This window comes from Ochotona curzoniae, unplaced genomic scaffold (assembly GCF_017591425.1).
Source record: "Ochotona curzoniae isolate NIBS_2020 unplaced genomic scaffold, NIBS_Ocur_1.0 contig_3643, whole genome shotgun sequence".
NCBI classification, from domain to species: Eukaryota; Metazoa; Chordata; class Mammalia; order Lagomorpha; family Ochotonidae; genus Ochotona; species Ochotona curzoniae.
Window position 1 is genome coordinate 15,538 of NW_024465933.1, and position 144,179 is coordinate 159,716.

General features: G+C 43.5%; 2 protein-coding genes and 1 pseudogene across 5 annotated transcripts; 1 reads left to right on the top strand and 2 right to left on the bottom strand.

The window, feature by feature from the left end:
- Positions 1-8,719: 8,719 nt before the first annotated feature.
- On the bottom strand, positions 8,720-100,394 carry PAX3 (paired box 3). 4 transcript variants are annotated; one of them, XM_040982779.1, is made up of 10 exons: positions 99,913-100,128; positions 98,560-98,795; positions 97,214-97,343; positions 95,969-96,103; positions 37,621-37,826; positions 27,023-27,188; positions 25,967-26,181; positions 9,483-9,729; positions 8,962-8,992; positions 8,720-8,786 (listed from the first exon to the last, which is right to left on the bottom strand). In XM_040982779.1, exons 1-10 carry the CDS (start codon positions 99,995-99,997, stop codon positions 8,720-8,722), a joined length of 1,518 nt encoding a protein of 505 aa, XP_040838713.1. In that variant the 5' UTR covers positions 99,998-100,128. The 4 variants fall into 4 exon arrangements, with proteins under 4 accessions (XP_040838713.1, XP_040838714.1, XP_040838715.1 ...); XM_040982780.1 differs by lacking the exon at positions 8,720-8,786 and having other exon boundaries at positions 8,861-8,992; positions 99,913-100,394; XM_040982781.1 differs by lacking the exon at positions 8,720-8,786 and having other exon boundaries at positions 8,861-8,992; positions 97,214-97,340; positions 99,913-100,282.
- Positions 100,395-119,803: 19,409 nt separating this feature from the next.
- On the bottom strand, positions 119,804-120,793 carry LOC121158176 (RING finger protein 225-like). Its single transcript, XM_040982800.1, has one exon. The coding sequence runs from the start codon at positions 120,791-120,793 to the stop codon at positions 119,804-119,806; it is 990 nt and encodes a 329-aa protein (XP_040838734.1).
- A 3,129-nt stretch (positions 120,794-123,922) lies between these two features.
- Positions 123,923-124,004, top strand: LOC121158206 (annotated as a pseudogene).
- The last annotated feature ends 20,175 nt before the right edge of the window (positions 124,005-144,179 follow it).

The window sequence follows — 144,179 nt, forward strand, 5'->3', positions numbered from 1 at the left end:
ATTGATTTTTTCAAAGATTTATTAATTTTTATTTGAATGGTAGAGTTACAAAGAGAAATACAAAAAGAGATTTTTTCCACTCCCCAAATGACTGCAACATCCAGAGTTTAGCCAACCTGAAGCCAGGAGCCAGGAGCTTCCTCAGAGTCTTCCACGTAGGTTCATGGGAAGGACTTGACCCATCCTCTGCTGCTTTCCCAGGCATAAGCAAGGAGCTGTATCAGAAGTAGAACATCTGTGATTTAAACTGGCACCCACACAGGATACTGCCACCTCAGATGGAGGCTTATCCCACTATACCATGGGCACCAACCCCATTGCAGACATTTCTTCTGAGAGAATCTGAGAGGCCCAGGTCTGTCTGATCTCCTTGACTGCTGTCTGGCAACACAGCAGCTGAAATTACAGAAAAGTGGATCTGGCATTCCCTTTGCCACTTTCTGTTCATCAGAGTTCCATCTCTAGGACCACTTCCTCTGCAAAGTGTTCCAGGGATCATGGAGTTATATCCCGCCACATGAGTTTCCACACTGAATTCTGGTCCATATCACTTCGGGTTCTGACACTTCACTACTCCTGTTTCTCTGCCCTGGACAAGACTGTTTTCACAGCAGGATCATAGTCTTATTCACCCTTGTAGTCTCTAAACAATTTCTAAATCAGTCACTTGAAAATAAAATCCTTGCCTGTCTCCATTACATGACAAGTAGTGACAACAGCCAGCATATGTGTGGATTGCCTCTGAGTCCCAGAAACTTTCTGAATGCCCAGATTCACCAAGTGGGAAAAGCCAGAAAAAGAAGCTGTGAAAGCAGTTATAGGAATAAATATGGCAAAATAGGGTATGAGCACATTTAGACAGACAAATATTAGCCAGTGTGAAGCAGAGAGGGCACATTCCAGCAAATAGAAGAGGACAGAAAAACAGCAGAAGAGGACCTGGAAACTGACAGACACAGAGACACAGGAAAGCAGTAGACACAACAGTGTAGTGTTGCAGTGCCTGACACCCCAGTGGCATTCAGCCAGTGGCAATCTGACCTCCACCAGCAGCCAGAACTCTACCAGCAACAAGATGAGAAGGGACATTCACTGGGAACTGTAAGGTGAACCCAAAGAATTGCCCGCCCTGCTGGTCTGTTTGATTTGACCAGGAGCAGAGACAGAGTGGCAGCTCTCAAACAGACAGTGAGGGAACAGGGTGGATTTCACAACCGACTCTAGCTCCTAGAGCCATATCGGGCACCATCTTCTTTAAGGAGGCAAGGGCTATGGAACAGGAATGCTCATGCACAGAGTTGGGAATGAACTCATATCTGACTCAGTGAACTGCAACAACGCGGCATCCTACGTGTTCCTCCCAAGACGGGTCTGGGTTGCCCTCGGACCTGATGACCAGCAGATCAAGAACTCTAGTAGTGGTATATCAGGTGCCATTTTTTACAGTGTGGCAAAAACTTTAAGACTGCAGGAACAGCAGTGAGCTATGCAAGTGCTGAGCTCAGCAAGAACTCACCAAGATCAGTGGACTGCACTGGTCCCACAGGAAAATAATACCGGCTATGGCATCGTATGGACCAAAATAGGTCAGTGCAGCCCTCAGACCTAATGGCCAATAGGTTCTAGAAAGATCAGGACCACCAAATACCTAGCTATATAGGATACCTGGTGTCTCCCTAATCCTGCAACCTGCTCCAACTGGAAGTAGAGGAAAGGTTGTACAAACAATGGTGCAGCCTTCGCACAGTTTCACAGGAGGTAGAGACTGGTGAGCCAGGAGCTGGGGTTACAGAGACCATGGTAGAAATTTAACATAAGAACCCAGACCTGTAACTCACTGGAGGGAGTGGCACAAGTGACTGCAAACAAAGAACTGGGTACAAACTGCAATAAATAAAATCAAACTGTAGACCTGTGGGTGACACAGCTTAGAAACCTGCCCCAAGGAGAAGACTGCGATAATCAGAAGCACAATGACCAAGAGCAAAAAAAGAGACAGAGGCACAGTGAATATTACCGAAATGAACAAACCCTTTGCCAACCTCAGAGTTCATAGGGGATACAAAATTCAAAACACTTGTTATAAAGCTTATCAATGAGAAGCATAGAAAGCAGGCGTTAAAGGCATTTAAGGAATATGTCACATAGGAAATGAATCAAATGAAAGCTGATATATCAGAAATGAAAAATACAACAGAGCAAATGAAAAGTATTGTGGAGAGTCTCCAAAATAGAATGAAGGAGGAAGAAGAAAGAATCTCAAAATTAGAAGATAGTTCCTATCTCCAGGGGGAAACAAACAAAAAGCTACAAGCAGAGCTGAATTAGGCCAAAAAAAAGTATTCAAGGATTGAAAGACACATAACATACCCAGTAAAACTTAACTTTGTCTTTGAAAATGAAATAAGGTTCTTCCGTAGTAAAGGAAAGTTTGAAGGATATGCCTCAGGCCCAGTGCAATAGCCTAGTGGTTAAAGTCCTCGCCTTGCACATGCTAGGATCCCATATGGGCGCCAGTTCTAATCCAGGTGGCCCTACTTCCCATTCAGCTCCCTGTTTGTGGCCTGGGAAAGCAGTTGAGAATGGCCCAAAGCCTTGGGACCCTGCACCCGTGTGGGAGACTCAGAAGAGCTCCTGGCTCCTGGCTTCGGATTGGCTCAGCCCCCGCTGTTGCGGTCATTTGGGGAGTGAATCATTGGACGGAAGATCTTCCTCTTTGTCTCTCCTCCTCTCTGTATATCCACCTTTCCAATAAAAATGAATAAATCTTAAAAAGAAAAGAATATGTTCTTCCAAACCTGCCCTACAAATGGTACTTCAAGCATTCTCTTGACAGAGAAAAGGATTAGCACCCACCAAAACCAAAAGCAAATGTGAAGAACATCCCAGTAAAATAACAACAGAAGACTAAATCAATCAACAATCCATTGCTAATATGACAGGACCAAATTACAACCTATTCATATTAACCCTGAATGTAAATGGTTTAAACTCATTAATCAGACATCATAGATTACTAAACTGGATTAAACTACAAAACTCATCTATTTGTTGCCTATGGGAGACCCATTTTACCAACAAAGATCAGTGGAAACTGTATCTCATTGATTTTGATTTTTTTTTTTGTTAGTTTCTTCTCTTGAAAACACTTTCTTCTGATTAAATTCTTCAGTGACTCATAAATCACACACTAGCATCATTTTCTTCAAGAAGGTTCTTGAATTTCTTTTTTATTTCTTCAGTGACACGTTAGTCATTCAGTAGCGTGTTATTTAACTTCATGGTGCTGTTAATTTCCCTTTTTTTTCCTCCTGTTGTTGATTATGTTTTGTGGTTTTTAATTTAAGGGGATGTATAGTAACTGTATAATAGAGACTATCATATATAGTAGCATGTTATTTAACTTCATGGCATTATAAATTTCTGTTTTTCTTCCTGTTGTTCATTTTGTATTGTGGCTTGTCATTTAAGGGGATACATAGTAACTTGTAGTGGAGACTATCATATCCAGATGTGAGGATACAATGCAGTATGCATCTCTACTTCCAGACAAAGATGGATTTCCAATGAAACTGTTTACTATATCTTGACAATAGGATGCTGGACTCTCTGCTATTGTACTGTGTATGAAGGACTATACTATAGTAATGATATAGGGGAACTCGGTGAGGGTGAAGGGAGCTTGGGAGGGGATAAGAGAAATCCCAGGGCCTATGTATCTGTATCATAAAATGATAATAATTTAAAAAGAAGTAAAATTTTTAAAAAGAAAGCAGTTATATGTTTAGGCCCATGCTAGAAACTCCACCAGATGCCACCGCATCGCAAGAGTAGGAGGAATGGGTTGTCACCATGTCGTTTGAGGAATAGCCTGAGCAGTCTCACTTCTGCTTCACGGAGCTTCGAAGGCCTCCATATGGGCTCATACACGACAGCAATCAGACTGACACATCCTCCGAACTCTGCCACCCATGATCATGCACCATTGCTAGAGCTTTTGCCCTCTGACTGAGGAAGGGAAGGTGGGGATTGGAGGAAGACAAGATTAAAGAGCCTGCACATGACAAAATTCCTTCTCATTCTCATGTATGTTGAGCTGAATAATCCTAACCACTTCCTCTAGTCTCAGAAAACTTACCTGGGTGGTATGGACATGACTTCCATGCAGCCAAATGGCCTGAGCTCTTATTTTGTCCATCCTGACCGCATCTACCTCTGTAGACCGAGTTCAGTGCTCTGGATGGTGCCAGATACTGGTTTCTTAAAAGAAAAAATACTGCACATCCTCTATATCTGGCTTGAGAGCAACTTTTCTGGACAATCCAGATGCCTTCTGTTCTCTTTTCTGTTGTGATCTTCTACTTAGTTTACCCATTAAATCACCACCTTGTTCCCTCTGCATCATCTGGAAATACCAGGAATTCTCTCCAGTGGTTTGTGTGGTTTTCTATACCCCTTTCATTCCATAAGGCCTTATATTGATGCAATTTTGAGAGAATCTGTGTGCTTTGGTCTTGACTGAGCCAAAAGTCTCCTTGTTCTAAAGATCATGTGGGAACAGCATTTAAGAGTCACTCTGGAACTGGTGTTGTGGTACGGTGCATAAAGTTGCTGACTGAGACACCAGCATCCTAGCACCAGTCATATCTCAGCTGTTCCTCTTTTGATCCAGCTTCCTACCAACATACCTGGGCAAGCAGAAGATGTCCCATGCCCTTGTGGCCCTGGCTGCACATAGGAGACCTGGAAGAATCTCCTGGCTTCAGTCTCGCCCAGCCCTAGCCCTTATGGCCATCTGGGGAGTGAACCAGCCAACGCAACATCTGTCTCCCCCTCTCCCTCTGTGACTCTGACATTTAAATGAATCAAAAGAGTCACTCATGATTTATTTATTTATTCATTGATCCAACTGAGTCATTATGAGTCAGATATGGTGCTAGGCATTTGGGATACAAAGGAGTGTTCATGAAAGTTAGCACTAGCTTGTGCCACTGGCATTTGGTGAGATGCCCTGTCCCACTCTGTGTCCTTGTTTACATGTCAGCTTAGCATGGGCTTCCAGATCCACAAGTTCTGGGCCACGGCTGAGCCTGGCCATGTGGCTCTTTTCCTATAAACGCTGTCCCTTGCCACAGCTCTCTTTACCCATGAATGATTCAACACTAAAAATCACATCTTTATCCAAATAACTCGATTCTGATTCCAAGTGCTTAAATTAGTTATTGATTATGTAATTTGGCAATAGATTCTTCCATGTCATGATGACCCAATGAGCAATAATCAATCTATCCTCTTCCCAAGACTAAACTCACCAGGTAGTCACCAGCACTCCTATTTTCAGAGTCAGCACTAGAAACCATTCCTTCCAACCAAGGATGTTCCATAAATATGCAAGTGTATGAAAGTAGGCATACATTTCCAGATTGGACAAATTACAGGCAAAGTGTTTGTTTTCATCACAGATGCAAACTGTGATACCTATTCCTAGGAAATTTGTTGCCAAGGAATGGCTCAGCAACTATTCATAGTACATTCACAACTTCATGGTTGTGAGTTCTGTTTCCTATTTTTTACTTGCAGTTTTTCAGATGAAATAGAATAACTGTATGGGCAAGGAGGAACCCTTCACATATAATCAGGTTCCAACTTGGTTGAATGTTGAGAGTTTAGTGTTCTGGTACCTGCATGTCCTAGGGAAGTAAAGACTCGATGGGCCATGTCAGCTTCCTGTTTCCACAGGGGAGGGAGGGGGGCAGGCAAAGGAAGGATCTGTATAGACTTCTTTCAACAAAAGAAATATAAACAAAGCAAATGATTTCAGTGACATGCAGAAATAAGAGAAAGGGATAAAGCAATATATCAAAAAAGGGTCTGAGACCAGGAGACAAAAAAGAGAATGACAACCTAAGATCAGCGTCTCTTGTAAATCAAACGTTTAGAGTATATCTCTCATCTCTTGGGAGTAAATAATTGCTTCAACATCAGTTTCAACTTGATTTGAGCAAGATGCTGGTTGGCACAGTGAAGTGGGTCTTGCGAGCAGCATCTGAAGAAGTAATAAACTCAGTAACTCTAAGCTGAGTGAGCCAATCCCGTTCCCCGCCCCTGGCTATGTCTGACAATGGCTGGTGGTCACGCAGCTTAACACCGTTGAACCTCAGCTTACTCATCTGTAAATGGGAGCAAATAATGCCTTTTTCAGAGAGTTATGTCAGGTTTTAAACCAGATAACACAGTAGGTCTTCAGTACTGATCATTTTCCCTTCCTCTCCGTGTACTATTGTCGCAATAGATGATTGTCAGAGAAAGAGTAACAGACTACATCAGAAGGAATGCGAGCTAAAAAGAGTAAAGACATTTTAATAAATCAAGTCCTTGGGATTTTGAAAAGATGAACTCACATGCTGTAGGTCCGCTGACCAACAACAGAATGTTCAGCAATAACACTGAGATATGTTTACGGCAACACGGCTGCAGATACCAGCTTTGGCCCCAGGTGGCTACGGCACATTTGATATGTGGCTGGTGAAACCCCAACTTTTGAATTTTATTTGCTTTTAATTACTTTAAATAGTAAATAGTCACACATGGGTAGCTTCTGAATTGGATAAGGTCCCTTCAGATGTTCATGATCGGAAGGCTTCCCTCACCAGTTTGCACATAAGAACCTGAGTTTAAGCACCAAGGCTCTGAAATCAGACTGCCTGGGTTCAAATCCCGAATGTGCTCTAGACTGATCTCATGTAAGCTGCTTGGGCCTCAGTTTCCTCATCTGCCAAGGAGGAATGCCTAAGACACCATCAGCTTCAGAAAAGATGTTAGGGGGAATGCAAAGCTCCAGAAAAAAAGCTTCAAGGGCATCAGGGTGGATTCTCCTACGACAGCAACGCTCACACTTGTTGATACTATGCATTCACGCCTCTGCTTTACTCACATAGGCTGTGTGCACTAGAATAACACCAATGTGAAGCACCGTGCCTGGCACATTTGTGCAGGAAAAAGAGAGGAAGGGAGATGGAAAGAGGGGAAGAACGAAGAATCAATGCAGCAGGCAGTAAGATTTTTCCTGAAGAGTGAAATTGTTGAAATAAATAGGAATGCCTTCATCAAAAACTTCAATGGAGATGGACTCTTGAAGATGACTATGGAACATGTTACTCAGGAAAACACACTTCCCAGTGAGACTTAACAACTCTCGGGGGAGGGACAAGGAGAGAGGCAGGGTGGTCGACGTGCAGGCTTCTACTGGCTTCCACACTTGAAAAAGTACAAACTGCAATTAAACCTTTCAAGAGAAAAACAATTGTGGCTTATATAACTATATTAGTTCATGTAATATTCCCATCCAAAAATTACTACAAGAAATATAATCTTGTTTCACCAGGATTTCCATATCCGAGTTTTTATATATTACATTCACCAGTCCCTTCTCCCCCCCCTCAAAAAGCAGTGTTAAACAAGTTTTCATAACTCTTTATTCATTATAAATAGTAAATATTTACTGCACTTTTTACATGAAAGACATTTTTTACAACACATTGTTGTTGGTTGAGGCTGCAACACAGATAGTATTTCTTCTGGTCCATCATCCTCTAAAACCAATGCATGAACTAAACTCGCTACTATGTCTAGTCTCACTAACTCACTACGTCATAGTTCTTAACGCTAAAAGGAATGTATTTGTGCCTACCTCACTCATGGTTCCAAGAAAGAAATAAATAACACTGCCTTCCACCTTCTCGTTCAGCTTAATATTTCAAAGCATGAATTTATTGACATTCTAAAATGTCACCACACAAATGTATGTAAACCTCAGCTCCTATAATCTTTCAGTATTGGATATCATTGTATAATTTAAAAGCACATGAGAGCCACATGGAAATTTCTGTTTGTGCCCTGCCTTTTGTAGGAAAGAGAAGAATGTAAACGTCATCATTTAAAAACTATTATTCTCTGACAGTCTCTAACCAAAAGGAGCATGCCAAGTGTTGGTTGTCCAGCAAATGGCAAACATCACTGCATTCCACCATCATGAGTTACAGGCTATGAAAACAAAAGCACCTGCAAAAATATACTTCTGGATTAGTTTATATCACCTTGGCCATGCCAAAGCATCTGTGAGGTACACAGTATTGCACACTGATAAGCGGATGTGTGACTGTATGTCACTTCTTCTCACCATGCCCTCACCACCACTCAGATTGACTTCCAAATGAACACGGTTGAGAAAAATGCAACACACCTCTCCCCACACCAGAAAAGAAGAGCCACTTTCCTCCCTAGGATCCCATATCCTGCCTGGGCTGCATACTGACAACTAGATTACAAATGAGCATATAATAACAAATAATTTACTTTGGAGGTCCTTTATATCAAGCTTCCTAAAACGGTGGCATTTATTTTTATATCAATTTCCAGTGTGTACAAGTTAAGGAGTCCTCCATTCTTGCTTCATGAAGGAGCAGTTTTGAAGTTGTAGAAGCTTCTGACTTGGACATCAAATATGTGAGAGGGTGTTCTCCTTCTGTAGCTTAGAAGTCCTGGTAAATCTCAGATACACACACACACACACACACACACACAAGCTCACACACACACACACACACACACACACGCACACATATGGAATGTTTAGGTCCTCGATCATCAGCACTAAAGAGCTGGGATATTTTGAAATATAGCCATGCTAATCATTGCGTTAAAATGCTGCATTTGTCTTTTATTGCTCCACCTCATCCTCTTCTCCATCGCTTCTGTCCAATGTGTTGGAGAGAATCTGAAACCAACTACTGGAGAAAGAAAATCAGTCACTCTTTGTCTCCTGTTGGCACTGCCCTTCCCCAAAGGGCTGCTGTTTTGTTTTGCTTTGTTGTTTTGTTTTTTCTGAGAAGATTCTTCATGTCTAAGCTGTAGAGACCAGAAACAGGGCCGGTTTTCACTCCAAGTGGACAGTTCACTTATGCAATATCTGGCTTGAGATAATGAAAGGCACCTGTAAGAAAGCACATGCAGCTTTTTAGGTCACGCCGGGACAATTCACAGTAAGGGGCAATATCAGCTACAGGCTGACAATGTCATATTTAATACCATAGTATCAAAGGATCGAGACTAATATTTTTATTCCTGAGACAAGTTTGACACAAGTCTGTGTCCCTGGGATTACACTCCATATGATCCTTGAGCTGACCTCATTAAAAACATGTGTTTCCAATGCCAGGGGTTATTGCATTTGGGCCAGCTCTTGTGTTTTACCTCGTGGCAATCAGCTTTCACGTCTCAGCAATTAATAACTGCAAGATGTTGTTGACATCAGCTAAGAAAATAATTATACAAGGAGGCCTTGCTGGAGCATTTGGCTGGCTTTGCAACGGGAACAATCCTAGGAGGTAAGGCTTAAGTCTGCCTCTGGTGCCCCCTCTGAAGCAAGAGTTGAATGTATTTCCTCTCCAGGAGAAGTCACCCCCTAGAAGTTCAAGGCTTACTTTGTCCATACTGCCCATATTGGTAGCCTGTGACAGGGTCCATGCTGTAGCCTGTGGTGCTATAGGTGGGTGGACAATAGGACTGAGATGTTGGCAGACTGTCCAAGCTCTTCATGTGGTCTAGCCTCTGACTGCAGCTGGCTGACACGGCGGTGGTTGGTTCCAGGCCCCCGGTGAGAGGAGAGAGCGCATAATCTGTTTGAGGCTGATGAGGTACCCCACCATGGTTGGTCAGAAGTCCCATTACCTGAAACACACAGGCGGTGGAAAAGAAGTTAAAGCTCAGGGTGAAACAGAGTAGCCTGTAGCTACAGTAACAATTGAACATTCCAATTCCCTTTTCTTTGGAAATCTGTTTAACTGTTGTCTGAAAAACTGGTCCTTCAATGCGAAGCGACAGAGCTATTATACCATTCCCAGTGATTAACATCTGACTGCAGTTTCAGTAAAAGAAATGGGGGGCAGGGAGGGGAAAGGGAAAGAAAGGAAAGGAAGAAAGGAGAAGGAAAGAGTGGGAGAGAGATTACAATCATCATGTCTCCAGTAACAAAATCAGGCTGGAATTTCAGAGAAAGAAGCGATAAGAGAGAAACTCGTAAAGAAAATATATGTATGTACGCAGACCTAATCCATCACACCTCCCATCTGCTAGTTTTACACGTGACTTTAAACAGGGCAATTTTTTAAAAAGTTAGTTAAATTCTAAATCAAACTCTTTTTCCATAGGTTTTTAAGACCCCCGTGTCTTTTTTTCATGGTCCCCTTATCCCGGCAATTCTTCAGTAGTTATAACCAGTTCCTCCATTCCTGTGGTCCCTATGGTTTTCTTTGCCCTCTCATGGTGAAATCTCTATTTCTGCCTCCTATTTTAATTTGCATGAGTTTTGGGAGAAGTAATCCACTCATTTTCAGATCCTAGCATCTAACACAGTGGTTGGTACAGACTGGGTGTCAAATGAGTAAATCTAAACAATCTCCAAGTGACAGCCGTCATTATTTATCCTTTCATTTCTTCTCTGAAACAACAGTTGTGATAAAGACATGTTAAAAGGAAGGACAAGCCTGAATACAAACATGTTCTCCAAAGTTCAGTTTTATAAATAACCCTGGAGGGTAAGACAACTTTAGAAAAACAACATGGTAACAGAACAACTTTCTGATCAGCGCAGGGAATGTTTTGCAAACTCAAGCTCCCTGGCCTGACTGATTTTGCAGCTGGAAAACTGCCACACAAGAGAGAAAGTGATTTTTCTTTCTTTTGTGCAACTCCATTGCAGGAAAAACCTGTTGCTGTGTGAAGAGAAACACAGAACACACCTCCTTAAAATGCAGGGCCCCTAACTGCCCAATGTTTCCAGAATAATTCTAAATAATAGTTTATTTGAGGAAGCTTAAAGTCAATGAAGCAGGTAGAAAGGACAAAAAGAAAATAGCCCTGACTGTAGGTGCTGGTACTAATGGCAGAGTATCTCTTGCTCAAAGGTAAATTCAGACCTGGATGTAAGAATTCCAGCAAATGGGAGCATTGGGGATAAGGATGAGGGACTGATCTGACAAGCCAGAAACTCTCCTAATTCCCTAATTCAGATTTTAGAACCAAGGAATCTGAAACTGAAGTCTTTTTAAAAAGTTACCTAAACCCTCTATTAAGCTCTTTTTCATATACTTACATATGTATATATATAAAGCAAAACAAATATATATGGCAGAATTAGAGAGGGGTGGGGAGAGAAGCAGAGAGATCTTCCCTGTACTGGTTCACTTCCCAAATGACTGCACAACACAGAACTAGTCTGGTCCGAGGCCTAGAGCCAGCAGCTCCTGCTGGGCTTGCTGCATAGGTACAGGTGCCCAAGTACCTGGACAGTCTTTCAATGCTTTCTCAGGCCATTGGCAAGGAGCCAGGTTGGAAGTGGGGCAGCCAAGTCTCATAGCAGTGATTCTAGGGGTTTCTAGCAATACAGGTGCTAGCCTGCCTGCTATAGCACAACATCAGCCCCAAGCTAAAGCTGAGCTGCAGTGAGCTGAAAGAGAAAAGCAAAATACTGCTTCCTATTTCTTTCTCAGTGTTCTTCCCCAGGGACTTTCCTTTAAGTGTGTGTGTGCATGTGTGTGTGTGTGTGTGTGTGTGTGTGTGTGTGTGTGTGTGTGTCCGTGCGCCTGGAAACGTGGACCAGGGTAGGTAAAGTGACAGATGTGACACAGTGATGCCAAGATTTTGACAGGCCCAGGAGATCTAAATTTTCTTGAGATGAGTAGTGAAATATCATTGTTAACTCCGTTAAGTTAGTTGAGTTCTAAAATAATCATCATTTGCCACCGAACACAGTTTTGTTTTGTTGGGGATTTGGAGAAAGTGAACGTCACAAAATAAAGAATCAATAAATAGGACTGCCAACTCCATGAAGATACAAATTTGCTAGAATAGAGGTTCTCCATGGGCTGTAGACTATTGACACTGAGACAATTTCTTCTCTCCCTCAGTTTAAATCCTGGAAAGCAGCTAAGAGTACAGTGACTATTCCCTAGATATTCTGCATTGGACTGTTTTCCTTCTTCAATTTTCTTCGAGCATATGCAGATGATTTTGGAATGTAAACTTGGAAAATTCATAGATTTCAATTGATATACTTATTTACACATTATTTCATTTCACCCCAAATTAATGATATGTATTAGAAAGTCTTTAAGCGGGAGGCTGTTCCATGCCAAGCACACGCCTTTTTAATCAGGAATACATTTTTGTGTGCCAGGCAAGAATGAAAAGGAAAAATAAATGAAAAATGTGACTTTTTCATGAAAGGGGACAGTAACACGAGGAAAGCCTCCTACTGGAAATCTACCACATTTACTGAAAAATAAGTTTTTGGAAAAAGCAACTGTAACTGCAGAAGCTCGGAGTAGAAAGGTAGCAAAGAGTGGATTAAAAAGGAAATATATTTTAAATTATTGATGTCCTTCATTAAGACACTTATTTCAAACTCAGTTAACAGCAAGTCATTTGGGGGCAAAACTGATATTCTATGCGCAACTAGGAATTGAAATTTTAGAATAAAATGTTATTCAAAATATGTACATTATTTGTGAATTATAAGTATATTTTTAAATTATTTTTTAAAAATCCCTGGTCATATATTTCTTGTATACATAATTTTGAAGGCAGCAATAACTTGTCTGTGAGAGGGTAGGATGGGAGACAAGGCAACATGAAGATCTTATAGGAGAAGAAATAAGTTCTTGCTGTGAACAAATGTTAGCTTACAATGACCAGATAAACTGTCTCAGTTGCCGAGTCAGAAAGCTATCAGGAGAGGATTTAACTTCACAACTTTAAAATAGTTCAATAGATAATGGAAAAAGATACAGTCATCTCAGCAGGATCATATTCTAAGGCAAGAGAAAGAATTCCTCAAAGATTCCACGGCGGAATGCCTTTCAGACATCCCCGCAGGTGACCCAAATCACAAGTGTACCTTAGCAGCGGCTCAGCACCCAACATTTTGAGTGTTGAAGGATAATGTGAGGGAACCAAGAGAACCAGGGTGGTGGTTTACTTTCCCTGAAAAATCCTGGGACGTGGACTTTTCTTCCACATGATCATGTTCCCACTGCTGTAAACATTTATTAGAATCACGCTTTCAAGAATTGTATAGGGAAAGGGACAATGAGGCACTAACGTTTTCCTACATTTGGTGTTAAATTGGGATGAGTAAATATGACGTCACTTGTGGCAATATTGCACACTGAGAAAACTTCAGAAATATAGACTTCTTTAAAAATTTGTCTTTTAAAACATTTTTTTAAAGTGTGTTTGATGGAAAAGTGAATTTATCAATAGAAAAGGCATTACTTTTCACTGGCATAATTTAAAACCTCAAATCTCTGTGGAAGGGTCCCATTACACTTTCATGTATGTTTCTTTAAGAGCTATTTTGTGTTTCATGTGGTTCAATGGAAGCCGTGGAAATTTCTTTTGGTGCACAAAGAAATTGGTAAACAAACTTCTTAGTATTCCCTCGGTACAGCTACGGAATGTCTTCCAGTCATACTATCTTTTCAAAAATATGTCAGGATTCCTTCTCTTCATGTTTTTCCTACATCAATTTATTGTTTAAAGTCTAACCTAAAATCTTAATTTGTTGTAAGATGGATTTTTCCCCTTCTTAAACCATGAGAAAGCTATTTCTACTACCAGGATGTATTTTGTACCCCATGCCTGGTTAATTGGGAAAAGCAGGAAGTACAATTGACTGGTTTTTCCCCATTTCCAAGGGGGAAAAAATAAATTCAAGACCACCTGAATACTGACTGCATTCTCACTAGGTTCAGGAGACGCAAGGACAAGAATTTTCCTCGGGGAAAAAAAAAACCCTCTGTTCTGTCCCATTGCTAAAGAAAATGAAATGTGCATTTTCTTTTGAGTTTTGTACAATTTTTGGGTGATACATATGAAAAATTATTTTTGTGAATAGATTTTAAATTTGCATTTCCAAAATGTTTCCCACACGCCATTTTTAAACTGTTTTATGAACAAACTTTAAAAACACATCCAGAGTCTTAGAACGCTGTGGTCGCACTTTTTTGGCGTTTTTAGGAACATTTTCAGAAGGTCTCTGTAAATTCATTCTCAAGTTTCAAACTTCCCAACAGATTGTTTGCATCTTGATTGAAGATTACATGGTTCAGGAAAACTAACTTTACAATTGTTTCATGCCATGTTTCTCTTGAATTAATTTTTCTATTCTAAGATTAAATATAAAAGAGAAAAACCATGGACAAAATTCAGATTTACATTTGAAACAATGTCTGGAAAAATATTTGTCTTGGCACATGCATTATGGTTTGGTGGTCAGTTGAAAGTCCTCAGAGTTTATAAGAAACCTAAAATGATTTACAAATTATTTTGTACATCTAGAAGCTTCCTTTTTCCTTAGATGGAATTCTGGTTCCTTTCTTTTCTTCCTTGTTCTTAAGTAAGTTCTTCTGATTTAACATTTAATAACATACACTTTGCTGGTATTTAAAAATGTTTTTAATTATAGGACTTTGTTTTAAGCTTTGCAACCGTTCCTCCAAAAGTTGACTAAGTCAACTTTTTTTTTTATTTGAATAGACTTTATTTTCAGAACCAAACAAAAAATTAAAATGTTTATTAAATGTCTTTTGTCAATTCCAGTGTTACGAGTTAACGAATGGTTAAATTTCAGAGACTGCCTTTTTGAGGCTGAAAAAGCCTGGATTTAAACAGCAAGACTTGCCTGAAAATGTCTTCGGATTCAAATGCCTTAGGAATTATCCTGCAGTTGATTAACATCTAAATAATTAGATTTTTGGTCCTGTCTGTTTGAAAGCTGCAAGGGGGAAGTTGCCTGAAGGCAGAAGTTTCTCTTAAGGTCTGTATGGTGACCTTCTCACCCAAGCTGAGAGTTATGGAAAGGGCACAGCTGACCCTTACCTAAACAGAGAGAAAACCAGTGGATGTAAAACGTCCCACCGACTATGTCATGTGTTGTAGCTTAATCCTTAGCTCATATTCTGCAAGGAGCTATGTTTAATGCATGATGAAGGAGCAAGCATTCCCTGCGTATGAGTAACCACAGTACGTACTATCTCCCGTTAAATGCAAAGAACGACCTATGCTTTCATCCACCGTCCTGTGGCCAACTGCAGAAGTCACAACTTCAGATTGTTTCACTTTTATAGAATGTTTAGTATTTCTCAGTAGAACTAAGCTGTTAAATCAATAATGATCTTGTCTAGGGATTGATGTCAAAAACATAAATCCAGGAAAAGAATTAGCATAGAAATGGTTTGTAAGAGGTCTATGTAGAGGTAATTTACTGATAGCCAATCATGAACAATATTGTTCCACATCCACTTATTACTAATAAAATAAGTACATTAAGAAAAATTTTTAAAAAGGATGCCAGTTAAAATAATTGGTATTTGACTGTGTTAGACCCATTATGGGCAAAATAAAATTCTCATATGTTTTAATTCCTATACGCATGCCTGCATTTAATATGCTTTGTGACCACGTCTATAATTAATCTGATTTATGAAAGAAGAACATGTGCAGTATGGGGGGTACGGCATACATGGATCTTTCTTCTGTGAATGAAAAATATAATAAAATGGTTCAAGGAATATTGCTGGCTGTTAACATATTAAGATGGACTGACAGAGCCTTGAGTAAACTTGGGGGAGTTAATGATATCCTCTTATCTGACCCTGACACATTTGCAGCATGTAATTTACAGAAGCTCTGTCCAGGGAATCTTGACAAATGCTCCTAACGATGTCAGGGCAATGTTCCATTCTAATGAAAAACAGATGCAGGTCAGATACCCTCATTCATCACATAACACAGAGACTCTCAAACTCTTGGAGGGAGGAATGACATTACCTGCTATTAACTCTTCTTGTTTCAGGAAATTTCTCACAACCACAGTAGTCGTCTAAACAGTGTACACTTAAGCCTATCACACCTTCAGAAATCTGTCTTAGAACATGACTGTGAAAAATCAGACATATATCTTGGTTTCATTTCACAACTGCTTCAGGATGCATTCACTAAATATTAATGGATCTTTGGGACTTAGAATTCTAGACATTGGGGCGAGGGGGGGCGGAATCCAAGTTGAGTACTCTACATATCTTCAATTAGAGGGAATTTTGAATGATCTTCAGGAAATTCAAGACAAGTATACCCTAATAACCATTAATAGAAGCAACCCTTGCTGAGTCCTGGGCGTCCACACTGTCTTTTAATAAAAAGACCTTCAACTCTGCCCCTGCCAAGTAGAGGGATACTAGGATTCCTTTACAATTTTCTACTCCACTCTACACTAACAACATAGAATGTAGCCATTGAGAGGGCTGAAAAAGGAGGGAAATCATTGTCTGATTCAGCAAGGGAGATTCTTTTTTCTTCCAGATCATGTGATGAAAGCAAATATTTCTGTGGGTATCCAAAAGCCAATGGCATAAGACCCCTTCTCAAATTTTTGAAGACTTTGGAATAACAGTGTTCCTACTCTGTGCAAAGAAAGATGTGTCCTTGAGATAAACACCAATTGGAAAGATGCAAGGATCCTGAGCTCAGTGTAACACTGGTGAGCAAAGATCAGAAGAATATGTTTTAAGCATAGAAAGGTGCAGGACATTCTTGCAAAAGTCTAAGGCTGAATCCACTCTTTAGGAAATTCTTCGTGGTTTATTTCACAAGCTTTGGAGCAAAGTAGAATGAACGTTCCAAGTAGCAACATGAACAGCTAAGGCACAGAACCCAGCTTGTGAACAGTCTCCTGGGAACCAGACCCTGCAGCACCATGGAACTAGATCCCAATCTACTTTATTCCTCCCCGCTACCCTTCTCCAGGCACAGTGAATCCATAATGATGCTGTGTTCACTTCTCCACCAGAAGACTTACTGGTGCTTTGATCAACTGTGCAGTAGCTATAACTTGATAAGGCCCTTCTTTTTCCTTGGAAGTCTGAGAAGCTGAAACAGACGTGTCAACAAGTGATGTGACAATGCACCGCTAGCAGGGACTGAAGTCTCATCTAGACCTACTATTGTTGAGCTTGGGCTCTGGATCAGTGCCTTACACAGACAACCTACTAAGAAGGAATTTTCTTTCTTTACTTACTCCTTATCTGCCCTATCTAGCCACAATTAAGAGTTTATAAACTCTTCTTTAAAATTAGTCCCCCAATCCACATACACTGAGTTTTTACATAGAGGACTGGCAAGACATTGAGGTGGGAGACAACATCAGACCTTAACTAGAAAGAAGCACCACCTGGGAGGAGCCAGGGGTTTGAGGTAACCATGGCAGAAGTGGATGGCTAACAACTTAGATCTCCTGCTGTGGTTTCTGTCATCTAGCATTTCCTAGGAAATGCTCCTCAAAATCTGATAGCTAGGTATTTAACAAAAGGGCTCCATGGTCAAATTGGCGACTACTGAGTTAAATAGTTAGGTATGTTTCCACACAGCAAAACTTGTCAGAGCCTTTGGCAGGACACGGTGCAATGAGGCAAGAGAGACATCTATATCTATATTTATTATCTTTCACCAAATCATAGAGATATTTTCCCTTAGTTTCTGTGCTAACAAGCTTATTTGGGGGGAAAATGTTTCTATCATGAGGCTCAACTTCACCTACTTTCTGGATCTTCAAAGATGATTAAAGCAATAGTACCATTACTCCAGAAGCTGGTAATCAGAGGGGACATAAATGGACAGACACATTGTAATACAATTAGTATAGCTTGTGTCTTAGCCAGGTATAAATAGAGTATTGTGGCATCTCCAGGGGTAAAAAGCAGACATTCTACCTGGAAGAGTCATGCAAACATTACCATTGAACTGGCGTTTTTCTCAGAGAGTCAGAGAATCCATTCTACAAGATGTATTTGTAAATCTCAGAACAGATTCCACTGGCTAGCTAGATTGTTGCTGCCCCACATGAGGCACCAATATTTTATGATGGTGAGTAAGGATAGCTATTTCTCCAACGTCTGCCTCCTTTGTGAGATTTGTGCTGCGGACTGGCTGTGCAGTCATGTTACAACTAAGAAATACTAGTCACTGCTCTGTTGTGCAAAGTTTACTGTCTTGGACTCAATGTGCCGTATTTTCCACTGATCAGCAGAGACAATGCAATCACTAATCTCAGAAACTCTAGTTTACTGACCTCGAGCTAAATGTCAGGGATAATTTTAAAATATTATACTATACATGGAAAAATATACACCTCTGATGAAACCCAGACCTTTTCGCAGAGATAGATTCTTTAAGGAAAAAAAAACAAAAAAACAAACAAAAAAAGTACACAACTAATAACTGAATCCAGTTCTGTGCTTGCAGTACAAAGCACACATTCAGCCCTTAATTGAATAAATATGCAAGTATTCAGATTTCGGTAGATATTGCCATTTTTGCAAATGCAGTAATAAATTAAAAGCTTTACATTGCATTCCAGCCACATATAAAGGCTTGATTCAGACCATTGACCTTATACCAGAATCTAGCACGATTTTCCTGTGTATTGCTGACTACAAAGGAAAACATTTTATTCTAAAGTTTACTCTAAGATGAAGCAAGCAATCACACTCAATTTTTCTCCCCCTCAATTGCTACAGAAATTCAAATGGGCCTAAAAACCTAGAGGTTGTTGCATTTGATTTGCCCAACATTCTACAGAATACAGCGGACAGTTTCTATGTAAATCAATTCAGCAATCACAAAAAATTTAATTCAGCAGCAAAGGTTTTCTTGTGGCTTATTTCAGTGACACACAAAATTCAGGCAAAAGCTGCCTCTCCCTCTCTTTCTTTCTAAAGCAGATTTTTGGCCAACTAGTCATTTCTCCCACAATTGTCCAAATTTAACTAATTCACAGACGTTGGCTAGAGTTGACATAAGCCAGGGCTCTCCTCATTTTCTTCAAGGGTAGCAACCACAGCCTCGAGGAAGAAACCAAAGGCACCAGGTCAATCAGAGCCCTCACTAATTCAACAAATGAATTCACATGAAAAATTTCACCACAAAGCAGAGCATCTCAAAAACCTAGTATGGCAGAACACAAACTCACAAATGCCCACGGTTCTTCCTGTGCAGCTGAAACTGGCTCATTCATGAGCCTTTGTAAACATGTGAAACTTCCACAACCCTGCTAATGAGCTCATGAACTGCTTCAGAAAAGAAGCAGAGAGATGTCCGAGCTCCTGGGAGGCTGTTACTTGCATACGGAATGTCTCTCCATCCCAGCTTTGTTTGACACCCAACAAATCATTTTAATCAAAATCACTCCTTTCTCTTCCCCAGATGAATTTCTGGAAAGTGTAAAGCAGAGGAATCACAGGCTGTGTGGATGGGTTGGTGGCCGGCCACCTGCTGGCCTTGTTCTTCACAGTGCTGAACGTGGACTAAGGACACAGATTTGCAACCTAAGTACAAAATGGAAAAAAGGAAATGGCTTATCTGCAAGATGCTAGAACCAAACAGATTCTTGATACGTGCCTGACCATGTCTTGGAAACTGATACTCTTACAAGAGCTGCCTGTACCATCAGAATAAACACTGTGGATATTAACGGTCCAAGAAAAGGGCAAGGAATTATCATGCTATGATGGAAAAGGTTTTTATTGTAATAGGTAAAATAGAAAAGTAGCCATCTCAACCAGTTTTTTTTAAACCACCACACATCTGCCCCTCCCTCCACACACACCAATCTGATATTTAAAGTCAGTCCTTACACCTTGGATGGACAGACAGCTCTCATTTTGCCTGGCAGCTAGAGAATTTGAGATCAATGTTAACAATGTGGTCCCAAAAATGACAAGCAAAATCAAAAGCAGCCCTGAATTTTGTGTACACATATTAACACATAAATGGTTTTCCCTAATAAGTTTCAGGATTAACAAATGTTTGTCAAAAGGAACTGTACTGAGCAATTGAAATCTAATTTGAAAAGGAACCACGATAGTCTAATACATATATGCATGAAATGGAGAGGCTGCTTAATAACCGTAGCTGACACCAAATATGCAATTTACATACATTACACACTAATAATCTCAATTTTAATATTATTCTTTAAGAGCAACTGGATGGATGGTTGAATTAAAGGTCTTCTTTTGTAAGATGTGAATAAGAACAAAAGTTGATCCCGGAATCTGATGCTATTAATCAAAATCTTGTCATGTAAGAGATCTGCCTGCTCTGTCCAGATCTGTTTCGGAGACGGTAAACCTCATCAGCACAAGGCTGCGAGGATCCAGCCAGACTTCACAGACCAGCGGCCCATCAGCTTGATGAGCTCTGCAGACCAACTCTTTGTTCCTGAAGTGCTGAATGGTGAGCAAACATTCAAGCCTTTCCAAGCCTGGTACACACATCTTTATGAGAGTGTTTTCCTTCCTCAGTAGATTATCCATGAAATAGGACAGGTGTACAGGTTATTCAATTACCTTACCCAAGACTGGACAAGATTTGGAAGCTTTTACCATGGGATTTATTAATAACAGTTAGACATTCTCTAAAACAAATCTTTTCGGTAATTTAAGCCTATTTTCTTATTTTGTCATTGGTTTCACTCATAAACTAGAAACTAAAATCTGCCCATTTGCTCTTAACATAAAATGTGTTCATAATAATCCAGATTTATACCAAATGTATTTTTAAGTATTGTTGAATGGAGAGGTGCTCAAAAGTTAGGGCCTCTGAGGTTAAAAACAGGACTTCCTCTTTTTAAGAAGGAAAAGGTTTAAAATGAATGTAGAAAGGGCTCAGAAAGCTTCTTGGATATCAAATGGCTCTGCAGGAAAAAAATGTCAATGATATAAGAGTAAATGAATCAGGAAAAAAAAGTAAATGAATCAAAACCATATGGATCAAATTTTCCCTAAAATACACAGTTTGAAAAATTAAGGAGGCCAAGTGCTTGGCAAAAATGTGTTTTAGGTTTTACCAAACCCAAAACATTTGAAGAATCACTTGCAATGCTTGATGAATCCTATATGCAGCCAAGTTGGCCCATTTTTGTACACTGTGGAACAACAAAACATCTCCCAGGAAACCCTGTTGCCCACTGATACTGAATTTGACTGAAGAAATCATTAGGAGTTGTCACCAAAGAACTGTGGAGTTTGTAGAAGTAGGGTCAGGGTGGGGCATGCAGTGATAAAAGTGCCCTAATTTAATTGGTCTTGTTTGGGAGGGGGTTGGCTATGTATGTTTTGGGGGTTGGGGAGCAGGAAGGGTAGTGTTTCTTGCAAAGGGGGGGTTAATTAGAAGAACATGGGCCGAGTTTTAATTATCTCACGTCTTGAGCACATGGTAGTGTTTCCTTGGAGTTCTACATTCCAGTTCAGCATCCTCTTCCCTCGTGCACACGCAGGAAGGCGATAGGAACACAATATCTGGGAGGGAGGGTAAGGCAATACACATTCCGTATCTTCCCTTGTTTGACGTTGTTCTCCACACAAAGAAAACACAAGTTTTCAGGAAGAACTGCAAGCTGCTCCAAGGGAAAATCCTCACCCGAGTGAGCAGAATGGCTTTCATGTCAACGTACAGACCCTATCACCTAGCAGGGGTTTTCAGGTTGGCAGCTACTCAAAAGATAGAAATGCCAAAGTTATCAGTCTACCGCCTTCTTACTCATCATCAAGACTCTTGCCTCAAGTTCACTGACAGAACCGGCCTCCAGTGGGCTGGAAAGCCACACGTTTGTGAAGTCATTCAAACACGCCTGCAGGAAAATCAGGCCTAATATTCAGTTAGAGCCCAGCGAAAATTTGCTAGCACATTATAATTCTTGCTCTGGCTGACACCAGCCACTGAACTGTGTAACTTGGGTTCCTAAGAGAACTAGCAACAACTCAAGAGTTAGAGGGAGAGATCTGGCTCTTCTGTCTGAGAGACTCACTCTGTCATTTAGAAGTTGTTGCTACCTTGGCCTCAGTTTTTCCACAAGAAAAACCGGAGAGTAACCCAATTTAGCATTCATCCTCTTACAACAAGGAAAACTACATAGATTCCTTCAGCAGTTTAAGGAAGGATATGCGCAAAGTTGTTAAAGGCCTTTTGTAAGTATCTTGAGATGAAGAGTCACAAGGACACCTGAATCTACTGCTGGCTATCTGCTCTGCCAGATGGGTGTGCTCTCTCATAGTCGCTGCTTCACACTCAGCCATGCGCTGGGAATCCTCCAAGCCCACCTCTCTCTAACTCAGATTCAAATGAAGCAACAGGGAGCAGTGATTCTGCCCATGCTAAGGCTTGCCTATAAATTCCTTTCCTTGAGCAAAATCCAGCAAGCCCATTCTACAGTGTTTCACACACATTCCAGCATGTGATTTTCAGGTCTGGGTGGGAAACAGCACATTCATTTCAAGGACACAGGGAGAAAAAATCAAATGAAATGCACAAATATAATTAGCATGTCAAATGGCCTCCACTGAAGAAATGTATAAGACGCTAATTATAAAGACTCAGTTTTTGCAACCCAGCCTAAGTTCTTTAGTGGGAAAAAGCTGGGGATGCTAAATATAGAGAAAAATCCAAAAGCAAAGAGATATGCACCACTATGTCAGTTAGATTGTTCAAAAAGCCATGACACAAAGAGTTGGAAGATGATGTACAACAATATTAATAGTGCTGACGGGACTTTTTTCTCCCTTAAACATATTTCTTAAAGGTAACTTTTTCTACAATCTACATGCGGTGCTATGATTATTAGAAATGAAAAGAATGTCAGTTAACTTGACTCCCAAAGTTTAGAAAACTAGTCTCCACTAAGTCATTTGAAAATATGACTAAATCCTCCTAACCCTCCTATTCTCTCTTCACACAGCTACAGCGGTCAAGATCCTTCCTAGGTCAAGAGTCAAGCATTCCAGATGCTGGTCTCGATTCCCTCCCACTAGTCACAAGGTCTGCAGCAAATCTCATCTCTGGGCCTCACCTGGCTGGTCTGCATATTAGATCACTACGCAGAGGCGGAGGAAGGAAGGGGGAAAGTGGTAACCACTATAGTGGCTCCACTGCTAGTATCATAGGACCCAATATATTAATAAGCACTTCCGCAGAAAAAGCAGTGATTAAAAGCAATGATGAGGAGCCGGCACCATGGCTCAACAGGCTAATCCTCCACTTTGTGGTACCAGCATCCCTTATGAGTGCCGATTCTGGTCTCAGCTGCTCCATTTCCAATTCGCTTCTCTATGTATGACCTGGGAAAGGAGGTCGAGGATGGCCCAAGTCCTTGGGCTCCTGCACACACATGGGAAACTCAGAAGAAACTCCTGGCTCCAGGCTTCAGACCTGCTCAGCTCCAGCCACAGTGGAGCTTTCTCTCTCCTCTCTCTCCTTCTCTCTGTAAATCTGCATTTCAAATGAAAGAAAGAAAGAAAGAAAGAAAGAAAGAAAGAAAGAAAGAAAGAAAGAAAGAAAGAAAGAAAGAAAGAAAGAAAGAAAGAAAGAAAGAAAGAAAGAAAGAAAGAAATTAGCCAGGAGATCAAAGAGTCTCTTCTGTAGTTACTGGTAAATTGGGTAGTTAGCCATTAGCCCTTTACCTTAATGATTTTCTTTACAGTATTTTTAATAATTCTAGATAATCAAAGCTAGTGTTGGCACCTACTACCTAAACAGAGGCAGTCAGGAGAAGTGATCAATTTCGAAGGCTACAGGAATGACTCTAACCTTATCTCTTCCACTGCTTGAGCAGTATGTTCAGCAAACACTGATATTCTCCTTCTTTGCCTCGAAAGTAGGGGAGGGACTTCCGGGTGTCTGTCACTTTCCTAACCCACTGGGGAGACTAGGAGAACTAGCACAGCATGGTTTCCAAGTGGAGGTTTGAGATGGAAATGCGTGACAGTGATGCAAAGGATTCTGGATCTTCATAGTGTTCTAAGTAAGGAATTAGCATAATATGTAAAATAGAATTGAGAAAAACAGGGGGAATTGTCTGTGGAATTTTCCATTGCTTAATGTTGGAACGATTCCCCGCTTCCACCAACTCTGGAACTATAGCCAGGCTTCTTGAAGTCAAGGATTAACAGTTTAAAGATCAAGTTCCTGCAGTTCCACTTATGTAATACTTATGTAATACACTTATACAAGATAATACACTTAGTGCATTCAACTTCTACTGGGAGTACTTTCATTGTTTTCATGTTGTCATTTTTCAGTTGAGCTTTAAAAGCATCTGAAAATATGAGAAACCAGCAGTTTCACTTACAGAACCTGGGTTCATGTTGTTATTTTTATAATGATGGAATAAAATGGGTACTAAGAAACGCTGATGGAATCCTGGCTCTTCCCTGACAGAATTGGCTAGGGTTGAAGTTTACTGTTATTGAAACTTGTGACTAATCATGTTCATAAGAAGCTTTTTCCTTTGGCCCCAAAAAGCTAATGTTAAAAATCTCAACAATTACTTCTGATATTATTTCTAGACTGCGGAATAAGTTCACAGGCTATGAGCTTGGGTATTTTTGAAAATGACTCTATTGATATAAGTCCGTCATTTTCATGCAGATCACACCCACAAATGCCAGTACTTGGAAACTTAGTGCATTCAACTCCTACTGGGAGTACTTTCATTGTTTTCATGTTGTCATTTTTCAGTTGAGCTTTAAAAGCATCTCTCTCTCTCCCTTTTTTTTTCCAACTCCCAGGATGTCCTATAGGAATCTGAAACTTAATTACATTTACTGTTATAAAAAAAAGGATTTATGAACTTTTGCCTTTAGGCAGAAATGTTTATTTCATTGCCTTTGCCGTCCATTCTTTTCAACTCCAGCGGCTTTGAACTCCTCAGCTGCTCGGAGTTATCACCATTGCGCAGAGCCCAGGAGCTCCACGCCCTAAACACTCACCGCAAGTTGAAGAAAACCAAGAAGGCAAAGATAGAGGAGTCGTTATTTTGGCCACCCTTTGTGCCATTAAAATCTCATTTTCTGCCTATTAGGATGCCCTCTTGGTGCTTAGGCAGCAGTGATAGTCAGTGATTAGTGTGTAATTGACTATAATTGTCTTTTCACTTTTCATTTGTGTCATTCTGAGCTTCACTCTGTTTTCCTAACCACCGAGAGGAGAAAGGAGGTAGAGAAAAGATAAAGCTGTTAAAACTCTCACTCTTAGCCCTGAAGAGATTCCTGATTGCAATTATAGATTGCAACCCCTTTGTGACATTTCTCCAAATTTAGTGGGCAGCTCTCCTCACCACCTGGGCCAAGTGCTCCCTAATAAAATCAAGCAATCTGTATTTAACCAACTGCTAATAATGTCAACCTGAGACAGATGCCTCGTGTAGGAAAGTTAACCACCCCTCTGACATGCAATTGTCAAGGCCATTTATTAATATGATCTCCCAAGAAAAACTCGTAGCGCAATGCAAATTATAAAAACAATCACAACATTCAGATTTTTATATATTCCCAAAGAGCAGTCACTTTTCTAATCTGTGCTGTTAGAATCCATTGATTCCAGAGTTCTGTGGTCATCAGCTGCATCTCTCCACACAACTTGTTTGCTTCTTCTCCAACCCTCTTGTCAAACCTTTACTGTTTTGGTGCAAGGTGGCTTTTCTTATCATTCTACCAGCTGACCAACCATCATTTGAAGCAAAAACCACACACACACACACAATCCATCAGTGTTGGTGAGCTTCTTAACCAACGCCCAGACCCGAGATGGAGAAGACAACATGTGACAACGCCTAGACAGCCAGGACTAAACACGAAGTCTGTGATTATGTTAGAAATCACTTGGATGTTAAATCTAAGCCACAACATTGGATGCAGCCAGTAGGAAGTTTGGAGAGAAAGGAAGCAAGAAAACTGAAATCATGTGGCTTGTATAAAGGATATATTATGGTCTAAATTTGGCAATTCATTATACTACTGCCGCAGAGAATTCAGATCTGGTATACAGCAGGTTGTCTGTCTAAAACCATGTGACTGACCTGAGGTGAAAGACCATTGCCAATGGTGGGATTCATGGGGTTGGAAGGCCCTGATGGAGGCACAAAGCTGTCTGTATAACTGGAAAATCCATGCCTGGTGCTGGGGAGGCAGTAGGCAGAGCTGCTGTCCGGGTTCGAAGGAATAGTGCCTTGGTGTACAGTGCTAGGAGGAAGCGGCTGAGGTCTATGAACGGTGCTGCTGGGATCCGACACAGCTGAAATGAAAAACGTCGTCAGCCAATCAGGATTCTGCACAGGGATGCAAAGACGGTTCACTGACAAGTCACTGAGCCATCAGTGCCGTACAGTCATCAAACCAAATGTTCATTGCAAACTTATCTTTTAATACACAGGTACAGAATCGTTCATAGCAGACATGGTCACAGATTCTCTCTGTGTCTATTTCCAAGTACACAATTGGCGTGTATACTCTCATGGTACCCTGAGTGCAGGTGTAGAAATCACAAGAACAACACTAACACGCCTGTTTGGACAGTGAACGTGATGAGGCAATACACCAATTAGTAAAAGAACCCCAAGTCGCAAATTTCTTAGCAAACACACTTTTAAAGCACCTACTTTGTTGTCTCTCATGATCTAAAATAATTGAGTCTTAGCATCTAGTTCATGTGCTACTAACAAACAGTGACTTTCCCGAAGGTTTTCTTTCCTCTGTTCCTACTACAGTTAGTAGCCACCGTAGAACTTCAGTTAGTTAGCAACTGGAGTAGAAATGTGGTAAAAGTTTTCCAAAAGAAAAGCAAATCCTAGGTTTATTTAGAAAGGCTGTTTTGTCTTAAAATACTGCAGTAGTATTATGTTACCATACAGTTTATCTAGAGAGATTCAGCTTTGTCATACAGCAAGCCGTGTTTCTAAAATATGACAGGTATATTCAGGGCACCCTGAAAAAACTGATATGCAAGCAAGCATCAGTGTCGACATTACAAAGGAATCTTGCCTTTATGAAATATCCACCAGAGAAAGCAAGTAAAAGTTACATTTGAATTCCTTGACATATTTTTTTAAGTTACATTTTGATTTCTTCTTCTGTACCTTGTGGAATCGATGTGGGCTGGTAAGAGGTCTCCGACAGCTGGTATGTTGGCAGAGTCGGCATGGCAGTGGGAGGGAATCCCCCCGGAATGAGATGGTTGAAAGCCATCAGTTGATTGGCCCCAGCTTGCTTCCTCCATCTTGCACGGCGGTTGCTAAACCAGACCTATGGAATCAATTTAAAATGTCAAGATTTCACTGATGAACTAATAGCACATTCTCAAGTCCCTTTACTAACGTGGCAAATACACGTAAGCGTCCTCTACCTTCTGTGTTAATACTGTCGAGGGTGAAAGAGGAGTTAAGTGTCAGGAGTCAGGACAGGCACTTCAAGAATTGTCTAGGGTCTTGCAATAGGCCCCATAAACCGTGTAATGATCATACACAGGGGCCGCCAAGCAGAAATGGAACAACAGGAACTTTCCAACACTGTTGAAGATGCTCCCCCCACCTTCCTGTGGTGGAGCCTTTAGGGAGAATTCGAGAGCATCTTTGATCCTTGCATGTCTTAAATTTGGCCTTGCCCTCTGCACAAAGTCCAGTGCTTTGTATTCTGATCAGTCTGTCTCTGAATTTCTAGGGTATTTATGGGCATTGCACCTGGGCAATCTTGCAAATTGAACAGAATATTTGTGACACTGAACTGATTGCAATGAAAATAAGTGCCAAAGATGTGTTTCAGAAAAATGAAAGCATTTTTAATCTAAAACAGTTAGTTCAGTGTTTTCAACAGCACCTTTAGCATCTACAATACTCTGTCAGAAATTACGCCAAGCAGCTATGTGAAGAAAACCCGATGCAATTTAGTAAAATGCCTTGAAGAAATTCAAAGCTCAGATATCTGTTAGAGTCAACAGAGAAAAGGAAGGAAATAGCAGTAAGAAACTGAGCATCTAAAATAATGAGAAATAGTGATTTAAAGTTTTTAGAGGTCCCATTATTTTTCCCTTACATCTTATGTCTGTAGAATTTAAATGTAGAATATGGAGTGATTTTGTTTCAAGGTGCACATATTGTATTTCCTCAAAAATCAAAGATTTCAACCAATGAAAGGTACTCTAATTCCTAAATTCCTACATTAAAAGTTCTCTGAAACTTAATATGGAGAATGCACTGTGCTTGGAGATGGAGAGAAAAGAGAAGAACAAGGCAGTGTCCCCATATGCATATAGCTTACAACAGACGAGGAGATCCAAACAATTGGACACCAGACATACAGGCTCCATGTTCTAATGCGTATGGAATCAGAAAAACTCTAGAGTGGAGTCCAAGTTTTAGCTCATTTTAAGTTTTGATGTGGTTTTAAAGGGGAGAGGTCACTCAAGATGGAGGTGATAGAACAGAGTGAAAGGACTTGTCTTGTGCAAGAACACCAGCCTAAGAAAATATGAGACTTGATTTCCTTATGGAATAAGATTAACAATCATACAATATTCTAATTTTTAATATCATACAATTTTTAAATTGCGTATTAAAAATATCACCATTTAGCAAATATTTTGCTATGACATCTCTTCAAACTTTTATAAACTCATCCAAGCACTGGAAAATAAATTTGTCTTGCAAGATACTAGTGTGAAAAATGTTTGAACGTCCTCAAAATATTAACATACAATATTCCTTTTGTATCCAACTGGGAAAGAAGGTAAGTGAGTATTTTCCACACATTTTCCAAAAGCTGATTTTTCTTTCCTAGCTATTGTTGCAAGATACTTGTTAAAAAAAAAAAACACCATTTGAACTTCCTCAACATATTAACTTTTAGTACTCCTTCAGTTAAGGTAAGTCAATATTTTCTCATGTTGACACATAATTGAATTAGAGTTTTACTTAACCTAATAAGTTGCCACCTGGGATAACAGAACCATGAACAGCATTAAGTCCAGGCTGCACCAACTGTGTCTTCTCAGTGCTGCTCTGAGTCTTTTGCTGTAACATCCAGGGTCATCAGCATAAGACAACCCATGGAGGCTGTGCGTTGGAAAGTCAGGTGATATTCACTCCTGTGTATACCGTACGATACCATACACCATAATCAGACTTTCTATTACAAAACCTCAAGGTTAAAGAGGCAGTCCTGACAGGGGTGAGGTGGTCTTCCACATGTGTCTAGACCAACCACGTACAGCGCGTCTTCAGCAAATTGTGTACTAGGCAGGGGAGAAAGGGGCTGCCAGATGTCCTGAAGTGACTTCACTCATGCAGACTTGCTGTCCTCAGGAACTCAGACGCTGCACTTGGGTTATTCTCAGAGCTTGTTGCCAGTCTCTGTGCCAACTTCCTTCTGTAACCTTTAGATAAGCAAACCAAGTTTGACTTGCCCAGGAAGCAGCTACGTACACGTCATCTCTATATTCCTGACCTACAGTTGATTCTAGGTTCACACTAATTCCACCATGACTTAATTATTAAGTTAAAAAAAATATGTGTTTGCCAAATAACAAAGAGGAAACACCATTACTTCCTATAAATACCTTTGAAAGATAGAATCCCTACAGACTAGAGGTGTAAGGATTTTTTAGTTTTGTTTTCATTCCTTCCAAATTGATACAATAAGAATGGGAGAGATTGAAGAAACCCACTAGAAGGTGAATTTTAAAAGCTTCATATTTCTAATATACTATAGATTGCTGCAACAAAAGATAAAGAAAAATAGTGGGAAGCAAATCTTGATTGAAAAAACAAACTCTCAGCAGAGTTTCCCAAAAAAAGGAATTTACATGTTTAAACTTAGGCTAAATAAATCCAGAAAGAACCAACATTTCTGAGGAGTGCTCTGTATTAGTCCACTCAGACAGACTTTTTCAAAAACATCTTACCATTGTAAGCCTTTCACACTTCCTAGAAACAGCTAAATCTGCCAAAAAGAAGATTAAGACTAAAGTTGCAAATTGAGATGTGGTCCTTACCCTTGCTGATTGGAAATTCAGAAAAGACATATCTAAATTCAAGATGCCCTTGAAAGAACCTTCATTCTTAATACCCAGACTAAGCCCAAAGACCTTGGAATATTGTTATCCTATATTTAACTGAAAGAAATTTTAATACTCACAATCTCAGATAACTCTTTTAACACTGAACCACTACCTCCTAGCAGTCAGTGAATTTTCTACTAACTGATTTATGTGAGTGCATACAGCTAAGTTCATCTAAAATGGAGCACTTTCATGACTCAATGGCTAAAATTACCAGAAGTTTCTCCTTGTTTTGACATGAGAATAACAACAACAGACAACCTTGCCTTTGATTGATGATCCATAAGATGTTACAATTTTTTTTTTAATTTTTTTGCTCTTATTGGAAAGGCAAATCTACAGAAAGAAGAGGCAAAGAGAAAGGTCTTCAGTCGTCTGGTTCACTCCCACAAATGGTCCCAATGGTAAGAGTTGAGCTGACTTGAAACCAGAAGCTTCTTTCGGGTCTCTCACACTGGTGCAGGGTTCTAAGGTTTTGAGCTATTGCCTACTGCCTTTCGAGGTTGCAAGCAGGCAGCTGGATGGGAAGTGGAGCATGAACTGGGCCCATATGGGATCTAGTGCTTGGGAAGTGTTTGCAAGTGAGGATTTAACCACTGAGTCATTGTTCAGGATCCCAAAGAATATGAATTTCTAACTAATGACTCTTTGGGTAGGGCAAAAAGAACAAGTTTTACAAAGTCGGCTACATCCCTGGTGTGTAACGCTTTTCATTAATTCAATGTGATTTCACTGTCTACACACGTTACCTGACTTCCCACATCACTCTCAACATGTTAGGAAGTGAGGACAAGAGAAACACATTAGTTATTGGTCTGGTGTTAGGGACACTAACTAGTGTCAGTTGCCTGTAATTGCATGTAAGACATCATAATGTCAAAACTTCTGAGTAACTTATTTCATTTGATGATCTGCTGCCTTGTTGATTTCATCTGACTCTTTAACTTCTTCTTGTAGATCTCTCTACTGACCTCTTTCATAGAAGTATATTCATACTTTTTGTAATAAATATCTCATGCTCCTGGAGTAATATGATGTCTGGTGATTTTTTTTTTTTGAAACAAGTTCTTTTTAAATTTCTTTAATTTTATTTAATTGGAAAAAGAAACGAGGGGGAGTGAGAGTATAAACGCATAAGAGAGAATCTTTCATCTGCTGGTTCACTTCCCAAAAGTTTATAACGGCAAGGGCTTGCCCAGGCCAAAGCCAGGAGTCTGGATTCAATCAGACTCTTCCTCCATGTGGGTGGCAGGTGTCCAACCACTTGAACCATCACCTGCTGCCTCCCAGTTCTGGACTTGGAAAGCCAGCTGCAATTCAAACCCAGGTTCTGTGATTCAAAATACAGGCATGCCAAGCAGCAGCCAAACCAGTGGAGGAAGCACTCCCCAAAGCTAACTGCATTGTAAAATATGGAAAACTTGTTTACTTTATATAAATAAAATAAGTTATTTTAAAAAAGAAGCAACACATGCACAAGAATAAGATTCTCACCAGTTTTTAAGTAACCAAGTTGTTCTGATTCTCAGCAATATAAATTGAGAAAAACAATACTTTCTACAAAAAGAAGGTCAATTTTTAATTCATGTAGTTGCGTGCAGACTAACCCAAATTGAGCCTCAGCTTCCTGCCTACTAAGTGTGTGAGTTTGGGTAATTACTTTAATATCTGTGGGTATCTGTTTTCTCATCTGCTAAATGGAAGATTTTTTTAATATTTATTTTGTTTTTATTGTAAAGTGCGATATACAGAGAGGAGAGACAGAAAGATCTTCCATCGGATGATTCACTACCCAGGTGAACACAATGGATGGGAGTGGAGCCAATCCAAAGCCAAGAGCCAGGAACTTCTTCCTGGTCTCCCACATGGGTGCAGGATCCCAAGGCTTTGGGCCGTCCTCTACTGCTTTCCCATGCCACAAGCATGGATGGGAAGTGGGACTACAGGGGATGAGAACTGGCACTCGTGTGGGATCCTGGCGCGTTGAAGGCAAGGACTTCAGCCGCAAGGCCACCACACCAGGCCCAATCAAAGTACTTTTTAAAGGAATACCTAGGAGATATTAAAGATCAAACAAATGTTAGGTATTACCTAAAGTCTCACACTGGCACTTCTGTCTCAGAGAACCAAAAATTAAAGCCTTCCTTTGTTTCCATCTCTGTTTGGTCTTCTCACGCCAATGACTAAAAGGGAAGTACCCAAGGAACACCTCAAGAACTGAAAGTCAGTCCGATTTGAATGGAGGCGTAGATCAAATTCGCATCCAGGTTTCATGAATCACTACTAATTGTTCCATGGTGGTAATCCTAATTTTGTCATCAATAATTACTGGCTCAGGGCAGGCATTTGATGTAGAGATTAGCTCACCAATTGGGACACCTACGTTCCATCCTGGAGTGCTTGGTTGAGTCCAGATCCTGACTTTGACCTGGGCACACCCTGGGATCCTGCAGGTGATCACTCAATTACTTGGGTCCCTGCCACCATGTGAAAGACTTGGCCTGAGTTCCCAGCCAGTTCCTATCTTCAACCTGGCCTAACAGTGACTATTGCAGGTGTTTGAAGCATGAACCAGTAAATGGAAAATCTCTCTCTCTGTCTGTCTCTGTACTCTATAGCTCTACCTCTCCCAAATAAAAGGAAAAGGAATAAATTTAAAATTTGCAAAATTATTGGCTCACATATTACTACTATCCTCAAAAGTAACCTAACCTATGTTGTGCCAGATGGGTTCTTTCAAATAACACAATTTAATAATGAGGAGAGAGTGTACCACTGAATCTTTATAGAGAAAACTCGCAAGATTATAAGATGCTTGATTAAACATTTGACTGTAGTAATACCATGCCACAGACCCAGAGTGGTAGCCTAACAGCTTAAGTCCTTGCCTTACACACACCAGGATCTCACATGGGTGCCAGTTCTAATCCTGGTGGCCCTGCTTCCCATCCAGCACCCTGTTTGCGACCTGGGAAAGCAGTCAAGGATGGCCCAGAGCCTTAGCACCCTACACCCACGTAAGAGTCCTGGAAGAAGCTCCTGACTCCTGGCTTCAGATCAGCTCAGCTCTAGCCATTGCAACCATGTGAGGAGAAAATCAACACAAGGAAGATCTTCCTCTCTGTCTCTCCTCTCTGTATATGACACTTTACAATAAAAAAACAAAATAAATCTAAAAGAAAAAAAAATACCATGCCACATACAGTCTTTTCCAGATAGGCATATGTAGGACAGGCTGCTTATTCCTTGGACATTCTCTCATTTATCCCAGTGTCTTTTCCCTTTCCGTGTCATGGTTTCCACAGCCCTCCTACCATTGTTGCTATCCAGTTTTGGCCACTGTATGAAGAGCAGGTGGAAGCGGAGATAAACAAAGTGGACGAGAAGATCTGCTGTTTTCTCATGCATGTCAACCGGCTTGCAGATGATCAAAGGACCGCTGATACACTAAATCGAACTCAACCGCCTTTTGAGACATCCAAAGAGTAACCTTTGTAGAGAGCTAAAGGTTGGCCACATTGCGTTCTACTGATGAGTACATAACTATTTTTACTTCTGAACTACACAAATCCGTCAGGTTGCTTGATGTCACCATTGGGCTTTTCTGAATATCTCCCATTACTGATAATATAAAGATTGTGAGAAAACATGTATCGAGTAGATTTCCACGGGGTTGTGAGGAAAACATGGTGTTTGAGAACTTGAAGCAAAACAAATGGTCCTTCCCTAGTTAATACTGTGTACACAGAGAGAGAGAGGGGAATAAAGCATTGTGGACAAATATTGGGCCTCCTGGACCCCCAAATTATCCTGAATATATGTGGACCCAGACGGAGGTAATCCGATCTAACCTATCCCATACTGTAACGTAACTTTTTTTTAAGGCCAGAGGTAAGCCTGTGGTATGGTGGGTAAAGTTTTCATTTGGAATGCCAGCATCCCATATGCATGTCAGTTTCAGTCCCAGCTGCTCTATTTCATACCAGTTCCCTGCCTGAAAAAGTGGTGAAAAAATGGCTCAATCATCTGAGCACCTAACCCAAGTGAGAGATCTGGAAAAAGTTACTAGCTACTGATCTCGGACCAGCTCAGCTCTGCCATTGCTTTCATTTGGGGAATGAAACAGCAGGTGGGAGATCTCTGTTTCTCTCTATATATTTCTCTGTAACCCAGCCTTTCAAATAAATGAATTTTAAAACAATGCCCAACAGGCTTAAGGGCACACTACACATCATTTGACTCCCAGTTAAATGTTATTTCCACAAGTAGTTTCCATGATCTTGGTGGTAAACTAGAATGATACCTGCCTACTTAGCAGAATTCTTAAGTGGAATATTTACAAAAATGTTTGTGCACTGCATTTGCAATAATTCTTTCACCCAAAACTTAAATTGTGGGACTAGCACCCTGGTGTATCAGGCTAACCTTCTGCCTGCAGCATGAGCATCCCGTGTGGGTACTGATTAGAGTCCCCTGTGGCTTCTTTTCTGATCCAGCTTCCTGCTCACACCTGGGAAGGTAGCAGGGGATGCCTCAAGACCTTGGGCACCTACAAGTATGTGGGAGACCCAGAAGAAGCTCCAGGTTCCTGGCTTCCAACTGGCTCAGCTCCTGCCTATGTGGTCATTTGGGGAATGGACGAAAGAGTTCTCTGTCTCTCCTTCTCTCTCTGTAACTGACTTTCAAACAAAAACAAATACAACTTTTAAAAATAACAATAAAAAAACACAAATATTTACCATTGTATAGCTATCCCAATGAATTCAGAAAGAGGTCTTTTCTTTTTTAAACTTGTACTGTTATTATCAGGTACATAATATTTAGTGTACAACAGTTGTTAGTGTACTGAGATTTGGCCATGATAAACACAATATCACCACTGCCCAAATGAATTTTTGGAAATGCTAACAAACACCTGAGTTATAGCTTTAGTCCAATCTCTATCCAGAAAAGCCTAGAAATATTTTTTTCCTTGGGAAACAAGGGAACATAAACATGGGATTTGGGGGAGTTCAGTGTTTGGCTTTCCCAGGTGCCCCGAAGTAAGCTAGCTCACACTTTCTCACTGTCAACTCAAACTAGGTTAACTCTGTTACTGCTTTCCCAGATCCTCCTAAAACTAAGTATTTTCTTCTGGCATTTTAATCGGTGATTAACTACTCCCTTTTTTTCCCTGCTGGGTTAACTAAAGATCCATATGCTGGGTGTTCTAGAGAATTTGTTAGGCTGTAGATCATAGCTGTGGAGCAAGACATAATGTGTCTCAAGGGAACTAAGGAAGCCATGAGGAATGTAAAGAGTCACCGGGTTAAAGCCACATTAAGACAGCTGTTACGTTAATGAGGGTCCTGTTTGGGAGAGGAGGTCACTGCATAGAAAAATATGAACCACTCTTTATTGGTTTGATCCCATGTCCTCTGAAAGTTAATGGACCATTATTATTATCTTTGAATGCTGGGCATGCTACTTGAGTTAAGAACTTACTCTGCCCTTGTCCTTTTTTGACAGAGCAGAAACAAGAGAGAGAGAACAGACCAGAAATCTCTGATCAGTGTTTTCATCCCCCCCACTTTTGTCTGATCTCTTTAAACAAATGTTTAATTTTTTTTATTCATATTGAGTTCAGGGTTGATATTTGATCTGTCTTAAGAACAATGCCAATATGGGGACCTGGCCAACCACACACTGTGGGGACCAATCCAAGAGTATGCTAAGCACTCAACAAAGGAATGATTTGGGCTTTGATCCACATTTAAACCAATTAATCACAGATCTGTAATGAAAACAAAGTAAGTTTGACAGACAAATTTGATAAAATTCTCAGTAATGTTGAATTTTACTAGCTGTTCATTGGGTACAGGGTGTACTCCACCTTACACAACACAGAAATGACTTCCACCTATGTGACAAATGAGATCGTCTCTGTACTGTGCAGTGGGGCGGATACGCTCCATCTCAATGAAATGAGTTAAACCACCAATCCTAAGACTATTGGTGCACCTAACAGTCTTCTCTCAGCCTTCCACCCACCTCCAACTTGCTCAGTTAATTGTCTTTATTCTACCTTGGAGTACTTTTCACCACTATCTGTTTTTAGGCATTTCCACTGCCACTACCTATCCCATGCCATAGCCTCCATTTCCTGACATACCAAGTCTGATTTCTTGAGCCTGAATGCAATATTTCCACAGGATGTCCTCATTCTAGCTACCAAATCCCATTCCTTCCACCACCTTACCACTTCTAGGATCCTAATCAAACTGGACAAATTATTGTTCTATTTACCTGAATAGAGTAAAAATAAAAGGAAACCCATGCACTTCCAAATCTGTACCTTACTCCAAAATAATTCTCTATTACTAATCTATGATCCCCCATCTGCCAGTCCAATGGATGTCCACTGAGCCAAGAAAGCCGGTCGCAGATCTGTCCCACCTCATGAACATCAAATCTTCTCCAGTAGCTCATCCTGTCTTCTATTCAACTCAAATTGCCCTTTTTCTCTCAACATGTAACACATCTGCTCTGTTTTAAAGTTATATGTATTTTACTTTATTAACCCTATTTGAATTTTTTTCGAAAATTTTCTTAATTCATCTTAGTTTGTCCCCACTTTTCTAGCACTGTCATGCTTATATGGAAAGTTGACTTAACAAACCCTCTGACGAGGCTTTGCAGCCTGAAAGAGGCTGCTTCTGTAAATTTCCTTAATAGGACAGTTAATGCTCCATGTATGTGAAAACATTGGTTGGTGTAGGGACCATATCAACTGTTCCCTGTTGCACCCTTAGCCTGATTTTTACTATAAAAGTCAAGGATCCAGGAATAACACACAACTTTTCCAGATAAAGTCACTTAACTTTTGGGGCAGTAAGAAGTTCCAAGATACACTAAGACATTTGTACTCTTTCTAACACTGCTTTACTAACTTAAGGAGAAAGTAATAATTCATGATGAAAGCATTATTACACATTCAACAGGAACCTGTTCCATTTAAGCAGCCTTTTCCAAATGGTCCAGAACACTTCTCAGAGCTTAAAGGATGGTTAAAGGAAGCCATCTCTCCAAAAGTGTAAGAACTAAAACTACTTCAATAATTTAAATCCTTGAAACAAGAAACTTCATATTATGTATCTGTGTACATTTACCTAAAGGGAACATCGTGGGGACGAAGTATATGGGACCTGTGCAATAACTTTACAGCCTTATGACCTTGGGAAGTTACCATGTGTTTGTCTACAGATTATGATTGGTAATAAATCCAACCTAAGGTTTTAATCATGATTAAATGGATTCATTCATGTAGCATACTTAGAATGTCTTACACAAAGTAACTACTCAAACTGTGATAGCTATTATCTGAAGGTCCATGCATGTAGTACCTATTGCACAATAAGCATTCTAACATGATGAGTAACACAAAATATCATATTTCTGAGAGTCTTAAGGTGATACAACCACATTCTCTTATTAATAGTTACTGAACTCTAAAGATATGCACCCGCATGCAGTGTCATTCTTCATGCATTGGTTTCCTTGGCTTCAAGTATATTTTAGATGAAAAAACATATTTTTGCTTCTTATCTGAATTTAAACCGGATGTGTGTGTCTGGATAGCAGTACCTGCACTCGGGCCTCAGTAAGCTTTGCCCTTTGAGCCAACTCCTCCCTGGTATAGATATCGGGGTAGTGCGTTCTCTCGAAAGCTCGCTCCAGTTCTTCGAGCTGTTCTGCGGTGAAGGTGGTTCGGCTCCTGCGCTGTTTCCTCTTGAGCGGTAGATCTGGTTCTGAGTCAATGTCAGAGCCTTCATCCGACTGGGGTGCTGAGGCTAAAAGCAGAGAAAAGGGGGGAAAATGTGTGTCAACCAACAATGCTGACCAAGCCATCATGGTTCCAATTCCAGGCTAACGTGTATTTCCAGTGTCTTCCTGGGAACCCCAAACCCCTCCATGCAGCACTTCACAATCAAATGAGCTTTAATCTCTTCCCCTATCCTATATTCCTCCCCACTCCTCAGGAGGAATTAATCAATCCAGGAATCTGTCATTCTAGATCAATTATGAAACCTTGGAAAATCAGGACAGGATTTATTCCATTTTTATGGTCCTATACTAAGCTCTTAAATGGGTTCTCCACTCATTTCTAATGAATGAATCACATCTAACTTGGTTCCTGATAGATTTTCCTCAGCCTTAACACTGGGAAATCTGTCAACATATTAAAATATTTTTATATATATTTCAAAACTGAATTCAAATTTTAAGAGCCAATTAGCAGTAACCTATTGCAGGGTTCCTATATATGTGTAGAGTCTAATCCTCCTAATAGAATATTCATTTTTAGATTTAAGCTTATTTACCAGATATTGGGAGATGCTTTAAGGAATACATGTGTTACTAGTATACTTCTCAAGAACCAAGACAACAATAAATAGGCAGAGTCGATCTCTAAACTCAACCACAAATTCAGGATTTACAATAAGTGGATGGACCGCAGTTTAGAACAGCCTACTTGTTTGTGGAAACAAGTGCAAAGAAAAGAGGGGCGGGTTGGAAGGAGGGGAAGCATTTTGGCACAGCAAGTAAAGCTACCACCTGCAGTGTCAGCATCTCCTATGGGCACCTGTTCTCCTATGGGCACCAGTTCTGCTTTACTTTTGATCCAACTCCTGGCTAAAGTGGCTAGGAAAGCAGTGGAAGATAAACCACGTGCTTAAATTCCTGTTCCCATACGGGATATCCAGAAGCTCCTAGCTTCTAGATTCAGATCACCTTAGCTCCAAGTATTGCAGCAGAGTGAACAAGCAAATGGAAGAGCTCTGTCTGTCTCTCCCTCTCTCTAATTCTGCCTTTCAAATAAAGAAATAAATAAATATTTGTATGGGCCTTAGGAATTTCAAGACAACAGCAACAGAACACTGATTCAGGCCTGACCTCTTTCCAACATGGAGCCTTGGTGGGCAGCAGGAAACAAATGCCCCTGAAGCTGGCCCTGCTGTGCCCCTCGCCCCCAGCAAAACCTCCATTTACACAATGTCACATGAGGCCTAGGTCATCAAAGTGCAATATGAAGGAGACCTAGAAAACAGAAGGGTGAGCTGGGGAATGAGACCAAAATTGCTAATGATGCAACACTGTGCTGCAGTAAGATCTCTGAGTCCTTACAGGGAAAAACATGCTTGCAAAGCCTAGGCCTCAGGTAGTAACACTTCCAGAACAGAATGCGAGGGAAAAGGGAATGCAGCAGGCCTTCCCATTGTTGCCACCAGGAACCCATTGGAGTCTGCACAGCCAAGGGAGTTGGGCCAGTAATAGAGTACTTGTTGGTCTAAGGAGGGTGCAGTGACATGAGGATGCTACATACAAGGGCTCCAGGACAGAGGGACAGAGTACTAGCACTAACAGTGGAGGAATATCCACACAGGCTGCTAAAACTCCCCCAGATCCCTGGGGAATCCTCTGGAGAAGTGAATGAGATCGGCTATCAACAACAGGGAAGGAGAGCTGGAAATCTTACACGATTAATGTCAATGACAGGGTAATTCATGTGCACCTTATGGTTGGATAGGACCTGGGGAGAAATGTAGGTGGTACTAGAAGCAATGCAGTAGGTACTGTGCTTCTAATTTTATTTCATCTTAAGTTCAGACTTAACTCTGATCTATAGATATCTAAAATTCTATTCTACCTCAATTAAATCATAAACTAACAAAACAGTACATATAAAAACCACCCTATAAAAATTACTTGGTTTTCCTGTATTTAATACCTTTATATTTATTTCCATTAAATCTAAAACAGATACAATAGAGTATACTGGTAATATAAATAATAAAGAAAATATGAATCTGTTCAATCTTTCGCATTAATGAAGAAAATATTTGGTTAGTGCAATGGGTTAAGCCGCCTCAGCTGATGGCAGATTGTTATATGAGCATCAGTTTGAATCCTGACTATTTCATTTCCAACCCAGCTTCCTGTCAGTATACCTAGGAAAGCAGTAGACAATGGCCCACTTGCTTAGCCCCTGAACTGGAGAAGTACAAACTCGTGGCTTCAGCCTAGCTCAGCTCTGGCCATGGTGACCTTTGAAGAATGGATCAGTGAACAGAACATGTCTCTCTTTCTGCATCCCTCACTCACCCACTCATTCCTCTCTCTGTAACTCTGCCTTTCTAAATAAACAAATAAACAAATATAAAATATACCTGACAATAAACGTGTGCATAAGAATAAAATAAATCCATAATAATATATAATGAATGCACCTACTGTGTGTTCAGTGTTGTGCTTAGCTTTTCAAATGTCATTTAATCTAATATAAATAGGCTCACTTCATGGAAATTTTACTTTGGGATATTTTAGCATTAAAGAAAGTAAAATAGACTTCCTTTCACTAGGAGAATTTAATTATTTTTTTTAATTTGAAAAGCAGGGGGAAAGAGCAAGAGAGACAAAGAGGGTCCAGTCCCCAAATGTCCACAAACGCCAGGATGGGGCCAGATGGAAGCCAGAAGCTGGAAACTCTGTTCACATTTTCCATGTGAATGGCAGGGACTCAATCACCAGAACCATCACCTGCACTGTTCCAGAGTCTGCATTACCAGGAAGCTGGGACCTGGAGACAGAGCTAGGAAAGAAACCCAGAGGCTCGCTCGTGGAGTAACAAGTGTCTTACCCATTGTGCCAAATGCCCACCCTTATCTGCGACATTATTTTGAAGAACTGTTAACGTGTGGTAAAATATTACACACCTAAGACAACTTGTTAAGACAACCGTGCGTGTGTGTGCGTGTGTGTGTGAAGTGAACAAAATGAGCAATCCTTTGTGCACAGTTGCAGAGTAGTGCTTACACTTCCAAAGTAGCAGACTCGTCCACAGCACTTGGTAAAGCATCAATTGCTGCCCCTTCGTGGTTTGATTCAGTAGTCCTGGGGCTTAGCTGAAGAAACTGCACTGATTTGTATTTCTAACACGTGTGCTGATTCTACTGCCCCTGGACACTACTTTGAGCGCACACCTACGGAACTTGTTACGTGAGCACTTCTGCTTCTCAAAATCCTCTCCCACATCGAACACTCCCTGACATACTTACAAAAAAGAGTCAGTCTCACATACGTATTTCTGAATTATAAGCAATATTCTTCCAAGGAAACGAACTACTTATTGCTCTATGAATGAAACAGTTCCACAAAAGGTTTTCCTTTCAAGCTTCCGGTTTCTGTTGCCCTGATCTCTCAGGTGAAAAGCCAGAGTTTAGAGTGAACGTTGACTTGCTCTGCCTGAGAAAGCCCTAAAAATTTTGCTTGCACATTCTCTGACTGTGATCCCATTAGAATAATAGTACGTGGAAATTTTCATGTTTCCTTTGGGAGTCTCTAGGGTTATTCAATTCTCCCAAGTAAATATGATGTGCCATGCACTGTCAGGTCAATTAATCAAAATCTTCTCTGGTTTCTGAAGAAAATGACCAGTTAGATTTACAAGCACCAGAGAGAATTAATCCAGAAGGTCACGACCATGGTGTTTCACCTTAACCATCATCTCCCAGTGCCTAGGCTCTGCTCTGCCTTGTTGTCTAGAACCCATGAAACATGGTAGGCACACAGGAAGTACATGTTGAATGAAGGCAAGTACAAAAGTTCAGTTTTGCCCACATACTAATGCGTCTGCCATGCTTTTACATCACCAAAATGGAAACTGTGCTCTTAGGAAATTCCAACCTTCATTTCAATGTGTTTTATAAATCTTCAACACTTATGTGAAGACTTTTTAACTTACTTCAACATTTGCATTTTTCTGGCGAAAAATGATCTTTTTTTCCAAAGAGATTGCATTTTTGTTAAGTTAAAGATCTACCAAGAGCCAGTGAGTAAAAAAAAAAAAAGAAAAAGACATAATTTTTGAGGTCAATAGGATAGCCTTTACCATCAAAACTAAATTTCCTTTTAACAAACTAACAAATCACTGTTTTTATTTCCACAGTGTTTATTCAGAAGCAATGGGAAGGCTCCACTGAACCAGGAATGCCTCGTTATAACATCATTTCAAAAGATACTGAGGAAATGATTTGCCTTACTTTTCTACTGGAAGATTATTTGAACCAACCTTTCATTTTGGCAATATGAAACCACAATCTTACAAGTTAATTCTAGCTCTTCCTCATCTGTAAACCCCCAAAAGGATGTGGGCTTTAAAATATGTAAAGTCAGCAACCCACAATTAACCTACCAGCTAGGAAAAATCAGCTATTTCTAAAGATGGAAAGGCTGCTGTTCATATAATCATGAAAGAGAAATAAAATTCATTATTTTCACAAAAACTGGTTCATAAGAGTCACCTGCATTTGAATTGCTAGGTTTTTACCAAGAACAAATCTAAAACTTAAATCCCGTTTTAACAACACAAAGATCACGTTGTTGGAGTTGTTCTATTTCAGATGCCCAGCTATCCTCAAACACCAGGGTAACTTAAATGGTACATGTCAAGTATGTGATCTTAAATGTTCCAAAAAATTAAGAAGTTGTATTTTATGCATCCTAACAAGGAAATTGTGAATCATTTTCTTCAGGTGCCCCCAATTTGAAATTTCAGATTAGCTCTAATAAGAAAATGCAAGTTAATAATATATAATACACATTATTCCAATGAAAGTTGTAATTTTATCCCAACTGATACTATCATGAGATTTTGAAAGTTCGACTCCGTTGTCACAATCCCTTCACAATCCAATCTCTGATTTGCACCTTAGTTTAACTAAATGTCACCAGTGATCAGCAAGCAAACCTTTTCAGGGAGGTAAGGGTTGGTCTCCCTTTTCCATGTAACTACTCAACCCACTTCTCAGAGAAAGAACCCAAGATTGTAAAAGGTTATGCAGGAAGCACAGCTTGGAGTATTCAGAGTTGACTCAGGTCTACAGGAGTTGGAAGGATGTGCTTCCATCCTCTCTTCCAGCATAAAGTATCTTTAAAGATGTATTGATTTCATACAAGAAAAAGGAATACCAGAAAGGAATCAAACTAGAGATCCAGAAGTCGGTCATTTTGCTACCATTTGTCCCAAATTTTCAAAAAACTCCCTAGAGGACCTGGTGCAATGGCATGATTGGCTAATCCTTCTGCTTCGAGCACTGGGATCCCATACGGACACCGGTTCATGTCCTGGCTACTCCACTTCCCATTCATCTTCCTGCTTGTGGCCTGGGAAAGCACTAGAAGATGGCCCAAAGCCTTGGGACCTGCACCCATGTGGGAGATCTGGACGAAGCTCCTGGCTCCTGGCTTCATATCATCTCAGCTCTGACCGCTGTGGCCACTTGGGAAGTAAGTCAACAGACCGAAGAACTTTCTTTCTTTCTCCCTCTCTGTAAATCTGCCTTTCCAAGCATAATAATTAAATCTTTTTTAAAATTAAAATTTAAGACTACCAAGAATCAAATGAAATTTACAAAATTACTCAGTTGGATCAATATTTACCCAAATTAAATATTTCCCAAATCAAACATTTTCCAAAAGAATGCAATTCAAGGAATGCTTATTGACTCCCATATAGCTTCCCATACAGTTTATAAGCAACAAAGCTCTAATAAATTTATTTTCCCAAGATATCGAATGAATTAAAGAAATCAAAATAACCTATCCAGTAAGAAGTATGAGAAGTCATTGGTTTTAAGACACAGGATCAGGGCCCGGCACAATAGCATAGTGGCTAAAGTCCTTGCCTTGCACTCTCAGGATCCCATATGGTCACCAGTTCTAGTCCCAGCAGCCCTGCTTCCCATCCAGCTCCCTGCCTGTGGCCCAGGAAAGCAGTCGAGGACAGCCCAAAGCCTTGGGACTCTGTACCCACATGGGAGACCTGGTAGAGCTCCTGGTTCCTGGGTTCGGATCGGCGCAGCACCAACTGTTGCGGTCACTTGGGGAGTGAATCTCACCTCCTCTCTGTACATCTGCCTTTCCAATCAAAATAAATAAATCTTTAAAAAAAAAGATACAGGATCAGTCTGGATTCTGGAACCACAAATGGAATGGACCTAAATTACTCATTTTACATACCTATTATATTTTTCTTTTTTGTAACTTTCTATTGAAATAAACTTTTCAAAAGGAACATTCCGTGATATCCACAGGCATCAGGAGAGATCATGCCCTTACAGGGGCTGTGATTTCCAGGAAAGTTTATCTTTTACTGTCTACAGCTATTTTAGAATATAGGAGACACATTTCTGGTTATTTCAAAAATTTCATATTAACTGCCAAGATGAAATTGGGGGAAATGGATGTTGTTGTTGTTACAAAAGGAAGAAGAAGAGGAAGCAGGGCAGCTGCCACACCCACAGGATTAAAACTCTTCCTTGGGAAACAAATCAAACTGCAGGGCGCAGGCAGACGTCTTCCCATCAGTAGAACAACCATGAAGCTTAATTAAAGACGGAATTACAGAATTAGAGAGAACGTCTTTGTCCGTGAGTCTCTTGCGACCTGCTCTGTAGCCCTGGGAAATATTTCCTCCTCGTTAACAGTATTATACACGAAATCTTGCCTCAATTTTCTAGGGATTTAGTCACGTGGAATTCTGTAATTATTGGTTTCCAGACAAATATAATTCAGAAGTAGGAGACAGGCCAAAAATGGAGAAACAAAATAATTCACAAGCGTGAATCTGACACATTGTCTTTCCTCTCAGCAAGACCTTTCATTTGAATAATTAAAGAATCAAAACATGACAACCATTTAAACTCTGTGTTTACCCCAGCTATAACACGGTGCGACTTAGGGACACCGGGAAGTGGGGCATGGCTGGGGCACGGAGGTAGAACTCCGAGAGTCATCCTTCATTTACTGGAGGATGGCCCCAGACAGAATCCCCAGCGTCTCTTTTGTTGTTAGCATCTTTTTTGAGCTGGACCTGTCAGCACTTTCACTCATGGCTGTGTTTTGCTGGTTGCAGGACACGATTAAAAAAAATAAGAAGAACTCCTCCTGGTAACTACATGAAGTCATTCCACACCACAAAGGATCATGAGGAATATTTTAGGCGTGTATCCCACCAGGTCTTTGCCGGGGCCACTCAAAGTCTGCCGCGCCCCTACGTGGCTAATGGCAGCACGTTGCCCAGTGCCTGTGAGTTTGGCCATGCCACAGGACGGGGAACACGGGATCTAAAGCAGCCCTTTTAACTGAGAGAGGTGTTTCCTCGGGTGGAAGTCAGGAGGAGAGAAGCAAGGCCCAGAGTAAATGACAAATGACATCTTCCCTTTGTGATCGTCAGGATTTTTGTTGACTTATTCGGAGGCTTTTGTTGGATCCCGAGAAATGGCCTGTGGCTGAGGCCTATTCTCTCAATTTCCACGCTCCATCTGTGGAATCCATCAAGGGGGCATTTACCCTCATTCAAGGCTCTGACACCTGCCTGGCAGGGCGCAGGCGACACAAAGGCAGCCAGAGTGGATGAGAAAGAGGAGGTTGGGTTTTTTTGTTGGTTTTTTTTTTTTTCTCCTTGAGAGAGGGAGGAGGGGGAAGCTTGAAATGGATGCACAGTAGGGGTTCATCCAAGGCACCTGGAAGCTTCTCTTCCACATTAGAAGTAACACACACCGGTATTTTTCAAGGAGTTTTAAAATACGCATTTACACACTATGTGTACATACAGACCTTGAACAAATAATATAACAGATTCCTAAAAGGCAGCTACAGAGAAATCCTGTGTCACCTAAGAAAACTCTCGAATAAAAAACTAAAGTTTTCAAATGTTAATTCAGAGTTTGGATTTGGATGATTGCTGTTTTGCTGCAGGCGGCACAGCTCAAGAACCTCATCAATGGACTCTGGGGAACCTTTGTTTTATTCTTCTATGATTTCTCCCCATACAAAAAAAAAAAAAAAAGCCAAGCAATTTGTACCTTCTCCTGCTCCGACCCAGCAGCCCCCGATCTTTTTTGGCTGAGGAAATGGAACGCTGCTCCCCTCCCCTCTGACCCGAGCCCTTCCTTCGGAAACGGCCGTCTCACAGCACGAGGTCATTAGAAGGAAAATAAGCTCATGCCAGGTTGGGGCTAATCAAAATAGCACAAATAAAGCCTGACACTCAACAACTCCCCGAGTGCCGAGTGCCGGCTGCCCTGGGAGGAGAGTACAGATTGCTTATGAATACGGCGGGCGGGGGCGGGGGTGCAGCCCAGGAGCTCTCTGGCGTCCAGGAGTCATTTCATGCACCCCGCGCGCGGTTGGGTGTTTGTTTAAGATGAGTGCTGACATCAGAGGCCAGCAGAGGGGCCTGGCTGCTGCAAGGTGCTGAGCCGCGCACACCCCAAGACCCTGATTCCGGCCTTCTGCCATCGTGAGTCGGGGGGTTCTAGGCACTCACCTTGAGAGACGTTCCTTTCCCTTCTAGCGGCCCCCACCTGACCTGAGTCACTTAAAAGGCCGCAGGTAGGAAAGAAAGGCTTGTTTCTCGTTCATTCACGTATGCAGCCCTGCGAGGGATTTTTGTTAGTAGCTGTATTCACCGGTGTACTTAAGTGAAAACAGGCATGTGCCCTTTCTCTCTCAAACCCTGATAGAAGTAACATTTTGCTCCCGGGAGCCGCAAAGGCCGGCCCAGGCAACCAAGCGTACCTGTTTAACCCCCTTCTTTCAAAGGCTTCAAGTGGAGGACGGATCTGTTCCTGGTTTAGGAATGCTGACACGGACTCAAGTTCACCCAGTGGCTTCTTAAACCCTTAGTTTGTGTGGGTCCATTCGAAATCTCTCTTCTGGCAAGCATAGGAAACATCACCCTTCTCAGATGTATCCTGGCAAAGAACTTTAAAAGTGTTTGTAATTTCTTCTTCTTCTTGGAAAAATTAAAAGGCTTTTTAAACTCCATGGTAACCATCACCAGAGAAGTTCAAAGAGAAAAAAAAAAAAAAGGCCCTAAAATTTCAAGAAAATGTGTTGCTATTCAATTAGTAAAACTGATTAGTTAACTAATTAATCAGCTAATGGCCATCTAAGAATAGACAGCACGGTAAGAGCTTTCCCTCTCAAGAGCTTAAAAGTCAGTCATCATTAAAGTGAAGAGCCAGGATTTCTATCACATTAAGGTCCCATCTCAAAGTGTGAAGCTGAGGTGCAGTCAGGCAGCGTCTCATTGCATGGAAAGAGAAAGGTAATTTGCACTCTGAAGGGGAACAGGAAAACAGTAGTTCTTGTGAAAGGAAAAGGGCCAAGTGAGTTTTATTTACAATTGCCAAGAGAGAGGCCATTACTGACCATATGTGCCACAATTGCCCTCTTATCACGGGCTGGCCATCATGTCCTATGGGAGCTGTTAATGAACTGGGTAATTGAGCCGCTGACATGTGTTACCAAAACAAAACAATAGGAAGAAGAGACAAATGACCATTTTATTTGCCAATCAGAGTAGGTTCGGCCTTTCACGGAGCTGCAGCTAAGTAACTGACTGAATACATAAAACAGTGCATTGAAAGCAAGCAGATGCAGACACAATAATAGTGAACTGACAGCTTAGGGCCCATCTGCGCGGAACATTTTGTTAAAGAAATTACTTGACTTGCTTAAAGAGACAAATCATACAGCTGCCTCGAGTCCTGCATTAGAAAAGATAAATCATTAGCTAAACTGTTTCATGCTTAAAATGACAATGCTTATTAACAGTTATGTTGGGACATTTTGTCAGCACAGCTTGACACAGTTACTACTTACCAAAAAATGTGGCAATTCATAGATATTCAATGGAATTGAGTTACAGAGAAAAAAAAAAACACAGAAGATTGCAGACAATGGGAAAGAATGGATGTGATTTGAGGTTATGAATGAAAAAAGTTAACCATGAGCTAAAATCATGTTCTAAGGAGCGATCATCTTTCTTCCATTTACTTCTTGTTTGGTTAAAACAAGACGAGGATATCAGAAATGCTTCACATTGATCCCAAGCTAAATCTCATTCATTTCATCAATGATCAAATGAAAAATGAGTTGGTGAAAATAATTGTAGATACATCATTTGTCCAAATATTTCTTTGAAATAAAAACATCTAATAGAAACAGAAAAAGCTTTGTTGCAAAAAAAATAGTCTTATGGGATTTAACCTCCATTTTTGTAACTGAAAATGAATTGAAACCACACGCTTTGGTCCAACATGGTTCATCCCTTGCCATGTTGAAAAAAAATGGGTGGAAATTGACTATCCAGAGGCAGAATATAAATCTCTTAAAACCCTTTTGGTCTCGTCAGCATTGTGGGCAAAGATAGCAATAACAATAACAGTAATAATACTGTTGCTGCCCTCTGAAAATCTGTTAACTACACCCAATCCTTGGTCCCTACTAGGGCCCTGGCATTCACTTTGTTTCTTCTTTACCAAAATGCCTTTTAGAAAAGTATGGTCATCCCATCTTGCAAATGAGAAAAAATGAGATCTCAACAGTTATAACCTACCTGATTAATGACAACTTGGAGAGGCTACCAAATATAAGTTCTCATTAACATTGTCAGTTCGTGTATAAGATTCATGTGTCTTGGCAGACAAACCATGTCACTATCTTTGCTTTTCTTCTTCTGGGTCTGCAGAGCCAACCCTCAAATATCATAGTCTGTCATGCAAATTAGTTGTAAAAATATGAGCATAATAAAGAAGTCATATTTTCATTGATGATTGGTGCATATGAAAGTTATGTTTTGTATAGTTACTAAGAAAGGAATCTGATGATGAAACCTAAGCCTTAATTTTATTTGCAGAGTTTTAAATAAAACACAATGTGTTCAATAGGGTTAGTGACATAACTGACAAAGAAGTGCCTTGCCTTGACCTTTACTTTCCACTATGGAATAATTTTTGCTATTGTGTGCACGAGTTGTTTCAAAGTCAACAAATAAGCCAGGACTTAATCTAGAAAGAGGTAACAAGTTACACAGAGAGCCTTTCAGGGGATAAAAATGAAAGAACTTTTTTCCATCCTCTTTAAAACATGAGTACCCAAAGACACAAAAACCTAAGCAGCTTTATACACAACTAAAGTTTGCTAGGATTAGCATGACACAAGATGTTTTGAAATTAAAAGAGGCAGACTTAAGAAGAAAGACAAACATCATATTTGATATCCGTAAACCTACGGACAGAGATAAGAAAATAAACGACCATGAACTGAAATGCCAAGGCAAAGCAGTTACAAAATTGCAGAATCATTGGAAGAAACTATAGACCAAGCCCTTCATTTTATAGATGGAGTCCAAAGGTAGCAAGTAGGATCACCCTAAATTACACAAACTTCACTAAAAGCTTTATTAAGTACCTAAGAAGTGGCTGCTGCTGTCTTTGTCACCAGAGATGCAAATATGAACCATGCATATAGCCCAAATTCAAAAACTAAAATTCTCACTCCAGTGCGCTTTCCAGCAAAGTAAAGTGTCAGTTTATAAAAGAGACAATCCAGCTATGCCCTGTGGCTAGAGAAAGATTAAATAGCCTCTGAAAGCTGAAAAACCTAGATACAGTATTAACGGAATAACAGAACCATAGAGTCTGTGAACCTATGATCTTTCATGAAGAGATCACAAAACTACATAAGTGCTTTAACACTTCCCATATGGTATTTCAAGATTGTTTCTGTGCTTTCTTTTTTCTCTAGTACTCTAGAAGGAAGAAAAGGGAAAGCAAGGGAAACTTGTTTTGAAAATCCAAATCTTATCTGGGTCAATTATTGCTTGTTGGAAGATAGGGGGGGAAGGTAATAACGGAACATAAATGAAAGGGGAAACTCTATTCCTGGAGGCAACAGAGGCAGCTCAGCTTAATCCTCCCTGGCAAACAAATTAGTGGCAACATCAAGGTCAACATCAGAAATCGGGCAAGGGACACCTAGGGTGCAAGAAGCACCTCCCTAGAGGCTTGAAGGAAAAGGGATAACAAGAAAGAAGAGACTGATTCCACACCCTCAGTCCCGCAAAAATGTGAGGCTCCGTCTAGAAGGTAGTGTCATACCATAGGACACCAGGAGGAACCAGTAAACCAGACAAAATGATTAAATCGATGGTGTGACTGCTTCATCACTAGCCTTAAGAAAGGAACAGCTGCCTTTGGAAAGAATGTATTTTTTGTTTAAAGCACCAGCTGCTAAGGTTTGTCTTAAGGCACAAATATCAGTTTGTAAAACACAGCACAGTCTCTGATACAAGGCACATCTTTAACAAATGCAATCTCTGTTTCCCAGACAAAATGGAGCAGTACGGGGGAAATATGCTCTGCAGTCTATTACCTGGAGAGAAAAAAAGACCAAACTTAGAAGATATTTGTAGAATTTCTTAGTTTTGAGAAATGAGAACCAATTATCCAATCTCACATCTGCTGCTTCTTCTAATGATCCTGCTTAAGATCAGCCACTATCGCACTCACTCTGCTGATTTCTTCGTATATACCTGTACATGCAAGGGAATTACAAACACAAACATTTGTATAACTCTCTATGTGAGGTCCAAGGTAAATACACATGTAATCCCAGTGCCTTCATGCCATGCACTTGAACACTTGAACACACATTGATTCTGGTCTCATAGATCTTTCTTCCTACTCTCATGGTAAGTAATCTTTCTGCTCTTCTCAGAATTACAGAGAACAAGGGAAAGACAGACAGATTTCCCATCTACTGGTTCTCTCCCCAGATGGCCACAATGGTCAGTGCTGTGCCAGGCTGAAGCCAGGAGTCAGGAACTTTGTTCAGGTCTTCCATGTAGAATCAGAGGCCCAAACACTTGGGCCATCCTCTGCTGCTTTCCCAGGTACATTATCAGGAAGCTGGATTGGAAGGAGAGCAGCCAAGACATGGACTGGTACTCAAAGGAATGTCAACATCACTTCTGCCAGATTTACCTAGTACCCACCACAATGGCAGCCCATACTCCATAGTTTTAAGAAACTTTAACAAAGGCCTAGGTTATCACAAGTTGCCCTTACTTTGTGTCCTTGTTGATTGCCCTTCCATTTACAGTTAACCATAACACCATGCTGTTTCTAATTTTGGGTGCCCTAACCCTTATATCTTTATAACAACTTTGTGAGTTAGATAGTCTTTGCTTTTAAAATGAAATTGATCTTGATGTGTTTAAAAGAATTTTCCCAAAATCTCAGGTAATTCAGATGTCATCATCAGGAAACAGTCACCAGCCTTCCCTGTAACTGGGTATAGAAACGATGTCTGGACCACCTGTCAGTGTCACCCACAAATTCTTTCATGCACATAATATATATGTATATAAATGTTGATCACTAGCCACCAATTTTATAAGACATTGTGATTACTATATTCCTGCTTGAAATAGCATTAAAATATAGAAAAGCAATCATCGATACATGAAATTGAACATGTACGATAAGATCCCATACAACTGACTTGGTAGAATCTAAACTTTCCAATGGACTAAAATGAACCTACTTCTCAGAACTGCAGGTACTTGCCAGAACAGTGCACAGGTCGGTGAGAACTTGGCTTTCCACTCTTACTGACTACCCAGAATGCCTTTCTGCGCATCTTCTCCCAGGATCACACGGAGGTTCCAAAACCCAATTCCACAAACCCTCTCCTGAACCTCCCAGGAATGGATGCCTCTGCCAGGTGAAGCATTTTGTACTTTGCATACGACCAGCACCTTTCCTTCAAGGCTCAACTAAATTTGGATTTCCAAACTTAAAGAAACGTCTTTGGAATCTGTAGCTGGGGACAACTCCCAGGAGCCTAGTTCTTCCAAATGTAGATTACTTCTACTTAAGAGGCCTCCCAAAAGAAATACACCCAAAATAATCTGGAAATCCCATTTTAAATATCTTTTTCTGTAATGAACACATGTTATTTTGTAATAATGAAAGTAATTCCATTGTTGAGAAGAAATTCAGCCATGGGACTTGAGCATTTTTATGAAAATGCACGACCAATCTTGAGTCAATTTAACGCTGTAACCATAACAAGCATGTGTAATTTTCTGTACCTAAACCATCATTCTGCTAGCATCCTCCTACACCTGAGAAAACAATCAGAATGATAATAATGAATACCACTAAAAGTCCATGTATGTTGGTTGACTTCATAGCATCTTACACGTGATACGCTTGTAACAAAGAGACTTTGAAAAAATTAGCATAAAAAGAGGAACATTATCAGACTCAGGCCAGATATAAAATCCAAGAAATTTAAGTGGAGGAAATGTGACAATCAGAAACATATTTTTAAAAGCTTATATAAAAAAATGTTTTTGATTAAATCGGTTGGCTATTTCAGGCTTTAGAATTTCACTTACCTAAGTATTACCTTGTATTTCTTTTTATATCAAAAAAATGTGACTTTATCCTCATCTGTGAATTCTTAAATTCTGAATATGATACAGGACCTCACACAGTTTTGCCCCCAGATGACTCATTAGGAGTTAAATCTCTCTATATTGCTTCACACTTTCAAATAAGCTAAACACTAATATTCACTTATCTCAGCAGTTCTAACACTTAACCAGTTGGGGAAGATTTATTAAACACGGACATTCTAGCTGACTGCCAAGAGCCCTGTATTGAAAATAAAATTGAAACTGCACATTCGCATTTAAGGGACCACCTGCCCCAAGACTCCCCTTATCCTCTTGAAATGTAATATTTGTGGTATAACTGACCTCAGGTGAAGAAGGAAGACTGTCAACACCCTATCACAATTTCACAGTGGCTTTTTAAGAGACTGTTTGGCTGTAGAACCAAAGGTTACCAAAAGAGCTTTAATAAGAATCATCATGAACACAAATGTGAGGTTAGCAAGGAAAATAATATCTCCAAATTGAAGACAAGTAGGTCTACATCTAGGTCAGCTAAATTTAGCCATTCACCTCCCTCTTTTCGCATGTCCTGCAAGATCACAATGGTATTGACATTTTTTAATGGTTAGACAAAGAACAGTACTGATAACAAAAGTTATATAAAATCTTAGTGTCTTCAAGTAAAGTTTACTGGAACATAGCTTTTCTGATTCACTTGTGTATTGTGGTAACACAGCAGAGCTGAGTACTTGTGATGGAAAATATCAGGCTCCGAAGCCAAAAGCACTTGCTCTATGGGTTTTCACAGAAGAGATCTGCCTGGTGCATATCAAAGTCAATATTTCTCTAAGATTTTATTTTATTTATTTGAAAAGCAGAGTGATACAGGGAAAGAAAATGATATTCCACTGGATCGCTTCTAAAATGACTATGACATTGGGACTGTACTAGGCCAATAGAACTTTATCAAGATTTCCCACTTGGACACCACAGGCTCCAATACTTGGGCCGTCTTACACTGACTTCCCAGGCACATTAACATGAATTGAGTTAGAAGTGGAGCACCTGAGACTCAAACCAGTGCAGAAGCCTAACGCGCTATGCCACAATGCCGGCGCTGGGGGTCAGCATTCTGTAGGTACTTATTATAAACTAGGTAACCAGATAATACTTCTTTATTAGCTTTCCTCATCTAATGTTCAGATCAATATTGCTATTCGCTGTTTTAGTAATGGAATGAAAAATGAGGCTCAAGAGGTTTTGGTTTTGTTTTTGGTTTTTTTTGTTTTGTTTTTTTGTTTTTTGTTTTTTATAATGTGATGGGGTTACAATTGACATTCAAGCTCCCTTTTGTACATCTATGCTTTCACAACTTCTGTGACAAACTTCTTCCACAAGGTCCATGTCACCTTCAAAGCCCATCACCACTACAACCACCTAAAAATCAGGCAAAAAACACAAATCAGAACTTCCATTGTCTCAAGCACAACACACTTTCTGATCACTCTGCAATGAGAGTGAAGGTAAGTTCTGTCTCACCTTCTGTTGTGGTTCTCCAAAGTGCAGGCATGAAGGCATCTAGAGTCAGGTGAAAATTTTTCCTCAAAAAAATTCAGGTCCTTGTGGGCCCGGCACGGTGGCGCAAGTGGTTAAGGTCCTCGCCTTGCACGCCAGGGATCCCATATGGATGCCGGTTCTATCCCAGCAGCCCCACTTCCCTTCCAGCTCCCTGCCTGTGGCCAGGGAAGGCAGTTGAGGACAGCCCAAAGCTTTGGGAACCTGCACCCGTGTGGGAGACCCGGAAGAAGCTCCTGGCTTTGGATCAGCATAGCATCAGCCGTTGCGCTCACTTGGGGAATGAATCATCGGATGGAAGATCTTCCTCTCTGTCTCTCCTCTCTGTATATCTGCCTTTCCAATAAAACATAATAAAAATAAATCTTTAAAAAAATTCAGGTCCTTGTGAAGTCACACAATGTTACAGACCAAATGCCAAGCCAAATTTATGAATTAATGCTATACTAGAATCATACTATAGATCTATTCACAAAGGGTAAAAAGAAACAGGAAACAGGAAATTTTTTCACTGAAAAATGGTTTGATCGGTTTAATATGGACTACTTCCCATGCAGCTCCCTTCTGGTGGCCTAGAAAAGCAACAAAGGGTAACGCAACTTCTTGGGCCTCTGCACCATGAGGGACACCTAGAAGAAGCTCTGGCCATGTGGAGAGTAAACCAGAGGATAGAAGATTGTGTGTCTCACCTTTTCCCCATAAACCTGCCTTTCCAATGAAACCTTTTAGACAGACGGAAGGAAGGAAGGAAGGAAGGAAGGAAGGAAGGAAGGAAGGAAGGAAGGAAGGAAGGAAGGAAGGAAGGAAGGAAGGAAGGAAGGAATACTAGTAGCAGCAGAAAGGGAAGAACTGCTCTTCTGCCAGTATTCTATTCTGAAGTATGACCATCAATTGAGAAAGTTGCTCCAAAGGTCATTGAAAGGAGAAAAAACTTAGAAAGGTATGATCGGACTTAAGAAAATATAGAGTATCAAGTAAAAGTAAATACAATGTTCAAGTACAAATATATAATATATGTGATTAGACATCAACAAGTCAGCTTTGACAAATCCTAAAGACGTTTGAGGATGCTATTTGGGATCTCATACTCCAAGATTCAGTCTGTACGAATAAGCCCAAATAATGAACTACAAGAAATGGCAATAAAACAGGTTGTCAAACACATAAGCAGAGTCCAGATAATAGGAGACAGCAATCTGTTTCAGACATAAAGTTCAGACATAGGCTTTCCTTCGCGTGGGGGAAAAGGAGGGATAAAAAATGTAATAACCTCATCACATTCACATGTTAATCAAATGCTTACTCAATGCTTACTTCACGCCCAGTTCTCTGCGCAACAGAATCCTGAACAGCAGAGAACGCACAGTCTCACAAATACACAACCTTTACATTCTGACATCCAATATCCAGGAAATGCCAACTGCAAATATTTTCAAAATGGAGTTTCACTTCAAGTTTTCAGTCAGACACGTTAGACGGTTAGCCAGATAATAGTTGGGGTTCTAATCTCATTTTCTGTCCCCTGGCTGTGTGATTTGCCTGGGGGGAAGGGACTGTAGCTGTCACAGCCTTTTCTCACCTTACTTGTGGAATGGTACTGTTGTACTGAAATATGCTTGTCTGTTCTGACACGCTTCTCTTGCAATAAGCATTGTCCAGTGTTTCACACATATAAGATTACCCTGAGGATTTGATATGCAGGTTTTATTGATGACCAGAAAAATCTTGGAAAATCTGGGTCACCCTTTGTTACTGAATATTATTTTATGAAAATGCATCTTTCAGCTCCATCTCTGGATCTGTCCCTAAACTCATGTCTCTGTGGATGTCATGATTACTTGGGAAGGAAGAAAACTTTGTGGCTTATTAGGACTATGAGAATGTATTCTAGAGTTGGTGAACATTTATCCTTTTGTTTTTGATTGGAAATGCAGATTTAGAGAGAAGGAGAGGCTCAGAGAAAGATCTTCCATCCACTGGTTCACTCCCTAAGTGGACACAATGACTGGAGCTGAGCTGATTTGAAGCCGGAAGCAGGAGGCTTCTTCCAGGTCTCTCACATGGGGACAGGGTCCCAAGGTTTTGGCCCATCCTCTACTGCTTTCACAGGCCACAAGCAAGGAGCTAGGTGGGAAGTGGAACATCTAGGACACGAACCAGCACCCATATGGGCTCCCTGGCATTTAAGGCGAGGATTTAGCCACTGAGCCATTGTTTTGAGCCCATGAGTGTTTACGCTACAGTTGGTGTCTCTAATGACACACTCTCATAGGAGCACATTCATAGCAATAGGAGAGACAAGGATTAGGAGTCATGGCGTAGCGAGTTGGGGGAACTATTTATGACACCCACATTCCATATTGAAGTACCTGGTTTGAGAGCCTGAACTACTCTGCAAGTCCAATCCAGCTGCCGATTGACATGTTGGGGAGTCGGGGTAAGATGGCCCAAGTGTTTGAGTCCCTTCTGCCTACCTGAGAAACCTATATGGAATTCCAAGCTCTTAGGTCAGCCTGGCTTTGCCTTGGTTATTACAGCATTTGGGGAGAAAACCAATAGATACATTATCTCTGCCTCTCCCTCTCTATGTCACTCTGCTTTTCAAATAAATAAATAAATCTTTTAAAAAAAAAAACAGCAATATGGGTGCTGGCGTTGGGTACAGTCAGAAAGACAACAATTGGGATGTACACCCCCTCTTTGGGGGTGTCTGGCTCCATTCCTGGCTCTGCCTTCTTCTTGCTAATGCATAACTTGGGAGTGAACCAAGTATGGCTCAAGCAATGGGGAGTGAACAAACAAATGAAAAATCTCTCTCCCTTTCTCTCTCTTTCTTCCCCCTCCTCACCTTCTCTCTGTGTAACTGACCCTTAATATATAAAATCTTTCAAAAAGCAACACCCATTACATAATAATAATGACAAGTTTTATCGCATTCTTTACTCCTTATAAGTGCCATCACTGAGATTGAGGGTTCACTTCCGTTTGGCATCTACCAGATCTTGCTCTTGGCAACCTCAATGCTCTTAGAATATGCCAGATTCAATCTCATTCCAAGGAGGCAAACTGGCTGGCTGGTGGATCCTTTCAAGTGTTTTCAGACTTGCACAAAGTACTTTCTCTGTGTACAGAATATCATTCTTGCCTCCAACCAGCCCTTCAGAAAGACTGCTCACCATCTACTGCACACTCCCATGATGCTCTTGCCCTCCCCGCTAATGCCACCCTCCCTCTGGGAGACCCCTGCTGTCTTCCCTGATCCCCCCTCCCACCTCCACACTGAGTCTGGCACTTCCTGATCCTTCTCTCTCCCTCTCTATTCCCACTGAGACAATCCCCCAGGCACAAAGACCCCCTAACCTCCTCGGAGTCCTACAGCCCAAAAGACTTGGAAACTGCTCTTTGATTTCTCTACTGCAAGGAATTAACTTTCCTTTATTAAGTAGCCTGAAAGTCTCATTTTTCTCATGAATACAAAATTAAATACTGTTTATAACAGCCATTTTAAAACTAATACTCTCTTTTCCTTTGCCCACAAATCATCAAGTGAAACTAATAAGGTATTTTTAATGTCCTGCTTCCACTAAGCAACTTACACTAGGGAAAATAACCTGAGTTCATATCAGAAATCAGTTGCACAATTTGATATCTGACAGATGAACTCTTAGACCTACTGTGCCCTTTGAAAGAAACACACTGCATCCAACTTGGACAGCCAAAGCTACCTTCTACTTGGACTCAGTCGGCCTCGCTGAAAAGTACCCTATAACTTTGAGGTAGTTTTGTTTAATAAAGCTAGCTTAAGATAGTAAATATAATCAGTATGCTGCTACAATCTGGAAACCATTCACAGAATGGTCACACATGGTTACATCATGCCATAGACTCTCTTGTGGTTACAACAGAAGATAGTCCTAAGGGGAAAGGGGTAGTTTTGCATTTTAAAATGCTTATACTTTGTTTAATCATCTCTAGGTGTTTTGCTACTTATAAGGACACAATACACATTTGTTAAATAAGTGGATTGGCACTTTATATTGACTTTTAGCCTTTTGCTCAGTCTCTAATCCCTCCTACTCACCACGGAGGCTTACAACTGAACTTCCCTTGCTGTAGCCATTAAAAGGTATTTTGCTTGCCTTTGCTTTCAACTCATAAGGCCAAACACAAAGTGTGAATGGATAATACACTTTCCTGTATTCTGCACAATACTACAGTACTCTAGATGAATTCTTTTTTAAAAAAATCATTATTTAAGGTTTTATCGTGATAATTATGGGCATCTTTCTCTCAGGAATTTCCACTTCTGCTAAGAAATCACCAGTTTTTTAGACATTGTTTCAAAAACTGTTTCCATTTGTGTAGAAGAAAGTCAGCAAATTAACTACCTATCTCCCTCCAGCTTTTAAAATGCCAATGAGAGCGCCTGTGAGGGTGGGTGCTCTGCTTTCTCCCCAAGCCATTTCCTTGCAGAAGCACAATGAGCTAGCGGGAGGCAAAGTCAGGAAGGCTGGGGGGTCTCTGTGCATGTGAGAGCAGGAGTCAGCAGCCAGGGCGTCCTGAGGCTCAGACAGCCAAGCCCCGAAGGCCCTTAGACCGCCGCGTGCCCACAGGGGCCTCCCCGTGGTCACCCCTCGCACTGCTGACTGGTTCCTGCTGCAGCGTTCCCACAGGACCGCTGTGGGAACCTCCAGACGAGGGGACAGAGGGGCTTTGTGACAGCGCAGGATAGCAAACCCTCTGGGGGAAAGTGAGAGAAAAGAAACTGCTTCAAAGAGGATGCTCAGAGAGGTACCTTTCTAGCGAAAACGGACGTGATTCTCCAGCATGAGTGCACTGGTATTTCACAGAAAATCAACTTAAAATAAATTCCTATCACACCATGCAATTCAATTTGTGGTGTGCTGGGTGTGGGGGAGGGTTGGGGGGTAGCCACATTGGTGGAAAGAACTACAGCTTTGTCTGCTTCCTAGCATCACCTACAAAGTGTTATTTCACCTACAAAGTGGGAGCAATAATAACCTCCAGCATCACTGTGAGGATTAAATCACATTAAGTATACAAAACTGGAGTTTTTTTAATTTTACTGTCTTATCCCTGACTAGGTTATTAAAAGTAAGGATAATTTTCTGGTAATTTTTAAAGGATGTGTAATAAACTAATAGGGTTTCCTTTCAAATATCTGAATACTTGTCACAATTTTACTTACATACAAAGCCGACATTCAGAGCTCCAAAGAAGACTCCCCCTCCTTTTTCAATGACCTACAGATAAACTCTGACCTGTTGTTTGATAATCACACTTTTTCTGAAGATGCCTTGTTCCTCTTGGAAACAACAGCTTGACCCCAGAATCTGGAAACTGACGTACACCTCTCCGCTCCCTCCCTGCCTTGCCAGCAAGAACCTTTAACCTCTGGAATTAATTTCTCAACCTTGCATGTCTGTCATTGCGAAATATTTGGGACAGATGGGGAATTATTTTTTATCTGAGTTTTATTGGGTGCCAATGGTATTTTTAACATCTGAGACTCCTTTTTTTTTTTTTTTAAGGAAAGTTCTCCTCCTGGTTATGTTGAGATTTTTTTCTCCCTGAGTCCTAGACTCTTAAGCCCAGGCTGGGACTGACTGCCTGGCACTGATTTAACACTCATTCTAAAAATCTTAAACCCTGAGGCATCCTGTGAGATGAACCGGTCAACTGGGCACAACCAGAAAACTAGGATGAAGGAACTTGTCAGGATGTATTCCTCTGTGACTTCTGGTGGTGTATTTTTAATGACTCTTAAATCTTGAAATTTCCTAAACTAAACATATGTTATATTTTACTTTATCTATAGTCTCTAAAGTTGAGAAATCTCTCATGACAAGTGAAAACCTATTCTCACCATTTTGAAACGAATATGAGAATACTGCAAAAAATTGATGGAAATTGCTATTAAGCTAGGTTTATTTTGGGCAAAAAAAAAAATGAAACCCATATTTTTTTTCATTAAATATGGTTTCCACACACTTCAAAGTCTCCTAGTAAATATTAATTTTAAAATCTTTTGTACCAAAATAAACTTGTCCTTTGTCCCATTTTCCATGAAACTTTTGAAGTCCCTTCATACTTGTGTCCTTGCACATCCACACATGGGCACATTCATTCACACACAAGCTCACAGACACATACACACATGCCTTTGAAACAAAAACTGCCACCTCCCAAACTGGACATTATTGTCTGCATATGCACATTATTCCAGACACATTCTGAGATGGAAATTCCTAATTCCTGCCATCCTATCACAGGATTATAGGGATGTTGTGTACCTGTTCTGTATTTAGATCAAAAGGTCGGACTAGGGGTGGATGACTGATGGTTGACCCTTGTTGGGATGCCCAAGGAGGAGTACGTAGGCTGTGCTAGACTCCAGCTTGCTGCTAACACAGACCCTGAGCAGGAGCTGGGAGAGGGGCGGGAGAGGCTAGGTAACGGCTCAGGTGGTTGGGTTTTTGCCACAAGGCTGTGTTTTCCGCTCCTCGCTTTAATTGGGCATTTGGGGAATGAAGTAGATAGCAGTTCGCTCTCTCTGCCTCTCAAAAAAAAAAAAAGGAAAAGAAAAAGAGGTAAAATCAAGAGATTATTCAAAGTGAATCAGCATTTGTGTGTGCGTATACATATACATTATAAAGAACAAACATAGCACTATACCAACCAATAAATAAAGTAAAATAAAATAAAGGAAGTTATGACTGCAAGTGCTAGCACACAAAATTACATTAGGAAATACCACTCATTGTGTTTAGAAAAAGAAAAACAGCAAGTGCCCATATTTAAAAAAAAAAATTCTAAACCCAAAACTGATGCTACAGAATTGAGGGCTGTTTTGTTTTGTTTTGTCTTAAATAGGAAAAACAAATAACAAAAATCTATGTGATAAATTTTGAATCAGAAGTTGTTTACTTTGAGGTCATCCTTTCTCTTCACAGATATAAGGGAGCAACTTGCTGTACCTAAAGGTAAAGTGCTATTTAAAACTGGCCTCGGGCCCTGTGCAGTGGCCTGCCGGCTAAAGTCCTCACCATGCGCTGGGATCCCACATGGGAACCAGTTCATATGCCGGCAGCCCTGCTTCCCATCTAGTTCCCAACTTGTGGCCTCAGAAAGCAGTCAAGGACAGCCCAAAGCCTTGGGACACTGCACCTGAGTGGGAGACCAGGAATAGGCTCCCGGCTTCAAATTGGCACAGCTCCAGCCTTTGCGGCCACTTGGGGAGTGAATCAGCAGACGGAAGATTTTCCTATCTGTCTCTCTTCCTCTCTGTATATCTGAATTTCCAATAAAAATAAGTAGATCTTTTTTAAAAAAGACAAAAGACTGGCTTCAGGAGAAGGAAGTTATCAGCTTGATTCTGGTACTTTCTAGCTCTGCCCGCTTTGGCCAGTGCTTCACCGACCCTCACTTTCTGCCCCTTCGAGATGGAAAAAGCAATGCAGGACACCAATACCAAAGAAACCAGTACAAGCCACATGTGAAAGAACTACAAAGAAATACCGTCATTATTATCACCACTGCACAGTAATCACTTTATGGAATTGTTTTTTCATTTGTTCTTTAAGAAATTGAACAACCACCTTTCACTTACAAGTGTCTACATTTCAGCACATACAATCATGGTACAGAACTGTCAACACAATATTTCAAAATGTATGCTTTCCCTGTGCCTGGCACTTTGCCAGCAGTGAAAGCCACCACCTGTGGCACCAGAACTCTCTTTGGGTGCCTGTTCAAGAGTGGCTACTCCACTTGCAATCCAGCTCCCTGGTGATGCACATGGAAAACCCACGGAGGATGGCCCAAGTGCTTCAACCCCAGAATCCATGCAGGAGACTTGAAAATGCCCTGGTTCCTGGCTTCAGTTCAGCTCAACACTAGCTATTATAGTCATCTGGGGAGTGACCCAGTGGATGAAGGGTCTTTCTGCCTCTCCTCAGCCCTTATGTGCAACTTTGCTTTTCAAAAGGACAAGCAAATATAAATATATATAAATACATACATGTTAATGCTTTCTTTGGAACCACCACCTAGAGTCACTGAGGCTTAGTCTAAATGATTAAAATGCACTGAAGCATTAGCCACAAACGTTCAGCACCACACTTCAGCACAGTCCAGAGGAAAAAGTCTTCAATTCATTCCTGATTCATTTGAAGCTTATTCATTACAGGTTACAGTTTTTAAGGAGTCACTTAAAATGTAGCCTTTAGCTAACCCAAAGCTTCCAAAATTAGACCCACAAGCATTGTGCTGGAACAGCTTGTGTGCCCTGTACATGCTGAGGGCGGGGAGGAGGAGGACAGCCAAGGCGCCTGAAAGCATCCTCCCTCCGAAAGCCAAGGCTTTCTCCAGCAGCTTCTGCCAAATCTCAAACTCACTCGCGGAATCCTTAATTATCTTTGAGGCTTATTTTCACAGCACTCACACTGACATTGTAAGTGTTAAATTTTAATCCTATTCAAAATCCCAGGGAAAGAAAAAAAAAAAGCGAGTAGCAAAAACAAACTAAATACCTCGCATGCATGTCAATTTGCATAGAACATGAGGACACGGCATTCCAAGTTCATGGAAACTTTGCCATGAAATCTTAGTCTAGGGGAAGATGTTAAGAAGATTGTAATGTCTCTTTCACTGTCCCCCTTCGAGGTCCAACAGAGGGTGGACTTCTTTTTCCACTTAAAAAGAAAAAAAAAAAAAAAAGCAAAGCCTCTTACCTTCCCCCTCTAAGTCCTGATATTCTGGTTCATTCATGAGCCAGAACATTGGCCTGGAGACCTTGCAGCCCTACACATTTGCAAATACTTTTTGAGAAGATTCAAGTGCTTAAAACTATATAAATGGAATGAATGATCTAAAAGCCATGAGCGGGCTGACCTGTTCTGTATGGAAGCCCACTTAATGTTTCATGTATGCCCTCCTTGTTCTCTAAGAGTGACGCTGAGTGTTGCATGACAAATGAGGAAAGCAGGTTAAACACGCGTGGCAGCCCAAAGCATTTTTCTGGTGTACATATCATGACTCCACTCAACCTCCCTGACTTACAGCCAACCACTTTACTAAAATGAGCACTTACACAGGGGGAAAAAATTGGAACACGATGACATCCCTAATTTGGCAGGCAATTTTATTAATTCTGATTGAATAAGAGTAGATTTATTTTATCATTACACTCCGAATTTCAAAACTCTTCACAACCAATACAAAGTGAATTGATTCCAGAAGGATTTTTGTGAGTATGATACATGAGAAATGTGTTTGCAAGGAATAAGAAAAATATAACAATTTTGACCAAAATGAAATTACAGAATAGCATATTAAGATATTAAGAACCACTCTACAGCTTACAGTGATCAATGAAGAGTAATAGAGGCAAAGGTATACACATATGAGTTAGCAACAGACCTATGCTAATACAGCAAGTTGATATTTGACAAAGGTGTCAATGTGATTAGGTGAGGACGAATAGTGTTTTCTAGACATTGTGCCAGTACAATGAGCATCCATATGAAAGAGAGGGAGAAAGAGAAAGGAAGGAAAAAAGGAAGGAAGGAAGGAAGGAAGGAAGGAAGGAAGGAAGGAAGGAAGGAAGGAAGGAAGGAAGGAAGGAGGGAAGGAGGAGGAAGGGAGGGAGGGAGAGAGGGAGGGAGGGAAGGAAGGAAGGAGGGAAGGAGGGAAGGAAGGAAGGAAGAAGGAGGGAGGGAGGAAGGAAGGAGAGAGGAAGGGAAGGCAGGAGGGAGGGAGGGAGGAAGGAAGGAAGGAAGGAAGGAAGGAAGGAAGGAAGGAAGGAAGGAAGGAGGAGGGAGGGAGGGAAGGAAGGGAGGAAGGAAGGAAGGAAGGAAGGAGAGAGAGTCGAAGGGAGGGAAAGAGGGAGGGAGGGAAGGAAGGAAGAGAGGAAAGAAAGAAATACAAAAATGAACTGAATATGTATCATGAACAAAAATTAGAATCCAGAGACCAGTGTTGCGGCATTGCATATAAAGCTGCTGCCTGCATCCCATAAGGGTGCCAGTTCATGTCACAGCGCTCCACTTCTGAGCAGTTTATGACTTGGAGAAAGCAGCAGAAGACATCCCAAAGTTAGCCACCTATGTGGAAGACCCAGATAAAGTTCCTGGCTCCTGGGTTTACCCTAGTGTTCTGACCATCTGGTTGTGAACCAGCAGATAGAAGATCTCTATTCTTTCTTCACTGTAACTCCGACTTTCAAGTAAAATAAATGTAGAATACATATTTTATAGGAGGAAATCTTCACTACCAAAATTAGGTGAGCAGTTAACGTATAGCACAGAAGATAAAAATAGACAAATTGAACTTCATCAACATAAACCTTTTTTCTGTAAGAGACGCCGTTAAAGGAATGAAGACAGGGTCGACACTGCGAATACTATTTGCACACCACATGTCTGACAACAATTTGTGTCAAAACTATGAGGAAAAAAAGTTAAAACTAAATGTGCAAGCAAGATAAACAATTAAAAATGAGCAGGAGTTGAATATGAAGAACTGGCACCAAAAATAATAAGAGGATGGGCAATATGAGAAAGTGTGCAAGACCATCAGTCGTTAGGGAGACAACAATTAGAACCATGATTAGACACAATTATGCATATTTTAGGAGTACCTATATACATATATGTGTGTTTATATATGCATATATGTGTGTGTATATATACACACATACATAAATGGGCAATAACCAGAGTTCTACCTGGAACTTTTTATAATATTTCTTTTTTTTTAATTTATTTATTTTTATTGAAAAGTTGGATTTACAGAAAGGAGAGACAGAAAGATCTTCCATCTGATGTTTCACTCCACAAATGGCCACAAGGCCACAGCTGAGCCAATCCAAAGCTAAGTGCCAGGAGCTTCTTCTAGGTGTCCCATATGGGTGCAGGGTCCTAAGACTTTGGGTCAGCCTCCATTACTTTCCCAAGCCACAAGCAGGAAGCTGAAAGGGAAGTGGAGCAACCAGGATACAAACCAGTGCCCATATGGGATCTCAGTGGATGCAAGGTGAGAACTAGGTTACCATACCATGTTATTATCAGGAACTTTTATATATTTTGACTGAAATGCAGAATTTTATAGTTCACTTGGAGAACTATTTAGCACTTTCTTGTAAATTTGAATACACAACTAACTTAAGAATCTCAAATTCCACTTCTAAATATTTAGAGAAATTAAAAATTGGGTTTGTTCAAAATCTCTTTACAAATATCTGCAGCAATTTTATTCATAATTATCCAATGCTGAAAATAACCAAAAAATTCAAAAATCAAATAAGTAAATAACACATGGCATATTCATTTCATATCCATGAAATACTACTTAGTAATAAAAAGTAATAAAAGTGATCTGAGGAATTGGCTAAGTCTCAAAATAATTATACTGAAGGAAAGAACCCAATGTTGGAAAGTTACATGCAGTGTGAATCCATTTAACGACACTCTTAAAGGAAGAGAGCTACATGGACAGAGACCCAGTTTGTCTGCAGTATCCAACAGCTTGGAGGATGCGATTTCAGAGTTTTCTAGAGTGATGGAACTGTTCCTATCTTAACTGGAATAGTGGTTACAGGAGTTAGCATCTACACAAGGACGTGTTCACACATATTCTTTACAGCACAGTTCATAGCATCCAAAAGACAGAAATGGTTCAAATGTTCACCAATGAATTAATGGATAAACAAGGTGGAGTATAGAGATACAATGGACTCTTGGTCTAAAAAGTGATAAAGTATTGATTCATGTGACAACATGTAAAATCTTCTAAAACAATCATAAGTAAAAAAAAGAGATTTGAGTCTGGCATGATGGCTCAGGGGCTAAATCTTCGCCTTGCATGCACCAGTATCCTATATGGGTGCTGGTTCATATCCCAGCTGCTCCAGGTTCCTTCTAGCTCCTTGCTTGTGGCCTGGGAAATCAGTGGAGGATGACCCAAGACCTTAAGACTCAGCACCCACGTGGGAGACCTGGAAGAAGTACTTGGTTCCTGCCTTGAGATCGGCTCAGCTCCAGCCATTGTGGCTACTTGGAGAGTGAACCAGTGGACAGAAAATCTTTTTCTCTCTCCTCTCTGTAAATCTGCCTTTCCAATAAAAATTTTTTAAAAATCTTTGAAAGGGAGAGATCACATACTACAGGTTTATGTTTTTACTGAATGCCCAGAACTATTAAAAACGAAGACATAGAATACAGACTGGTGGTTGGCAGGGACTGGAATGACAGAAGGGACAGCTGTCTAATGGGCTCAGGGTTTCTACTGGGGAATGTTTGAGATGAAGCTGCTGCTAACTGCACTGTTTTGAATCTGCCAATCAGTGCGCAATTGCCACTTTATAAATGACTAATTATATGTTATATGAATTCTAAATCGATATAAAATAACACAGAACAGTCAGCCTTACTATGCTAATTCTGAAAACTAAAGCTGCAAAAAGAAAGACATTAACTTAAAAAGAATGGATTTATGACTGCTTTTGAGTAATAAGCTATTGTAATAATATGGGGGAAAATCAGTTGGAGGAGGTGGGAGTTTGGGGAGGAAGTAAGGAAGTCCCAAATCCTATGGAATTGTACCAAAAACTTACAAATTAAAATAAATAAATAAACCTTAAAATTAAAAAACAGAAAACATGAATGCAACTCCACATTCAGATCCTCTGTTTGTACAAAGCAAGAAGGAAGGATCAAAGTTGCCAAATATGGGACGACTTGTTTCTGAACATTAGCTGCTGTTCTTCCATTCAAAATGCCTCATCAACTGGATCTCCACATAATAGGGAAATACTTATCCTAACCAATACAAATAATAATAAGTAGTAGCACATGGAATTTATTTTCTTCATTTGATTACAAATGCTTAAAATTACTTTCCTAATCATTTGAAAATGTGTCTATGTTTTAGGATATATTCTGGCTCCAGCATGATGGCTCAATTGGCTAAGTCCTTACTATGCAAGCGCCAGAATCCCATATACGTGCCACTTCACGTCTCAGCTGCTCAACTTCCCTTCAGCTTGCTGCTTGTTGCCTGGAAAACAGCACAGCGTGGCTCACATGCTTGGGACCCTGCACCCATGTGGAAGACCAGGAAGAAGCTCCTGGCTTTGGAATGCTAAGCTTTGGCCATTGTGGCTATTTGAGGAGTGGAAAAGCAGGTGGAGGATCTTTCTCTTATACACATACATACAGAAACAAACAAAATCTAAGGAAAGCCCCTGTTGTCTCTGAAGACTGAGGTATTCTGACCAGCAAACCCCTCATTATCCTCAGTTTTTGCCCATTCCCACACACAGTTTGTTCACTGCCTATGCTGCTTTGCTGTTTACAATGTCTTGCCCCCTTAGCTGTTGGTCATCCTCTAATACTCATCCTGAGAGCTTCTCTCCAGTGAAGCATTCCCTGGACGTAGGGACAACCAGAGGACCCTCCCCTACACTGAACACATGAGCCTGGCATAAGCTGCTTGTGTAACCATCCTCCCCTCCACGCTAAGGACAAATCTTATCAAATACTACTGAATAACCATCAGGTAGTAGGCATTCAATATGCACCGCTGCATGGATTTTGTTATATGCTTTTCACAAAACATTTTGAACAAGTTTCTGGGCAAAGCCTAATATCTCCTTCATTTATACAGGAGCTATTATCCGTGATTTAAAAGGAACTCTGGTTCCTCAGATTCTACTCTTCCTAAAAAGTTCTCTGAGTTTGACTCCTATGGATCCGTTATACTTGAAGCAACAGTTGCTTCCAACTCCATCAGGATACTGAGAAAACATCTAGCAAGCCAGGGGCAGCTGAGCCTAACAGCCAAGATGCCCACATTTCACAACAGAGTACCTGATTTTGATAACCAGCTCCGACTCCTGACTCCAGGTTCCTGCCAATTCAAATGAGAGCAGTAGCTGTGATGAGTCAAGCAACTGGCTTTCTGCTACTCACATGAGAGATTAGAATGAATTCTCAGGTCCCAGCTTTAGTCCTGGCTTAGCCTCATTGTCAACATTTGGTGAGTGAACCAGTGGGTTGAGAGTGCTCTGTCTTAGTCCCTCTAATTAATTCTTTTTCAAGGATACTTAGCAAGTCCGACTTCTACCAATTTCAAAATAGGAGAGTGATTTTCACTTCTTCAGTTTGTGCATATACACACAAAACTTGACAGAACAACCAGAATTCTCACTTGATCCTCATGAATGAATCAATCTTTATCCAATCCATCAGCAGAGTAACCTATTTTTGACTGCCAAAACCTTGCTCATGAATGCCTGAGGATAATATATATACAGAGCCAACCAAAGGTGACTAGAGACAACCAGAAGTTCACCCAGATGTTGTGGAGCTTGAAGCCCATAAAATCGAAGGAGGTGAAGAGCGGAGGAACGATTCAGGCTCTTCTTAAAAAGAACGTAGAATTACAAATACAAAATCAGGCACCAAAAAAAAGTGAATATTTACCAAATGAAACAGATTACTGGAGCTTCCGTTTTATGTGCACATCTCGTGGCAATTTTCTACGAATACTTACACAGAAACACACCATGCTGCAAATTGGTTGCTCCTTCTCACTCGTCTCTCAGGGTAGGGGAGATGGCTGCCTGTAAGAGTCCCCACTGCATTTTAAGTTTTAGTAGTTTCCTGAAAAGGCCACCTCCGGGCCCTGCCCTACAGATGAAGCTACCAGGGAAGACATCTGATGCATATGAAGGGCAGTTGGCACCTGTGTGTTAACTCATATAAACTGTATAACAATTCCTCAAGCCAAGTAATTTTATGTTTTCCGTTCTATAGACCTAGCAGCTGCAGAAGCACAAGGCTCCCTCTTCACTTTCTAAATGATACTTATCTTCTCCAGAGTCACAAGCATTTTGCCTGGAGTGGCAATTTAGAAGTCAACCTTTACATTCAGACAAACCCAGATTCTAAGCCCAACTCTGCCCTTAACCAGCTGAGTTATCCAGCCCCTCAAGACTTCTGTATCAATTAAAGCACAGCTTAGTACACCCAGATACCATATGAGAGAGCCTGTTACCCTTCTGATTACAGCTCCCTTCTAACACACACCCAAAGAGGCCGTAAATGATGATTCTAGTGTTTGGGTCCCCACCTGTCATATGGCTCACCTAGATGGAGTCCCAGGTTCCAGGATTCAACCTGGCCCAACCCTATCTGTCCTGGACTTTAAGGGAGTGAACCAGCTGATGGAAAACATCTCCCTCTTCTCTCTGTGTGTCTCTCTCTCATAAACACACTTTCAAATAAATAAAACTAAGTAAATAAGCATGTACTAAAAAGAAATGCATCATTACTATTGCTTTATGTTTACCTGTTTGTCCCTTGAAGGACTGCCTGCTAGATTCAAAGCAAAATATATGTCCAAGGGAAGTGGAAGATAAAGAACAGATTACTTTGTTATTTTGGAATCAGTGAGAGCAGATGGCATTGACCTTGTATGGACTAGGAACTACAGTGCTGTCAGTATAAGTCTCCTCTGTAAGCTAGGTTTAGCTACATTCATCCAAACTCACCAAAACAAAAGCAGGACAAATGATAACGATGTCTTATAAATGATCCTAACCAATAATTCAGGAAGGTGCACAAAGATGAGACACAAAGAGGAAACCAAACTGTTCTTCATTTCTGTTCCTTGGCTGTCCCTCTTTAGAAAAAGATAAAAGAACTGGCTTGTGTGAATAAAAGAATATGAAATGAGATTAGGAGGTTAAAAGTGAGTAGGGCCCAGAAGGAGTACAGAAAGAAGCAATGGACAAAATAAAAAGCAAAATGCTCGACATCTTTCTGCCCATTTCTTTGATCGTATCTGCAAAGAGTATTGATATTCTAAGATGATGGATATTTCCTAACATTCTAAATGTTAAAAGGCATCAAAATGAGCTATGTGTTTTCAAATCTAAAACATTTTCTTAATTGCCACAAGAAAACAAATTTCTATCGATGGAAAATTTCTCTTAGTTACTGTTGATGGCATTGTCCCAGCTTGCTCACTTTTTAGCTTCCTTCTGTTTTACAATTTACTGCTTAATTATATTTGTAATTTGTACACTTGGGGTACTTTGTGACATTTTTTATACAAGGAAATCTGCAACATCATGAAGTTGCTCCCTGTTTTGTTAAGTAGTTACTGCTCTGTTAATTCTTTCCATGGTAGCAATACCTATAACCCCACTCCAATTGTCCTACTGCAGCCTTGAACTGCTGGATACCAGAGAAAATAGATTGCTTGTCCTACCCAATAATGAAAGTTACTATAATCATATCATTTGGGGAAGGTTTTGTGGTGCATAAGGTTAAGCTGCCTCCCAAGACATCCCAATTCCACATTCAAAACATAGGACTGAGTCCTGCCTCTGCATGCAACTCAGCTTCCAGTTAACAGACACCCTTCCAGGCAGCATGATGATCCCAGGACGTAAGTGCCTATGCAGAATACTTGGTTAGAGATTCTGACTCCTAGCACCAACCCGACCCTGTCCTAGCCATTGTAGGAGGACATCCAGAGGATGAACCAGCAACTACAGGCTTCCTATAGGCTTCTCTCTCTCTCTCTCTTGCTCTGCTTTTCAAAGAAATAACTTTCAACATGTTTAAAGAACCCTGTTGGAAACCATGCCATTTGTTCTCATAGTTTTATAAATAATTCACCCTGGGTGTCCCAAAATAGAATGTTCCTTTCAAGAAAAGCAAATTATTCAAGTACTAGTCTATACGTGATGGGGTGCATTACAATTTAGGGCAACTGAGAACTTTGTTCAGTAATGGACTTTTTACAAAGGCAGTAACTTTTATATTAATAGCTACATTCTGGAACAGTATGTCAAAAGCTGCCTACCAGACCCTTCAGATCTATAACTGTCTCTGCAAACAAAACCTATTATGCACAAATGCAACATCAAACAACAATCTGTAACAGCGCATGTTGCAAGTAATCTGAACAGAGCCCGCAGGGGCCCTAGAAAGGCCGCTGGGCTTTGCGCTTACACGGGGGTGTGGGGGGGCAGGCCCCACGAAGCTGCAGACTGCGGCGTGGGTGCCCCAGCTTCCCTCCCCTCTTTGCCATCCACCCCTGAGGGAATTTAGAAACCAACAAATCGTTTGCTCACACTTTCAAATTAGTGCGGGGTTGGTGCCCTTTTGTTTTTTACAGGACCAATGAAAGTGACGTCTCCAAATACCTATTCTAACCACGCCAGTAGAAAGCGATCAGACCCTCCAATCAGCCCCCAGCCCTACCTCCTCCCCATCTCCCTTCCCAGCTTTGGGTAACACTTGAGCGCGCCTGCCGCTCAGAGCGTCTGGATTGCCAGGCACAGTGGCGAAAGCTTCTAAGAGCACGATTTTCACTCTTTGAACCCCTTCTCTTCCACAGGAGCACAGAGGAGTGCTCGCTAAATCTTTCATATTTTTTCAGTAAAGCAACTTTTGCAAGCCTTTTTTTTTTCTTTTCTTTTTGCAGAAAAAGAACTTTCCTACAAGGGCAAACGTGTTTGTCTTTAAAAAAAAAAAAAGAGTTGTACTAGGAGAGATCATGCATATTTTTTAGCCAGCTCCAGATGAAACGAGTTAAGGGATTCTCCAGCATGCTAATGTTTGAAAATGCCATGTTTGTGCCATATTCAGGCCTTTCGCTAGGAACGCATCTTCAATGCAGCCCCGCCACCCCCTCCTCCTCCTCCTTTATGTATATATGTTGCATAATTATGGAGCAGTGAGTATTTATCACCTTTTCTGGGCAGTAAGCAGAAAGAAATACAATACCATTACTTCCAGTTACTGCCTTTCCCAAGATAATTAGGTAACACAGTGGAGGGAGCCTTGGTAAGCCTAATGCTGTTGAAGTTAAGTGATTGACATGGCTGTGTCTGGCTGCTCTATTAACTGTTTCATTTTGTTGCTATTTGCAGTTTGCTTGGCTAATACTCCGAACAAATACAGACTGTTTCTTTAGCCCCTTTTTTCTCTTTGACCTTCTCCTGCCCATTTTCTTTGAGTCACTTCAAACTGCCTTGAAAAGGCCTGTTGAATGGGTACAGTCCATCAGAGGCCCAGGTTCCTCCCTACCCTGGCCCTGAATGCCTCACTTCAAAGATGGGCCGCATTCTTTAATTGCCCTTTGAATTAATATCAAAGGGTCCCAATGCGAGTGCCAAAAGAGAAAGGGGCTTTAATGAAGCCAAGAGCTGCCATTCATTTGCAGATAACCACGTCTTTATGCCCCAGTGGTCACCGTGGCTAAAGGCTTCGTGAAGGGGAGGCTGGCCTGAGCAGACTGTTCCTTAAGTAGTGATTAGTTCAAACAAACAAGAGTAAACAAATAAAAAAAAAGTCTACAAACAGCGACAACATAAAATAAATAATAAGGCTAAATTCAAGAGCAGTACACTCTTGGGCTCTTGCTCAGTCTCTCACACACACCCACTCTCACCCTGTCATTTAAAAAGAAAAAAAAAGCTGCACTTCATTAGCAAATCCATTCACCATTTTTAATCCCATATTTCAACATTGAATTGCCAAAGACTGAGTTCAGCAATGCGCCTGAAAGAAAACAGTTTCAGGCTGCAATTCTACACCCTGAGTATCACAGAGGAAAAATGTTATTGATCTTAAAATGCAGGAGGAAAATGTAGCTTTTATTTTAAAAATAAAAAGTTACTCTGCTCAAGATATGAATGCTTTAGGTAGGAACATTGATGCATTTCTTGATTTTTGCAGTACCAAGAACTGAGTTTGAGCCCTAAATAGTAATATTTTCCATCTCTTCATCTATACATTGAGACCATATCACATATTTGTCCAGGAGAAATCACCTTCCAGTGGCTACCATCTTCATTATCCCCAGTAACACCGTAGTTAACAGGAAGAAAATCAAGCCCACAATTCCCAAGGTCAATGTAAGGTAAAACACAGCTCAAACCATCAAGGACTGCAGGTTGAAACCATAAGCTTCGCTTCTCTTTACCATCATTCTTCTTTTGGAGCGACTAATGACTAAGGAAGGATTTGAGTTGTGGTGAGCAATCATCTTGGCTAAAGCCCCAAGTGGCATCCTTGGCGCTCTACTACAAACTGGATGGTTTGACCTTTGGTTGACACAACACGTGGACAACGAGCTTGATCACTGGACCTCTGTCCCTTCCCTGGACACCTTGGTAGACCAAGTTTATGTCACTGTCAGTGGTGTGGAAGACAGGCTCTTATTCAGACACTTCAGTTGATTTTTTACAAAATTGCCACTGCTGTGTTAGAAGAAAAAAAGTCTCTGCTATCTTTAGAGAAAGCAAAAGCATCTTCTCACTGCCTTCTCAGCCTTCTCACTGGCCTTATGCTCCGTGAGCTTGTCCATCTGGTTCAGAGTTGCCAAAACAGAGAGAGAGAAGGGCAGCAAATAAATGTCAGAGAGGCAGCCAAACTGCATAAATCTCTAACTCCTTCCAGAGAAACTCCTTCCTGGCCTGCTGGGACTTCCAATCTTGTGGCATGAGCCAACAGGCATCAGAACGACATGGAAATCAAAAGACTGATTTTGCCCCAATCCAAACCTTTAAAGGCAGTTTCTCTCACATCAGTTTTCCACTAGATATGCAGCACTGTGCAGTCAAACATCATCCTAGCAACCAAATTTCAAATGTCCTGAAATATTTGTAAATACTAAGAAGTATTTATAAGGATATGGTATGCTTTTAACACCACAGGCAGATTTTTTTTTGGAATCCCTGTTATACTATACTGCAGGAACATATAAAAGCAAATCAATCAGCTGCCCAATCATGTTTCATTGAGTACAAAAGCAATCAACTGCTTATAAGCCAATTACGTTTTATATTTGTTCACAGCTTCTCCTGGATCCATAGTCATTCACATACATTAACAAGTAGTGGAGAGTTCAGAATAGTGACTTTCTCATGGTCGTAAAGGCAGTCGACAGAAACCAAAGTCTTTTAACTCTAACCCTTTCATAAAGCCATGGTAATCCCTGCTAAACACCTAGATTGCAGCAACCAGGCGCGCTGTGACTTCTTAACCAAAATCCACGAACGGAATCAACTTGTAAGGCATGACAAATCTAGCTTACCAATACACTAGAAATAAACAAATAGAAACAGGTTGGACCCTGTGTTTCAGTCTTGCACGGAAAGCTGTGATTGCATGCAAATAGCAAGTGATGAACTTAATCCCAAATACAGTACCACCGGTGAGGGTACCAAGGGCATGCTTGTGATGAGGGCAGGGTTTGCTCTCATTCTGCATTCATCTAAGGCTTTCCACTGCTGCAACTATGCGTCACGCTCTCTATATGATGTATTTATATTTTTTCTTGAGTTGCTATTTCTCACTTTAATCTCAAGTGCCAAAGAATAAGGCAAAGGAATTAAGGAAAGGAAAACAATTGGAAGCCTGAGTCATCGGTACTACTCAAGTCATTGGTTCCCTGTGACTCTCAAGAAAATGAAAGGGTATTTGACGACTGAGGACAACGTATGATGAGATAAATCAGTCCCGATGGCATTCTCTTGAACAGCCACCTTCTCATTTGCAACTTAAGAAAGGTGCTTCCAAAATTCAGCTCCAAGACAGCCTGCAAAGTGGAAAAATATCTAACAAACAAGGAGTTCCCAACACCACAAGGAGCTGTTTTCTTAAAGTACTTCCCAGACTTAAATGAGAGCTTTATCCAGAGGTGGCTGGGACTCTGTCCTGCAGGTTCTCACTCTCTCTGTGTCCCCAAGTATGGACCACAAAGCCGCCTGCAATGCATGCAACTGCCCTACCAGACACCAGTGACCTGGGATCTGATGAATATGTGGTAACTTTGCATAGTGGCCTCCACTGCTTCTGCCACTTAGAAATCCAGGCACACTGGGGAGAAACTCTTGCCTTTAATGGAAGGGAAAAAAAGCAGAGCATGTTGCCCTGAAATCTGCAGTTACAAATGTTGGCCCGTCCTTCCTTGAAAAAGGAAAGTGCACCCCTGCTAATCTTGGAGTCACTTCTCCCAAGCACCAGCAAGTTGCCTAAGAATGGAATAAGTGTTACTACAGAGGATTAAAGGGGAAGAAAATGCACTCTAAACAAACCTTTGGGAGCAGACATCCTGCTGTAGGCTTCAGTGGGTAACATTTGCTACGAAGCAATAAGAATTTGCATAATTTTGGGGAAGACTTTGTTTTCAAAGTAATTCTCTTTTTCACCTGCTTAGGCCTTTACCGTGTATGGCTTTGGTTAAGTTTTGTTGATGGAGGCTCATGTTTAACCAACTGTTTTTAATTTACAAATTAAACTTGTCAGAAGTAGAAATCCTTCCCTTGGAACTCTTCCAATATGTCAAGAATTAATTCTAATGAAAACGGCATTGCCTAAATGCAGGATGGCCAGTCACTTATTTTATTTACACAAAGTCCTTCTCAGTTTCTTTGATAAAAGCAGCTAAATCTTTTTCCTCTTTCATGTTTTGTCAGCACTTGATTCCTTTTGTCCCTTGGCTATTTGCCTAGCTGTGGACAATAAGGCAGGAAGAATAGAAGCAGATTGTTGGAATGGCCCTCAATAAACCTAATTATGACATGTTGACTGCCCTCACCATGACACAGTCAGGGGACCCAGGCTTATTCAATTACCCTTGCCAGGTTTCTCTTTCAGACCTAAAGTTATCCTTTGACTGTTTGTATTTCTGAACAGTATTCATGTTCATTGTGAAAGAAAATCCCCTGGACTTTGAGGGGTTTTTAAGTTGATGCTGTTATTGTAGCTAATTTTTATTAACTGAATGATAACATGATAAAGAAATAGACTTTTGTTATGTAATAAGAACAAATCAGTGAGTGCTTAAAATTACACCTTGCTTTCCTTCTCCTCCAGCCAGCCCAGCAGCACGCGGAAGCTGAGTCCATAAACAAAATAATTTCTTCAACCTGCATGTCCCTCTCAACTGTGGTACTGAGTCTTGGGCCGCAGAACAGGGCTTTGGCGTCAGTGGGACTCCTCGTAACTTTAATAATAATCATCATGTGATTTGGAAGTGTGGGTTTGTTGCTTTTTTTTTTTTAGCCACCAAGAATATCTTTTGGTCTGATAACACTAGAGAATATAAGTTCATTGGTACCTTTACGGCAACAGCCATTTCTGCAGCTATTTAGGTAGGCCGGATGGACAGTATTTAATTAAAACTCTGCCTGCTGGTTGGAGGAGCTCTTCCCTGCTCACACACATTGCACCAGGACCATGCCAATAGTTCCCGCAAAGCCAGGGTTTAAAAGCTATGCGTAAAGTGAACAAAAGAATAGAAAAATGAAGGAATGCCAAAGATCAGCTCCTGGGCCATCCTGGCATAGCAAATATGACTGTATTGCAGCTACAGTATCTCTACATAGTTGCTTTTTTTTTCTCCTTTTGAGAAAATCATTGTTCCCTCTAGGCAGTTTAGCAGCTTTTACAATTATAATTGAATAAAAATTAAACTACAACATCTAAATGTAGAATGCTGTAATTTTTAAATCCATTTCCTTTAATGCAAAATTCCCATGATTCCAATAAAAGAAGGTCTAAATATTAATCTATTTTGCTACTGAATTTGGAGTTTGGTACTTATTTGATGCCTAGAAAAATGACGTTTCAAAACCTAATGTGAGATATCAACTTCATAATGGACTTGTGCAGTTAAGGCTACGGAATCCTCAGTGTCTGAGTGATGTCTGGCTTAAGCTCTCTGCTCTGGTCCTATTCCTTCCAAGCAGCAGCAGTTTCATTTTCTCCAAATCCTAACGGGATGCTTTCAAGTCCAGGGAGTATAACAAAACATTCGACTTAATCATTGCTTATCAACATAAGCCATTTCAGTGAAGTGTGTATTTGTCTTATAGTGTCATTCCGCACTTTAACTTCAGCATTTGTTGATTTCAGTTTCTTGAATGAGTATGAGTTTGCATTCACAGTCACTTGAAAAGTGTTCACAGCAGTATTTAGCCTTTAAATGAAAAAGACCTCTTTTCACAGTACGGAACAGTCTGTGTCTTGCCACAGGAGACTTCAAGCGTTCTTCTACAGTGTTCAGATTACTTTAATCAGCAAATGTAACCTTCTTTATAAAGAAAGTTTTTTTCTTAAGTCTGTCTTTGCGACTTTAGAGTGGAAATGTTATTAAAATGTCCGTGATGCCTCAATATTTTAACCCGAAGCATATGTATTTTTGCATTCCCTAAAATGTTTTAATGTTTTCATATAGTTAAACAGAATAACAAGTCTTCTTCGAATCTCAACTAGCACTTCCCTAAGAAAACATGGGGAAAAAATGAGTTGAGGAAATCAAATACGCTGATCCAGTACTGCTCACCACCCCAACCTTGGCAAAGCCTTATAAATGCCTGCTGTTTGAAAGCTATTCCCTTATCTCTCTACTCAAATTCTATTAAATAAATTGATGCCCGAACTCTTGTAAATGTAACTCCTCAGAACTCTGAGAACCCAATTCATGAGCAGCATCGGCCAGAGGTTTGTCTGTGGATACAGAAAGGGGACTCAATAATTCGAATTGTTTTCATTGGTGTGGAATTACTCAACAAAAATTCTAATGTTGCCTAAAAGAGAAGAAGATCAGATTTCTTCCTTCATCTAAAGGTTAAGGACAAACTTACTCTTATCAAACAAAAATTTTAATTTACAATTCAAAGTTAAAAATTGCAATGTATTTGATCTGAGTACAAGATAATCACCAAGAAAAATGGAAAATAAATTCTTTCATATTAAAAACAGTAGTCCTTATGTTATTCCAAAAGTATAAATAAAATGGGGTTCCTTTTCCTAATGTTTCCATCACATAATACTTGTCCTCTCTTGTAACAGATCTGTATTTTATAGCAGTATTTGCTTATACGTGCTTCTGTAAGCCTACTGAAGGTTTAAAAAAAAGGAATAAAGCTTGAGAGAAATTATGTATTCACATGGTCATTTGGATATCCTATATGCTCTAAAAAGTCCTCAAACAAAAAAAAACTAGTTTTCAGAATTCATTTCGTTTACTCTATCAGCTTGATCAAGTATTCCCTGCAATTTAGGATTGCAGCCTCTGAATGAATCATTGTCCGTTTTTAGAATTTACAGCTAAAACCTCAATATATGGTAGATGTTGACGTTTGAAATAATTTCCCTCTGCATAAATAAAATGGCAAAAGGTCTGAGAGGAGAGGAAACTTAGTAAAAATCTCCTTTTGAGAGGTTGCCACACTTGGCCTTGAATTGTCTGCAACCTAATAAGAGCTATTTCTTAGATTCCTTAAGTGTTTTAAAGCTTTGCAAAAAATAATAATTTTTATTTTAAATGATATCCTGTTTAAACTTCACAAATGTGCTTCCAAACTTTGCTTTGTGTGGAAATGTTTTTATTGACTCAAACAGAAACGTGTAATAATAATAAGTGTTTCTGTGCATGTTTAACTCAGCGGTAACAAAGGAAGAAAAGCAGTTTTGATATCTGACTCAGTCTGAGACTTCATGGTGTTCACTGAAGTCTATATCGCAGAAAATAGCTGAAGTCAATACACCATTGACCTCCTGTCTCTCTTAGAACCCAGTTTCTAGCGTTGGCTTTGCTAGCAACCAGAACTCTCACAGGTCTCTCTGTGGCGCCAAAAGGAACTGTCCATGTTCACACTGCTTGAGAGATGAGATGAGGTCACTGTGCTGAAGAATCTCCCAGCTCATCTCCAATAAAATCATGTGCAGGAAAAACTTCCTGGTGCAATGGCTCAACTGGCTAATCCTCCAACTCTCACCACAGGCATCCCATTTGGGTGTTGGTCCATGTCTCAGCTGCTCCACTTCCTTTCTTGCTCCCTGCTTGTGGCCTAGGAAAGCAGTGGGGATGACCCAAAGCCTCGGGATGCTGCACCAGAAGAGGCTCCTCCGTGCTGGCTTCAGCTCAGCTCATTTTTGGCCATTGTAGCCACATGGGGAATGAGCCAACAGGTAGATTTTTTTCTCTGTCTCTCCTTCCCTCTGTATATCTGTGTTTCCAAATAAAAAATTTAATAATGCCCAGCTTGATAGCCTAGTGGCTAAATCCTCACCTTGCATCCACCAGGATCCCATATGGGCACCAGTTCATATCCTGGTTGCTCCACTTCCCATCCAGCTCCTTGTTAGTGACCTGGGAAAGCAATGGAGAATGGTCCAAAGCCTTGGGACCCTGCACCTGTGTGGGAGACCCAGAGGAAACTCCTGGATTCTGGTTTCGGATCAGCTCAGCTCTAGCTGTTGTGGCCACTTTGGGAATGACCCAGCAGATAATTCTGTATCAGCATCTCCCCGTCTATCTGCTTTTCCAATAAAAATAAATAATTTTTTTAAAAATAAAATCTTTTAAAAAAGAAAAGCTTCCTAAAGAATATTCTCAGACCTTTGCATCCTCTCTGGAATCTGGAGCTCTGACAAGGGTGCAGGAGAACATACATTCCCGGCACGGATGAGCCAATGCCCACTTGTGCAACTGTGCAGACACTCAGGAGTACTTCACTATTTCCTCTTTCTCCTTCCAGCACAGGAAAGCATTCTTTTCCCCAAAGTCAAGACAAAGCAGGAGCTACTCATCTTCAAGGACATCAAAGGTCTGTGGATCCCCAGACTTGCCCCAATTCCCTGACTGCCTGGAAACCCTTCTGTCCTCAAGTAGTTAGATGCCTGGGTCTACTGATAGCAGGCTGTAACCACAGCTTCCACAGGCTGCTGGTGCTGGGAGAAGCTATAGCCCTCACATTATACAGAGTTCTCACACTTCTGGGGAGGATAGAATGAAGCTCAGAAGGGAAAAGCACCCTGATCATAGTAACATCTTCAGAGACCAACAAGAAGCACCTAAATGTGGTTTAATGTAATCTTTACAGCCAAGGAAACTAAGAGTTCCCTACCCCCAAGATTAAGGGTTTTGTCCCCTGCCCTTATCCAAAGAGTGGATGCTTCTTTTGTGAGGAGTCAACCCAGGATCCTTCTAGAGGCTCGTTGAGAAGATAAGTTTGCCAGGATGTGCATGACCACACACATAAACAAGACGAGGCCCCTCTGAAGTCCCAGACACACACGCATGGGGTGCTTGAGCTCTAGAGTCATCTCCTTGCTCGCAACAGGGCCATGCCAGACTCACATTGCACCCACAGGAGTGAGCCATCACTCCTCACCTCGGCCAGCAAGGACGAGGGTGGACACTGTGGGGCCTGATGCGTTTCCAGTGTAGGGGGATTTTCTTGAGAAGTAATGTTTTGCAATACGTATCTTTAAAAACCTAATTAAATTACCATGAGGGACCACTCCCAGAGCCAAGAAGGGAACCTTTGAGGGAAAGTTCCATCATTAGCTCTATGAAGAAATATTACAAGTTCCCTGCTTGCATCCACTCTCATGACTATATATAAATGACACCTAATATACATGAACCCCCTGTCAAGCTCTAAGTGACAAGTCTGGGATCCACTAGGAACACAACATCAAAAACACAACCATTTCTGGCACATGACTGGTGGAATAATTCCTGGCACAAAGGGAGTGGGGAAACCTGCCTTTGGTGAAAGATGCCTCCTCCCTCCTAGTTTAATAAGCACCATGCCCTAGCTGGTCTTGCTTACCAGCAAGGAGCTCTTTCATGGAAGAACTGATCCTGTCTGCTCACAGCGAGAACAGAATCTACTGGGGTGTGAGGTGAGGGACATCAAAAAGCTATTCTGGGGCAGATGCTGGGATGTATGTGAATGAAGCCAACCCTAGGACTTACAACAAAGTACAAGACTCAAGTTCAAGCTCCTTGGCTTGTGACCCATCTTCTTGCTAATGCACATATCTTAGCAGGTAGCACACAATAGCTCAAGTGTTTCAGACCCTGGCATCTACACGAGAAACCCTGATGAAGTTCCAGGCTCCTGACTTCAACCTAGCTCAGCCTCAATTGTCACAGACACTTAGGAAGTAAACCAGTGAATCAGTAAATGGAAAAACAGAATTTATCTCTTTCTCTCTCTCTCTCTCTCTCATTTTAAAACAAATTAAAAATAAATATTTTTAAAACAATTATTTATTTTGGGAGCCAACATTGTGACATAGCAGGTTAAGCCTTCACCTACAAGGCTAGCCATCATATAAGAAGTTCAAATCTCAGCTGCTCCACTTCTGGTCTAGTTCCCTACTAATGAGCTGGGAAAGCAGAAGAAGATGGTCCAAATGTTTGGCCAATTGGGCCCCTGCCACTTAAATGGAGACCTAGCTGAAGCTTCTGGCACCAGCCTGGCTCAGTCCTGCCACTGTGGCCATTTGAACAGTGAACCAGCAAATGGAAGATCCTTGTGTGTGTGTGTGTGTGTGTGTGTGTGTCCCTTTCTCTCTGTAACTGACTTCCAAATTAAAAAAAAAAAAAAAACCTCTATAAAAAGAGATTTATTTATTTGAAAAGTAGAGTAAGGTGACCAAGGCTGGGTCAGCCTGAAGCTGGAGTCCTGGAATTCCATCCTGATCTCGCACACGGGTGGGTGGGGCCCACTCAGGCCAGCCTCCCATGTAGGAAACTGGATCCTAAACGATGCAGTCAAACCTTGAACCAGCACTCTGATACAGGGCACCAACATCAAAAAGCAGTAGCTCAACACACTGTATCACAATGCTGAGCTCTTAAACATTTTTTGGAAAGCATTCCTTTCGTCAAGCAAAAGTTTTCTTCCGTGTGTACCTAAAGTCCATCACTAGGATCACATTCAGCTATCACTTCCGAGGTTGTTTGGAAAGCACAGATATCTCTAACAGGTGAGTTGACAGGTTTTCACACAAATGAGTCAGAGCCAGATGGAAGCACACACACGATAACAAGTACATATGTGTGTACGTGTGTTTGCCTGCATCTGTGCAAATGTGTGTGTGTGTGTCACAGAGGCACACAACACATGCGAGCTCAGTAGAGAAGGAGAAGACCCAACCCTGAGTCACATTTCTCTCTTTGTATGTCAGCTCAGCCCACAAACTTTTCATGGAAGAAAAGTAATGTTTGAGTAAACAGAATTAAAACTTGGGCTGGTAACATCATTTCCTATAAATTATAGTCTGAATGACAGTTCTATTTTTCCTAAAGTTCTTCCAAAAGGATTTCCAAGTACCAGAAATTTCAGTGTGAAAGATAGTCATTGTCTTTCCTAATGAATTTAATTTGGATTTTCATTTCTAAAAAAAAAAAAAAATAGAAAGGATTCATTTCAGGGGAAAAATTGTTAGCTTAAACTAGTAACATTAAATTATAGTAATTCAATAAAATGATGAGGGTTAGCCAACAAAGATTTAGACTAAATTTGGTTGTCTATGTCAATTGCATTTTATAATAAATTGTCTCTCCTTATCTGACCATTGTGTATATACTCACTAGAAATCCAAGCTTGGGCAATGATTCTAATTTTCCTAAAAAGGACAGACAACATGAGACAAAGGCAACAAAGGCATGCCAGGTACAGAGGATCTGCTCCGATCTTCACTAGAGTGGCACCTCTCTGATCTCCCTGAATACTGGGTGAGCCTCTCACAACACAAGATGGTCATTCCAGCTAACAACGTATTCTGTCTTCCAGAATGTCACAGAAAACACCAGTTGAAAATTTCCATAGCCTAGAAGAAGACACAGGTAAGCCAAGGCCCAAAAACGTCACTGACAAAAGCCTACAAACTGAACCCAAATAAAACAAACCTTGAGGTCCCATCCTGGTCCTACCCAAAGTCAGTCTCCTGTGTATGTATTGGGGACTGGCCTTCCACCCAGAAATTCCTTTAGCCCTTGTAAGCTTAAGTACAGTTCTTTGAAATGTCTGACCTGATGTCCCCAGATTGCATTTGCTTTCTTCTTTTAGACATAAATTCAACAAGTATTCAGAGCTTGGCAGAGCCAGTGACCGCAAGCAGACATTGGCTTCTAGTGGGAAACTATAGCAGTTGCTTTTCTCCTGCCTTCTGATAAATGTGTGTTGCACACACACATGTGGCAGATGTGCTCCGTCTGCATAAGAGCCAAGTAAATCTACCACCTGGAAGGTTTCCACACTGCATAGATTCCCAAGTTATATTTTTGCCGTGGCATATTGCTGCTCTGCCAACAGCACTGTGAGGAGCCCGCTATTTATTTGTTTAACTTCTTGAAATGGACTCCTACCCCCTTCAGAAATGATGTGAGACATTGAAAGACCTCAAATTTTTCAGAGTAACCAGTAATTCCAGACACTGAGACCCCATCTACTTGGGAGTCACAAAAGAAAAACTACAGCATTTCCTCCAGATGAATTCATGGGTCCCTTTCTATTTCAAGAAATTTAACTTTACACATTGGAGGTGAGGCAGCAGCTCGCAACAAAACTCTGCTGGCCAGCAGGAAGCCATGTTCCTGGGGCACAGTGGCTCTACTTGCCACTTCCTTTTACCGATATAGGTAACGATGTGATGATGAATCATCAATCTAACGTCTGCTCACTCTCCCACTGCAGGCCTGTGAGCAACTTTAAATGACCAAAATTTCTGTGCAGAACATCATACTGACAAGACAAACAAAACCTCCCCTCTTTGGGATTAACCCTCCCTAGTCTTTCTTTCCATGTGGAATATAGCATACTTGTGCAGGTAGTAATCAGAGGCCAAAATTACCAACCTGATTCCTCCCAAATTACGCATAGAGCTAGGGGAGACAGGAAGGAAGGGAAAGCTGGAAGCTGATTTTTCTGTTTTAATTCTTCTCAGCTATTTACAGACACCCTTAATGCCAGGCCTGTTCATGTTCCCTTTAGATTTTCAATAGCTGTTTCCAGGGAGCCCAAGAAGACAGCCTCCACATACACCCACACATACCTCCACATACACACCTCCACACCTATACCTACACCACACACACCTCCACACACACCTCCACATACACACCCCTCCACATACACACACCTCCACATACACACACACCTCCACATACACCCACACACCTCACATACACACACACACACACCTCCACATACACCCACACACACCTCCACATACACACACCTCCACATACACACACACCTCCACATACACCCACACACCTCACATACACACACCTCCACATACACACACACACACCTCCACATACACACACCTCCACATACACACACCTCCACATACACACACACCTCCACATACACACCTCCACATACACACACACCTCCACATACACACACACCTCCACATACACACACACACCTCCACATACACACACCTCCACATACACACACACCTCCACATACACACACACCTCCACATACACACACCTCCACACACACACACACCTCCACATACTCACACACACCTCCACATACACACACCTCCACATACACACACACACACCTCCACACACACCTCCACATACACACACACACCCCCACATACACACACACACACCTCCACATACACACACACCTCCACATACACACACCTCCACATACACACACCTCCACATACACACACACCTCCACATACACACACACCTCCACATACACACCTCCACACACACACACACACACCTCCACACACACACACACCTCCACATACACACACACACCTCCACATACACACACACCTCCACATACACACACACACCCCTCCACATACACACACACACACCTCCACATACACACACACCTCCACATACACACACACACCCCCACACACACCTCCACATACACACCTCCACACCTATACCTACACCACACACACCTCCACATACACCACACACACCTCCACATACACACACACACCTCCACATACACACACCTCCACATACACACACACACCTCCACATACACACACACACACCTCCACATACACACACCTCCACATACACACACACACCTACCTCCACATACACCCACACACCTCCACATACACACACACCTCCACATACATACACCTCCACATACACATACACACACACACCTCCACATACACCCACCAGTCTTCCATCTCAGCACAAACAAAAATTCTGTCACAAAAGAAACACACCTCCCTGCCTGAGACATTCTGGAATTGGGGACAAGAACAGTACACAAAGAAGACTTGTTTTTGTTTGTCCAAATCAATCTTTGGATTTTTAAAAATAAATTCTTAATCATAACTTGTTCTCCAGTTTTCTGAAAAGCCTGTTCTGAAAGGGAAATGGCTTGAAACCTTCACTGTTTAACACTGACTGGCGTTCACCTCAGGAGGGTGGGGGAGGGTTGTTTTTGCCATGTAGCTGGAACAGCGCTTTCTGGCTCATTTCACGCACTCCGACTTCCAGTTCAGGGCAGCCAGGTACTCAACAGCATCAACAGCTGAATTCCCAAGCATCAGATTTAAGGGAAAATAGGCTAAAATCTTTTGAGGGAGGCAAGGTATGTGAAAAAACATAGAAAGTCCTTTGTACATAGAAAGCAAGGGATACCTTCTCCCCAAAATTCATAAAATTAAAAATCAGCCTTTACTAAAATCAAGAAACCCAAAGAGCATCCGTTCAGCAGTTTTAAAAAGTGTGGAACTTGAGTACAAGCCTACTTTTTGACCATTCTTACTCTGATCCCTTACTAGTTCAGTCTTAATTGGTTAATCTTAGCAGACAATTTCCCTCTTATTACTAAACAATCAGAATGAGGTGCCTCGAAATTAGGTGAAATGATCCATAAATTTGCCAGCACCAAAGGAAAAATAAGAAGATACCACACAGAGGCGATTTTTGATGTGAGTGAAATGAAATCGTAAACAAACAAATCCAAAAGCAACAAATAACTTTGAAAACAATTTCCTTGAAATTAGAGTGCTTCGTTTGGAGACAGAATAGAACAGCAGCGGAATTTCCAGAAGGTAGTCAAAGTTAATAGAACAACTCTAAGCAGTGATTTCAAAACCTGTGTTCTGATGGATAGTGACAGAGGAAAGGGTTTCGTTTTTTCCACTCCTGTGCTGCTTCACAGGCAAGCAAACCCTTATGCTAGACTTCTTAAGAACAACCCCACCATTTGCTCCCAATGCAGAGCCCAAATTCCACCAAAGCCAACAGCTCACAAATGCCATTCCCTTATTTTACAAATAAACTCACACACCACACACATGCCATATGGTGCTGTCAGATTGGCAACAATCTAAATAGTGTTTAAAATTCATCATTGGCCTATACAGTGTGGAATACTATGCAGCTATATAAACAAGGTTGAAGAAAAACATCAGGCATTGATGTTGAGTAATTGTTGAGGTTTACTCCAAAGTGGGGGAAAAAATAAACACAAGTTATATAATTCATAGGGCAGGCTACTGCTTCTGCGGAAACTAGAGGGATGATCTTTAAATGAGAGAACAACACAATCATCCATACAAAGAGTCTCTGGGAACACAGACAAGGTATTAATAATTTGGGCGCAGAACTAGGACTCATTGTAATCCATTTTCAAAGGGATATTTCAAAAGGTTAACAGAAAAATAGAAATAAGTGTATTTTGCTACAAACATATCTGAAATTCAAGTACACTTCTCTTCATACTAATGTTCATGAACTTTTTGAAGACCCTGATAGCTTTTGAATTTTGTATTAAGTGAATGTTTTACCTCATCCGAAATAAATATGACCATTTAAAAATAAAATCTGAAAACACATGTATTCCATGTGAGTGTGCAGGTAGAGGGAAATTCAACTCTAAGAATAAAAGAACATTTCTCTTTGGAGGCTAAGAGTTGGCCCACATAATCCAGGAGACTTCTTGCATCTCAAAGCCTTCAGGGGGCCAGTACTGTCCAGAAGGAAGGCTCCACAGCTCGCCAGTGAATTTTTATCAGTTCACTGGGGGCCTGCCGGCCAAGGAACCCCGGCTGCCTGCTGCGACGCCTAAGCCGCAACAGCTGCATAAACTGGCTGTGCCCCAGCCTGACCTATTTCGAAGACAGGTCAGACCAGTGCAGGCGGGGATAAGAAAACAACTTCGCTTGCAGCCAGTGGCTGCGCTGTCAAGCTGCTCCAAATGGACGAAACATGGCGCGGGGAGGAGGGGGTGGGGGGACAGGAGCTCTTGGGCCCCCAGCGGCCCTGGAAGCCAGGCTGCTACTCTCTTTTTTTATTCTCATATTGCACAACACGGGAGCCACCAATCTTTGGGACTAAACAGAGGGAAACGTGATAGAAAGGCCCTTGAAATGTATCCTCCGGTTTAAAGAACAACACTTTAGAAAATTTCCTTGTAAAGACTAAGCTGCAATGTTAAAGGAGGAGGAATTAAGGAGAGTCACGCACAAAGAAAGAGGATGCACGTCCTCTCACACGCGCAAAGGGGAGGAAGTTTAAGAACAGCAAAGAAAACTGACGGGGAGACACGATGAGCGACTGCGCTAAAAACAGTTACAACAAAATGAAAGTCAGCAGTAGTTTCAGGAGTAAAAACGTATGTATGAGACCCATTTCCAGAAAGCAACTTGTTTATCCATCTCTAATTCAGCGAAAAGAACCTGTGGAAAAAAAGCAAAGAAAAGTTCCATTTGGCGCAGTTCTGAAAATCCAAATTAATCTAAGAGAGGAGAGTAACTGTGACGAGCTGGAAGGAAAAGTTCTCGAGAAATCTCTTCTGACACTTCTTTGAGTGGTTTTCCAAACGTAGACTTTTCATTTCTCTTAAATTGATGACGTCTTCCACATTAACAATTGCTTATAAAGAGTGCTTTGGTATAGTGAAAGTGGAGAGTGTGTGTGTGTGTGTTTGGTCTTTATTGTTTCTTCTAAGCCCTGAATTAAGCTTTTATCTGCCTTTGGGCAAAGCCCATCTGCTAATGTGTAGGTTGGTCACTTTCTTCATGTCCACTTTTTTTTTCCTCCTACAACTTGAGTTTGTGATGACTGTAATTTGCACCTAACATGCATCTTCCCATGCTGTTCTCACGGAACTCCAAAGAGTTGATGTGACATGCCATCTTCCAGATGCTGAAGTTCAACAGGTCACACCTGAAATGTGCTTAGCCTCCATTTCAGTGTAAAATTGGTGACGCAAGAGCAAGCCACCATTTCCTTGGATGCCCTTACGGATGCCCTCTTATAAGGCAAGAAAAGACGTAAACAAATACTTGACAATATGTTTAAATCAGACAAGAAACATTAAATGCTTTAGTGACCCTCAGTGGGAAAAATGGCCAAGTGGGAATTCAGAAAAAAATACACTTACTGCTTTTCATACTTAAAAAAAAAATGCATTTGGTCAAATATTTTATTTAGTTTAATTTAAGAGAGATATGCTTGTGCATATGGCCCTTTGGCCAAGACTTCCTAAGCAGGATAACAGAGTTGGATACTGGGAAAACTTTAAATGATACATTTGAGGGAAAAAATGAATCTATAATTCTTTTAAAATAAAATGTTAAAAAAATAGAACCTATAAATGCTTGGTAACTTGATAAGTTATATCTAGAATAGTACTTGCACAGTTAAGAGGGATAGTATAGCTGTACTTTAGTGTATCTTGAAACCTATTTTAAAAATCACAAAATTCAAATGTTGACTTTCTGCGAAAACCACAGATGTGTATGTGACCATATTAATACTTGCTGTGAAAGTGCACAAGTTAAAGTAATTAATTCCATGTTGCAATGCAGAGAAATACATTTTCCTTTCTTTATTGTATCCTAACTTACTTCTGCTGTTTAACAGCATAACACCAAAGATATTTAATAGGAAAGATTATTTTTCAATCACAGAAGAGAACATAAAAATTTAGACTACTTTGATCAAGTTGATTTACCCCAAAGAGGAGGTATTTTGTTTTTGTTTTATTAAAACACTGTAGGAAAAATGTAATACTACAACCCTGGCTTTATCATATACTTTCTCTAGAGGAAATATACAACCAATTATAAATTTTATATCACTATCCTTGGAGAAAATGTATTTAAAAAGATAATCACTTCTATAACAGAAATTATGTTAGTGATTTTTTTCTATCAGAAAGGAAGAATGAAAAGCAGAACATAAAGGCAAAACTCCTTAAAACCTGTTATTTCTCAAACACTCCAAATCCACAATTTTAATATCTACTTTGCATAATGGCCCTTCCAATTCATCTCATCTCCCTTGAGCAAGGTTTTACAACAATACTGAGAATTTTGGTAACTATGCACATTCCAACTAAAAACTAGAAACCAATCCATTTTACATTTTTCAGAACATTGTTATTATAGGAGAAGCTTCATTAGATGAGAACAAGTGTGCAGATTGCAGCAAAAATGCTCAGTGCTTGGTGCCACACTGCAGACAGAGCTAAAAACTGAGCTGTGTCTTACTTTGCTACAGATTGATGTGAAAGGGACAAACACATCTTTCCTAACAAGACAGGGGATGGCCACGGGGCAATTCTGTTTCTACTCTGGTGTTCATCTTCAAGGAGAATGCTAACATCTAAAACTCCCTTTCACTTTTCTCTACTCCCTTCAGGATCACAGCTCCCCAGCCAGGCAGTCAGTTCTAGAAGCAACAATTTTATCTTGATGCTAAGAACAAGTTCCAATTGGAGCTGGATTCTGCTTGTCACCTGGCAGTGCCTGACTAGACAACCTAAAACCCAAGAGGGCAAAGTCACTTCAACTACGAGTGTGTATGAAATCTACATATATACATGTAAAATAAACAACAACAAGAAAACTTCTCTCATGTTATTCTGGATCCAAGACAGAAGAATCATAACAGGTCTGAGTTGACTTCTAACTTTCAACTTAATCCATTTCAGGTGGTTGTTCTACGTGCTAATGACTGGCGCTAAGCATTTTTAATCTGAGAGTATTTAAGCATGGATAGATTATTAATTAATTGCGTTATTAGAATATGTTGGAAAGCATCCACTAATAATTCTGCTACGTGTTGTCAAGATCAATCTTGCTCAAAGGCAAACAAGAAAGAGTAAAAAATAAAATAAACTCTATGAATACAATTCTTTCATACGGAAATGTGCACAGAGAAGGGAATTTAAAAAAAACTTCACACATGAAAAAATCTACATTCAATAATTAAATATCCAAAGGCTAAAGCTGGCATAAATTTCAGAACCTAAGAGTGACTTCTTTGAAATTTATCAATCAAGCACAGAGAGTACTTCCAAAAGGCTCCTGCAGGAAAGTTTTTCTTTCCAAATAAAAGAAAATAAGTTTATGCTAATGTATTGTGCTCTTACACAAACCAACATAAAACAAGCAACAATTTAATAATTCATCTAAAACTCAACAGCCAATAGAAATAGCCCTGAGATGATTTAGAGAAATATTTTTCCCAGTACTTCATAGTTGAGCATGAATAAAGGCTGTGCTATTGCCTAGAAAACTTCTGACTCTAGAAAGTACAATCCATACAACAAACCTTTATTTTGTGCAATTGGATATGGTTCAGTGCCAAAATAATTCTAGGTGACCCACTTACAAATATATTCTAATAATGCATATTCTACGCACACAACATTCCTACAGTATAGAATTTAAAAATCTACAGGCAAAATCATCCAGCCATCTACCAAAACAAAATATGGAAACATAGGCAGAAAGATGTACTCAATATAACTGCAAAATCCCTGTGCATTTAATTACTCCCCATTAAGTTTTACATAAAAATCTGAATTTTCTTTTCCCGTCACTCCCACTTTGGGAGGCGAGTGTAAATAGAACTTCTGTACTGCGAAATTTAACAAGGAAGGGAGTAGCTGCTTCCATGCTCTCCCTCTGAACACAAGAATTGGTTTGATGATAAATTCACCATCTTAGCCTCGGTTCTAAACAAGAAATCACTATCGGGATAATTAAAAACACCCCGTGAGTCTTCCGTACAAGCCTACAACATGTAACTGGTTCCAGTTCCTATTTCTGAAAAGTCCTCCTGAGAGCTTTCAGAGGAAAAGGAGGATTTTCCAAGACAGATAAATTGAAATGATTCTGCTTTGATCTCAGTGGTTAAGAAGCCCTCACAATGGAAGATGGCCACTGAGGGGCCCGCACTCCCGGCCTTTTAATGCGTAACAATGGCATCAACAAACAGCTACTTAATCAATATTTGGCCAGAGCTGCTGAAAACTTCCTTTTCAGATTTTAATTCCTAGTTGTAAAACAACGACAGAGCAGCCAGTGAGATAAGGCATTAAACTGGCTGCTTAATTGCCTTTTAGTGTCTTGGTAGTTATAAATGCAAATTCCTAATGGTTCTTTAATCTTTATTTACCTGCATAAACAAGCAGCTGCTCTTAGGAACCCACTGAATTTCAACTTTCTTTTCTCCTTGCGGGCGGAACACCCTCCCCCTGGGTTTGTTGCCGCTGCTCTAACTTGTAACTTGCTTTTATTCACGGACGACTTCAATGTTTCTCTGATAAGCAGCGATGATTTCTGCCTTTTCCTGCGTCTATGTGGTGAAGCAGCCTGGTTCACAGGCAGCGCTGCCATCCACGTGATTGATTTCAGCATATTCCACCCGAGGTGCTTGCACTTGCCGGTTCCGCCTCACCGCCCGGGTGGGTTTTATTGCTCAGCCCTGGGGACTCTTAAATGACCCTTCAGTAATTATTACACACTTGATGCCCCTACCTCCTGTTCAGGGACTATCAACAATCAAATCAAACCCCAAAATAAACATACGATTTCAAGCATTAATTAGAATATCTGCATGTTTCCAATAAGGTTAGAAGGTACTTCTGCAGCAGTCAACCACACAAGCTAAAAAGAAAAAGCTCCAAGCAGAACTACTCTGTCTCCTTTCAAATTGGTGCAGCAGGAAAAACACCACAGCTACGCCAAGCAAAAGACGTGCAGCATAGACCTGTAGTTCAAGCTGCGATTTTTCCGATCCTTCAAAAAAAAAAAAAAAAAGTGACATTTCCTTGAGGGGTGTTGCAAAGATCAGGGAAAGGAAATTTAAAAAAGAGATGAAGTTGAGGTCCAACTCCTGACCCTAAAAATAAGTGGATCTGGAGAATGGGCTGGGCTGTCCACTCTAATAAGGGTTCTGAGGCCACAAGCCTGTGATCCCATATCCTGTTATTTTAATCTGTGGGAAAGTCGGGCCTGTGCTGCCCTCCCCAACCCAATGCAAATATGCCCTTCCCTTAATTTGGGGGAAGGGGGAGAAAGGTCTCTGAGTTCCCCTCCGTGGCAGCGCCCCCTCCGTGATAAAACGCCTCTGCGGTTAAAGGAGCGCTCTAAAGACTGAAAACTTTTTCGCCGCTTTTAACTGCTTTATCCTATGTCCACACAAAACGCTGAAGTCGCTTGCTCTCGTGAATTCTGGAAAACTTCACACCAACTGACAAGCCACATGGAGACTCAAGAAAAACTTTCGCCATCTCTGCTTTCTCAAATAATGATAATAATAATAATAATAATAATAATAATAAAGAGGGCACTCTTTTCCACAACCGTCAGATTGGCAGCGAGAGAAATCAAAGAAATGGAAAGCCCCCGAGAGACCCCGTACTTGAGGTCTCTTGGCTGAATTAGAAATTGTTGCAAACCTCCCACGCTCTCTTCTGATTTTAAACGGGGGTAAAGTCCTATGAAAGTGTATCTCCAATTGCAATCAAAACATCAATTTGGCAATCTGGCCTCGCTCCCCTTGCACTCCCAAAGTGCCACTTCAAAGCCGCTCCAACAAGTCAGTAATTGTTACGTTGCGTCTAAATGTTTAAGCGAGAGCCTTGCAGCCGCGTGTCCATTTACAGTCCTCATCTGTCTTCTAATTCCATTACGGCACAAAGCAAAAATGTTTCCCAAAACTCACAAACAGGAAAAGCGTCACGCTGTTGGAGGAGAAGGAGGAGGAGAAAGAGGAGGAGATGACGAGGAAGGAGCAGTTTCTATTGATTAGCCACCGCTTTTGTGTTAAGGGCTTTCTTTAAAATAAGAAAAAAAAAATGGAGGTGGGGGGGTGTTGCAGAAATTTCACTAATGTGAGCCTCGGGCCAAGGAGAAAAAAAAAGGAGAGAAGAGAAGAAGGGGGAGGCGGGCTGTGTAGAGATGAAAGTGAGAAGGACATAAAGAAGGCGATTGAGTCGGCTGCAGCCCGGAGAGCTAAGCTTCGGGCCGGTCGGAGCGCGAGGGAGGGGGCGGCGCGGCGCGTAGCTTTGGCGCTGGGCGCAGAAGAGGGGCCCTAGACCATTGTGGCGGCGCCCGCGGGCCCTCTCCGCCGCGCCGGGGGAGGAACAGAGGCGCCCATTGAGCAGCCGCGGAGCAGGCTATGCCCACCGCCCCCGATGCCTCTGCCGGTCTTGGCTTCTCCAGCTGCGCCTGCTCTTGCTCCGATCTTAATGCGAGAGTTGGGAAACGGGGGTGTTCTTGGCGCTGCCCAAATTTCTTCTTTCGCACAGTGCCCAGGACACGCTGGGACGCACTGGGGTGGCACGCTGCGCTGCTCTCCGACGGGACAAGAGAAACAGGGAACACTCCGGGAGGTTAAGGAAGCCCTCCGACAGAAACCGCAGAGTCCTGGATCTGAGAACGCAGGCGGTTCTAACCTCTTTCAGAGTGCCTAGCTCACAGTGGCTAGGGTAAGCACACCGTGGGATAATGAAGATCTCCCCGGAAAGCCAGGTTCAACAGCCTCGGCCGTGCCCACCAGCTGGCACAGCCGGCGAGAGCTCGCCGCAGTCGCAGTGGCCGCAACACCCCCGAGTCCCTCCTGCGTAAGCCTTCTCCTTCCCCTCACCCCATCCCAGTCCGGGCGCTCTGGACCAACATTCACCCCAGTCTGCAAACGGGGCAGCCTGCGACGTTTGATGCCAGGGCAACGCGGGGGTCATTTTGGGGGGTTTGCAGACTTCAGATGACATCTCACTCGTTCCTTTTCCCTGGGCCAGCGTAACCCTGCAGGGTTCATCCGGAAAGAGAGCCAGAGGCGCAGGCGAGACGCCGTTGTATCTTCCTTGACAACCCCAAATTAAATTAGGCTTCAGCCTCCGAGGTGTGTGTGTGTGTGTTTCAAGGGCACATCCCCCACTGGGGAGAATACTCTGATTTTAAAAATGGTAGCAATTGCCCTTGAATAGCAGCCAGCCCAGCTAGACGGCCCAAAAGACTAGAAACATTTTGTAGGTGAAATGGCCACTTTTTCCACGCTGGAGAGTCCATAAAACTTCCTGGCGCAGCAGCTATTGGGGCTCATTGAATAATTCATCCCTCATTGCAAGCCCATAATGTGTATTCTGGGCCCTTTGTGGGGCTGTTTTCTCTTCTTTTCTCCTTGAATTATAAAAAGGGTGCCTTCCTTTGTTCACATCAAGCTGCTCCGAGCTGCAGCTTTGTCTGGGCCAAGCTAAAGTGTGAGTTTCAATGGACTCTCCAGGCTTTGTCTCCCAAGTTCATCTCCAAGTGTAGATTGTGTAGAGAAGGGTTTCTTTGTAAAAGCTGGAAAAGTTGTACAAATGTTTGACCAGCTCATTTGCGACGTTTTGTCTCCCGGGCCTTTCTGTTGTCTATACTGTGACGGAGCAGGCGCTCTGCCCCAGCACTGCCTCCAGCAACAAGTAGCAAAGCAAAAGCCACGGGCCTCCAGAGCTTCTCCAGCGGCTCTGGGCTCCTCTCCTCTCTACCTGCAGGAGCCCGACCCAGGGAAGGGTTGCCTCTCTTGCTTCCATCTTTTCCCCAGGACCTCTGGGCTGCAGCCAGGTCTGGGCTAACAGCTGGGGTGTCTTGTCGGAGGCCAGGGAAGAAGCACGCCCCTCCAAACAGAGAGGCCTAGACTGAGTCCCCGTGAGGCCGCTGCCAAGGGTGCAGCAGCCCGGATTGTCTCCCTGCTTTACCTGCTGTCATTTGGGGTGGGTTCTTTTGTTTGTTTGTTTGTTTGGGTTTGGTTTTTTCCTGGGTTGTGTGCCTGCCTGCAAACTGGCAACATTTCTCTCTATCCTTGCAACCAGGCGTTTGGATGTGTGGCCTCCGAATCTCATGTTCCTTTGAGGCGGTGCCCTATTCTGTGTTGGTTTGTGAAGCAGCTGCTACAGGGGGTCAACAGCAGCCCCGGGGCTGGACAATGGAGGGTAATGACACACCAGCTGCTAGATCCACCGTCCCACTTGGGCTGTCTGACTGGCCACGGTAGGCAACCTCTCTAAGCCCAAAATACAAAATCATACTAAGCCCCACCAAGTCCCACAGATGAGAAGTTCAGGTGTGGAGGGGGACAGGAAGGTTGACTACTCCAGACCCTAGCACCTCTGAGGAGCTGTGACTACATCAGGGCTGCAGACAGCAATGCCCTCCCCTGCCACAGCAGCGATCTCACACAGCTCCACCTGCCCCTTCTTCCCTCATCTTTCCCTCTTTCTTCCTCTCCCCCACACCCTTCTCCAAGTTTGAGGAGGACTCCCGGCAGGCATGCAGAAAACACAAGGTACTTCTCCTGCTGGGAGGAAAGTACCTTTTAGGCTAAGGAGCCACAGTCAACGCGGAGTGTGTGGTCTGCACCGCTGAGGACAGAAGGTGCCAACACTTCAAATCTCCTGGATGTGTAACCCTGAGCCTCAGTTCCTTTTGATTCCCAGGCACGTACAGACTAAACCCCACCACAGCTGAAAACCAATTTAGAACAAATCAAAAGCATTCCATTTTGGCAAACCTACAGAAACATACATAAGGTGAGATATAGGGTGACTTTGGGGGGGTCTGTTGCTCAAAACTAACTTTGTCTCGCTCTCTCTCTCTCCCCTAGAAATTGCGGCTTTCCTGAGACCCCACTTAGATCTCTGAGTACTCTTGTACCCATTACCTGGGCAGCTAAGAAACTTCCTGTCCTGTTACTCGTGAGACCCACTGAGAGCTCAGCTGGAGGTTCTAGAAACGAAGGGCTGAGGTGACCGGAAGAAGATTTGTGACACGCAACACTTAACAGATTTGGAGTTTAGTTCCACGGTCTCTTCGGTCTTTTCACTCGAATGCGCTTAGCAAGGCGCAGTAGGACTTTGACAGGAGTTGGGGCTGGGCGGCGATCCAGCCCCCACGTCCGCCGCCCGCCGAGGCCTGGAGCAGACGGCTCCAGGCGCCGCAAGGCACTCACCTCGCTCGCTCAGGATGCCGTCGATGCTGTGCTTGGCTTTCTTCTCGCTTTCCTCTGCCTCCTTCCTCTCCAGGTCAGCCTCCTCCTCTTCACCTTTCCCGAACTTACTCCTCAGGATGCGGCTGATGGAGCTCACTTGGGACGGGAGGAGCACAGGAGAGCGCAGATTGAGACACCGGGCTGGGTAGGAAGGAACCTTCCTCCAAACCTCCAGCCTCAGTGCCAGCAAAACTGCCCCAGCCACCTGGTTTCTGTGTGTTCCTGCGCCATCCATGCACCCGATTGTCCATCTAAGCTCGGAAAGTCAGCCTAGGAAGGCCCTGCATCCGAATTAGGCCCTGGAAACACCCCTGTCCTCCTGCTAAGAAGCGCCCTCCCGGACTCCACCGATTGGGTGGACTCTGGGTCTTCTATCTAAGCCAATCCTCGGGCCAGCCTCTCTGCGCCCTCCGCCTCTGCACCTGAAGGCAGTCTGGACAAGGGTCGAGATGGAGAGCGCGCGCCGTCCGCAACAAGGGAAGAAGACCCCAGCGGACCTGTCCCCTTCCAACTCTTCTTTGAGGCTGCAAAGAGTTTCCATTTCAACGGCAGAAACGTTTCCTAATGTAGAAATCAAAGAAAAACTGCACTCTCTCCCATTTATTTTTTCCAGATTTCAGTCGGGTAAACAAATCCATGTTCTGAAATACATCGTTCTTGTTAGAGGGGGGTGGAAAGGGAGTTTCCTTTTAATTAAAAACAAGCTCTCCCGCGCGCCCTCTCGCTGCCCTGCGCTCGCTGCCTTCTCTGTCCGCCTCTTCCAGGCTGCCCCGGGGGCGCCGGCGGGTCCCTGGGACGCTAGGGGAAAATCAACTCTCCGCCGAAGCTTTCCCTTCGGAGCGCACGAACGGCGATGTCTCCTCCGGCTGGGGGCCCTCTCCCTTCCGATGGGGTTACCAAAACATTTGTTTCTCTTTAAAAGGGAACATCAATATTAATAAACGCGTGGCCTCCACCTCGCGTGTCGTGTCCTGCCTCTGCAACGGAAACGCTCAGCCGGGGGCTTTCAAGCCCTCGGCCCTGGGGACAAGCAAGCTTACACCTCCACAGAACCCAACAAAGTCTGATTTGGAAATCGTTGGGGGCCTTGGCAGAAACCACTTCCCAACAGCTTGGATAAATACTTGGGGTGACTACGGGGAGGGCCCATCCGGGTCACAGCAAAGCACCAGTGACGCTTGGGGGAGAAGCCAAGGGGCCTGGTACCTGAGGGCACGGTGTTGCGATCGCAGACCGCATCTTTGAGTAATTTGTCTCGGATTTCCCAGCTGAACATGCCCGGATTCTCTCTTTTGTATTCCTCGATTTTCTTCTCCACGTCAGGCGTTGTCACCTGCTTTAAGAGAACAGGCAGGCGTTGGTACCCAGTCCTCCGGCTCAGTTGAGTCCTTGGACCGCGGCTTCCCGGGAGTCCTGCATCCCCTGGGAAGGTTCCCCCTAGTTAGCCAAAGGTTCCCAACTCTGAGACACTTAACTTTAGGATGAAACAAACAGGAAATTATCCCAATCCTGCTCCCCCTAATTTGCCTCCCCAGTGAAGTGGAGACAGTCCGGATAAATTGCGAATGATTGTGACATCCTGGAACTGGAAACTGTACTTTCTAATGCCTGAAAATCCAATCAACTCCTTCCAGAGAACATGTGGGAAATCGAAACTTCAAAAAAGAAGAAGAATGCTTGGTGCGGGTGCTGAGACCTCAAGTCAGATCTACGGCTCGCCCCCTCTCCAAAGTGGCACAAACGTTTCAGCTAAAGTGAAGAACCAAGTGAAATAAAAAAGGTTAGAAAAATCGGTTGAAAAAAATCAGAGTGGATAACCCATATAAATCATTTCAGAAAATTGCCCCCTCTTTCCCCAAGAATTTCCAAAGACATTTGGAGAGGTTGTGAAGGTGTCTGGGTAGAGAAGGGGTTGGAAGGCTGGGAGGAGGCATTTGGAAATCGTATCCCTCTGGATATTGCCAAACTAGTGGCAACTAGAAAGTCCTATAGGCTTTGCTTATGTTCAGGAGAAAAGGCAGAGCCTGTGCTATTCCCTCCCACTCGGCACTTGCTTCTGTTGACTTTCCTTTCTAAAAGGCAACCGGAAAAATGTCGGAGTAGCACAAAACCAAGCCCTAGGTTCACGACAAAGAAAGCTCTCAGAAAATGATTTTTACTGGGGGTAGACAGGGCAAAGGTTGGGGGACAAATCATTAGAAAACGCAAAGGGTGCCACAGAGTGCTGTGGGGGCTGGGAAGCCGCTAGGAAAAGAAGTCTGCAACAGGTGGACACAGATCGCGTTAGGGGTTTGTCTGCTAAAATCGCTCCTTGACAATTCCAAGGTTCCTGGTTCCTTTTTAAAAAGTTGCTTTTCTCCCCTTTGCCAAGCCATGTTTCAGAGATTGTCAGGCTCTGGTCATGCCTGAATTCCTCCCACTCCCGCCAAAGCACACGCACACAGCAGCCTGCGGGCCGCACACGCATCCCGTTCTACATAGAAAGTCCGAAGCTAGCTCTTGCTCCCAACCCTGGGAACCCAAAGGCGTCAGGGTCCGGCTCACCACCTCACCTTGGGCTTGCTGCCTCCGATGGCGCCGGGTCGGATGGAGCCGGTCTCCTGGTACCTGCACAGGATCTTAGAGACACAGCCGTGGGACACACGCAACTGGCGTGAGATGACGCAGGGTCGGATACCGTGGTGGGCCATTTCCACGATCTTGTGGCGGATGTGGTTAGGTAGCGGCCTGCCGTTGATGAACACCCCGCCGAGCTGGTTGACTCGGCCCTGGCCGAGCGGCGTGGACACTGAGCGAAGATGAGAGAGAAGGGCAAGAAAAATCACTTTGGAAGAAGGAGAGGAGGCAGGCTGAAAGAGGAATCGGCCTCGGCTCTTACACTCCTGGCCGGTCCATACTGTACAGTCCTACACAGACCTTCTGCTTGACTTAGAACAATTGGAATAAGATAAGCCCTCCCACCCCCAAGAACCTGTCTTTCCTGAGGTCTAGCCCATCTGAAGCCTTGGAGCTAGGCCCCACGGCCGATAGTGCTTGCTCTAGAAAGCTCTTCTGATCCGGAGAAATGCACTTAGGCCCTGGCTTTGACGACCTCCCCTCCCAGTCTAAAGGATTTGGATAGCTGACAGCCTCGGGTGCCTCAGCCAAGAGACCCAGGCAGGCCCGAAAGAAGACGCAGGCGGCCATGCAATCACCTGTTACGCTTCGCAACACTGGCAGCCACTGGCCTGCTCGGCGCGCTCCCGGCCTCCAAGGGCGCGCTAAGCGTCACCTTCTCCTCTAGACCGAGGGCCAAGGACACCACCAGAATCCCGTTTCGGGCGTCCAACCCCACAAGCCGTTCAGTAGAGCTCTGGCTTTGCAAAACTTCCTGAGACCAGCAACTGACTGGAAGGCGATTCCCTACCAAGTGACAGAAACTTTCCCGTGCCACTTGGGGCAGGCGCAACTCAGATTCGTGCACGAATACGCAAAATTCCGGTGTCGACAGCCGGCCAAGCATTACGCCAACCACAACTTTGCACGGCACGAAAACTCTTGACGAACTAATCAGAAAAATCGCGCACACGCGCGCACATACACACACAAAAAGAGTGGGCGCAGCCAGGACAAGTGTGCGGCGACTGTGGCTTGGGAGCTGCTCCTGGACTCAGAAGCCGGTTCACCCCTTCCCCACCAAGGCATTTTCAAAACAATCCCGGAAAGCAGGCCTAGCCGCAACCAAGCTCGGGCAACCTCGCTCGGTTCGCAGAGGGAAAATCTGACCGGACTATTGCTTCCTAAGGCGAGGGTATGGAGGAGATAATGGATGCACTGGACACAACATAGCAGCTGAGGAAGACCTGGACTGGGTGGAGCGGTGGAGCCTAGGCCGAGATCCGAGCGGCGCTAAGGTTCTTCCTTACCTTCCAGCGGGAATCCGCTGCGCGGGTAGTTCTGCCCCGGCCCGGGCCGCATCATCCTGGGCACAGCGCCGGCCAGCGTGGTCATCCTGGGGGCAGCTTCGCTCGAAAATTATATCCAGGTGAAGGCGAAACAGCAAGGCGAGCGGAGCGCGACAGACCCTCGGGATGTCTCCGGAGCGGAAGAGCCCCTCCCCAAAACAAGGTTTGGAGAGAGAGTGAGAGGGAAGGAGGGACTCGGGAGGGGTGCCGCTGGTTTTCGGTCCTGAGGCTGGAAGCGAGGAAAGGGGCGGGCGACGAGGCCCCAGAGTCCAGGCTCCGGAGCCCAGGGCGCAAAAGTTTGCTGCTGGTCCCGGCGAACGGCTCCGCGGCTGGGGGCGCAGAAAAGCGGGGCACAGAGCTCCAGCCGGAGCGAGAAAGGGGTGGGAGGGAGGGGGCGTGAGGCAGGAGCGCGGCCTGAGTCTCCTCTCGTCGTGACACTGAGTGCGGGGATTCGGGGTCGGGAGCATTTATTAGTTCTTTCACCCAAAGCTTGGTCAGGAGCCCTGAGCTGCGATTGGCCGACGGGGAGACCGTCCCGGGTGGCGGAGACACGCGCTGATTGGGCGACAGCGGCCACTTTCTCTTCCCATCCTTGGCGGCGCCGAGGCCTCCACTGGCCCGGAGAGGAACCTGCGCTGCGCCCCTTCCTCGGGAGAGAAGGGTGGTCCCCAGGAAACTTGGAGACACAGCCCGAGGGTGACAGCAGCAGTGGAGGATGCAGACTGAGGCCCAGTCGGTCACTCTCTCTGCTTACTTGTCTGTCTCCTTGACTTTCTGTTTCTGCCTCTTCTTGTGTGTGTGTGTGTGCGCGCGCGCGCGCGACTTTCTCCGTCATCAGTGCCTCTCCGTGTCTACTACTGTCACGCTCACTGTTTTTTAGTATTTTCTTGACTTGTCGCTGCTGGAATGGATACAGTTCCACTAAGAAAGCACGGGGGCGGGGCAGACTTGTTGAGCAGTCAACAAGTCACAAGTTTTCCCTGAGGGGTTCCTCTCTGGAGGAGTCCTGGATGGTGGATAACCTGCTTTGTCTTCTTACTCTGGGAGGCGCAAAGATCCGGGGGCTAGGCCAGGGGACCGTCCCTGGAAGGTTAGAGGTAGATGGGGTTGGGGGAGAGGGTAGGACAAGCCACCTCTGCTTCCTGATTGAAGATTTTCTCTGGGATGCTGGGGCTCTGGACTTAAGAGGTACAGATCCCCGACGCAAAGATGCGCCTATATGTTAAAGTTTTTGCCTGGCTGCAGCGTTTGTTCTCAGGAATTTATTATGGCATTCAGACTAAACTGCTGGAAAAAATAAAAGGGCCGAAGTCTTGGCCAGGAGCTGAAGAGTCCCCAGCAGGATATGACGCCAGGAGTGTTGTAAAGACTGTCTGTCCTCGGAGAAGGTAGCATTGTGCACAGGCTTTTATTTATAACTTGGTAAGTGCCAGCTAACTGGCCTTCTTTACACCCCCGAGTGCCAGCCCCGCGCTCTGCACTGCGCTGCTTTATTCGCTTGAGTCTATTCAGGGACTGTCACTCCAGGGCTGGGAGGTATTCAGGGCCTTAATCAATCAAAAGGATGAGAATCAGGCAGGTTTTTCCCTTTGAAATAAAGGAAACAATGACTTCGGGGCTTCAAGTTCCCCCTTTCGCGGAGTCCTCCACCCCTCTCTAGCTGCGGCTCCTTCCCCTACGTCCCTTGACAGTTTTGACATGAACTGGGGGGAGGGGGGGCCCAACCTGACTTCTCCAACTCCTAATTAAGGCAAATGAGAAGAGGCCAGAAAGTGTGTGTGTGTGTGTGTGTGTGTGTGTGTGTGTGTGTGTGTGTGATGCGCGCTCACACAAGCATGTATGGAAAAGAGAGGACGGTAACGGCTCAAGAGGACACATGTTAGCCCTTTAAAAACTCCTTTCCACGTGGAGCAAATAGACAAGCTTCAGCTCCCCTGAGGTCAAAAGGCTTGGTTGGCCCTCAGAGTGGCAGATGCAGGCCTCTGGAGACTTCTGAAAATGTCTGGAACCCTTCCTCTTAGCCTGGGCTCAGGGATGGGGAGCGGGGAAGCGGAGGTGGGGGAAGGGTGTTCTCATGCACAACCATTATACAAACTCAAGTAGTAGCTTCAACTGAAGCCCTGCTAAACCTAGCTTTTACAGGAAATTATCCATCTTGTCAAGAGGAAAATGTTCTCATTTCCTTGTGGTGGACTAGGGCTTACCCAAGTCTGTGTACCTGTTTACTAAGCCACTGCTCATGAATAGCATTCCACAAACACTAGACTTTTCTCAAGTTTTCTGCCTCCCCAAGGTCGAGTGGAGATGGCAGAATACTTACTGGAGTTAGTGGTATTGTTGAAGACAGGTGCTTGGAGCACTTGTTAAGAGGGAAATGTAGGCTTAGCTCTCCATGGTAAAGGACCCCTAGAACTTGCGGGGAGTGGCTGAAGAAGGACTAAGCCTCACTTGGCATGCAGCCTCAGTTAGTTTGCCTCAGACACCTGCAATGGAGAAGAGATGTGATTACCTCAGAGCCCCCCCTCCTCCTGCAGCCAGGAGAGCCAGCGGGACCCAGAAACAGAGATTCATTCCTCTGGTTTGAGTTGTGTCTGGAATGCCCACGGAGGACACTGCACTAGCCCGTTCATGGACTCACGGCTGCTTGCTATGAGAAGGTACGCACAGCAACTACCAGCATGAGTGGAGACTGGGAGCCTTCTGAAGCTCCAGGGTGACAAGGAGACCCATTTTTGGTCCTTGCTTGGCTTCTCTCCTGCCGAGCTCTGTGAGGTCTACACAGGACCCTGGGTTGAGAGGGGAGCTGGTGGAAATCTGTGAAGTTCTTCCCAGCTGCTGCAGAAAAACACTTTTTGCAGAGGCTCCCTGGCCGGTGATGTGCGTCCACGGACAAAATAAAGCAGACTTCAGAGTCTGGGACTGTAAAGAAGTGCTTGCAAGCTAATTCCTTCGCTTACTGGCTTGATGCTTGCACCCAGTTACGCAACTATAGGTGTTTCCACTTCCTAGGCTTTGCTTATCCACCCTCCACCCGCCGCCCCCCCAACCTCCACCCTTAATTCTTTCCAAAGTCTCTCAGGAAGCTTCAGCCACCCCACCCTCAACTCTCTTCAGCTGGGAGTTTAGACCTAGATTACTCTTTCCATCGGCAGTTTGGATTGCCCATGAGGTCCTGTACTGAATCTGGCCACAGTACAGTCACTAATTGGCGAGAGAGTGTGCCAGGGACTGAGCTGGCAAGGCAAGGGCCAGCAGTCTACAGCCATAGCCCTGGGTTTGGGAGGCACCAGGATTTGCAAAGGCTGACAAATTACCCCAGGGAGTGTCCCTGAAAGTCCCTAGCACACTTTTGTGGACCAGCAGGGCTTTCATCTGCTTTATCTCTGAATATGTGAAATGAAACTGGAAGCTTTGAAGGCAAGAGTTGGATAATTTTGACAAAAAAAAAAAAAAAGGCTTAAGAAACTTTCTAATGCCTCTCATGCTCCTCTGACCCCAGTCTCGGTGACATTTTGGGTAGAGTAGACAAGATCTACCCAGGCCCGGGTGGAGTATACCAAGCTGGAAAGCACGTCCTCCCAGCATGCATCTACACTGCAAAGATGGTTAGGTGACTTCTACCAGTGTTCCTGAGCTCCTTTGCCCTAGGGGACAGTTCCCTGCTGGTGCTTTTTATGCTCCAGGAGCTGATGATGTCACTTCCAGCTGAACACATTAAAAGGAAACCATGTCTGTGGGAAATAATGTCTGTGATCTTGTGTGTGTGTTCTGGTGGTGTGGAGAGGTGGTGGCTCTTCCACCCAGGCTTTCGTTTGAATCCTCAGGAAGGATGGGCACGATGGGGGGTGGGGGGGAGATCCTGGCTGTTCTGCTCCTCCCCAGGTGTAACTTTCTGGGTTGGACAATGCTGGGAGCCCCTCTGTCCTCCCACAAGGGGGTAGGGGAGGAAAACGAGAATTCCAGCTTCCTGATCCCAAGCTCCTTGACCGGAAGGCAAGTGATCAGTTGGTGAATGTGGGGGTTAAACCCCCTGACCAAGTCCAGTCACTACGGCAACGACCCTCATCAGGACCCAGCCCCCAACACCTCCCGCCAGGGGTTATGTGTCAAAAGCATCGGTGTCGCTATTCTTCCCAACAGAAAGTCAGTTGGGATGAGCTCAGATTTGGGACTGGATGAGGATCTGGAAGCCGCATTGAAATGTGGTGCGGGTCAGTCTCAATGGATTTGCCCCTGCCATGCCCCTGTGACGGAGGCAGCCGCCGGGGGAACGTGAGAGCCAATTCCCAATAAAAAACATATGGTTTGTGGGAAGAAAGGAAGGAGGAAGAAAAAGGAAAGCAGGAGGGAAGAAGGGAGAGGAAAAAGAGAAGTGAAAAATAAAAAAGAAAGTGATGGAAGGAGAGAACAAACATAGAAACTTGCCCCCTGTGGAGGAGCCTTGGGGACCGAGAAAATTGTTTGAATGCAAACAAAGAAGGTAAGATGCCAGCTCCTGGCTATGAAGCGGTGGGGGTGGCAGTGGTAGAGGAAGAGTCTTCAAAAACATAAAGTCGGCCACGGCTCAGTAGCCTAGTGGCTAAAGTCCTTTCCGTGCACGCACCGGCATCTTATAAGGGCGCTGGTTCTAATCCTCTTCACATCCCATCCAGCTCCCTGCTTGTGGCCTGGGAAAGCAGTCCAGGACGGCCCAAAGCCTTGGGACCCTGCATCCATCCGCCTGGGAGACCCGGAGGCGGCTCTGGGCTTTTGGCTTCGGATTGGCGCAGCTCTGGCAGTTGTGGCTGCTTGGAGAGTGAATCATCAGTGGGAAGATCTTCCTCTCTGTCCTTCTTTTCTTTGTATTGCTGACTTGTCAATTTTTTCAAAAGATAAAAAAAAAAACACATAAAGTCGTCAGTAATATAAAAAAAAATAGGATTCTGTCCAACTTGGTAAGAGAGGGGGTAATTGATTTTGGAAAAGGAATCTGCACCTGGTGTGCTGGCGTGTGAATGTGAAAGTGCTCCTGGGCTCGCCCGGTGTTTGTGTGCAGGGTGTTGAGAGCAAGGTGCCCTAGCCGGAGGATGGTCGGTTCTGGAGGCAGTCGGGCCTTGGGGACACGACCCGGTAGATCTGCGGTAGAGACCAGGCAGAGGGGTTGAGGTGCACGACCGCTGAGAAACCGGAAAGCAGCCAGCGCGGAGGGTCGGCTGCGTTTCTGTTCAGCCCACGAGCTAAAGGTCCAAACCCGGAACCTCTGACCCAGGACATTTGAGCCCCCGAAGACGGGACTGCTGCTACTGCTGCGGCGTGGGAATGGTGTGCGAGGCGGTGGCACTATCCGGCCTGCAGCTTGAAACGAGCCGGGCCTCTCCTGCGACTCTGCACGGGCCTCCTTCCCGCCTGAGCAGCAGAGTGCGCGCTGCCTCCGCTTCCTAGCCGTTTCCCTTCTCCAGCCCGGCAGGAAGTATCCTCCTCCAGAGCTAGATTGAGCCGGGAGGGACGGGACAGGGGGTTATGCAAGGATTTTGCAAAAGAAAACTTCAGAACCTTATGGAGCGCGAACCCACTGCACAGTGGCGATTAACAACAGCGTGTGAGGCCAGCATCCGCGGTCAGCCAAGGAGTGAGAGACTGCGCAGCCAGCTGAGCAGAGCAAAAGCAACAGGTGACAGAGGCAGGCTTCCCGGGGCCCATCCTGGCGCGATCAGGCCACCGCCCTAGAGACTGCGGGCACGAACTGCAGGGAGATCTCAGAAACCTTGTTGCACCTACCTGCACTCGGGAGCCCTTGGCCCCTCGCAAGATGGCCAAGAGAACGCGTCAGGCACAAATCAGAGACAAAGCAAAAGACGCGCCCCACTTAGGACACGTCCTCTCTGGACACTCACTATTTGAAACAGCGGCGGACGCGTGCGTCGGGGGCAAGTTGGGGGAGTGTTTGATAGTGGGAGGGGATGTATAAAAGAAGAAAAGAGAAAGGGGAAAATAAAGGAAAAGGGGGGGGGGGCGAAGTTTTCAACCAAAACACAGCACGTCCTCAGGTTTCCAGACACAACCAGCTTCAGTTCCTTCAAGTAGACCTTAAACTTTGTCCATCTCAGGTCCCACAGGAAAGCGCTCGATTAAATAAAGCTTCCTTTCCGCAGATGAACACTTAAACCAGTTGTGTGGGCTTTGGAGGGGTGGGGCCAGAGCAGGGTTTTGATTTGGAAGCCTGGACAGGGAAGAATCGAATCGTGAGGGGAAATTTTGAAAAGACGGATATTGACGCCGAACTCGTCTGATGCGGCGATTTGACTGCAAGGAACCCAAAGAACGGACCCGCGCGCCCGTGGAACGTCTCCCCTAGACGGTTCCGCGGCTCAAGCTGGCTGTCTCTCCCCTTGGCCCCGGAAAAGTCGGTGAGGAACATCCCCGCCCCCCAGAACCTCAACGCCGCGCAAGGGACCCAGAGTTAAGACAAGCAGCCTCTAGAGACGTGAGCTTCGGAGAGGAGCCTTTCTTCTTTTCCAAACGAAATCTAATACTATCTGGCTGCAAAAATTTATATCGCCGGCCTCTAGTCTGAAAGATTAACATTTGGATATGTAGGAAACGTAACCTGCATGGCTAATTGATTCCCAGCGTATCAGTTTAAAGGATAAAGATCCATATCTGCATGATGGATATTGTATTAATAGGGACATAAATAAAGGCCAAAGAGTCGTCACCGAAACCTTTGAAGCCGCTGCCCGTTTCTGGGGCTCTCCGCGTGGCCACTGGGTCTGCGCCACCACCCCTCCTCCAGCCCCTGCTGCGCCGGAGACGGCCGCTCCGTCCCCACCGCCACCCCCGCCGACGGTGGGGAGTCACCGGTCAAAGTCAGAGCGTATCTCAGTGCGGGTAACTCAAGGGAGAGGCCCGGCTTTCGCTCCCCGGCAGGTAGGCTGCATGGCTGGAGAGCGTGGCTCTCCTTTACGAAAAGGCATCCCCCTGGGATATTTAGGAATACTGGCAGGAGTGTGTCCGCAAGCAGGTTCTTAGACTCCCGGGGAGGTCCTCGACCTTGTGGACCTCGCGGCTTCTTCTTTGCACAGGCCACGGAGATTCCCAACGCAGAATCGCTGAAGTGGGCTCCTCGGGATGGGGAAAGGAGGTGCAGGTGAAGCTGGGGCAGGTCGTCTGCCAGGCCCTAGGGTTGAGAGGAGGACGCCCACGGAGCAGCAGTGGCAGGTGAAGGCGAGCTGGGGAGGGAGGGGACCCCGGGGGGAGTGAAGCGTAGACAGTAGGGCTGAGGAGTTGGACCAGAGGTGCAGTTGAGCGAAGGAGAACGCTTCAGTCTGTGGATGGCCCGTCTTGAGTCTCAGGGAATTTTCCAAATGCAAATAAATCACCCTTGGCGCCCGCCTCCCCTTCTCCAGTAAGAAGGACGAAACCGGGCATAATCTTTATTAATTAAGCAGCCGTCTGTGCGCAGCCGTTCACATCCATCACTCCCAAAGCGAAAGTACAGGGGTGGCCGGGTTGCCGATTGCCTTGCTAGAGTGCGTTTGCAAAAAGAGCCTAGATACCGGCTTCTACCTTTCTGCCTTAGGGTGTGTGTTGGCGGGGGGGGGGGGGGGGGGGGGGGGGGGAGGCCTATAGAGCAGTCACGGTTCGGTTTCCCGGACTGCCAGAGCAGGCCTCTGCGGGAAACCCGAGCCAGCCGGCATGCAGGTCCACGGAAGGACCTGGAAATGTCCCCTCACTGATGCAATCCCTCATTTGTGTACGTGCACTCTCTCTCTCTCTCTCTCTCTCTCTCTCTCTCTCTCTCTCTCTCTCTCTCTCTCTCTCTCACACACACACACACACACACACACACACGGGAATCCCAGACACTGAGGTGTGTCGACACATCCCACTGCCCGTTTCCTCCGCCCTTACCCCCTGCAGTCCCACCCAGCTCCAGGCCCCTGCTTTGCTTGCAGGCTCCCAAAGGAAACTGACAAGCCTTCATTGTTGGAGGCCCAAGTTCAGACTGAGCAGCCACCTGGGTTGATTCCGCTTCTCCCTAGGGAGAGGCTGCCAGATGAGGCAGAAAATCCGGAAAACTGGTCCTGGGAGCTGGGGTGGGACGCCAGCCAGTCCTCCTCCCGGTGGCCAAGGGCACAGCCGACCTACCTGCTCACAGCACAGCTGCGTGTGTTGGGGCAGAAAGACCCTGGGCAGTTCTGGGCAGAAGGACCCTGGAAAACTCGTAGTCCTAGTGTAGCCAGGGGAAAGGCTGCAAGATGCAAGCCAGGGATCTAAATACAGATGGCCGCCATTAACCCCACCGGGCTGAACCCTGGGCTGTGGGAGGCAGGGACCTGAGCATTTGTAGGAAGGCACCCCAGGGCAGGTGACCCCTGTACGCTCCACCCACCTCCCCTTTCCAACCTGACTGGGTCTGACCTCTCCACAGGAGCTTCCTCTCAATGCCTACTCACCTAAAACAACTCTGGCACTGTAGGGTTTCTCTGTACCTCAAGCTGGAAGCATCTGGTCTGGGAATTCGTCACTGGATTCCATTAAAGAAGGAGGGAAAGACTTTTTGGGGTTCACACCCAACCGAGCAGTGCTATCTCAGGACTTAGCAGAAGAGGTGGGAGTGGTGCCAGTGAGAGGAAGAATGGGACAGAGGGGAACCCAAAGTGATTATAATAGTTGGATGGAGCCTGGTGTGAGAGGTTGGGCCCTCTGCCCAGTCTCTGCCCTAGACCACTGGCCTGCCTGCCAGTGCACCCTTCCTTAGCAAGAGGGCATTCAGTGCACCCTTCCTTAGCAAGAGGGCATTCTAGAGCAAGCCCAGGAGGTGGAAACCCAAGGTATACAAGCTGAGCTGTCTCCAGAGCTGGGCCCTCAGAACCAGGTCCTTGCCCACCTTGAAGTACCAGGTGCCTATGCAGAAGCCTGCCCTGGTGTACTGCTTTGAGTCACCCTGAGGGAGCAGACAGGTGCATGCGGGCAATAGCCCAAGACCACCACCCTCATGGCTCAAGCAGCGTCAGAAGCATCACCCACTTCCCCTCCCTTCCTTGGTTCCAGAGTGGACACACTCCAGAACCCAGAATTCTCCATCCATCATTCATTCCTTACCTCCTCTGTAGGTTTTCATTAAGGGCTCAGGCTCATTTGCTCACAGGCCACCTCTTGGATCTGGGACATTCGCAACCCTGGTGAGTAACCTGATTGTTTTATTTTGTCTTCCTCTCCCCTACAGGTTGGTGGTTCTGACCTGTTTTCAAGCTTCTTCCCAGAAGCTCACATGGTTTTGCACTCCATCCACTAAAATGCCCAGGGCTTCTAGTAAGTACTATTCCATTCCAAGTGCTGGGACTGTATCAGTAAACCAAACAGACAATGGTGCTCACCATGGCAGAGATGACAGTCCAGGAAACCTTCCATCAGCGAATGTTACCTTCTAGAAGATTAGTTGTAGAGCTTGGACTCAGCTCCAGACACACTTGAAGAATGAGGCATGGTAGCTTGACTGGGGAACGCTTGAAAGCATCATTATTCAGCCAGAGAAACCTAGAAAGGCTCCACAGAGGTAATTTTAAAAACATATATTTTATTCTATTTTACTTGAAAACTCAGAGCTACCACAGAGAGAAAAAGAGTAGTATCTTCCATCTGTTGGTTCACTCCCCACATGGCCACAATGACCACAGCGGGGCCACTTGAAGCTAAGGAAGAGAAGCTTTCTCCAGAACTCCCATGTGGGCACAGGGACCCAAGATCTTGGACCTTCAGCAGGGAGATACATCAAAAGTAGAGCATCCAGGACTAGAACCATCACCCACATTGGATGCCAGTGACTCAGGCTGAGGATTAACAAGCTGTGTCACTGTGCCATCCCCACAGGTAATTTCTTGCAAAGAAGCATGGAAAAGAGCATTTGCTAAAGGAAATACAAAAGCAAATAGTCAAGTCACCCCACAGTATCAGCAGTCCCTATACTGTGTGCCCGGTGGCCTGAGGTCTTGGCAAACTGGGTGGATCCTTGGCATCCAAACATAACAGATACATTTTGCAAGGACAAAGATGGCTCCCGCGTCCTTTTGGGGCCAAGTATCCCTTCCAGTATTCCTCAGTGTTCTCCATTCTGGCTAGTGGAAATGGGAAAGGGCACCAAACACTCTATCCTAAAAGCTGAGGTTTCTTGAGCTTTGTCCTTCACTTCCAGTAGGAGTTAGATGTCACTGTTGGCAGAGTCAGGGGCTGGAGGCTACCAAGTCTCCTCCCTTCCTCTGCATGGTTTAAACATGCTACGTGGATTGGGCATATTCAGCATGGTCCTCATTGGCTGTAAATTGCATTCTTAATGCATAGAAATGAAAGCTCACCTTCTTCTAGGTAGATCCTCTACTGTCCTACCTTTTCTAGTCCACTAATGGGATGAAACTCACTCCAAGGCTGGGGAGCTGTTAGGCAAGTTGTTTATCTCTTCTGGATGATTTGGGCAGCTATTATTGTGGGAGGTGAGGGAAGTGAAAGGGCTCTTCCTCCAAGATCATCCACAGGAGCCTAAGACCTCTTCTGAAGAGCTCAAAAAAGAAGACAAAAATCAGGACAATGTCCTCAGAATGTTTGGCTTTGAGATAGAATAGCCAAATAAGAAAATTCTCATGGAAAAGATTATTCCAAACTGGAAAGGAAGGGACATCAAACACTAGATGTTTCCATGACATGAACCCTAATGCACATCCTTCATAGATTCAAGGTGAATTGATACTAGGCAACCCGACATGACTCCCTCTGATGTGAAAGACACATGGTCAAAGAGATCTAAATCTTTTACTCTTCTAGATCACATCAGAAAGATACCTGTATATTTGGAAGAAGCAAGGGCTAGGGAGTTAGGATTAAGAAGAAGGCTTTATAAAAGAAAATACAATAGTTACCACCCTACCATGTTCCAGACACTTACACTTTAGCGTAAGTCTATTTGGCTTGCTACCAAGGGTTTAAAAATTCTTTATTTTAAGAGCAGTATGAAGTAGAGATTGGACCTTGCCAATGCAAACATTGCAGACATCAAAGTCATGAGAGTATGGGTGGATGTGAAGAAACCTGGAAACAACCAACCTAAACACAGAGGTTGTGGATGTGCTGGGTCAGAAGGTTCAAAGCAGGGACAATTCCTTTGCAGTGTCAAGGGCTGCTAAATCCTCTCACCTGGTAGCTGTCCTGGTTTTTGTCCTGTAAATCAGACTATGGTACCCCAAACTAGAGAGACAGAGAGAGAGAGAGCGCGGAAGAGAGCACTTGAGTCTATCCATTGGGGTCACTCCCCAATACCCACCTTTTCCCCCCACCCCCGCACTCCCATATTGCACAAGAATTTAAACCTGATATTGTCAGCTTGAATTCAGAGTTCCTGGTGTTTCCCTGTCCAGCTGTATAACTGAATAAACTATTTTAGGAGTCCTGGGGACACCACAATAGGATGTAACAGTACTCAACAGTAATGGTGCATTATAACAGTAGTCGCATACATTTGTTGAATACTTAGTTTGTGTTGGCACCATTCTCAGTATTTACAAACATTAATTTGCTAATTCAAATTAAGTTTTGAGCTAGGTATCCCATCCACAGATTTACTTCCAGTAACCCCCAAGCGCCATATCCCCAGCTGAGGCAGGAAGTCAAGAACTCTGTCCAGGTCTCTTAAGTGGGTGGGATGGATTGAACTACTTCAGCCCTTCATCTACTGCCACCCTCACCGCCCAAGGAATCTGAAGTCCGGAAATCTGATAGGGAGAGAGAGATGTCATTGTCCTAGCAGTAACACGACGTCCAAGCCCGACCCAGTGCTGGAATTTAGACGCAGGACTAGATAATGTGTTGACAGTGGATTCATTAGAAAACCCTAGACTAACACCACTTAGATCAGACCCAGAAGGAATGAGATCTGAAGTTAGCGAATTTCACACCTTTCATTGCATCTTGTTCCTACTGCAAATAAATCTCAACGAATTTCGGCACAAACCTATTTTTCGATAGAAAAGAATTTGGAAATGAACTCTGCCTCAATTTTCTTCTGAGACACATCCAAAGCGACCTTTTTGCTGTCGGCCTAGGGAGGATTTATTGGTCTCTATTTTCCACTTCGAGAAGAATAAAAAACGTTGAGCACCTTCCCCAACGCTAATTTGGGCGGGACGCGCGGTAGGCGGGGAATATTTGCGGAGCGCTTCCGTTTGCCTGTGAGTCCGCGCGAAGGCGAGAAACCTTGTGCCTGCACCCCTGCCAGGTCTCGGGTAAGGACTGAGTGGCGGGGGTGGGAGGGGGGACTCCCCATTTGGGGGACCCTCGGCGGGAGAGGGCGGGAGAGGGCGGGCGGGTCCCTTGGGCCGAGCTGAGAATTCACCAACGGAAACCCGAGGATTCCCAAGGTGTTTGCTAGCTGCCCCCACGCTTTGATGTCGGGGTTGCGCCGGCTTGCCCAGTAAACACGAAACGCTGCGTCTGGAAGCCTAAGGGCAGCACAGGAAATCCTGGGCGCAAGGAGCGTTCTGGGGCCGCCGCTGGGGTCTAGGATTCACGAGTGCTTGCGAGGGGCCGGAAACTCGGGACTGACTCAGGCGGCCTGGAACGCTCCTCCTAGCGCGCAGAGGCCGCTGCAGCCGCCACAGTACGCGCCTGGATCTGCCTAACCTGCCTGTTTGGCCCACCTGTGGTGTGTTTAAGCCCAGACCGGAGCAAGGAGCTGGTTGGCCGCATTGGGCATGCAGTGGACCATAACGCACGAGACACCCGGACATCAGAAGGGAGGAGGAGGACCAAGGTCCGCGTAAAACGCCAAACGAAAATAAATAGAACTCAACGGAGATGTTGAGAGCTGGTTGAGAGGATGCCCGGGAGGCTGTTGCCCTTCCCCGCCCTCCGCGCACCGCAGGTGGGCTCCAGCCGGTTTCTGTGCTGTGATTTCTGATTTCTCTCCGGCCTTGGTCCCCTTTCTAGATTCAGGCCAGTAGGTAACCGGGCTGGTGAATGGGAGAAAGTGGTGGTGGTGGGCTGGGGGAGGAGGGCAATCTAAAAGGGACGTCGGCCCCACCGAGCGGCGAACAGCGCGGGTCACCCTGGATTCTGTCCCGCGAAGGGGGCCGCGAGGGGAGAGGAGGTGATGGATCGGTGCCCATCAGTCGACCACACGGCAGGCCCCAGGGTTCCCGAGGCATTCCTGCCCGCAGCCGCGGCTGGTTGCCCTTGCGGTCCTGTGCGTCCCGCGTTTCCCGCGGAGTCGTTGGCCTCAGCGGGCGCCACGTATCCACGCAGTCTGCAGTGGTACACTCGCTGAGGGTAGCTCCGTCTCACAGCAAATCCATTCACACCTGGACCCGAGAGCGTGGAATTAATTTGCACGCTGAACCGCTACTCCGAGGGTCTTTTAAAAGCATTTAGCAGCTCTCCTAGGGAGCGTTTGAAAACACTGCAGTGTGCACCAGATCGGCTCGGGCGCCCGCACCAGTCGTGCGCCTGCAGACCAGTGGCGAGGTCCTCCTCTGCTGTCCCGGGAGACGATTGGTTAATTTAACCCCAGGACTTTCACGATTATCCACATCAGTCCCCTCACATCTCCGCGTTGTTGCTGAATTTTGAACCGGTTCATCGAATTTGGAAAATGCCTGTTGTGCATGGAGTGGGAAAAACCCTCAGAAAAGGGTTGAGATGAGGAGTGGGGATGAGATGCGGCACACTGCATGCCGGTGGTGTCAGGACACACTGCACCCCAGATCCGTGTGCAGTCATCGAACGGCAATGAAAACAACCTTCGTGCTTGAGGGGGTGTTTTGAAATTCACACATCGAAACGTGTATTCCGTTATCACCTGTACTCCACAAACACGTACAATTAAGATTTTGGAAAAATTTAAACGGTGATACAAGTATTTAAGATAATTTTCCTGGGAACACAAGGTCAATAGGAACGTGAATGAGAGAGAGAGAGACCAAAACCTACCCTCCTTTGGTCATCCAAATTATATCCTCTTCAAAATCGCAGCATTGTCAGGGGATTTTCCAAAGAGTTTTTAAGAAAACGCACCTGGTGGCATTTATTTCATTAAATTGACATTAGGGAAACATTCACAGTTCAATAAAAACAGTTGTGAAATATAACGCCTCTCATTTTTGCCACTCAGTAGAATCACCTAGGGTGCCTTTAATACACGGATACGCTTCTTCCCAGAGGCAATGTAATGAAATATGCAGTTTCTAGAGACAGGAGCGGGTACTTTTTACATGTATTTTCTTTGATATGTATTTTATTTGTACATTTAATTCTATATTTCTTTTTCTTGAGCTTGTCCTGGTTGTTCTAACTTGAGACCCAGGTTAAGGACCTCCCTGAGATTCATGTCAGAAAACAAGTTTGTTGGATGGGAATGCTGTAGGACATGGGCCTTTCAATGTCAGTTATTCGCTTGCAGGGCTCGACTTCTCCCTCTCCCAGTCTTCCTTCCAAGCACTAACTGATGCTCCCCCAGAGACCAAAACCATGTTGGGATGCAGCTGGCCCTTTACAAGTGTGATTTACAGAATATTTTTAAAAGTGCACAGTCTGGATATAAAATACATATCAGTGTTGGAAATGCTGGTTGCTGTGGTAAGAGACAAGTCAACAGAACATCCATTACCATGGTTTCTGAAATGATAGCGGTTAAATAAAGGCATTCTCTTCTTTCAATGACCACTTTCTCTTCTGCTTATTTTATAGTGTGTAGGAGCTAGAGATTTTGTTTTTATTTTTGTACAACTTCTTTAACCTTCTTCTTCCCATTTCAACATTCACTCGATTCCGTGGAGATGTGGAATGTCTAAACCAAAGATAATCCAATTTTACATGCAAATACAACATTCCTGCCCCATCCAAGGAAGTGTGCACATTCTTCCTCAGCTTCTGCGACTATTTTTGGAAGCTGGTCATTAAACATAATTCCTCAAATGTATTTTATAATCAGAAATAATTGTGATTTTATCAGAGAAACAAATTTCCTTCTCTTGGACATATTTTAGGTCTGCTAAGAGACCAAAAGCCTCAATTAAATCGGCAGAAGCAAAGCTGTTGTAATATATATATTACAAAGCTTAGCATACATGGACAAACAAAAAGAGGTCCAGCAATAAACACAATCCCTTTTACTCTTTCTTCATCAACACAAATTCAACCCAAGTGCTGGCTGCAATCATTTCTCAAATATATTTCAAAATAGTTACTATGGTCTCAGCTCTCCCCAAGGATAAAAAGCCTTACTGTGTACTGTATATACAATGGCAGCACCCAATTTCAAAGGGAGAAATGCAAACACATTTAGCAAGTATGCAGTTCATTATACTCATTTAATCATCTTTATATAATATCTGAAATTTCATAGTTAATGGGAATCACATAACTGAGAGGAAATGTGTGGGGTTACAGAATAACAGGACATCCAGTTATTGAGCTCATTACAATTATCAAATGTATGAAGAATACCTTATTAAAAGGAAGATACTGAAGAGTTCATAGAGTGACAAATGCTAGAAATAACTGATTCCATTGCAGCAATACTTTTCCAACTATGCTGCTGCTGTCTTTGGAGCGAATCATGCGTATGTGTTCATAGAGGTACTTTAAAAGGTCACAGTGTGATTCATAAGTACCTTAGGGGGAAGGCACACTCTACTTGGAGTTGCAATTCTTGTTCAGTGATCTTTCTAGTCAAAGATTGTGAATCCATCCTTATCTCCTGGGGAGGACTTGCATTTAGAAGAGGCTTTTTGCTTTTCTCAAGGAGCATTCAGAAAGCAAGTAAATCTTGGAACTACTCCTATCATTCTTATTTTAAAAGAGAAAGACTGTGTTTAAAATAAAGAATATTATTATTATTAAGGAAGATATGAAGACAGAAGTAGATACAGGTTCATTCCCCATGTGGCCACAATGGCTGGAACTGAGCCAATGCAATGCCAGGAGCCAGGAGCTTTTTCTGGGTCTCCCATGCAGGTAGAGTCCTAAGACCTTGGGCCATTCTCTGCTGCTTTCCCAGGCCACAAGCAGGGAGCTGCACGGGAACTGGAACAGCTGGGATATGAACTGTTGCCTATGTGCAATCCCAGTGGCAGATGCAAGGTGAGGATTTAGCCACTAGGTATCAGTCCAGGCCCATGAAGATTGCATCTTTACAAACCAAGTTTAATAAGGCTTTATGTTTGCAGCTGAAAATCACTTGTGTTACTACTAAAAATGCATAAAAATAACTCCTAGTGTGGAAATGATGAAAATGGGCACCAAGTGTTCTTTAGTGTTTCCAGAGGTCCATTCACTAACTGTGTTGCAAGTGAACTAAAGTGCTGATTTTTCTCAAAGTTCAAAGTGCTTGTCTTGATGTAGTTTTTTTCAGTAGCTGTTCAGTAACTGGGTAGCCTAGTTTCCCAACATTCCAGGGTTCCCTTTCATTGGACTCAACAGAGTGCCCAGCATTTAGTATGTGCTGAGAATGGTTAAGGCTTTCCAAATAGAATGGAGGACCCATAAACAAGGTTCTGTCCTTGTCATTACATTCTGTTATAAGAGGCTGACAAAAACAACAGCAAGTAAGTAAATAGAACCACTCCAAACAGCTGTGTTAAGAAGAAATTAAACTGAAATCTGTATTTTGGGGGAAAGGAGTTGCTTCAGGGCACTGACCACTTTGGGGAAATAATGTTAGCGTTTGGAGACCTGAATGGAAACAGAGGCATGGGCCCATCAGTGTGCTAACGCTCACATCAGTTCCATGAGGCAGGTGGAACTGACATTTCCTTCTCATTTCGTAAATGAGGAGCTGGATGCCCCAAGAGGTTAGATGACTTCCCAAGTGAGGCAAGAGCCAATACTGAGATGGACATTTTCTGGGTGCAAATACCTAAGCCCTGTGTGCATGTGAATGCTGCTTACCTGGATTCTGCATCAGACTGTAAGGAAGCATCATCACCATAACTTCACCCTGTACCCTCAGGACCAGGCAGAGGGACTCCAGGTTCCTGAGCAGGTCTGGGTTTTTACAGTCCTCATAGGTTGGAGAGAGTGTCCAGGATTGGAAAAGATGGAAATTTCCAGGGGAAAGGAGAAAAACACTCCACTGGAACTAGGAGGCCACCAGACAACCTACCGACCTCAACAGTTGCTTGTTCCTCAATGCCTGCTTCATTTCAGGTGCTGGTATGCCAGATCTTTCCATATTAAGCAAGAATTGAATAAATCAAATCTGCAAAGTGGGGCACTTGAATACTTGAGAATCACAAGGAGCTAGACGCATGCTTTTCATCACTTTATCTGCCACCCAATTCTTGTTGAGAGTCCAAAACTAGTGATGAACAAGGTCACTCAAGAAAATAACAAATCTTTTCATGTCTGGGTACTAACTTAATGCCTGCATGTATTGGACTTTGGAAGGATTCTAATTCAAATTTCTCATGATAAGAAATTTGTGTACAATGCATGAAAGAAACAAAGTGACTTCTATGTGATAATTTGAAAACATGCTTCCCACTCACAAGGGATAATTTAGGTTACCTCATTGGTATATTTCTGTGGAACACAAACTGTGTAAGATGCAAGTGGTTCCAAGAAGACTTCAGACAGATTTCTAGATTGCCAGAGAAAGAAATAATACAAATGGGTACACATGGTCACATACAAAAGCCAAGTTCTGATATTCCTATGCAATATACAGCACACATGATCTGTATACTTATATATCCATTTGCATATAGAGATACATTTGTGCATTTAAATAGTTGTATGGATGTAAACAGAATCCCAGTACTGTGATTAAAAAGAAAGAAAGAAAGAAAGAAAGAAAGAAAGAAAGAAAGAAAGAAAGAAAGAAAGAAAGAAAGAAAGTGTGAAGAGAAGATATAAGTGGGTATAGAAGTAATATGATATTTTTGAGTCAGAAACAAAACTCATCTCTCAAACGGGATACTTAACATTGAAAACTAAAACATTTCACAGAAACCAAGAACATGGTCTGAGAGCAGACTTCAGGTTAGTGGTTCTGCCTTCAGAGCACCTCAACAGATTTCCCTGGGATTCCTATTCAGCACTACAAACAATTCCCTGAGGTGCCCATCTTCCTGATGGATATTCCCTTGTGTGAGATTTCTCTCAGCCCATTTCAAAATCTGTAATTGGAATCTGGATGCAAATGTGTTTAAGGAAGAGGAGTGCTGCAAAAATAACTTGAAACAATTTCACTATGGAATAAACACCACCAATATAGGCTTTTCTATAAATAATCCCTTTTTATTAAGACAATGAAGACACATAGCACATTATAATGTGGTTCCCATATTGCAGCCAAACCACTTATCATCGGCCAATAAATTACTTCACTCATAGGGTAGATACAAGTGTCCCATTCTAGTTCAGTTAATACGATAGTGTCAGAATCTCATGCAAACGGCTTGCATAAATACACAGGGAATAACACCCACCCTCAGCATCTTCTGTGATGTTTAAGCCTGGAAACTTTGTCTTGCTCCAAGCCTCAAAAGATGGAATAAAGACTGTTTTCATGTAAAATACATTTGGAAGAGATTTTTGTTTTCTTTAAAAAGAAAAAAAAGGCATCTAATCCACCAGCCACATATACTTGTGGTTCGCCTTTTTGTTGCAAAATCAGGCATCTATTCTTTTTTTTTTGTTGTTGTTGTTCCTTTTTATCACATATGAACAGAAGTTAACATTATAGTGATTCCAACAATATCTCATCTCTCGACTTTGAAATATTTTTCTCATAAACGTATACTGTATATCTTTATAGTCAAAGGCAAAAAGGCTCGTCATTTTGTCTTTGGGCATTATGTTACATTTTAGGATATAACTGTATACGATATAAAATCTTCAACAACTGCCAACACACTGTTACTTACAACTATTTGTTTCGAAATGTTTTTGGACTGGAGGTATGGCAGGATTGTCAGTGCTTACCAACAACTTTTCTAGAAATCTTAAGCATTCGAAAAGAAGTTATTTTAAATGAACTTAACAGAAGTTCAGGGAAGCCTACAGTGGATATTCTGTTTGAATAGCTTTCAGTATCTTCCAGGTGGGGGCAACAGTCAGTCAGTTTTGAGAAGAAGAGAAAACAGGCTTTTTAAGCTCCCTGAGTCCAGTTACAGATGAAATGACTTCCAGGCGGTAGTTTGTTGAGTAAACCCACCCCAAACTTCGAAAAGACGGGACTCCAGGGCTCTACTCAGGCCTGCGGACCTGGGTCAGGGGAATGCACAGCCCGGTGCGGGCCGCCGCCCCTGCTCCGCCGCGTGCCCGAAACACGCACGCGCGCTGCGCACCTGCCCCATCCCGCACAGATGCGGCCAGCGGCGGGTGCGAACAGCAGCCGCGCACTCACAGTCGCTCGGAGCGTGCCTCTGTGGCTTTCAGTATTCGGGACCTCCGGGAAGCAGAGAAACGTTTCCTTCACGCTGACATCCTCCGGGCGATTCAAGTTCATTCACAACCGCGGCAGACGCGTACGTGCGCGCTCGCGCACCTGTACCCTTAAAAGAAACTCTTCAATCCCAGTAGCTAGAAAACCAATTTTCGACCGGGGCAGCGGGGGTCCCAACCCGTTTTCTTTCTGAAAAATCCATGGACTTTGGGAAAGGCCCGCCGCGCATTCTGGCGAGGAAGGGGATGCACAGTCTGGGCGTCCCCTCGGTTCCCTCTTTGGCCCCCGTGCTGAGCAGGTGGGGCGTGGAGAGCCCGATGGGAGGAGGTGAGCGTCTGAAGGGGTGGGGGGACGCAGGGGGAGGTGGAGAAGCTAGCGTGCTGAGCCCAGAGGTTCCCTTCTCCTGGGACGCACGGGAGCGAGGTGCTGGCGAGACACCCGCTACGTGTCGCTCCTCCGCGCGCTGCCGGGAGCCGCCGCTGCCCGCGCCCTCGGGCCCCCGCCGCCGCTGCTTCCCGCGGAGCCCGTGGCGGCGCCCTCGGGCCGGTACTTGAGCCAGCAGATGACCCAGGTGACAACCACGGAGAAGAGCGCCAGGATGCTGGCCACCGACAGGCAGATGGGCCCCACGGGCGAAGGCGAGGGCGTCCCGGACGCCGGGCCGGTGCCAGGCGTCGTCCCGACCCCGGGGGATCCCCCGCCGCCGCCGCCACCGTAGTGGTTGACGAAAATGAGGCCGGTGAAGAGCAGCACCACCATGGACAGGAAGGAGAAGACGACGCACACGCAACCGGCGGTGAGCGCGGCGCGCTTGCAGTTCTGGCAGCTCTCGTAGGCACCGGGGGCGCGCAGGCCCGTGCGGGCGCGGGGCTCCGGGTCCGCGTCCTCGACGGGCGGCGGGGGCTGCGGGGCTGCGACGGGCGGCGCGGCGGTGGCGGCGGCGGGCACGGGGCGGCGCGCGGGCAGCGGCGGGAGGCGGTCCTGGGGCAGCGGGTCGTGCGCGGCGCGCAGGGCCAGCGGGAAGGCCTCTGCGAGCTTGGTGTTGTTAGGCAGGCCGTGCACGCGACTGTCGGGCAGCGGCGTGCGGTGGCGGCACACGGGGCACGCGATGGCGCCCGGAGGGCCGTGCCAGGGCGGCGGGCGCGGCTGGCGCTCAGACCCGGCACTGGCGGCGGCGGCGCGGAGCTGCAGCTGGCTCAGGCACTCCTGGCAGAAGGTGTGCAGGCACGCCAGCAGTTTGGGTGCGCGGCGGTCCGCGTCGAAGTAATTGTAGCAGATTTTGCACTCGTAGTCCTCCAGCGGAGGGAGGCCGGGGGCCGTCGCCGCTGAGTCCCGGGCTCCCAGCGCGGTGCCCCCGACTCCAGTCCGGCTCCCGGGGCTGCTGCTCGGGCTCTGTTCGCTGTCGCCGCTGTGGCTCGCCGGCGCTGCCATGGCATGATCCGCCCCTCATGGGGGGCAAGGTGAGCGCTCTCCTCCCCCGGCGAGGCTGGTTCGGCTCCGGGCGGGGAGGAGGCGCTCTGCCTCCCCCCCTCTGACTGCTGTCGCCTGGCCGGGGGGCTGGGGACGGGGGCGGCACCACTGGCTGGGCCGGGCGGGGGCGCAGTGGCGACCGCCTCCCACTCGCGTCTCCACACCCCACCCCGCCTCCAAGTACCCGAGCCTCTGACCCTCCCAGTCCCCGGGCGCCTCTCGGCTGTCCGCCCTCGGTCCCTTCCAGGTAGCTGTTTCCGCAGCTTTGGATATTGGGTGTAGTTACATCTGGAAGTGGGATTTTAGGCGGCAGGGAGGCGCTAAGGACCCCGGATTTGGGGTGCGGTTGCTTTGAGAGGTTGCGTTTCACCTATGCAGTGCTCTCTTCCACCCGGGTGGTGACCGGGGGTGGGGTGGAAACTGGGTTCTGCTTTTGCCTTTTCTCTCTTTCTGCACATCTCCCCCCCCCCCCCCCCCCCCCGGGTTATGCTGTTTTTATTCTGCTCTGTCTGGAGCTCGGTCTCCGGAGCGGCGGCGTCCACCCCTCCCACACCCACCCCCCATCCAGAGCTGGGTCCCCGGAGCCGCCTCGTCTCCCCCCCACAGCAGCCACAGCTCACCAGTGATGTAATGCGGGATCCGCACAGGGAGGGGAGGCAGCGGCCTCAGCAGACGGGCAGCGTCGTCTCCTGCCCTTGGTGAAAATCGTGATCTCATTTCTCCGTCCAAGGGCGAAAGCCAATAATCACCAAGCCGTTTACGCCGTGCGCTTTTATTAGCCTAGCCCGGGCAGTCCTGCAACGCGTCTCTCAGGGTGGGAGCAGAGAGCTGGTAGCATTTTTTTTTCACCGTTTGCGAGACATGTTGGAGCTGTACAGTTCTCCTTTCCCCCTATGACATTCTGCTTCCTGAGATGTTCAGGAGGCAGTGCAGACTCGGGGCAGGTCTGGCTCTTTGCCTTTCGCTGCCCACAGCGGGACCAGCTTAGCTGTTTCCTTGGCGCGCAGGCATTTACGAGAAAGTTGTCGAACAGGTTCACAGAATTTCCGAAGTGCAGTCTTAACCTAGCCGTTGGCACTTCTCATTTCCTTTGCCTGGTTAATCTACATTACAAACTTAGAGAACAAAAAACTCCACGGGTAACACAGGCCAGAGCTCCACGTTAGCAAAACTGGGAGAAACGGGAGCAGGCAGGAATTCTTTAAGGAGCACCTAGCAGAACAGAGGGGTGGAAAGTTGGAGAACATCTGAGAGGTGATTTCCAGATATTTCCTGTTCCCCTGTTTCCCCAGCGTGGGCCTCACCTTATGAAGAGGGATGAACTCCCCATCCCCCACATGAAAAGGGAAGAGGATGGTTTTCCAAGATTCTGGATTCCATGGAGTTGCAAATGTTCCCACTGTCGGTGTCTGCAGAAGGCACCAAGATGCCCAGGGAGGAATGGATGGGAAGCAGGCAGAAGGAAAAGAAAGAAGGGAACCACTCAACTCCCCAAGAACCGACAAGAGGTAGAGAAATTGCCACAAGTCACTGTAAGCTTCTATGACATTTGAAATCAAGTTTATGTTTTGCTTTATGTGCTTAGTGCATGGGATATAAGCTTTCTTATTATTTTCAATCTGAAGAAGAGGGCGGGGGGGGGTGCTCTGACATTCACAGTTCATTCCCAAATACCTTGAACAGCTGGGGCTGGACAGGACCAAAGCCTGGAGCCAAGAACTCCATCCGAACTTCTGAGGATGCCAGGGACCCGAGTGCTTCAGCCATAACCAGTTGCTTCCTGGGGTGCGTTTGAGCAGAAAGCTGCAGTCAGGAGGGAAGACTTAAACCCAGGCACTTTGATGATACACGGTGTGGGTATGTCCAGTGGTGTCTCACTGCTATGCCCAACACATGCCCCAGGTAGATGTCTTAAGTTAGAGTGGACTTAGGTGAGGTTCTTGGAAAGTCAGTAACTTTTGGTTTTCTACTTTCAACTTTTGTAATCATGACTTGGGAGTTACATACTTTGCCGTTTGTTTACGAGTTTTATTTTGTGCAGGGGACAGTGATCCCAGAGCAGGTGGGTGAGACATCAGGGGAGGCCCTGTTCTGGCCTTGGCCCACTGCAGAATTATACAAGCCCACTGCAGTGAAGGGTCTCTTGCCCTTCTCTTTTCCCCTTTGGACTTTTGAAGAGCCTGCGGATATGCATGCTATGTGGTTTTAAAGTAGGTTCATCGGGTCTAAGCCTCTGCCGAGGAGAGGGAAAATGCTGATATAAGAAACTTTATTTTTAAAAGCTTTTAAAATATTATTCTGGCTGAATTTTAAAAAATGTATTTCTTTATTTGAGAGGTAGAAACAGACAGACAAGCCTGTTGTCTGCTTGCAGGTGGTTGCAGACACTGAAGCCAGGATGCAGGAACTCGGTCCAAGTCTCCCACAGTGTGGGGGGGTGGTCCTTGCTTGAATCATGACCACTGCCCGCCACATGCTACTTTATCAAGAAACAGGAGCCAGGAACCAGAACCAGGGATTGAACCAAGGGACTCAGATTTAGAAGATGAGTCACGAATGGCCGTCTTAACTGTCAGGCCCATGCCCTCCTCCTGTACAGGAGGAACTTATCATCAGAGCGCTGTGGAGAAGAGCAGCAGCGATGCTGGTGAGCTACTGTGGCTTATGCTCCCGCTCACCACTCCTTAGGACACGCAGGGTCTCTGTATTTGCATGTAACATGTATTTGGGCAAAAACATTGAAGATCTTGAAGTTTTGCTTTAATACATGTTCTCGCTATACACCAAGATTTCTCTGCCTCAGTACTAGTGGCATTTTGAACCAAGTAATTCTTTGCTCTGGGCTCTGTTGGATGGTTAACAACCCAACAAAAAATGTCTCCCTAACTGAGCAACCATGGGAGCCTCCCTAAAGTCACAGGTTTGCTTAAAGTGAAGTCAAAGCCAGAAACATCTTTGACTTTAATCAGGACGCGCATAAAACTGCCAAAGGCCTTCTTTTGCAGCTATGGGCACTTACTCTGTAGCTCTAAGTATTTTAGATACTGCTATGCTCTTCTTGGATGAGATAGTTATTTTTTTTAAAGAGGTAGCTTTATCAGTGGCAATATCATAGCCAATGAGGTTTATCTGAGGCGTGATTATTGCTAATTAAAAATACCGATTAAAGTTTAAAAGTCAAAGTTTCAGAGAGAATGACAGAGATCTTCCATCTGCTGGTTCAGTCCCCCAAATGACTGCAATGGCAGGAGCTGGACCATTCAAAACCAGGAGCCAGGAAGTCTTTTGGCTCTTCCGTGTGGGTACAGGGACTCTAGGACTTAAGACATTCTCTGCTGCTCTCCCATGCTACAAGCTGGGAGCTGTTAGAAGTGGAGCAGTTGGGACTTGAGCCAGCACTTGTATGAGATGCTGGTGTCATGGGCATAAGCTAAACCTTCCACATGTCAGCCTTTGCAGCTGTTGAGAATACATTCTGTTGGCATTGAAACAGTTGCAAAAATTTGGTAAAGAATGTTTGAATTTGTTCTCTGCATTGGACCTCATTTTTCTTTTTAGTAGGACTATATGTCTTCCATTAATTTTAAAAGATTTATTTATTTATTGTTGGAAAGTCAAATCTACAGAGAGAAGGAGAGACAGAGAGAGGAAGATCTTCCATCCACTGGTTTGCTCCTTGAGTGGCCTCGATGCCCAGAGCTGAGCCAATTTGAAGCCAGGAGCCAGAAGTTTCTTCCGGATCGCCCACGCAAGTGCAGGGTCCCAAGGCTTTGGGCCGTCCCAGGCCACAAGCAGGGAGCTGGATGGGAAGTAGGAGTGCTCGGATTAGAACTGATGACCATATGGGACCCCAGCGCATGCAAGGTAAGGACTTTAGCCAATAGGCTACTGTGCTAATAGGCTACTGTGCTGGGCCCTCCATGTTTTCAATTATTTTATATCCCAGGGCTAGTTGTAATTTTTAGCACTCACAGAGGAGCCGTGTGGAGACTTCCATCAGTGAAGTGAGGAGCTGTGATATTCTTGAAGAGTCTAAGTTTGAGTGACACTGGTCGCTAGCCTCTGTCCTAATGGGCCGTGAGGTTCTGTGTCCACAAACACCTGCAGGAGCCAACAGGGAAGCTTGGTCATTTATGTCTGAATTAGGGCTTGGCTGGGAAGAAGGATGTGTTGAAAGGTACCTCATATCATAAATAAGGATTCAGGATGCATGTCATTGTTTGATTGGTTTTGTAAAACTTTATGAAATTTGATTTGTTTACTTTATTTATTTGAAAGCTGGGAGGGGGTATGGAGGGAGAAAGAGAGAGAGAGAGAGAGAGAGAGAGAGAGAGGAAAATTGTTTCATCCATTGGTTCACTTCCCAAATATCCAAAGTAGTGTGACTGGGCCAGGCTAAAGCTCGGAAACAGGAACTCCACACATCTACGCCTCCCACGTGGGAGACATGACTCAATTACTTAGCCATCACTTTCTGCCTCCAAGGTGCCCAATAACAAGAACTTGGAGACAGGAATGGAGCTGGGACCCGAGTCCAGGCACTGTAATATGTGATGTAGGTATCCCCCTAAAAGAATGTGATGGCCACCCCTGAAAGAGCCTCACTCATACCTTGACCATACTAGACCCTCGGCATTTGCTGAATGGTTTTCTTTTGGAAGACATGAGTGAAGGAGAAACAGTCATGGCCTCTGGCTGTTCCTATATTCTTCCCTTTCCCTCCCTGAACTCTTAGAGGAGAGAATGTTTCAGTTTGGAGGAGGTATCTTACAAGGGATATAGTGGGGAACAAGTATTTGCATAGAATGTGGGCTGGTGGTCTTGAGTCAAGTCCCAAGTGTCTTCCTTATGCTTTCTATACCATTAGATATACTGTTTAGCTTCTCTGTGCCTCAATTTCCCAAATTACAAGATGGGGATAAAATATTTTCCTGCTTAAATCTATGGTGAGAATTAAATCTCTTTTTTTTAAGACTTATGCATTTATTTAAAAGACAGAGTTATGGAAAGAGGGAGGGACACAAACTCACACACACACACACACACACACACACACACACACACACTCGTCTTCCATCTGTTGGCTCACTCCCCCAAATGGCTGCAATGGCCAGGGCTGGACCAGGTAGAAGCTAGGAGCTTCCTCCAGGTCTCCCATTTGGGCATAGGCGTCCAAGTGGTTGAGCCATCCTCTGCCATGTTTTCAGGCACGTTGCCACGGAGCTGAATTGGAAGTGGATCTTCGATGACTCAAACTGGTGCTTATATGTGATGTGCATACATATAGACAAGTTTGATGTGCTGCACCACAACATGGGCCTGGGTTGAACTTGTGTGTGTGTGTGTTTTTTTAAATATTTATTTATTTTTATTAGAGCAGATTTACACGGAGAAGGAGAGACAGAGAGAAAGATCCTCCATTGGTTCACTCCCCAAGTGGCTAGAGCAGAGCCAATCTGAAACCAGGAGTCAGGGGCTTCTTCCACGTCTCCCACACAGGTGCTGGGTAGCAAGGCTTTGGGTCGTCTTCAACTGCTTTCTCAGGCCACAAGCAGAAACTAGAAGGGAAGTGGAGCAGCAGGGATATAAACTGTCACCCATATGGGATTCTGGCACATGCAAGGCAAGGACTTTAGCCACTAGGATACAGAGCCAGGCCGGGATTGAACATGTTGTACATGTAAATACAGTTCTCAGCCCTGCTCACCCTCATTTTCATTAATGTAAGGGGTTTCTCTACCTCATTTCAATAATCTTCACAAATGCCCTTTGAGAGAGTTCAGGAGGCTTGTGTGAGCAACTCAGTGGGAAACAGTCGATAGCAATAGAGTGTTTCTCACCCACCTTTACTGCTGTTTCAAAGATACAGTCACAGGTGAATCTCAGTTGAATAGAACAGGCAGGGGCCTGACCTATGAATTTAACCATGCATTATTGATCTGCCAGTTTTAATAAACAAAGCCGTGCATAAAACATTAGGGCAAAGCGAAATCCCACTGGCAGTATTGGAGGGTTAGATGTATAGGCAAATAATGCCACTCAGAAGCAAGTAGTAATTGATTCAATCAAACAGCTGACATTTTAAAAATAGAAGCCGGGTCGATGCAATTCAATATTTATTGGGTCCTATTTTAGAAGACATTGGTGCTGGTGATGATCTCTAGCCTTCAGGAACTAAGAATGTAACGGAGAACCCCAAGGAGACAGGATGCTGAGTGTGATGTGATGCTCTAGAAGGGATCCCAGAAGAGAAATGGGGCACTAAGGGAACGCCAAGGAGTCTGATAAAGCATCAACAATGGTCCGTTAGTTATGGTAAGTGTAGCACATTAATGAGCCGGGTATGAAGTATAATGGGAACATTAGAAATCTGCCAAATTTTCTGTAGCTCTAAAATTATGCTGGAACTAAAAGTGTATTATATATATATATATTAGTGGAGTACTTGGTAATGTTTTGATTAAAAAGTTGATTTTTGAAAACGGATACAGTTTATGGGGATTTGTAATGACCAGGGCCATTAGCATTCCTAAAGGATTCTAGATGAAGGTGTGTGTGCTCACGCGTTTGTACATCATCACTTCCAGAAAAATCTATTCCGCAGATTCTAAAAATCTTCCAAAGGGACCTTTTCCTTAGAATTTACTGCAGTGCCCTATTCTCATAATTTTTCAAATAATGGTAATTTTTTAAAAAAGATTTGCCTATTTTAAAGGCAACGTTAGAGAGCGAGAAGTACACACAGAGAGATCTTCTGTTTGTTCACTGCCTAATTGGACATGAATTCCGGCTGTGTCTAGCACGTGGTGTCTGGGGCCCAACTACTTGGGCAACCTTATACTGCCTTCTGAGATGTATTAGCAGGAAGCTGGGTCAGAATCAGAGCCCAGGGCTGAAGCCAGCACGCTGGCATGGGATGCCAGAGTTGTAAATGAGTCCTGACTTCCTGTTTTATCTACCACAGTGGCCCGAAGTGATAAGATATGTTTAGAAATCATATACAAATGAATTAACTACCTAAATGAAATAACACAACTTACCTAAAGATAATACAGAAGAAAATTTAAAGTTACTGGTATCTCAACATTTTAGCACAGCTTTTGCCATCATTGAATTTATTCTCATAGGCATATGTTTTTCCATAGTTAATAATTCACATATCTTGCCTTAATTTGATTTAATTCAAATTACTACCTATGGCGTCTGTTGTATGCCACATGGTGTTTTTAAGGATAAGGATACAAAACAAAATAAAGTTAACAAGATGCAGAAAATATTTGCCTTTGTGATAGGGTGTGTGTGTGTTTGTATAAGACAGTATGCAAGTGAACGAAGATGCAATTGGTTGCAGAAAGTGCTATGGAAATAAATATGGCAGGCTAAAAAAAGGGAAATGTTGGTATGTGGAGGGGATGGTTTGCTGAAGTAAAGTGGCTAAGAATGCCCATCTAATAAGGAGTCATTTGAACAAAGACTGAGGAAGTAAATGACAGAGCCATGTGGCCTTCTAGTTGGGCACCCCAAAGAAAGTAAATCGCATGTGTAGAGGGCCTGAGGTTGGAGTGTGTTGTCAGTTTTTCATAAGCATCAGAGAGGCCAATAGCAAAAGCAGAGTGGGTGAGGGGAGAAGACAGATGTGGCCTTGAAGATGTTTGGAAGAGTTGATCGTATGAGATACACAGATCATTTTAATGATTTATTTGATCCTTAATTAGATTGAGATGAGAAGCTACTGAATGGCTTTGAGCAGGAAGGAACGGTGATTCAAGTTGCAAAAGAAGCACTGCACCTGCACCAGTGGCCAAGACCAAGACGGGGGATGGGCCTCCTTCGCTGAAATTACTTAATGAAACATTGATTAGGTTTTCCCCTCACCTTCCAATATAAAATTGCAATTCTTTTACATTTCCTGTTCCTCTTACCTGCTATATGTTATTCCATAACATCATTGATTATATTACAAGTTATAATGTTACAAGTTATAATCTGAAGCCCTTGTTAAAAAGTTAAAGATTTCAAGGTTTTCAGCACAAGATTGAAGCAAGTGTGAAACTTCTCTGAGTCGGTGTGTCCAGGCGGCCAGCCCTGCCTCTGAGTGCTATATATTTAACTAGTTGGCCTGTTGTCTGTCTTCCCACACATGCATGTGAGCGACTGGGGGATGGGATCTGTTTCTAAAGCTTCATTTATTTGAAAGGCAGAACAGCAGATGAGTGAACAGCTGGTCCACTTTCCAAGTACCTGAAAACAGCCAGGCCTAGACTAAGCTGAAGCCAGGACCTTCAACTGGGTCTGGTGGGTCAGGAATCAATTTGGAGATACTGATTCCCTCAGCCTGTTTCTGCTAAGCGGTCCAGCTTAGTACAACTTAAAGGCAAGTCGCCCCTACCCAAGATAAGGCTCATCCGAGCAGTGACCAGCAAGGGCCATCACAGTCCTTCTGACCTCTTAACCTTTGCCTTCTTGAACCCAGATGTCATTCAGGAAGAGAAGAAGCTGAAAAGGAAGACTGTACATCCCAAACTGAGTCAACACACTTATCCCCCCCCTCCCCCCAATGTGGGCTTCATGTTGGAAAGGGAATTACTGAATCATAGGCAAAATGAAGTTTGTATTTTTCCTGTTAATTAAGTAAAATGGGAGTGTATTAATTTAATTATAAAATATTGCACCTGCCACAAGGTGCGTTTCCTGTTGTCGTCCTTTAGGGAGCATCATGGGAATCACCTGAAGGTACAATGGACTCATCACTAACGAGGAATAATACAAACATGAAAGTAAGATGATGCATGTGAGGGGACTCAGAAAGTTGGCAGAAAAGGTGCCTTATGAAAAACTGCATGGCTAGACAATTTTTTTTTTACAGCAAAGAAACTTCTAATTACATTTTCTTTCTTTAGAAAGATGTGTTTATGTATTTATGTATTTATTTAGAAAAGTCAGATTTACAGATAGAAAGAGAAACAGAAAATTCTTCAATCTGCTGGTTCATTCCTCAAATGGTTATAATGGCCAGAGCTCAGCTAATTCAAAGCCTGGAGCTTCTTTCGGGTCTGCCACCCTGGTACTGGGGCCTAAAGCTTGGGCAATTCTTCCTTGCCTTTTCAGGGCATAAGCAGGGAGCTGGATCACAAGTAGAACAGGCAGGACACCAACCAGCGCCTGCATGGGATGTTGGCTCTTGCCTGCAGCTGAGTAGCAGGTTGAGCCATTGTGTGATCCCCTGATAACATTTTCCATACACGTTTTGAAATATCCTTGTAATTCGCAGTTTGCCTATGAATGCAGGCATGTGCAAGCACACACACACACACACACACACACACACACACACTCTAAGTTCTTCTGAGTTGCTTTGCTGTTAAATACTCTAAAGAAAAGGGAAGGTGAATCTCTCACCCCTTAGAAAAGCAAACAGAGGGGCTTTGTACAAAGGAAATCCCATACAGGAAAAAGTTCTCATCTGTCATACTGTATACTGAATTATTGGAAGAAGAAAAAGTGTTATGTCTTGAATTTGTTTCAAATATGTCAGCAAAAGTAAATAGACTTTATTATTTTTTTTAAGAGACCTGCTTTGCTCAGTGTATCGTCGTGGTTAACTCTGTGATTGAGAAACAGGCACCCCACTATGTGACTAGTCTCTTGTGATATTTGAAAATGTTCCCGTTAGTCATCAATGTTAGAGACTCAAAACTTGACGATTTCTTTTTTTTTTTTTTTTGATAAAAATAGCACTAACGATGCTTCTGTTTTTGAAGACTTGAGTAAGCACCATGGACCTCTTGTTCGTTACTTTATTCCTTTGTCCTTTTCATCTTTGAGAATGTCAGAGAGACCAGGTGCCTCCTGTAGAAGCTAGGAGGAAAAGCGAGGCTTTCAGAACTCACTGCCCAGTGTAAGTCCTGAGAGTCCTTCTCTCCTTCCTCCTCTCTCCCTGGGGACTGCTCAAGCTGCAGCACTCAGAACCCAGACATCAGTGATGTTCTTGCTGGAAAACATGGAACAACTGGATCAAGGGAAGTGAGGAGGGACCTAGGAGCTCATCAATTCTATCTAAGCAGAAAGAAAAAACAGAAGGCTCCTGCACAGTGGATCTAGATTCCTGTTTTTTCTTCCATGCACGCTCTTTGACGCTTTTTGTAATGCAGGGTTTCGCAAAGTTTCCGAGACTCACTGATCTTAGAGGTTTAATCAAACCTCGCCTGGGACAGTCTGTGGGCTATGGTGGTTTAACTCAAATCTCTGAGAGCCATTCAAGAATACTGCCAACAAAAGACTTAATTCTAAGACAGCTCCTGCTTATCATATGGTGCTGTTTTATGACAAAAGCAAGATTAACTGGACATGTATACAATGTTCTTTTCTTTCTTTTTTAAGACTGTTTTTTAGAAAGACTTATTTATTCCTATTGGAAAGTAAAATATACAGAGAGGAGGAGAGACAGAGAGGAAGATCTTCCATCTGATGATTCACTCCTCAAGTGACCACAATGCCCAGAATGTGCCAATCCAAAGCCAGGAGCCAGGAGCCAGGAGCTCTTCTGGGTCTCACATGTGGGTGCAGGGTCCCAAGACTTTGGGCCGTCATCCACAGCTTTCCCAGGCCACAAACAGGGAGCTGGATGGGAAGCAGGGCTGCTGGGATTAGAACTGGCGCCTATATGGGATTCCAGTGCATTCAAGGTGAGAATTTTAGCCACTAGTCCCCTTAATTATTACTATTATTATTATTATCATCATTTTTGGATACAGTTTAGTTGGCACTGGTGTCTCCCTTCCCCCTCCCCTAATGTTATTTTCTTTTGGCGATCTTTCTTCAGGCTGGATTGCTTAATTCAAGTCCATTGTTGCAAGAAACATTCCCCCTTCGTCTAATTTGGTCCTTTAATTAGATACTGCAACAATTAGGTATAAAACATATCAAGGCTACAGCAGCTCTTTTCCTTTAATTTTTTTTTTTTTTTACTTGCTAAACTTGAGAAGGGAAGAGAGAGAAAAAGAGAAAGAGAGGAAGATTCCTCTCAATTGCTGATTCCTTCCCCGAGTGCATACGTTGGCTGGGACCGGCCCAGGTTGAAGCTAGGAGACCTTAATTCAGTATGAGTCTTCCATATGTGTGTGGAAAGGATGTAGTTACTTCAGCGCTACCCTGAGAGTTGAGTCAGAACTTGAGTGTAGGCCCTCCTCTATGGAATGCCAGGATCCAAAGTAGCATCTAAGATGCTACACCAAACACCTACCCCTGAATCTTTTTTTAAAGATAAAAAAGATATGGTAGTTTCAGTAATAACAAAAGCTCTTCATAGATGCCTCAGATAAGAGTAATGAAGCTGCAACTTTATTGTACTTCTTATCATTATTTGTTCTCATATTGTGTTATAGCAATGGATCCTAAACTTGCAGAGGCTGCCTGAGAGTTGTGAAATATTAAAGGCACTTAAGTTTTGAACCTAATACCAGGATTGTCTTGTTCTCTAGGGAGGCTATAAGCCAAAAGATGGTGAAAGTCTATGCTCTACTGAAAGGAGAGATGTTGTAGGTTCTTGTGCACTGTGGGAGGTGAGGAAATGATTCTGTTTCTAAGACTCTAGTCTTTGATACTTTGCAAAGACTCAAGTGGTCAGAGACCTCACAAGACTAGCCGAGGAAGCCTTTGTGTTTCGTTGCCAACTGTGAACTTTGAAAGCAAAGGGATTTCAAATGAAAATATTTCAGACCAGTTGTCAGTTCTCACTCTTTAATTTTCTTGTTTTATACACATATGCCATCTACTTATAATCTCTTAAGTGCTCTGGCTCCAAGGGATTTTTTTTTCAAAGATTCCTGCATCTGATTAGAACAAAGATGAACAAAGATTGTTATTTAGAAGAGCAATAAATCTTTTGCTATAATATAAAGATATGTTATCTCACAGATTAGGAAAGATGCAAAAGGGGGGGATATATTTAGATTCCAAGAGCATCTATGAACTACATTGAATCTATTCTTTTTGATTAACATAATTTAATGCAAAGAAAATATCAGATGGTGGACTAGGCACAATGGCCCAGTGGCTAAATCCTCACCATGAACACTCCAGGATCCCATATGGGCACTATACAAATCTCACTGAAGTGAAAGTATTTGACTTTTGTGACTTAGTTATTTCCATTAATGTAATGTTCTCAAGGTCCCCTCCTTGTTGTAGCGTGTGTTAGAATTTCCTTTACTTTTATGGCTGAATAATATTCCATTATGTATGTAGAGACCACAGTTCATTTATTCATTCATTCATCAATGGACAGTTGAGGTTGCTTCCATTTCCTGGGTGTTGTAAATGTTACTAGGAAAATGAAGTGCTGATATCATTCCAGCCCCTTCAGATATATAACTAGAGTGGGACTTGCTAGCTCCTGTAGTAGCTCTAGTTTTAGTTTTATGAGGAATTTGCATACTCATTTCCATAGTGGGTACACTGTTTTACATCTGACCAACAGTGCAGAAGGGTTCCATTTTCTCTACCTCCTTGCCCACTCTTGCTCTTCTCTCATTTTGCAATAATAGCCATCCTCATCTCTGTGAAGTGATCTTATTTTTGTTTTAATTTGCATTTCTCCATTGTAAGTATATTAGACATATTCCCATATGCTTATTAGCCCTTTGTGTATCATCTTTGGAGAAATATCTATATAAGGGCATTGCCCTATTTTAAATGGGTTATTTGAGCTCTTGCTTTTGAGTTGAAGTTGTTACTTAGAAAAGAATAATGAATCTAAGTGATTCGCTACTTGAGTATGTTGGCCTTTGAGAATGTTGACCTTAATAGTAATAGTGATAGGACCCAGCGTGGTAGTTGAGCAGCTAAAATCCTCACCTTGAACACATCAGGATCCCATATGAGTGACGGTTCATGTCCCAGCAGCCCCACTTTGCATCCAGCTCCCTGCTTGTGGCCTGAGAAAGCAATTGAGAACAGTCCAAAGCCTTCGGACCCTGCATACACATGAGAACCTAGAAGAATGTCCTGGCTCCTGGCTTCGGATTCTCTCAGCTCTGGGCATTGTGGCCACTTGGGGAGTGAATCATCAGATAGATCTTCTTGTCGGTCTCTCCTCTTCTCTGTATATTTTACTTTCCAATAGAAATAAATAAATCTTAAAAACTAATAATAGTGATAGTTACTATCATAGTATAATATAATTCTTTACTTTTCATTTAAGCACTCACATTCTGTCATTTTATCTGATCCAAAGTATTTCTTAAAATATGATGCCTTATATGAAGATTACTCACAAAATGGCTATATGATCAAGTAACAAGCAATATGGAGAGGACTAGTAAATGCTGCACTTGCAGATTGATTGTTAAAGATTTTTTTTTTATTATTATTTTTTCAATGGAAAGGTGGATATACAGAGAGGAGAGACAGAGAGGAAGATCTTCCATCCGATGATTCACTCAAGTGAGCGTAACAGCCGATACTATGCCGATCTGAAGCCAGGAGCCTCTTCCGGGTCTCCCACGCGGGTGCAGGGTCCCAAAGCTTTGGGCCGTCCTCGATTGCTTTCCCAGGCCACAAGCAGGGAGCTGGAAGGGAAGCGGGGCTGCTGGGATTAGAACCGGCGCCCATATGGGATCCCGGGCGTGCAAGGCGAGGACCTTAACCTCTTGCGCCACCGCGCCGGGCCCTGCAGATTGATTGTTAAAGGATCTGGGCATTACAACTTCAAATTAGTCAGTTCACAGGTGGTGATTGGTGTAGCAGGGCTTAGCTACTTGGGCTTTACTACACAGCACCCAGGTTTTAGCTCCGCTTGCGCTCATCACTCCAACTTCCCCCTCACAGGCACCCAAGGAAGCAGCAGGTGATAGACCAGGAAGTTCCCAGCTCCTGGCTTTGTCCTGACGGGGAGAGAGAGAGACCTTGCATCTGCTGACTCACCTCTCAAATGTCTGAAGTGGCTGCAGCTGGACTGGACCCAGGAGCTAGGTGGTCTCCCATGTACATATAAGGACTCAGACTTTAGGGTCATCTTCTGCTACTTTCCCAATCACAATAACAAGGAAGGTGGAGCATCTGGGGCTTGAATTGGTGTCCACATGGGACTCTGGTGTGTCAGGTGGTGGCTTTACCCACCATTCCACAATGCTGCCTCCTACCACATGCAATTTTTAAAATCTGTTCAATGTCACATCAGCCTGTGTTTACAAAAACAGGATAGGCACATCTTTTCCTTAGCAAGCATATTAATAAATCTAAAATGTGACTAGCCGTGCTCAGAGTAGAAAATTTTAAATGCAAAGTGTTTGGATTTTGCATTTTGGACACTGAGATGACTCAAAGTAGTATGTGAAACAGGTAACGTGGGACCAAGGAGCCCATTCATCAACACAGGAATGGATTAGTTCCTTTGTCCCTGAAAGAGCCTCGAGCTGAGTGAGGTCTGGTGTGCCTAGAAGCTGAGATGTGTTTGTCATAAAGGAAGTGGGCAATTTTTTCCATATGCTGTTTGCATCATCTGTATGAAGCTGTGTGGCATCTTATTTTCAGCAGTGTCCTGGCTGAAAAGGAATAGATTCTTTGGGGGTATGTTGAGCCATGCCAGACCAGCTCTGCTGGACGGAATTTGGTGCATTAGCTCTTCACAAGATGAAGGCTTTGTAATATTTCCTATGGATGGAAATTAGAGATAAATTACCTTTCATTTAGAGTGGTTAATCATAATTGGTTGTTTATGTATTTTTGTTTTTAACCATGGTATATTTTTCTTTTGTATTTTTTTTAAAAAGGCGTCTCCAAAAACATTGTAAGAGTTCAAAAACCTTCAAACAATGTATTATTTATCTTTCTGACCACACAGATTCCTCCAAAGTCATTACAATCCATCAACTGTGCATTTGCTGACTTAATAATAAGCAGATTTAGTTTTCAGGACAGTGAGGCAGCTGCAAAGGGCAGATCCATTAGGGTCTTTCTCATCTTGTGTGAGGATCTGTGCAGAGCCAAAGTTCTCACTTCAACTGGGGCCAAGCCTGTGGGCTTGAAACTTAAACAGTTTCAGAGGCCCTGTTTAAGAAAAATAATTCTGATTACTAAGTAAGAAATCAAATACCCATTTTGAATTATTTTAAAAATCGCCACCATCGCAAAACATTTAAAGCTGAAAAATTGTAGAGACATAATAGAGAAAAAAGCAATTATTAGTACTTAGCTGACAAATCCTTTGGAAATAATTTGCTTGCATGCCACTGGGCTGCCTATTCACGCAACAATGGTTTTGTCATATTTTATGCAGAGACCAGAAGGCGAAATCAATTTTTTCTCTAACATAGTGGAACAAATTATATTTCTTATTATTGATAGCATAAAAAAGGTTTCTTTTGGCTTTAAAGTTTGGCATTGTTATTAACGTGTCAGTTTTAGAATTGTTAACAGTGTTCAGAATCTCTCTCCCATGTGTTTTACAAAAATGATCATTTTCCTAATGTTGTGGCATATTACGAGGATTATGGCAAGTCTTGAAATTTCGTTTCTCAAAATGCGGCATACAGGCAGAATAGGCGACGGGATTAGTATGAAATGTTTTCTTGCACTTGCACGTCTAGCACTAACTGTATGTAGAAGAAACACATCTCAGCAAAACAAAGTATGTGTGTTCTCTTCAGCTTCCCCAGTCGTGGTCCCAGTGCTCACAGCATGGCGCTAGAAAGAAAGGGAAATAGAATTAAGGAGAAGGGAAGTGCAGAGAGACTGCAATCTTAACCATCTGCAGTTAAAAGGATGTAATCCTACAGATTTTATGACAAGATGTGGCCATGAGAATATTTGCAGGTTCAAGTGAGGGGACTTGAAACTTAAGCTTCATTAGTTTTGTGGTAAATTCGCTTCCAGTTTACACTCAAATTTTGTACTACCAGCACTCCTGCTGTTTCTTGTGGAAAGATGTACATTTACATCTTGAGCTTAAGGGCCAGACCCTGAGAGAACAAGATATGAACAGGGGACATGTAATGACTGGCACACAGCTGGACATTTATTGAGCCCCATCAAACAATTACTTGGCATTATATGGATCAGTGGCTTTTAAATCAGGCAGGAGGTTAGAACTGTTCACATGGCTTTGAAACGACATATTCCTTGGCAACAAACCCTGGAACTCTGATTTTGTGGATCCGGGGTGAGGCCCTGGACTCTTCGATGTTAAAATTTTCCAGTTAATTCTGATGTGCTGCCAAGTTTGAGAAGCAATGATACACACAAAATATTTGGATGATTGCCTGTGCCCACTGCAGCCCTGCAGGGTGTAATAAAAAGTGGATGTTCCAATAAAAAGCTTGTTATTTTGGTTTGTTTGCTTGCTTGGAAGGTAGACACACAGAGATAACAACGTCTGTTGGTTCGCTCTACGAGTGTTCTGAACAGCTGAGTTAGTCCAGACGAAAGCAACATTTTGAGAGGGATTTGTTTTGATGTAGACTTCCTGGGGCATGAGCAGAAGAGAAGCCCATTTCAGATTAGCACTCCCCTCATGGTTTGCATTTCTACCTTCTGTTTGGTTGAGGTTCCTGCAAGCAGTATGCTATGAACTTGTGCATCAGTCCCTCTAACAGTCCGAAATCACTTGGCAAATTAGATGAGATGATATGCTGGGGTGGAGTTACAAGCCAAGCTCAAAGAAGATAGAACCAAGGAGGGCTATTAAAATGCTTCCAAGCACATCAAAGACTGTGCATTCTAAAAGCTTTGGACAGAGGCATGGATGACTGAAATTACCTGCAAAGCCATTTCTCATAGCCACCTTGGGGGACAACACATTTATCTGTGTGAGTGAAGAACCTTCATATGGTATTCTTTACACGTTTACTGCATTTTAATTTCATAGGTCAGAGGCAAAGTATACGTGGATGTGCCACTTGGATTCCTTCTCCTGAGGGGCGGGGGTTCGTTGCTCAGGTCTGGGGAGGATGCTCAGAGTCCAGCTCCTGACTGACAGCGACTTTGGGCTCTGCAGGGGTGTGCCCTTCCCGGGACAGCCTGCAGTGAGAGGCCGGAGATGAAGGCTCAACCTTTAGGCTGCAAAGTGGAGCAGCAGGCAACATGGGGGGCTCACAGAAGTTTCATGTAAAATGAAGTTCAAGAAAGTGTAGAGCAGTTGACTCGGCAGCTAACAGTCAATGTGGGATGCCCACGTGTTATATTGGAATGCCTACGTGAGTCTCAGCTCTTTTCCTGCCTTTAGCTTCTTGTTAATGTGCATCCTGGGAAATAACAGGTGATGACGTCAGAGGTTTGGCTGCTGCCACCTGTGAAGGGAAGGCAAAGCTAGTTACCGCCTGGCCTCAGTCCTGGTTTATTGAGGATAGATATTTGGGGGCGTGAATCAGCACATGGACTATGTTTTCTGACTTTCACATGAAATAATTCATACAATTTTAAAGGGTGAAGTTAATTTTGCTGCAACATTTTTTGAAATCCTCTCCTAGATGTTCTTCGTATTACACGTTCTCTTCGTGAGCTTCCTGAAGATCTCTCGGGTTCGCGTCAGTCACTGCTTGCCTGCACTGCAGCTCCTCTTGTCCCGCGCCTGCATTCCGGGTCTTCCCACAGCCTTTCACAGGTGTTGACCTCAAATAAACATCCTACGTCAGACACTGTCAGACACTGTCTCACCAACTGCTTCCGGAAAATCTAACCTGTGATAAGTATCAGAAGGTAGCATTGTAATTGGCCTTTTAACATAAAAGGAAGTATTAAACATGCAAACGGTTTTTATTAAGAATAAAGAAACTAAGCCATTCTAGATTATTCTCCTTTTCTTTAAAACATAAATTAGGAGTGTAGCATTAAAAAAAATTAAATTTATTTATTTATATAGGAATCAGATATAACAGAGGAATTGATTTGGATGGAGACCAATTCCTACACATTTTTGAAAAAAAAGATTCATTTTTTTCCCCCAGCTGTAGGCAACTGCTTAGGTTGCCTCATACTTACACAAGAGTTACGCGACTGGGAGAAAAGCAGCCAATAGTTGGCAGGCAATCTGGGACTGGTTAATGCCAACTTTGATTAACTATACCAGTGTGCTAGCCTAGTTGCTTATTTTATTGCAATTTTAAAAAGATATGTGCAGAAGGCGGGGACGCTATGTGGGGACATGCCACCCTGGCCTCCAGAGTTGGGGGTGCTGCAGATTGCTTGGGGGAGGGGCTGGGGTCTATGGTGGTGGAAGCAGCTGAGGGCATGCTTGACAGGTGACGAGTAACTTCTGGGTTTTTCCACAGACTGGGCCTCTGAATGCACAGGTAGGTGAGGGAGCTGACATGGAGCAGTTTAGAAAGAGAAATCCAAAAGGTATGTCTGAGTCAGATCAAGACACCCACCCACGTGGGAAGGCAGGGCTGAATAACGTCATCCGTAGTCTGCTGGCACACGCAACAGCTGTGTCTAAAGGGTATGCCTGGCTGGCCTAGGCTGCAGTACCCTCATGCAGGTGTCAGAGCAGGGAGTGGACCATGTCAGGCTGGGCCCCAGCACCTACAACAATGTGAGAGAACTGGAGCTGGGAGCAGATTCTGTAGGGGACTTGTGGGCTTGCCTCTGTGGGACTGCAGCAAGGCCAGTTTGTGTTGAGAGCTGGGGCTGAGCCAGGCTGGGCAGTGGACCTCACCTGACACACACAGGAGCCAGGACTGTGAAGGATCTGTGCTGGGCCAGGCTGCAGCACCCAACAGCATGGGCAAAGGCCAAGACTGAGGGCAGGCCATGTCAGGCAGGGCCATAGCACTTTCTGGCACACATGACATCCAGTGAAAGTGGGCCTAGTAGTGGAATTCCGGGGATTCCCCTGCTAGTCTCCAGCTACCACTAGGGAGTAAGAGAGCTGGGGTGGAGTAGACCAGATTGCACAAGGCTGCACCACCGCACTGCATACCTCTGGGCTGGGTTTGGAGACAGGCCAGACTGGGTTAGGTTGTAGCACCCACTAGCATTCATAACAGCCAGAATGGGTTTGAGCCAGCGGGGCTAGGCCTTGGCACCAGCTGGCAAGTGTCAGGACTGGATGTGAGTCATGTAACCACAGTAACCTAGAACGTGCAAGATGGTGTGCTGTGAGTGGGCCCGACAGGAGAACTGTGGGTACCCCCACTGAGCTGTAGCTCCAGCTGGTGAGCATGAGAACCAGGACTGGGGGCAGACCAGACTAGTCAAGGCAGCAGCACCCATTGGCATATATGTGGGCCAGACCTAGGGACAGGTCGGGCTGAGCTAAGCTGCAGCACCCATGGGAGTACACAAGAGTTAGATGGGACGTGGGATGGTCCGGGCCACAGCACATGGTGGCACATGCAAGAAAATGGGGCTGGGGACAGACTTGGTGGGAGGTCACCTCAACTAGGCCACAGTACCTACTTGTGTGGGAGAAGACCAGGCTATAGTGGACAGAGCTGGGCCAGGCTGCAGTACTCATCAGTTCACTGTACTCAAACATGGGCCACAGGAAAAAAACAGAATATATGCGGCCTGACCTTGGGATGCATATGTTGGGACTGGGCCTCCTCAGTTGCTGATAGTTGTAGGGTAGATAGCATTCCCAGATATACCTGGGAGACATGACAGCCAGCTCACCCAGGCCAGCTGAGGACATCCAGTGCCTTGTCAGAGATGCAAAGCACAACAAGTTGGACCACTCTCCTGCCAAGCTTTGCAACATGTTCCTGTGCCTGTGAATGCATTCAGGTGGACTTGGCCAGAACATCTTGGAAACGTGTTCTCAGCCCTGGTGCAACAAAGCTAACTGCACTTCAGAACTATCCAAACCGCTTAGGTACCATCCTGAGAACACTCTTCCCCACATCAGGGTCACTAAGATGACATCAAATGATTGTCCCCCATCCTCTGGTGGACTGTGAGTGCCAGGGACCATGTGATTGATCATCGTTTGCAGTTTTCCCAGACTATAAGCAAGGAACCAGTACAAGTCTTGCAGAATTGAGCCATTGCAGTACAGACCTTTAAGACAGAGCTGTGAGACAAATTCTGGATCCACAGAAGAAGCACTTGATCAGCCTGATATGCCCATTTATTTTGGTTTTATTCCATGTTCCACACACTAGAAACCTTTCATTCTGTGTCTGAGGGAAGAGACAAAGGGCCCCTTCCTGTTGCCAGACTTCCTATGCGCCTGAAAGGGGAGTGGTCACCTGAGAACATCTCCAGGTCCCAGGTGAAGCGAAGTGCCTCATGGGGATGGGGTCTTCTCATTTATTTGTAGGCAGACAGGATTACAAAGAGCAGGTGCTGTGTAGCTTCCAACTCGTGACCTCATGTTAGCCACCTTCCTATGCCATTTCATTTTTTCCAGTGGTTTCTGACTCTTAAAGGGTTGCGGGAGGATGCAGATTCATCAAATCTTTGCAACTACTTCCTACTGATGAGGAGGGTAAGTCATGCATATCCCAGGTTTGGAATTCTCTTAACTCATTTAATAGATCCATCTCATGAGCCAGAGAATTTCCAGTCAGTGCCAACGACTGTGTCTTCTTCATGGTCCTCATTACTCTGAGTGGTTGTTGGCATCTGAAGCAGATAAGTTTATTAGCATGAAGAAGGTTGGAAAGAAACACTTAGCGAGAGAAGTGCCCTTTGAGAGAGAAAGCTTATGTTTTATTATTTGCAAAATATTGGGTGTTGATAAGATTTCTCCCATGCCGATTGTAAAGCTATCTAGCCTGTGTATCGTACACAAGCTTCTCCTTGTTCCAGAAGTATAGATTCTAAGGCCTGTTGGTTATTCATGACTGCCTTAGGCAGAGTGTCTACAGATTTGAATACTTGTAGAAGTTGGCCTGAAGTGTAAGCCAACTTGCCTACACCAATAGTCAGCTTTTTAAAAATTAGCTTCCCGTGACCTACCAGTATCTTCTAACGCTAGAAGAACTACCAAGAATTTCTCCTACCAATAGCAGCCCCTGCAAAAGATCAAGAAAAGAGATTGATAAAACATGTCTGTCTGAAAGTACAGAAGCCTTGATAGGGTGAGAGAAATGGATATACTTACCTTTTGTCTTTTGAAGAGGTACTTGAAGTCTTCAGTCGGTTCACTTGAATAGGCAGGTTTACCTTTCGTGTAGACCTTGGCGTGTTCTGTCCTTGGCACAAGAGTCTGTAAAGAAGTTAGACCAAACATGCAATGCGTACACTGAGGTCAGAGCACATGCTCCCTCTGGCTCTGGTCCCTGAACACGGAGGTCCTAAGGATACTAGGACATGAAAGCTAATAGAATGAACGTACCGGCCTCTTACTTGTGCCAAAGGCCATCAGTGGAATCAGGAGCAGTTATGACAAGACAGGGGTTCCTGGAAGGCTCAGGTGACTGGCCTTTGGGACAGGGAGGGGACACTGGAAGCAACATTCCAGGCCAGACCCTTTCCCAGCTGGACCAAGTTCTAGGCCCCAGGCTGCTTTCTGCCAGCTGGTCAGCCTATGGTCACATTGGAGGAAGGAGGAGGAAGAGAGAGAGAGAGAAGAAAAAAAGAAAGGAAGGAAGGAAGGAAGAAAAGAGAAAGAAAAGAGGGCCCAGCCCAATAGCCTAGTGGGTAAAATCCTCATCTTGCATGTGCCTGGAACCCATAAGGGTGACGGTTCTAATCCCGCTCCTCCACTTCCCATCCAGCTCCCTGCCTGTGGCCTGGGAAAGCAGTCGGACCCTGCACCCGCATGGGAGACCCAGAAGAACCTCCTGACTCCTGGCTTCGGATCGGCTCAGCTCTAGCTCTTATGGCCTCTTGAGGGGTGAACCAGCGGATGGAAGATCTGTCTCTTTGTTCTCTCTGTATATCTGCTTTTCCAATAAAAAATAACAAATGAATCTTTAATAAAAGAAAGAAAGGTCGAAAAAAGAAGGAATAAAAGGAGGAAAGAGGAAGTAAAGGAAGAGGTGGTTACCATTGCATCTTTAAATTGTATACTACATTGTTACATTTTGATCCACCAACTTGGGGCTAAATTTTGACTTTTTGTTAATGCTGGCTGAAGCTGTAGCTTCCCTTGTTGTCCCAATATGCACTTTTGTACTACTATTTTAAGTTTGTATTGTGATTGTAGCGTGTGTGAGAATCTACGACTTTGTTCCACCGGTTTTCCGAAGTAGCTCTGCTTTATCCTTGTTCCACGTTGATGTTCTTCCATTCTTCCATTTCTCTTTCCTCCTCTATGTTCTGACGTCTATGAGCTGTTCTTCAATGTTGTCAATGTTAGCGCATGAATATTTCATTGTATTCATAATTAAGCCTCCTGTGTTTAATCTATAGGTTGATTCTATGGACTCAGCTCTAAAAAAGCAGTGTTAATTACTTGAGAAATCGATCCCCATGCCTTTGGTTTGTTGTGGAGCCAGGCTGTACATTGTGGTCACACACCCATTGGTATGGTTTCACTATCATGAACCATAATCCTCTTAAAGGGATATATTCTGGACATTAAGACCAAATGTCTTCTCTTTGTTTATATTTTATTGAGTTTTTCAAACCACCTGCTAATTTAGTTGCTAAATATTTGAATTGTTCTTTTAATGGATAGTTTCTTTTTGATTGCTTTTTCTGTTGTTATTGTTGCTACTGAATGAAGAAGACACACCATATTCACTGGATCCCGTATATCTTCTTTTTGTTAACTAGAGTGTTTTCACACATCCCCCGCCCCCGCCATGTCCCCTTCCGTGTTTTGAAAACCCTGCAATCCTCTTCTCACTTGGAGTTTGGCCATTTTTTTCCTCCCAGAAAAACTGCTCATTTATTACCCAGAATTTGGTTCTTATCACATTCCTGAAGAATGACATGGATTCTTCTATTTTACATCATACCTGCTCAGCGTCCACCCCCAAGTAAATTTTTCAGAAAGAGATGATGCAAAGTAAGCTCCACAAAAGTAGCACGGTTTGTTTCCCATTGACGTGGTGTAGTGACTGCATGGCACTACCTATTCAAAATCAGTTTTGATTGGAGACTTGCTGCTGAGAAGGCTACTGCACTTGTTGCTCATGTCCTTTGAAGGACTTCGTATTCCCTGCTAGAAAACTGAGAATATTCATTTCTGCTTGGTGTTTTGAAGTTACACGATGATGCAAATGTGGATCTTTAAAAATGACGTTGCTAAGAAATATTCAGGACATGGGAAGAGACATAAACAATAATACAATGGGAGTTAAACCTAGGACGTGCTTGCTCTTCTTCTTGGTGGCCTAATAAAACACTGTTTTTTTTTAGTTGGATGTATTGATCCTCTGTATGTCCTTTGCTTTCTTCTTTGTTTCTGTCTTTCAGGTTTTTATAGACTTTGACATTCCAACAAGTTCCTCGATGG

What these genes read in the sequence shown, in the direction of transcription:
- PAX3 (XM_040982779.1), bottom strand. Translation starts at nt 99,997, where the DNA reads ATGACCACGCTGGCCGGCGCTGTGCCCAGGATGATGCGGCCCGGGCCG. An exon ending in TCGGAGGCAGCAAGCCCAAG is followed by an intron (nt 97,344 to 98,559) that starts GTGAGGTGGTGA and finishes GTTCTCTTAAAG; the next exon opens with CAGGTGACAACGCCTGACGT. An exon ending in TCGCAACACCGTGCCCTCAG is followed by an intron (nt 96,104 to 97,213) that starts GTACCAGGCCCC and finishes TCCCGTCCCAAG; the next exon opens with TGAGCTCCATCAGCCGCATC.
- LOC121158176 (XM_040982800.1), bottom strand. Translation starts at nt 120,793, where the DNA reads ATGGCAGCGCCGGCGAGCCACAGCGGCGACAGCGAACAGAGCCCGAGC.